The sequence below is a fragment of the Amphibalanus amphitrite genome, unplaced genomic scaffold, assembly GCF_019059575.1.
Source record: "Amphibalanus amphitrite isolate SeventyFive unplaced genomic scaffold, NRLGWU_Aamphi_draft 000600F_arrow, whole genome shotgun sequence".
Classification (NCBI taxonomy): Eukaryota; Metazoa; Arthropoda; class Thecostraca; order Balanomorpha; family Balanidae; genus Amphibalanus; species Amphibalanus amphitrite.
Window position 1 is genome coordinate 1 of NW_024882094.1, and position 141,229 is coordinate 141,229.

At 50.9% G+C, this 141,229-nt stretch overlaps 8 protein-coding genes across 12 annotated transcripts; 4 read left to right on the forward strand and 4 right to left on the reverse strand.

The window, feature by feature from the left end:
- Positions 1–446: 446 nt before the first annotated feature.
- LOC122394576 (aspartate aminotransferase, cytoplasmic-like) lies at positions 447–7,702 on the forward strand (the record flags this gene model as incomplete). The annotated part of the gene is made up of 6 exons (XM_043391562.1): positions 447–628; positions 4,706–4,814; positions 5,765–6,133; positions 6,384–6,549; positions 6,844–6,986; positions 7,242–7,702. Coding segments are annotated over 6 exons (1,115 nt in total), but the record flags the coding sequence as incomplete, so codon positions are not given.
- A 152-nt stretch (positions 7,703–7,854) lies between these two features.
- LOC122394577 (transmembrane protein 216-like) lies at positions 7,855–10,189 on the reverse strand. Of its 3 annotated transcripts, none has more exons than XM_043391564.1 (3): positions 9,872–10,189; positions 9,264–9,496; positions 7,855–8,802 (listed from the first exon to the last, which is right to left on the reverse strand). In XM_043391564.1, exon 3 carries the CDS (start codon positions 8,768–8,770, stop codon positions 8,372–8,374), a length of 399 nt encoding a protein of 132 aa, XP_043247499.1. In that variant the 5' UTR covers positions 8,771–8,802; positions 9,264–9,496; positions 9,872–10,189; the 3' UTR covers positions 7,855–8,371. The 3 variants fall into 3 exon arrangements, with proteins under 3 accessions (XP_043247499.1, XP_043247500.1, XP_043247501.1); XM_043391565.1 differs by having other exon boundaries at positions 9,955–10,024; XM_043391566.1 differs by lacking the exon at positions 9,872–10,189 and having other exon boundaries at positions 7,855–8,811; positions 9,265–9,386.
- A 149-nt stretch (positions 10,190–10,338) lies between these two features.
- On the forward strand, positions 10,339–13,920 carry LOC122394579 (RING finger protein 37-like). The gene is made up of 2 exons (XM_043391567.1): positions 10,339–11,042; positions 12,254–13,920. Exons 1-2 carry the CDS (start codon positions 10,915–10,917, stop codon positions 13,590–13,592), a joined length of 1,467 nt encoding a protein of 488 aa, XP_043247502.1. The 5' UTR covers positions 10,339–10,914; the 3' UTR covers positions 13,593–13,920.
- A 7,216-nt stretch (positions 13,921–21,136) lies between these two features.
- On the reverse strand, positions 21,137–32,674 carry LOC122394582 (mediator of DNA damage checkpoint protein 1-like). Of its 2 annotated transcripts, none has more exons than XM_043391572.1 (12): positions 32,651–32,674; positions 29,555–29,704; positions 28,963–29,056; positions 28,559–28,637; positions 28,039–28,240; positions 27,278–27,508; positions 26,372–26,974; positions 25,882–26,031; positions 25,004–25,645; positions 24,436–24,701; positions 22,432–23,753; positions 21,137–22,053 (listed from the first exon to the last, which is right to left on the reverse strand). In XM_043391572.1, the coding sequence occupies exons 2-12, from the start codon at positions 29,688–29,690 to the stop codon at positions 22,038–22,040; spliced, it is 3,741 nt and encodes a 1,246-aa protein (XP_043247507.1). In that variant the 5' UTR covers positions 29,691–29,704; positions 32,651–32,674; the 3' UTR covers positions 21,137–22,037. The 2 variants fall into 2 exon arrangements, with proteins under 2 accessions (XP_043247507.1, XP_043247506.1); XM_043391571.1 differs by having other exon boundaries at positions 26,360–26,974.
- A 295-nt stretch (positions 32,675–32,969) lies between these two features.
- Positions 32,970–52,345, forward strand: LOC122394583. The gene is made up of 20 exons (XM_043391573.1): positions 32,970–32,985; positions 33,993–34,063; positions 34,412–34,633; positions 34,901–35,500; positions 40,258–40,510; positions 40,897–41,018; positions 41,672–41,857; positions 42,346–42,470; positions 42,785–42,953; positions 43,193–43,291; positions 46,366–46,539; positions 47,118–47,283; positions 47,756–47,901; positions 48,167–48,383; positions 49,373–49,526; positions 49,837–50,028; positions 50,101–50,404; positions 50,606–50,806; positions 51,080–51,188; positions 51,409–52,345. The coding sequence occupies exons 2-20, from the start codon at positions 33,998–34,000 to the stop codon at positions 51,741–51,743; spliced, it is 3,840 nt and encodes a 1,279-aa protein (XP_043247508.1). The 5' UTR covers positions 32,970–32,985; positions 33,993–33,997; the 3' UTR covers positions 51,744–52,345.
- Positions 52,346–52,523: 178 nt separating this feature from the next.
- LOC122394584 lies at positions 52,524–54,965 on the reverse strand. Of its 2 annotated transcripts, none has more exons than XM_043391574.1 (2): positions 54,918–54,965; positions 52,524–54,051 (listed from the first exon to the last, which is right to left on the reverse strand). In XM_043391574.1, exon 2 carries the CDS (start codon positions 54,018–54,020, stop codon positions 52,938–52,940), a length of 1,083 nt encoding a protein of 360 aa, XP_043247509.1. In that variant the 5' UTR covers positions 54,021–54,051; positions 54,918–54,965; the 3' UTR covers positions 52,524–52,937. The 2 variants fall into 2 exon arrangements, with proteins under 2 accessions (XP_043247509.1, XP_043247510.1); XM_043391575.1 differs by having other exon boundaries at positions 54,565–54,942.
- A 12,135-nt stretch (positions 54,966–67,100) lies between these two features.
- LOC122394581 (microtubule-associated protein futsch-like) lies at positions 67,101–76,828 on the forward strand. The gene is made up of 4 exons (XM_043391569.1): positions 67,101–67,134; positions 67,510–67,707; positions 68,058–68,179; positions 68,756–76,828. The coding sequence occupies exons 2-4, from the start codon at positions 67,512–67,514 to the stop codon at positions 76,325–76,327; spliced, it is 7,890 nt and encodes a 2,629-aa protein (XP_043247504.1). The 5' UTR covers positions 67,101–67,134; positions 67,510–67,511; the 3' UTR covers positions 76,328–76,828.
- A 9,721-nt stretch (positions 76,829–86,549) lies between these two features.
- LOC122394571 (motor neuron and pancreas homeobox protein 1-like) lies at positions 86,550–103,433 on the reverse strand. Its single transcript, XM_043391548.1, has 3 exons — positions 103,044–103,433; positions 88,636–88,796; positions 86,550–87,942 (listed from the first exon to the last, which is right to left on the reverse strand). The coding sequence occupies exons 1-3, from the start codon at positions 103,345–103,347 to the stop codon at positions 87,502–87,504; spliced, it is 906 nt and encodes a 301-aa protein (XP_043247483.1). The 5' UTR covers positions 103,348–103,433; the 3' UTR covers positions 86,550–87,501.
- Positions 103,434–141,229: the final 37,796 nt, after the last annotated feature.

Genomic DNA, 141,229 nt, shown 5'->3' on the forward strand with positions numbered 1-141,229 from the left:
CTATCTCTCTCTTCTCTCTCTTTCTCTCTCTCTATCTCTCTCTCCTCTCTCTCTCTCTCTCTCTCTCTTCTCTCTCTCTCTCTCTCCTCTCTCTCTCTCTCTCTCTCTCTCTCTCTCTCTCTCTCTCTCTTCTCTCTCTCTCACACTTTCACTCTCTCTCACCCTCTCTCTCGCCCTCACCCTCTCTCTCTCACCCTCTCTTCTCTCTCTCTCTCTCTCTCTCTCACCCTCTCCTTTCCTCTCTCTTTTTCTCACTCCCATCACAGTTAGCTTGTCCCTTGTGGCTCCTTTTCCATTCCCAATAGCCTCCATCACTGACCTGGATACTTTATACTCTGGTAACTTGCCTTGCAGAGTTTCCCTTATCTGCCCCTGCCCTACAAAGTTTCCCTACTCTGCTCCCCTCACCCCCCGCAGAGTTGCCCTAATCCCCCCTCTGCGTGCAGCGTACCGGACCGACGAGGGCAAGCCGTGGGTGCTGCCCGTGGTGCGCAAACTGGAGGCGCAGCTGGCGGCCGACGAGACGCTCAACCACGAGTACCTGCCCGTGCTGGGTCTGGACGCGTTCAGCAAGGCGGCCGTACACATGCTGCTGGGCACCGACTGTCCGGCCGTCATCGATAACCGGGTGAGGAGTCAACGGGGAGAGGGAAGAGGGGTGGGGAGGGAGAGGGTGCCAGAGATGGATGAATGAAATTGATTTGGTGAGGATTAAGAGGGGTGAATATTATAAATGAAGGTAATAATAATCCCGCACCAGTTTTCCAACGGCCGGTCGTCGGGGTTTTACGGTAAAGGCTTAATGACGATATCCAGCTGGCCGTAACCAGAAGGTAGTAAAAAGCTGGATTATGCACCCATACCGGTAACTTTCCATTGAGTGGACGGATATTCGATCCCATATTGTGCGTGCTCTTGTACGGCATCCCCATGGACGACATCGCACAAGCAGTTCGTGGGTCACGTCTCACCAGCGCACAGTGGCCCTTTTTCAGAATTAGCACGCATTAATTCCCACATTACCTGAAAGTGGTGCAAGACATCACCACGTAATCAAGGACGTATTCCCTGCCAATGCAAAGACAAGAAAAGAAACGAACTGCCCAAGGAGATTCGGCCCAACAGCGACAGGCCGCTCGGCCCAAGATTTGGCGCACGTTCGCACGGCTCGCCCGCCGGCCCAGGCCGCTCCGAACGCAAGTGTGGCGAGCCCGCCAGCCGACCGCGCTGCAGTGTGCACTGACCGCCAGGACGCCCCAGGGCGTCACGTGACCGCATCTGCAGCTGTTGCCAGCCACCGTTAGTCGGCCCCGGCCGGGCAGCAACTAAGGTCAGCGCGACGCGAACAATACAAACACATAGGCGCTTTTGACGTTAGATCTTAAGCCGACCACGGGACTTGTGCGGCTTGGACATCAAACGCGACAAGAAATCGGACAGTTTTTCTTGAACACAGCGTTATGCCTACATGACATTTCAATAAACACATCTTATGGCAAAAGTCAAGCCACATTTAGGCGCCCACCAGGTGACACCAGCTTCGAGCCAGGTCAATGAGCTTAGTCGTATCGAACAGGAGCCTCAGCCGCTCGCGGACTGAACTGGCTCACGTTATCCACCGTAGAAGCAAAATGGCGCAAAATGGCGCGATGCCCTTTGGTGGACATGGTCAGAAGAGATCGGCGATTCGAAAGATGTATAATACGACATGTTCCAGAGTGTGCTACTTAACATAAAGCTTCATATGTATGCCGCCATCTCCAGTTAATAATTGTCCTGTTATTGTGTCCACAATATTCGGCAAAAGTGGTCTATTTAAGTTTATACAATAAAAATTTTGGTTTTTAGGGCTTCTACGTAAACTCGGCTTCACAGCCATGCCACTAATTTTTAATATTTTCTCACCGAAAGCCTTACAAATTGATGTTCATCTCACCCTACTTTTTAGGGTCCGCCGGTGGTGTCCGCGCGCCTCTCGACAAACTTCGATTTTGCGGTCAGTTTTACCAAAGATAATTATTTTTTAGGAGGTAAAAATGGCACCATCGGATAGTTTGGAATGTTTTGCACACGATTAGACTGCTTTTTACTCAAAAGAAGAGAAAAAATATTTTGAATTTATGCGTGCTAATTCTGAAAAAGGGCCACTGTGCAGCGGTGGGTGTGTCTGTTGGCCCTCGCAGAGCCGGGGCTCGGCTTGCAGGCAGCGTCTGGTCTGGTCCCTGACAAGTGACATTACGATAGGATTAAAATAATATTTGTGGTCCTGTGGCCGGTCCGTTGTCTACAGATCGCTGTTACCATGGGTGGAGAACCTACCCCGGCCACCCCGGCCGTGGCCGGGGTAACTTTCAGCCGACCCCGGCGCGGCCGGGGTAACTTTTTCCACTTTTGTAAATCCTAAAAGCTGTCTCCATACGAAAAAAACTGCCATCTATAAAAGTGTCTCTCATTATTCTTATCTACCTTGAAAAGTTCTTGAAAATTTACTTTATTTTCATTTTGGAGCTTGATGTTTTTAAGTCTTTTCATCGCGGAGCCCGACATGTTTCATCAAACAGAAGTAAATCATATTTAAGGGCCGTGTAATATCAGTGAGATAGAAGGACGAGCTGCTGGGGCTCAAGGCTCCTCCAACTTAACCCGCGCCAGGGTGGTGGCCTAATCGTAACACGTTGAGTCGAGAGGTGGGCTTTTCACACTCCTAACTCGGCTGCTGGGCTACGAGGCGAGAAGCGGAACGACGTTTGAAAGAGCGACAAACGTGACTAGAGAAATCTGGTCATGTTTTAGGCAAGCTCAATTATAAAATCATCATAGATCATCAAAAGCCAAATTTCTCTGATTTTAGCGTTCTCCGACAACTTTTCTCACAGTTCATGAACATAACGGAGCTTAAACACTGCAAACAAAACATTCGATTACTCGTTTAAAGGGACCCTCCCACCTTCAAAAAAGTTAATGATTTGGCATGAAAGTGATGTCGCTCGGTTCAGAAAGAGCAAAAACGAATATCTACCAAATTTCATCGAAAAATATTCACCGGTTTTCAAGATATTAGACTTTTACTTTTGTTTACTTTTTGGGATCTCCGCTGTTCCTAGCGACTTTATTTGAAAGTGCGGCATTTGTTGCGCGCAAAGCAGCATATACCACCGCGTGCTACAAAACGTTTTAGTCAAACATTTGACGGACGTTCGAAAGCCTGATGACGTCATCAGATTCCCGTAATGGTTAAGAGATAGGGACCACGCTGGTCCCACCCTGCAAGTAAAGGGAAGAAATTTATTGAACACCATAAAGCTGCGGGGGTTGCGACCAGGATAAATGGTGGTTTCTGAGCCTGGCCGCAAACTTGGCTATCTCAACTCAAAACTAATGTTAAGGTGGGAGGGTCCCTTTAAGGCTCGGTTGCGAATAATATTTCAGGTGCGAGCTCAAATCAATAAGAGGGTCAAAACGGTCAAATTTGACATTTTGTTTTGTGGGGGAGGTTGCAAGTTCCACGGAATAAGCTTTGCAAAGGGCATGATGGCATTTTTAGCACGATCATCCAGCAAATTTGACCTGATGACCTGACCTAGCACTAGGTGACATGCGTCCGAAATTTTAAGGCGTGTTGCAAAATTGTTGTTACAATTACGAAATCTTCCGCACCTGCGTGCAGCAGTTTTCCCTAAAAACGTACGCAGACATCCATTATTCTATGCCACAGAATAGGGGTTTGTTGATAACCGTTGACAAATATTTGAGCATCATCGTCTTTCTGACTTTCGGTCGCCGGCCGGGGTAGCTTTTTCAAACATTCTCCACCCGTGGCTGTTACGTCGGCTGCCCGGGGAGCTGTGGGACCAATCTTGGTTTATTTATTTGCCTCATCCCCCCTCCCCATTCTACCCCAGCTTCCGATGCCGACACATTGGTCGTTACTCGTTACCAAGATACCTATAAGAAACAGGTAGATCCGATGTTTGAAAATAAAGCCCCAGTCACAAATTTGACGCACCTGTGACATTTCCTGACACCCACGTGACTATTGTATTAACTTTTGTGTTTTGCGATGTTTTGACCTTATTTAAAGTACTGAAAGCTCAAAATGTATGGTTAATGTTGTTTAAAGCAGCATATTAATAATTATGTTTGTAAATTATCGATAAGCTGCTTATAGCAGGTCACGTGATTGCTACCAGATTATGTGCTCAGAAAGCATCTTTTCAACTTCGATTTTGAACAATTTTTACCTCCTTTGAGGCCAAATGATGGACGGTTTGAGGCACACGATGAAATGCTGAATCTATTGATGCCAAAATTTGTTCGTTTTTTGCATTTTTAGACTAGTATATCCTGGCTCAAACTTTGACCAGTTTGTGTGTAAACCCTATGGTGAAGGGAAAACTTCACGCCCAGCAAGCGTCATTACAGTGCTGCCAAATCGTGTTTGGTGGGGGTCGACTCGTTACCGTGGTGATAACTACTAAAATAAACCGTCATCACATGCCGAATAATCACCCGTGTCGCTTTATCGTTTTATTGCGAATCCCGGTTGTGCTTCGGTCTTATTGTCTTTACAGGTATTGGTTAAAATGACTGATTGTTTCTGCACACCTGTGACAGCTTTGGCACCCTCGATCTGTTTTTACATTGAGAATATGTTCTACATATTCTGACGTCAATGTGTGTTGCGTGTGTTCTCGGTCGTGTACAGGCGCTAGGAGTGCAGTCCCTCTCTGGAACGGGCGCCCTGTTTGTTGGCGCCAAGTTCCTACAGAAGATCCTCGGCTATGACACCTACTACTACTCGGCGCCCACATGGGGTGAGTGGCGGGAAACTATAGTCCGGGTCCGTGCTCCCCGGCTGTTGCACCTAGTAGCTACCCTTGTAGTTTGTACCGTTATAGTGACTCTACGTGGCGGATCGTCAGTGTGCGTTTTGCTAAAATGTAAGCTACTTTGGATTATGTTACGGGCTAAATAGAGACTGGATCTCGTTCTGGGTTTCAATTTCTACCCACCTGAAACGATCGCCGTGCTTTAGGAGCGATTTTTCTGTCATTCACACACATCACAGGACTGTCGTGAGTCATTCCGATATTTTATTCCTCTGTAATACCACTGCACCGCCTGTGTGCCGGCCACTGAAGGCTCACCAGCCGCCGACGGCCCGGTTTGGTGCGGTGTTTGCGCCAGTCTCACCTCTGCCAGTTTGGGCAGTGTGTAAATGCTCTCCGTGTGCCAGTTAGGGGTGTAAAGCCGCCGCCTCTGCCAGTTTGGGCAGTGTGTAAATGCTCTCCGTGTGCCAGTTAGGGGTGTAAAGCGGCCGCCTCTGCCAGTTTGGGCAGCGTGTGAATGTTCGCCGGCTGCCAGCACCGGTTGGCGACCGGCTGACATTGACCTGCTGGGTAGCGGCGGACGGTGTCACGTGCCGGGTGTACCTATATCGGGCCGCGCGCTCCGCGACAGTCTCTGGCCGAGAGCCAGACACCCCCGTCTGTTCAGGAGAGGGGGGGGTGTGTTCAGTGCATGCTGTGTGCGCTGAGTAGCGACAGATGATAGTCATTTCACAGCGTAAGCGACAGCTGGCCAGCATAATCATGAGGTAGTGAACGAACAGGTGGTCAGGCCATTGGGACTCGAAATGCACTAACAGACATCTGGGAGCATTGCCAACGGATAAATTAGGAGGGATATACGGCTTGCCTATTTCACGTCACTCCAAACCCATTTCGGCTTCAAAAACTAACCAATCTCCACTGCCTGCCCTCAGGCAACCACAAGCTCATCTTCGACACGGCGGGCTTCAAGCAGGGTCGCGCCTACCGCTACTGGGACCCGGCCACCAAGAACATCGACTTTGAAGGCATGTGCGAGGACCTGAGGAACGCGCCGGAGAACTCGGTGATCATCCTGCACGCGTGCGCGCACAACCCAACCGGCTGCGACCCCACCGACGCACAGTGGAAACAGATTGCCGAGATCATGCGCGAGCGGAAACTGTTCCCCTTCTTCGACTCGGCCTACCAGGGCTTCGCGTCGGGCGACCTGGACAAGGACGCGCGCACGGTGCGCTACTTCGCCAAGGAGGGCTTCGAGTTGTTCTGCTCGCAGTCCTTCTCCAAAAACTTCGGACTCTACAGTGAGTTGTAACTGGGGCGGGTGGTTGCGGTTAAGCGGATGTTTCGGAAATCAGCCGGGCACAAATGATTCTTGTTATGTTTATAACCGGAATGTTTACGAAACCGACACTGCTATAAGTTGAAATGAAACTGAACACTGGGTACTGGCTGGTCTTGCGTTGATTGCTGCCTCACTGCGATGCTGCTTGTCGGTCGCCGTGCTGCCACTGTTTTGTGTGTCACGGTCTGACTCGCTGCCTCTCCCCCCAGATGAGCGGACCGGTAACCTGACCGTGGTGATGAAGGACGCCGAGCTGGCGGCGGCCGTGCTCAGTCAGCTGACACTGGTCGTTCGCGCCACCTACAGCAACCCGCCGGCGCACGGGGCGCGCGTGGTGGCCGCCACGCTCACCAACAAGGACCTCTTCGCCGAGTGGTCAGTGGAGGGGGTCCGTAAATTCACAGAGGGGTTTATATGGGAAGATAAAGAAGGTCGGATATATTGCTGAGGTGCAGACTGAAGAGAGCAAAAAGTGGCCAGGCAGTAAAATGTTGATCGTTGTGCGGTTGGAAATATGAGCGCAGCGAGTTGCATTGGCCAAGTTTTGGAATGTGTTGTGCCTGGTAAAGTCGACCTAGCGTGATGATTCTAGTCATCTGTCGCAGCCAGGGATTTACGATTTCTGACCCAGGGGACCAAAGCCATCATCCGTCCCTTTCCCGTCCACAGGCAGGACCACATTCGCGTCATGTCTAGCCGGATCATCCAGATGCGGGAGGCGCTGCGCGACCGTCTGGTGAAGCTGGGCACGCCCGGCACCTGGGACCACATCACCAGACAGATCGGCATGTTCTCCTTCACCGGCCTGACGCGTGAGTTTTACGGGGGGGGGGACAGCCAGCGAGGGGCCGTGGAAGGATGTAGCGGGACGCGAGATGATTTAAACGTGGGTAGCGGTACCTCGTGGCTGGATTCTGTTTCACAGCTGATTGCTGCTTGTTTCACGACTAACAACTGTAAGTCGATCTGCTTTGGGCCACACCAAGCCACGTTCGTCTTTCCACATTCCTACAGCCGTCTATAGTTACTGTCCACACCCGTCTGACGCCCGTCCCTCCGCCGTACAGCCCAGCAGTGCGAGTATCTCGGTAACGAGCACCACATCTACCTGCTGCGCTCGGGACGGGCCAACATGGCCGGCCTCAACACCAACAACATCGACTACGTGGCCTCGGCCATCCACGACGCCGTCACCAAGTTCCCGGCCGCCTAAAGCGCCGACCGCGCCGAGATTCGAACCCGCGACACGCGGAACACGAGGCGTGAGTGAAGTTTTAGCGCTAGGTTAGAGACAATCGACGCTGAGCGTCTTGTGATTTTGCGTTGTTAGGGCTGATTTGTAGTCCATAGCCGTCTGGGGCGACTTCTGGAACAACTGCCGGTGTAATTGTCTATGCATTGGAGCGAATTTATCGGCGTTATCGGCTAAACTGCCAGTGTTGGGTGAGGTGGGGTATCGATGCACCTTTTATCGACTGTCTGCTGAAAGCACGCACGGTGAACGTGAATATAACCTAGTCGGAACTTACCAGGTTTGTTACCACTTAAATGGCGTGACGGATGATAGGAAGCATGGGAATTCAAGCTCGGGAAATCTGCTTGTGAAAATAACACTCTGCTCAGACGTAAAGCTTTCATGGAATCTGAGTCCCATCAAGGCCACGGGCGAATCGACATAGGTACCAAATTGAATTTATGCAAGGTTTCGTGTGAAATTTACAATGTGCATTGTGCATGACGACTAGTTTACGAAACGTACAAAGTTGACGCATTTCACTCAACCAATGGGACGGTATCGAAGCACAGGACATTCACTAGACGGTCCAGATACCAGGTGCGTACGCACACCATTCGCGCACACCTCTGAATCTTCACGGCAAAACCAAATATCACTGGTGTCAGTCCAAGGGGAATCAGATCAGAGTGCTGCTGTAGCCAGTCGATTCGGATTGAGGTCCTGTGTAGGCTATCCAATGGCCACACACGAGGCTTGGATCCCACCAGGCCACAATCGAATTGATTGCAAGCACTAACAGTCATGGCTGATGACCGCTTCGTTCATCGCTCTTCTCCACTCTCGAGCCACATGAGTCTTTCTCTACTACCTCAGGTAGCCATCACTGACACCACACCACACACACTGTCGGTCCACTCGTCCGTCCCGTCCCGGCCCGCTGCGGTGTGGTGACCCCGTTCACTATTCCCGTGAGAAGGCCACCATACATCCCGCCGCCAGCAGTGTCTCCAGCCCGATAAACACCAGCTGGGTGGCGCACAGCACCAGCTCCAGCCGCAGCACGTACGTCTGCCACAGCAGGAAGTAGCAGACGGCCAGCGCGCTGGGTGCCGCCAGCAGCGCGCCCACCAGCAGCGGCAGCACGCGCAGCGTCAGGTTGCCGCGGCGGGAGAGGAGCAGCCGGGCGGCCTCGGCGGCGGCCAGCAGCAGCAGCAGCGCCAGCTCCGAGACCAGGTTCACCGGCGGGTAGGGCAGCACCGAGCGCTTCCACAGCAGCAGCAGCAGAGTCAGGCACACGTACGCGGCCGTGTACCATCCGTGCAGGTAGGCCAGGACCTCGTAGGCCAGCGACGAGCCCATGGCGGCGACCAAATGACACTGGCAGCGATCAACTGGAAAACGGGGAATACAAATGACAACGCCCGTCTCTCCTTACGCTTACACTGTTCAACAAGCATTTACAACCAGCATGAAATGGATTGCTCATCTACAGAAATACGCCAAAATCGATGGCCAGTGTCAATTGTAATGTGGCCTGACAACTGGTGGAGGGCAAAGGAAATGTCGAGCAGTAATGTCATTAGCTAGGACTCTGTAACAGTGGTGCAATCCCATGAGCAGACAGCAATGTCTGCTAAACTTTTGCAGTGCACAGGTAATTGATGCCATCTCAGGGACCCAGTTATCAAACTCAGGACCAGCTGTTGTCAAATTGATTGAATAGCCAATTAGTGTAGGTGACATAGAAATGCATTGGTCACGGCATCATATCAGAAAAAAAGGTTCCTGATTCCTGTTACTGAAAATAAAGCAGCATATGTTGCAAATGAACAGATGTGAGCAGACAACCTACCTTCTTCACATCAAACTACTTGGCAGCTCCTTTCGGCACGACCAGTCCAAGCCTCTCCTCTGCCAGCTGCTGTTTGCTCTTCGCAACAGGTGTCTCCTGCATAGCATCAGCAGTGTGGCCGCCAGCAGCCGCATTCCGGGCAGTCCCCATCTCACGCTTCATGTTCTCGTACTCTTGCAGATCCTCCAAGCGTAGCTCTATGCGTGTCGGTGGACGGCGAATCATGGCTGAAGCTGGGGAACCAACAGAGTTAACAAAAACATTGAGCAGTACAGGCTCCAATTGATATATAAAAATGGTTTCACCTACAGTCACGGATTTCTGGAACCAGAAACATATTGGCCCGATTGGGTGAAGAGTTCCATTTTGCGTCTAGCTACATGCGTCTGTCTTAAATGCGTCTAGCTGGATGGCTGCTACATCTATCTGGCGACAGCTAAATTAAGACGCGTCTAGCTTGTAAGTCTCCGTCCAACAGTTAGACGCCAAGTTAGATGCCAGACGCCAGCTTGGACGTCTGCTCAGTTTGAGTTTTTGAGTTAGGCCACTATGCCTAGCTACCCAACCCCACCATTTCGACCCTACTGCTATTACCATACTCAACTTACCTTGCTAAAGAACAGATAAGAACTTAGACAGTTCAATTAAACGTCAACAAATTGGAAAAATGATACCCTTGGTTTGCACTTACAAATTGATATGCAAAAAAAATGATATTGATTGTCAACATTTGTTTGGGTTTTGGAATGCGCTGCCAGATCGGACAGATCTAGATGAGGAGGGAAATGTCCGTTTCACTTCAATCAGCATATTAGGAAGTTTAATATTTTGAATGAAAAACACAACCTCTGAATACTGAAATTGATATAAATGCATTTTTGTAGAAAAGCTTAAGGCTATAAGATTTTTATTCACAGCAATCAACTGAAAATCCCATCAATGATAATATTCATTGTGAAGGCTTTTTAGCAACGATCCGAATATACTTCAATTGGAAGCAAGCTTCTCGCGATGCATATCTGAGGCACCAAAGACATGTTTTAGCGCAGGTAATTGCGGGGCGAGGACAAGGAAAGGAAAAAGAGATAGGTGCAGGGTTACTTTTACAGGAAAAGTTGAGAGGGGGAATAAAGTTCGTGGCAAAGGCGGATCCAGGGGCATCTGAAAGGGGGGTGGGCGGCAATACCATTAGGTTTTTCGTTAGGATGGAGCCCGCAGAACCTTACCTACCCCCAAATCCTATTCTTTCCTCGGGTTTCAGCCACTTTATTTTGGAAGGTTGCCAAAAAATAATTTTGCTAAAAAATATACGCACCTACCTTGGCTGTAAGGGGCGGGGAGGTCCCAACTTGACTGCGCCCTTGCAAATGCCAATCAGTAGTATCAACCTATCAGTGGTATCAATAACTAGTAGGTATACCCCGGCCAAACATTAAGTAACGCCTTTCTAAAGAGAGAGGTTAATCCGCGCCCTGATTGGAGGTCATTTTGGCCCCCATGTGGGTTTTCTTGAAAAGCGAAAAACGGCGGCGCGCAGCGCCGCCAAATTTTTAGTACCTTACCGGGCATCAATTTGAAACCTTCGCACAAAATTTCAAGTCTTAGGTCACCTTAGGTCAGGAGTAATTGATGTCAAACTGTTCGAGCAAAAATGAGCAAAAAACATGAAATTCTTAAACGCTCACAAAAGCTACAGTTAAGCAATTCCAAAGTTCTTTGTGTGGTCGTGTATGTAGAGAAACGACGGCGCTACAAAACTGCAACCTCTACAACTACAAGGTGGGCAGTGATATCCGAACAAAAACTAATGAAGCACAAAACTTGAATTATTATTATTAGTAGGTATTAGTGAGCAGTGAAAGTTCCATTGGGAAAGCCGGCTGTGATGAGGTACATTTTTTTTTGCGCCCTGCTCTGCATGCAAAGCAGATGAACGTGAATGCTGCATAAAGAGAAAAGTCATTTATTACTCAAAGCTTTGATGCCTATGGGACAAAAATAACGTTGTTTTTCCTTCAATGATTCCGGTTTGGAGGATGGTTAAACACGGCCATTGTCATATTGGGACAAAAATTTTAGATGTCTGGCCTTGGCGTCGATGAAAAAGTGAAAATAATCGTGAATAAATGGGTCGTTTCTGAGAAAGAACACAGAATATAAAAGGGGGTCCAAAAGGGGGTCACCTTCTTTTTGCGTCAAAGGAGGGGCCATGGCCCATTGCCCCCCTCCCCCTGTATCCACCCTTGGTTCGGAGAGGTAATCCCGTCCCCCGCCGGTTTCTACGCCGACGCCTGTACCGATATGTCAGTGATTGCGAAAAGACGGAAGAGACAAGACAAGAGACGGTCCCACCGACTATCCGATCGGTATCGGGTCAAATCTGGAGTTCCTGCTGCACTGAACGTAAAATGGTTGGATGGAACCGAAAATTGAAAATTAATAATTATCTTAACGCCAGCAACGTTGATTGATGACGAGAATCTGATTAACGATGACTATAGAATCTGAATAGCGAATTGATTGAAAATGGGCTCCAAAATAAATTTGAAAGGGGGAAATTCCCCCTTCCCTCCCTAGCCGTTCAGACACGATTTGAAAGGGGGAGCGGAATTTTCGAAGGGGGGAAATTCCCCTCTTCCCCCCCTTTAAAAGTAACCCTGGATAGGTGGGTACTTCTCCGGTAAATATAAATAAAGACAGACAATTTACGGTTTATCATATGCTTAGCAACGAAGTTCAAGAAGTAAAAACCTTCTGTATTTCGCAACTTGCATGCAAGCTGTATTCAGTCTGCCAACGACGCTTTTGGCATGCTTACATTTTTAGGTGTAGTCACGGTATATATGGGTGTAGTTAAGTACTCAACTTCCTGTCCTGGTATGTTATGCCAAAAATGGGTTAGGGCATATCAGATTTGATAACCTTTTCACCTGCTGTGTATATTTGTTTGTGGATTCTCTAACTTCATGAATTCTTGCCCTTCATTGCAGTGATAAAATGTCACAAGAGCCTCTGGACTTCTGCTCTGGTGGCCTCTGCCAGTCCATTTCAGCCAGTTCTGCCACCAGTGATGGGTTTGAAGCAGAGAACCTCCTGTCTCCTGCTAGCAGAGGATTTCTGGCTGCGGGCTTTGTGCGGCCGCCTGTGACACTCACGCTCGAGTTCTGCTGCCCCGTAGAACTGCGCCAGGTGCGGATATGTCTGAGGCTGAGTCAGCAGCACACTACCAGTGTCCAGCTGCTGGTGGCCGGCCCAGGCAGTGACGACTGGCAGCCAGCTGGCTCTCTCTGGGAGCAGCACGGCCAGCCGCCACCTGACGAGGTGTCGTTTGTGAACGGTGCGGCGTGCGGCGGCCGCGGCGGCTCCGGGCCGCCCCCTGCCGCGCTGCGCCTGCCGCTCAGATGTCGGGACCGCGCAGCGCTCAGGCGCGTGGCGCGCCTCAGGGTGAGGCTGACCCGCGCGCGCGGCCCCAGCGCGCTCTGTCTGAGCAGTCTGCGCGTGTGGGCGGTGGCCGCGGAGCCGAGCCACCCGGCGCTGAGAGCCGCGCTAAGCCAGCGGGCGGCCGCGGCGGCAGCCAGCACTCCCAGTCAGCCGGCGCCGGCGGCCTCACCACAGTCTGGCGAGCAGCGACTGGCGCGGGAGCGGGAGAGCCGCGCCGCGGCGGTCCGCGCGGCCGTGGAGCGCACCGGCCCCACTCCGCCGGAGGAGTTCGTCGACCCCATCACGTGCGAGGTGATGCTGCTGCCGATGGTGCTTCCCTCTGGTCAGACGGTGGACCGCAGCACGCTGGAGCGCCACGAGCGCGCCGAGGCCGGCTGGGGCCGCCCGCCCAGCGACCCGTTCTCTGGCGTGCCGTTCGGCGGCGGCGCGCGGCCCGTGCCGGACGCCGCGCTCAAGGCGCGCATCGACCACTTTCTGTTCGAGCACGCCGGCGCGGCGCCGGAGCTGGCCGCGGTCGGCCGCACCGTGGGCCGCGCCAAACGGTCGGCGTCCCCGGCACCGCCAACTGCGCCGCCGGCGCAGCGGGCCGCCTACGACCCGCGGGCGGCGGACCCCGGCCCCGGCAGTGACAGAACGGCTGACGGGACATCGGCCGGGGACCTGGACACTGCCCTGCGGTCGGCCCTCAGTGGACTCAAGTCGTTCCAGCCGCGGCCGGCGGCTCCGACGGCGCCCGCCTGCGGCTGCGGCGCCGAGCGCAACCTGTACTCTCTTCCCTGTGCGCACGCCGCCTGTCGCGCCTGCCTGCTCCGCCTTCCCAAGGCGGCAGAGTGCGGCACCTGCCGCAAAACGTTCCAGAAGGCAGACGCCGTCAGATTACACACCTAGAAGCTAATAGAGGGATTTATATTCAATGGTTGTGATCTATTGCTTACACTCATCAAATCTTGTTTTGTATAATTGTACGTGGCCGGCAGTGTCACTCAGTCAGTTGACTGTTAAATATTGATGAAGTTGAGTATCGTGGTTAAAACTATGATAATTCGCCGACGTACCGGTGGCAATGCCAGCTCATGTCCGTCTCTTATCTCAACTAAACGGAATGCTCCCGTGACTGGCAATAAAGATGTCGTAAATGTGCAGTTTAAAAAACATTTAAAACTAATATTTCAACATGTATATTATAAAGTGACAGAAAATACACGATATACGCACCGTCCGATCACGATCGTCATCTACACACGACCGTCACATAAGCCAAGCGAATCGATGAAAGCGAGCGAACGGGCTAAACGGAAAGCGAGCAACTGCCGTGGCGGCACTACCGGCAAGCATGAGCCACCCACTACGGGCGATTCGGATTAACGGTATGGTTTGATCGGTACTTGCGTGGTCGTAAGCACGGTATAAAATAATTCCTGGAATCACGTATCATCTCCCTTTGGATCATGACCACTCACACCCCGGGCGCCGACCGGCGGTTCTGCAGGACCGCCGGGCGCTCGGTGTAGTCCGGCACCTCTCCAGTAATCACACTGCCCGGCACCGGGTCGAGCCGCTTCCTTCTCTCTTCCGCTGCGTTGTAGCGGAAGGGTTCTCCCTTATTGTACGGCGGGGTGGGAGTCGGAAGAGACGCCCGCCACGCCAGCGCATACGCGGTACCGAACTCGGCACGGCAGCTCTCAGAAACTCCACAGAACGGGGCCGTCCACAGCGCCGCTAAAACTGAAACGACAAAACGGTACACGAAGTATGTCAGGGAAGTGGCAGCCAGTGATTAAAAGCAATCATGGGCCATGACATCAACGGCGTTTTGTAGCATACCATTAGCGCAGCACCTTGTTATCCCTTAGTACGTGGATCTGGTTCACCGAGGAACGAGGTATTGAAGAAGGCAATCATTTAACAAGCTGCTAAGATGACGTAAACTAGGTGAATTTCCCGCAGTACATAGACACATCTAGCATCCAATTGAAATTCATGTTATCAGTTATTCGTGCTACCACCTAACTGAGTCGTAAATCGCAACAGGCGAGAAAATTAACGATATTGTTATGTTACGTCACCCCATTCCACAGACGATAGTGTATTTTTTCGTAATGTATCCACAACACATTACCGAAACGCTGGCAGAGTAAAACTGCAAACTGACCGCCTGCGTTAACCGATACGTTTTTGTGATTCTGCAATTCTCACCCTCTTGAGGAACTCCTCTGCGCATATTCTGGCGCGCGCGTTGACGGCCAGCTTCATCTCGCTGATCTCGCGGTCAATCTCCTCCATGAAGGTGATTAGGAAGTCGACCAGCTTGTGCTTGTACATGGCCTCCGTGTGGTGGTTGGTGATGAGGAAGCTGATGTCGTATCCCTGCGGATGGGGTCAACGGTGAGAGGCACTGCTGCACAGTCGCCGTCGGTCTAACATAGGACGTGCGGGGAAGAGTCGGAGTTCCGCAGGGACGTTCATACATTACTGGGCGAATTATAGTAATATACTAGGGACTACGGAGAAGCATCTTACAAATACACTACATTCTTATCATATCAACAAAACATAACTATTTCTGCCGTCGCCGGTGCCTTTCACTCAGCCCAGGCCCCGCCTACCTGCACCGGCTTGCGCCGCAGGATGACAAAGTTTTCGGCGCGCATCATCATGAAGCGCATGAACTTGTGGCTGAGGATCTTCTCGATCTCGTCGGCCTGCTTGATGGCGATGCTGACGCGGATCGAGTTGATGGATGACTCGATGAGGACGCGCTCCTTTTCGTTCCGGGAGATGGTAACGGGCGTGAGCAGCAGCTCCTTGCTCGTCCTGACGGGATGAAAACGAGTCCAGCCGGAGGGAGGTCAGAATCCAGAACAATATATCAGGACACGTCTTGAGCCTAAAGGACACAATGGTCAATATGAGCCAGAACGACAGGGCCGATGAAAAACCATGAATACTTTTGCTCACCGCGGTCATGCTAACAGATGCAAGCTATCAAGCTAACACTGAAAGAAGCTGGGAATTTAACCCATGAAAGTGTGCAATCTTCATTCTAATTAAAGCAGCACCTACAGATTTATGAGTTTGGTGGTGAGTGATGTGATGACTCACCTGACCTCGACCTCCGGCTTGTTGTGCCTCTCCACGACCTGTGAGGAGAAATCCTCTAGGCACATGGCGGCAGTCAGAGTGTGCCTCACTGCAGTCAGATAGGGCTTCAGAGTGGCCGCCTGGTGACAACACACACATTGTTGTTAATAACGTAGGCATCAGGTATCAGCCACGGAACACTCAAAAGAATGCTGAAAACCACTTGGGTGACACTTTGAAACATTCCTGACCATGCATATTACACTGCCAGCATGTCAATAAACTGCTGAGTGCTGATTCACCAAGCACATTCATGGCCAACAATAAGAAAAAGGTAGTTGAGGTAGGTCATTTTTTTAGAGAGAGAGAGAGAAAACATTCACATCTTGATCTAAAAGCTGAACTCGTCAGGATTTTCAATTGCACTGCTAGGCTAAAAGTAATCAAAGTAGAGCCACTAACAAGGTACCTGACAGTTCAGTTGTGCCCCCAACCAAGCAGCTTACCATAGTTAGGAGGGTGTGTTTGATTGAGTAAGATAATACTGGACAGGTTTGATAACTTATATGTTCTTCTCAGCCTCTACTGCCAGTACCAATCCCTCTGAAAATAAAATGTCAGTAGTAAAAGTGAGTTTTGATATCACACAGAATCAGTACCCACATCACCTAGCTAGACACACCAGCAATCCTTCTATAACTAATGACTAAGCCCACACCAACTGTTTCCTTAAAGCCTTGAGAACAGCCTGTCTAAATAAAAGGCCTAAACCAGGCATTAGAAGCAGACTCCTCAGTCCTCAAGGACAAAAAGTCGAACATAGCAAGACAGACTAGCCTCTCTGCAGGTTGAGAAAAACCAAAACTATAATAGATGGTGAAAGAGGAATGTGTCATGGATAAAGTATTCCATGGATAGAAGTATTCCTAATCATGGATGGAATACCTAATCAATGACTGTGTTCTAAGGGTCATTGAGGGCTGAAGCTTACTTCTTTGGCCAGTAACTGCCCAAGCCAATTGGACAGTCCACAACTTTATCTAATTCTCTTAAAATCTGAGTATAATTGATTCCCATAAAAATCTTTGGTTTGGCAAAAATAAAAAAGATCAAGACTTTTCATGACTTTGATGAAAGGTGGAAAAAGTTAACAATTCACATCTAAAAGATGCTGCACAGCCATGTTGCCACCAATCCTTCAGAGCTTCTGGCAGTGAACTATGAAAGTCAAACAAGGGGTCACACACTGAAACTTTGCAAGCCCAATGGGCCATGGGCCATGCAACTTGCAGTGCTAGAATAAATTCATTATCTGTATGGTGTATTAATGATAGGAAAGGACTTCAAGCAGCTATTGTACATTCACCTTCAGTCAACACCTTAGAGTACAGGCTGGATGCATACTGGGAGTGGATCTGGCACTCAACTTCAGCTTCCAAGTAAGTACAGATTTAACTTAAGATATACCTATAAATAGGCAAGAACAGGCCCTACAGGACATCACACATCTTGTCCCAATAACAAGAAGATGAAGATAAAGACAAATACTTTCCAATGCATATTTTCTTTATCCCTAATTATTGATACACAGGCTTGACAAATCGATACCTACCATTTCAATCTATCCCCGCATTCAGAATCTCTCAAACGGCGAAGATCCTACTTCGTCCTGCCAATCTAGTTTCATAACTCAGCCAAGCCCCACTGACCTTGAACGGGATTGGCCGGACAATGTAGAATCTGCATCATCCCAGAGACACCGAACACGGGGTATGTCAATGAAAACGACACGTCTGAAGGCTGAAGCCTTAATCATCTAAATAAAACTGCAAGATTTTATTGCAATGAAAAAAATTATGAAAGCTTTCAGATGACGGTGCTCAAGCTAATATCCTAATGCTGATACCGTATGTACCTGAACATGGAAACTCTGAAAATAACATCATAACAACAATCCAACATGATACCAAGGCCCTGTATTACAAACACCTTAACCCCCCCCCCCAAATGGGCCCAATCTTACCTTACCTTACCTTACCAATACGGGAATTTTGATGGCCACTATGGCCTGTAGGGTCCCGCTCGCATCGAGCTCCTGAACTGAGGACTCTCGTGGATACTAATCTGGGATGAAGTATTTGATTCGGTTCCAGTGATCGTCCAATCTGGCCTTGAACTGGTTGAGAGTGGATGCCAGGATCACAGAAGGAGGAAGCGCATTCCAGTCATTCACAGCTCTTGTTGAAAGTGCGTGTCTTCTGACTCTTGATTGGGCCTGGGGCTTCCTCAACTTCTTGTTGTGACCTCTTGTACCAACTCCAGGGGCAGGTGTGAAGAATTTCTCAGGTTGGACATCTAAACCTCCACTGAAGATCTGGTACATGGCGATCATGTCACCCCTTCTCCTTCGGTAGTAGAGGGATGGCAGGCTCAGGCATTTGAGGCGCTCCTGGTATGGTAGGTGCTTGATGTCCTGAACAAGCTTTGTGGCTCTCCTCTGCACTCGCTCGATCAACTTTTGGTCGGCTCGGTTGAAGGGTCCCCATATCAGGTTGCCATACTCTAAGTGGGGTCTTACAAGTGTCTTGAACAGCAAGGGTAGGGTAACCCTGTCGATACAAAGAAAGGATCGCTTGATGAGAGCAAGTAACTGGTTTCCTTTTGAGGATGCTGCAGCGGCTTGCATGCGGAACTTCAGCTCATCATCAAGGAAGATTCCAAGATCTTTCTCTGCACGAGTATGCTCTAGTTCGGCTCCACCCATCTTGTAGGTATGGCAGGGGTTTCTCGGTCCCACATGAAGTGACCTGCATTTAGCATCGTTAAATGGGAGCTGCCACCTGTCAGACCATGTGATGACCGCCTCAAGATCCCTCTGGAGTTCCTCTGACCCACTGCTGTGAGACACACTACGGTATATCTTTGTGTCGTCAACAAAAATCTTGATGGCGCTGTCGACAACTCTGGGCAGGTCATTAATATATAACATAAACAGGGTAGGGCCGAGAACAGAGCCCTGAGGCACGCCGCTAGTGACTGGTGCCCATGGAGAGGAGCAGCCTCTCACCACAACCTGTTGCTGGCGATCTTGAAGGAATGAGGCGATCCATCTCTTGAGAGTTCCCGCGATGCCATAGCTCTCCAGCTTGCTCAGTAAACGCTGGTGGGGCACCGAATCAAATGCTTTTTTAAAATCAAGGTATATGGCATCGACCGGTTCTCCATTCTCTAAGCACAGAGACCAATCCTCGATCACTTCCAGGAGCTGAGAGGTGCATGAGCGCCTAGGCCTAAATCCATGCTGGTCGCTGTGCAGAAGTTGGTTGGCGGTGAGGTGAGTCATGATATGGTCTCTGATGAGTGACTCTAGTATCTTGCATGGTATGGCAGTCAGACTCACAGGACGGTAGTTGCCTGGTTCCTGCCTGCTACCCTTCTTGAAAATTGGGACAACAGTGCCAAGCTTCCAATCATCTGGTAATGACCCAGTGTCAATGGATTTCTGAAACAGAATAGTGAGGGGCCGAGCCAACTGTCCAGCTGCCTCCTTCAATATTCTCGGGTGGATTCCATCCGGGCCGGGAGAACTGGAGGTTTTCAAACCTTGCAGTAGTCTTTCAACCATGGTCTCGGTGATATTGAGATCCACAGCCTCAGCAGGTGAGCCCCCGGGAGACAAGACTGGGACAGCGGCTAGATCTTCGTCTGTGAATACTGAAGAGAAGAAGTTATTTAGAACTGTAGCCTTCATCGTGTCATCGGTGCACAGGTGACCATTTTCATCCTTCAGGTCCTCTATGCCAGGCTTGGTTTTCAGCCTCGAGTTTGCGTACTTCCAAAACACTTTTGGATTGGATTTCAGCTCAGAAGAGATTCTTTGTTCAAATTCAGCTCGAAGTTTCCTTGTGAGGCTGCGAAGCATGTTGCGACAGTGGCAGTATCGGGCATAATCGAAGGGATCTCCTGATTGTGCATAGGCTCGCCACAGAGAAGCCTTCTTCCTTTTGAGCTTCATTGCCCTGCCATTAATGTACAAGTTCTTGCGTGACCTGGGCCTTGCTGGTGGAATTGATTGTTTGATTGCATCTTGCAGGGATTCCTTGAAGAAGCTGTAGGCCTGGTGCACGTTGCTATCATGCATCCTCGACCAATCAACTTCCCCAACCAGGTCCCTCAAAAGGTTGTAGTTGCCCTTGTTGTAGTTTGGCACAGCATCAGGCGTCCGTCGTTCCGTGTAGCATGCTAATTCAAACCTCAGAGAAATGTGATCACTGTGACCCAAGCCTGGCATGTAAGTTAAGTTTCTCATCATGCCTTCTTCATTGGTGAGAAGCAAATCAAGGGTGCTTGGGGGCTGCCCTGGTCTAAATCTGGTGGGTCTTGCCACATGCTGGGTGAGGAAACAGTCCTGAACACACTTGATCAAGTAGTGAGAGTAGTGGCCTTCTGGTTCTGGAGAGAAAACATTGGCCCAGTCAATTTGGGGAACGTTGAAGTCGCCTCCAATCAGCATGTGTGACGGTTTTGAATCTTACCAAATCTTAATGATCAATTATTTGAATAACACATGAATTCAGAATTTTAAGCTTCATACAATAATTTGCGCAACGCTATAATAAAACGAAAGATTCTTACCAATCTCAAAGACACCATCAACTTCACCTCCTGCCTCCTATCTTCCTCCCTTTATCAATAATCACTTCGCCCGAATAAGATTTTTAGGCTGTTCTAAGAAGAAAGAGTCACTCGCATGTTTCTAGGCAACTTGCTTTTATTGAACCATAAGCTTATTTTCTCTGCGAGATGCTAGGCAACTGCACATTCAGCGTAAAAGACTATCAGCACAATTCAGCTATTGAACAGAATCGCACTGTCCGCACCCATTGCCACCCGGCCACCAGAATCGTAACAAATATTGAAGGAGAAAGTGGATACGACTACTAAATAAAATAAGTCCCCAGTAATTTATGACGGTGTGGTAAATTGGCGAGGAATGGAAACTGATTGCTTCTTTTTAATGCTCCAGTAACGAAACGATGAAGAAATGAAGAAGGGTTGATGTTCTTATCATTCAAACAATCAAATGTTGCATATTAATTTTGTTTCTAGCATAAACAATAATCAAAAATGGGATGCGCCTTTGTGGATTTGAGACGTTGGCAGATCCAAGATTCTTATAGATAGGCAGATCTCTATCTGCGTTCTACATACAACAGTGAATAGCAAGAAGGCACTTGCTGCAGTACAGCTGCCATAAAACATTCCAGCATTCGTCAGCCGCGGGCCCGCGTACCCTGATTCAGCCCTCGTGCGAGAAGAGTAAAAACAGTTCTCGCTTTAACACCAGACGATTCCTGCACAATCATTTATCAATGGGGAAAACGTTTATTTATCGATCAACACTGGGTCAGCATTGTCAACAATCAACTCCAGGGATTATCAGTTTGCTAGCACTAGAAACTGCCCTGACCTGACCACAGCTTTGCGTTACGCTCAGCATCTTTCTACGTCCTGTCCAGATGCTGCTAGATGACGTGGAGATGGCAATTCGGAATTCAAGGTAAGAAAAGGAGCCTTCAACTGAAGGAAGCAGGATAACTGAAATCTGAGCATAATCTACCGCACCATCGTCTGGCGACGCAGGTAAGATGTCCGCGCGCCCTCCCCAGCAGATCGTTTCGTTTCTGTTCCGAGGCCGACGGCCCACAGTAGATCGGGTTGCGCGGCTAACGACAGTCCACGTCGCGCACTAAAGATACCGCCACGTCCGCTGATCCTTCGACCAGAGTGCAGCGCACAACACACCCAAACGACCAACTAAAACCTACCAGAGCACTCGCTACGTCCTGCCGGCACGGAACGGCGAGTCAAAAACATCGGCATCACAAACATAAAGCATTATGGACCTCAGAACTGGTGGAACCAAAGGTACAATCTCCACCGCAGCAGAAAAGCTGGTGCTTTCTCCGCAGGAAGCGAAAACAGCGGCGAGGGTGTATTCTCACTTCATTCCCGCAAATGCCCGATCTGGGATGAACAGTCTGGGTCTTCGCTCTCACAGTTCAGAGGAGTGTTTGGACACGATTGGTCGGTATTATTCGGCCTCACAAAGGCCGTGGTACGCTGTGCGCGGGTAGGTCAGACCGGTGAGTCGGAGTCACCCGTCCGAGTCACTCAGTCCACAGTCGCCCCAGCAGCAGCAGAGAGCGCAGTGCTCCCGGGAGGAGGGCGGGACGCCGCGGATGGGCGCCCTTATCTCCTCAGTTTCCTGCGAGACGGAGAAACACACGGTCATTGTGGTAGGGGAACGTCAGTCACAAAGAGTGACATCGAAAAGAACGGAGATTGGAAGCAAACAATGTAATTAAACAGATCACATTAGCACCATAAACATCGACTACAATTTAATTCGGCCAAACAGTTCTGTCAAAAGAAGAAAAAAATCATTGAATATATAAAAAACTGTCATCAGCTAGTAAAAGATATTGGAGTATAATGATACGAAGTCCAAACATGAGCGAGGATACGAGACAAATCTAAAATGGAAGCGAAAATTTAGCGATCAGCATGGTCGATGTTTACTACTCCGTCTCATTGTTTACTATTCCGTCCAGAAACTCACCGCATCCCCACACCTGTTACTCACTTGGTGAGGCTGGGCTCTGCGTAGGAGACGGGTTTCCGTCGCCGCCTGCCGACGGCTCGCTCCCCCGCCAGGTCCTCTGAACCAGGGCTGCTCTGCGGCGTCGAGCGGACCGGGCTGTCGGGCGCCGGCGGCCGCATCACCGCCCATGGCAGCGTCTCGGGCGAGTCGGGCACCGCGGCCGGCGCGTCGGCCGCTGGCGGCTCCGGCGGCTGCTCGGGCGGCTGCGCGGCCAGCGCGGGCGGCTGTTCGGGCGGCTGCTCTGACTGGCTGGGCGGCTGCTCGGATTGGTTAGGCGGCTGCTCGGACTGCCCAGACAGCCCGGTCTCGACAGACGCCGGCGGCACACTGTCGGAGGCCTGCGTCGCGGCCGGGCGGGCCGGCGGCGGGCTGGAGCTCGCTCCGACTACTGTGGAAGACTCGGCGACCGGCGGCGAGCCCGTGGTGGAGGTGGGCTCCGCCAGTTCCACGGGCCTGGTCGGCGACTCGGCGCAGACAGAGTCAGGCTCGGCGCCCGCCGGCCGTCCGCCGCCCGTCTCCGGCACCACTGCTGTCGACGAGGGCGCCTCGACGCCGTCAGCCGGCCCGCCGGCGGTGTCAGCGGGAGCGGTGGGGCCGGCGTCCCCCTGTCTGTTTGCCCTCCGCCGCGGCGATGGCGTCCGGCGCGACTGAGGAGACGCCAGCAGGGCCGTCTCGCCGTTCGGCTCCGGCGGCGCGGGCGACAGCTCCGGGTACACAAACAGCTCCGCGCCGGTACCCTCAGCGTCCCGCGCCGGCTCGACATTCATCGAGGGCCGCCCACGACCCCGACCCCGGCCCCGACCGCGACCCCGACCGGCGCGACTCCCCTGACCCTTGGGACGGCCGCGACCGCGCTTGGCGGCCGGGGGCGTCATCGTCGGCCCACCGTCACCGCCGTCATCGCCCGCGCCGTTGGTGACGCTGACGCCATCGCCGGCGGCGGCATCATCCAGAGTGCGCCGGCGCCGGCCCGGTTTGGTGTCCTCGGCGGCGGGGGCGGGGGCGGGGGCGGGGGCGGCGGGCCGCCGAAACTCGGGCTCGGAGGAGTCCGCGGCGGCAGAGACAGACGACCGGTCCATCATCACCACCGGGGACGAGGACAGCTTGAAGTCCGGCTTCTCCTTCTGCTTGTCTTTTCGACCGCTGGGCGTCTCGGGCGTGGCCGGCCGGGCGGAGCGCGGTCGGGGACGTGGCCGCCGGCCCGCCGGCGAGGGCGCCGCCAACCAGACGCGGTTGCTCGGTCCCTCCAGCGGATCGTCGGCGCACGCCGGCGCCACGCGACTGTTGGCCGCCGCCCGCGGCGACTGCGAGCGGGACAGAGTGTCACAGGTCAGACACAATTTGGGCGCAGATACAGTCTGTACGGGGCATACTGGAGTCAGATCCACCTTTCCGTGCTTCTATCCTCAGGATACAGAAATCCTTCTCCTCCACGCCGCAACCCCCTTCCGGGCTGGACAGGCAACTTTATCTCATGCGGGCTGCTCCCTTGGAGCGGCACCGCTGCTCCCGAGGGAGCGCACCCCGTAGCCGGGTGCAGTGAGTGCCTTGGGGCTGGGTGGCCTGTCCTCTGGACAGGCTCAGCCCCGGCGACTCACTAGGGTGCCTGCCCAGACCAATGTCTCCCCCTATATCCTGTCATCCTCCCGGCTCTGAAATGGTCCCATTAGACCGAAAGGGCCTAACCCAACAAAACAAACAAAACAAACAAACAAAAGTCAGCTCACTGTCACTTGCTGTAGTTAGACCATACGAGAAATACCCGGGATCATACATGCACCTTGTTACAGTGAGACAAATCGCAAATTAGTAGGCTAAAATAAGCAACACGTTCATATGTAAAATATGTATGCATCCCACAAGTATCCTTTTATCAAATGTTCTATGATAATTACACTGCGCAGGACCGGTATGCTTTGCGGGAAGCTCCGGTAACTGCTGGCCGGCTGGTCGGAGGAGAGAAGCAAACCGTTGATTGAAACTCACCCGCTTGGCGAGCATGTGTCGGTATCGCTCTTTGACTCCCAGCTCCGGACTGGGCGTCGCCTCCTCTCGCGAAATGACGGACGCGTTGAGAACATCAGCGGCGGCGGCGGCGGCGGCGGTGGCGTCTGTAGTGGTGGCGGTAGAGGCGTCAGCGGTGGTGGGATCGGTAGTGGTCGTGGCGTCCGTAGTGGTGGTGGTAGTGGTAGTGGTGGCGGTGGTGGGGGCGGCGTCGCTGGGTGCGTCAGATATCTCTATCACCGGAGCCACTGGAAGGGTCAGAGAGAAGCAATTTGTCAGTCATCACAATCAGGGTGTGGTGGACGATGGTATTGGCCGAGGAGAACGGAAAAGCATTTTGATAAGATGGTGGAGGACGAATAACGTCTTTAAACACCGTTCGCGATTGTCAAACCGCCGTTTCCAGGGAAAAATGGCGGATGTTGCAGAACATAACATATTTACACGTGAACTAATTGCGTGGCATGGACGAAACCGATCATAGCCTTATACTAATTCTAACGACCAAATCACGAAATGAACGCAAGCCCACATTCCCATTGCTACTAACCAGCCTGCGCCGCCTTCCGTTTCCCTCGCACCGCCTTGCTCTTCCGCTTCCCGCGCTGTTTGCCGGTGTGGGTCTGGGGCGCGGCCTCCGCGGCAGCCGTCTCCGTCTCCGTCTCTGTCCTCACACCAGCGGTACTCTGTCCCGCGTCCTCCGCCGCCTCCTGCACCGCGGCAGCCACGGAGCGCGGCCGGCGCACCTTCCTGGAGATGACCACCGACTGGTCGCCGTCCTCCTCCGCCGGCTCGGCGGGCGCCACAGAGGTGCGCGGCTGGCGGCGCACCTTGCGACTAATCACCACCGACTGGTCGGCCTCCTCAGCGGGCGGCGAGACGGCTGCCGCCGCCGCCACCGCCGCCCGCCGCGACACGGTGGTCGTCTCCGCCACCGGCTCGGCAGAGGGGGCTCTGTGGGCCGGCCGGCGCGCCGCCGCCGGCTTCCGGGACAGGATGACGGACTCGTCGGGGTCCGGGTCGGCGGCGGCCGGAGAGGCGCAGACGGTCTGCTCGGCCGCGCCGGGAGACGCCGGCCGCCGGGAGATGATGAGCGACTCGTCTGGATCGGCAGAGGTGGTGGCCGTGACGGGCTCGGGCGTCTCGGACGCGTCCACCATGGTCTCATCAGCGACATCAGGAACAGGTACGGCTGCAAGATAATTTAAAACAGCTCTTTCAACAACAGCGCCGTATAAAGTCGCGTCGGAAATAACGAACAATACAAGCTAACTACATGGAACAAATACTAGGGAAGAGCTGCATGGTGGCGCTGAGCAATCTTGCATGTCTACATCAAGATAAAACAGCAAAACTATAACAAAGTTTTCAGTACGTGAGAAAGGCATCAACAGCTGGACAGGATTGACTCCCTCCCCTGACACGTACGTGCGGTGCTGGGCCGCGGGGCGGCGCGTGGCCGCTGGGTGCGCCGCTGGATTACCACAGACTCCTCCAGGTCCGCCGCCGACACCGCGACACTTGTATCGCCGGCGGGTACAGCGGCGGTGGCCGAGCTGGTGACGGCAGTCATCGACACTGCGGGAGGAGGGTAGGGAGGCCGGTCACAGGACGGCAGGTGGGAGACACTAGTCTGGTTAGAGGTGCTGATAGCCGCGGCTCGGTTTGCTACCGATACATAATTTACTGCTAACTGCAACCAGTCACTTGTGTTCAAAAGTTAGGTATGTTGGACAGCTGCAAATAGAGGTGACTATCACTCCCAAAGCTCCAATCGTTTGCCAATGAAATACCAAACTGGCTACAGGGATATGAAAAAACATTGCCCTGAGCCCACCACTATCAACTCACAAAGACCTTCACCGGGAGTGAGCTAAAGTAAAGCAAGTCTGCAGTTCCATCTCACAGTGGCTCTCACCGTCTCCGTTGCAGAGTGTGGTCTCCCGCGGCGAGTCGGAGAAGACCAGAGCGCGCCGGCCCGCCGACGTCCCCGCTCCCGCGGCCGCGGGTGCCGCCGCCGCTGCCGGGGCCACTGTCGGTACTGCTGTCGGTGGCGGCATTGTCGGCGAGGCCGTCCCCTCCGCGGCCACCTCTGCGGCCGCCGGGCCGTCCGCCGGCCGCCCCTGGCTCGGCCGGGACTGCGAGCGCCGCGCAGCCGCCCCCGGCGACTCCAGCGAGTCACTGTGGTGCCACGAGTCCTCGCCGGAGAGTCTCTCGTTGGCGGCGACTGCGACTCTGGCCGGGCCGCGGCAGCGCTGCCTGCGCCACGCCTCGTCACCGTTCAGCCGCTCCTCGGCGGCCACGACCACGCGCTCCCGGCCGGGGGTGCGCTGTCGCATCCAGGCCTCGTCTCCAAACAACCGCTCCTCGGCTGGAACCACGACCTGGGCGAGCGGCAGGCCGGGGCCGGAGCGGCGGCCGGCCGGGCTGGCGGTCGGCTCGGCGTCCAGCACCGACTGCTCCAGGATCACCGAGAGGTCGGCCAGCGGTGTGGACACCGGCACGCCCCGCTCCACCGGCTCTGCCGGCGGAAATAGATAGGCGGAGCAGAGTCAGCTGAAAGCTAGCTGGTAAATGCTAGTATTTTCGAACGATTTTATATCACACATAACCCCCACGTCGAATGTCATGCTTAGTCACGTGAGCAAAGGTTGAAGCGCGCCGCATGATGATGAATAAATACCCCAGACATTTATCTGGTAGCAACATCAACTGCTACTTGTATAAGAATAAAACTGTAAACTCATAGGACTTTATAAATAAGTACCGTATCCCGCACACAATATCTCCCGTTCCGTATCCCCCTAATCGCCCCGTTCCTCACCGGGCAGCGGCTCGGGGTCCTCCTCGTCCTCGTCCTCCTCCTCATCGGGCGGCTCCTCGTCCTCCGGCGGCTCGGCGGCGCCGCGGTGCGCGCCGGCGCCCAGCCACCCGCCGGCCGGCAGCCGCGGCAGCACGATCGACGGGTGCGAGATGACGTTACCGGCCACCGTGGGCAGCACCTTGTGCAGCTTGCGACCGCCGCCGGACTGCCGGGGCGAGCCGACGCCGCCGTCTGAGACAGGGGGAGGGGGGGGGGACGGGAGGTCAGGCGGCGCTACACGGAGGTGGTTAGACACTGAACACATAGGGTGAACGATAGCCGCACAGACGCAGCACGGAACTAGAGAAACAGCAGCAATGCGAAACACTTCACATCACACGAGCGTTGTGCTCAGAACTTCGACAGCGATTGACCTATCGTCAATTCTGCGGTAAGTCCTTCAAACAATTTCCCACCCACGAGCATTTTCTACTCCTGCCCCGTACTAACCGCTCCCCGACTGGACTCTGCAGCTGAGTCCGCTACTGCCCCCCCCCCCCGTCCACTACTGCCCGCCCCTGTCCCCCCACACCGTCCCATCCCCCCCTACTGACCGCTCCCCGACTGATCTCTGCGGCTGAGACCGCTACTGCTGTCCCCCCGCCCCCACTGACCGCTCCCCGACTGGACTCCGAGGCTGAGTCCGCGGCTGCCCCCCGTCCCCCACTGACCGCTCCCCGACTGGACTCCGAGGCTGAGCCCGCGGCTGTCCCCCTACTGACCGCTCCCCGACTGGACTCCGAGGCTGAGTCCACGGCTGGCCCGCGCCGGCTGACTGGCGGTGCCCAGGCTGACCGACTTGCTGCGCCGGCGGCCGGCCGTGCACCGCTGCAGACCCACGTTCAGGTGACTGGTGAGCGTAACCAGCAGCTGTAACGAGCTGCGGAACACCTCGTGGATCTGCAGCAGGTCGTCCTCGTGGGTCTGCCAACGGGAGGGGGAGGGGGTCAGCTGCGCAGGAGATAGGTACATATGGAACACATCTACAACCGCTGGGTTATGTAGAAAACCGTGACGCTAGCACTAACAGGTAAAATGCTAAACAGGTTCCGTCCGTTTCTTATATCACAGCCGGACCTGTGACATGTCGGATGCATTTAAGAACAAAAGTGCAATGCCAGGTAGAACAAGAATTCCTGGTCTGCCAGGTGTGCTCTTTAGCTCGAGATCGTGCTCGACACAAGCAGTTTGGCAGTTTGGTAGTTTGGGACGCGCCGCGCCCGTCTGCGCCGCGCGTCTGACCTGGAGCTCGCTGCGCAGCGCGATGATGATCTCGTGGTTAGCAAACAGGTCCCGCTGCAGCTGTATCTTCTCGTCCAGCCTGCCATCGCGAGATGAGAGGAAGGTCGTACATGACGACAAATTGACATCAAATGGATGATTCGTCTATCATTTACACATCAAAACCATTAAACACTGCCTGCAAGATGATTTATGAATCATGTGAACAACACTTACTCCGAGCAAGTGGTGGCAAGCTCAACTGATCAATGTGTAGCAATGGTTAGAAAGCTAACAAAAGACGACATCGAATGGAACATAACACTTGTCAAGATACACGAAGTATTGAAAACTCCAGTTCGATCACTCAAACGTGCTCATTGACCAAATTAAAAGAGGATGACAAATGGTTTAGGTAGACTTACAGGGTTTTGTTTTCCATCTTCTGTTCGGAAAGAGCTTTCGACAAAGATCGGTTGTTGTATTTCAACTGTGAAAGCTTCGGGTCATTAAAAGTGGCTGAAACAAATACAGAATTAGGTCAGGAAACTGCAACAACCATAATGAGCAAGGATACATATCACTTAACCAAACCACAAAGGCACTAAAGTGATGTTGTCGTTGATGTTGGTGTGATGTTAAAAGCAGGGCTGCAGAGTCGGAGTCAGAGTCGAAGTCGGTCGGAGTCGACATTTTTGACCGGAGTAGGAGTTACCGAAAATCCATCGACTCTGCAGACCTGACAGGGCTGCGGAGTCAGAGTAGGAGTTGCAGTCGGTCAGAGTCGATAGTTCGGCCCAGAGTCGGAGTCGGAGTCGATTTTCGGAAGCCAGAGTGGGAGGTGGAGTCACTGAAAATCTATAGAATCCACAGCCCTGGTTAAAAGTGATGTTGAAACTTGAAAGTGATGTTGACTTTGCACACAATACAACATGTGAGTAATGTCCCAAGAGCAAAGCACAAACAAAGCATGCAATCATTGTAGAAAGTATGTAAAATGTGAATGGTTGTACTCACTACTGTCATTTCTCGACTTGGAGAGCTCGAGCGCCATCTTCTGTCGCTGTTTGGCCCTCATCACGATGCCTTTCTTTATAACAAAAGGCTGAAATCTTTGCCTCTTAGAGCCTTTTTGTGGCGACGACTTGTCCATTTTGAAAGCTCAGCCTGAAAGTCATCCAATTAAATCATTTTTCACTTCTGGTGCCACATCCATGATACATAGATGTTTGGACTTGCTACACATTGGTGCAACATTCAGTGTTGCCTTGCATAGCTTATATACATGACCTGACATAGTTCACTCGCTTGGCAAGCTCTTGCACAGTGCACTTAGAATGTCAATGCAGTCACTTTCAGGTAGGTACATCTCTGATGTGAGGGACCCCATTGGCCATTAGTATGTGGTTCATCATGAACCACTAACCAATGAGAGTCTGACTGCAGGCAACCCAGGCATCTGCCACTGTCCAAGAGGCTGGCACAAAATATGTGATCAGCTGAACACAGCAGTCAATCTAACTAGTGACTACAATCATGGATCAAGTTCAGCTTCAAGTTGAGTTTGATGAGGTCGGTACAGTGGGAAGTTGAAGAGCACTGGAATTTGGACTCCTAACACTTAACAGTGAGAGCCTGGACGGCCTGGACTGAGCACTGATGCTAAAAACAAGGAGATTTTTGACAGGGACTGACTGAAAGTGGTGAGAACACTGCCCTCACCAGAGAACACTGAGCTCTCATACTGCTCTTCAGAGCAGTCACTGCCAGTTGAAACTAGCGAATGGAACACACCATCTCTGGCTTAATGAGCACTTTCAATGCTGGCTTCTAAATGCCTAAAATCCTGGCAACCAGGATTACCCATAACATGCACAAAATAAAGCCTAAAATCATCCCATAGGATTTGAATTTGTAGACTTTGAGAACTACAGTGGACTTGAAGGCTGACATCCCAGTGCCAAGTTTACTCATAGTTCTGTTGTCTCAGTCTGAAAGGTGACAATCAGGGGTTGAGACATGCTTCAGTAGAAGAGGAATAAGTAACTGAATTGGAATAATCAGGATCTTCCCTTCAATGTCTCCTTACTTTTCCCCTCACTAACAAGCCTGTAGAAATTGTACCTGGCCCACCTGACCAGACTGCAAAGTACAAAGTACTGCATCAGAGTCAAAGAGTTGTACCAGGGAGGATGACAAATTCTCAGCAGCCCACACCAACATTGCTCAAGAATTGTAAAAGCCTGCACCTTATGCTGCCTACAAATTTTACAATGAAGCTGATGCATGTTTATTCCTAATAGTAAGAACTACAAGTTAAGGTAATTATTTGAATTTTTCCTTGAGTGACAATTTTGTCTCCCATCAAAGTGCATCATTCTCTAGGACAATGTGCACAAATAGCAATTCAGCACATTATCAAGTTAGGAGCAGGCCTTTGGAGCAGCACTGCTTAGAGCTCCATGTAGAATCCTATTCCTGAGGCTGACAGCCACATGGTAAGTAGGGCCTGTTCCAGCGCCTCCAGAAACCTCCAGAAACCTCCAGAAAGCTCTAGAATTCTCCAGAGAGCATTCCAGCACCTCCAGAAAGCTCCAGAAAGCTCTCGCCAAAGCTCCAGAAACCTCCAGTAGCCTCCAGAGAGTTGGGAGGTCCAAAGGACCTGTTCCAGCGCCTCCAGAAACCTCCAGAACGCTCCAGAAAGCTCTAGAATCCTCCAGAGAGCGTTCCAGCGCCTCCAGAAAGCTCCAGAAAGCTCTCGCCAAAGCTCCAGAAACCTTCAGTAGCCTCCAGAAAGTTGGGAGGTCCATATTTCTCTCGAGGCTCTGGTCTACAATTATGGCGCACATGTGACAATCACGAATGTAAACAAAGGACTTTTGACTGATAATTTTACAACTTGAATGCAAAGAAAATTACATTGTTATAATTTTGTTAATCTTTCTTAATAAAACTGAAAACAAATTTTGCGTTTCAAGAGAGAACAATCGTCATTCTTTTGGTATCTGTGATGCCAATCTCCAGAAATCTCCAGATTGCGTTCCAGCGCCTCCAGTGAAACCTCTGGTAGAGCCTCCAGTCAAGAATTTCTACTGGAGGCGCTGGAAGAGGCCCTTTCTCTGGAGGCTCTGGTCTACAATCATGGCGCACATGTGACAATCACGAATGTAAACAAAGGACTTTTGACTGCTTATTTTACAACTTGAATGTAAAGAAAATTACATTGTTATAATTTTGTTAATCCTTCTTACTAAAATTGAAAACAAATTTTGTGTTTCAAGAGAGAACAATTGTCATTCTCCAGTATTGTAAGACATGTTTATAAAGTCTGATGGCCAAGAGTTGCGAACGAAAATTATAATTAAAATCTAAATCTTTTTGTATTTCAAAATTTGAAAAACAAAAAGATTTAAATTATAATTTTCGTTCGCAACTCTTGGCCATCAGACTTTATAAAAATTGTCATTCTTTTGGTATCTGAGACACAAATCTCCAGAAATCTCTAGATTGCATTCCAGCGCCTCCAGTGGAATCTCTGGTAGAGCCTCCAGTCAATTCTACTGGAGGTGCTGGAACAGGCCCCAAGTAAGCGCCACTCACAACACTATCTGAGTGTCCCTGTGTTAATATTCAGAATGGGAAAGATCTTGTCAAAGGCACTGCCATGCAGTTGAAATTGGTGAAACCGCGCATTACTTTAGCGGTGGGCTGTACCTAGCTCTCGGTAGGTAGTGTCGAGCTGTGAATTCCCTGGATTAGATAGAATCAAACGCTAAATATAAATAAGCAATAAAAACCCCACAGTTTGCTGAGAAATGACACATCAAGAAAAGCATTTCAAAATCTGAAATGGAATCACATAACCTATAAAGTAACTTGATCTTATCTACTTCAGCTCTCTAAACTTGAATTTGAATTGAAACCACCGAAAATTCAGCTCATTTTGCTTCCAGATGCCAACACCCTCCAGCTACGTTGTTTTAACAGTCAAATGCATCAGCAACAACTGTATCAACAGCACTCTAAAGTTTCAACATTCAAATGAGAAATAAATTGAACGAAAATGCACATAAATAAACCAATTCAACACAAATTGCATCAAATTGAATTTACATCCACATCTACAAAATATTCAACGTATTCAACAAATGAAATAATTTGTAAGTTGAGAAGTTGATAAAGTGAAGCTTTGATGACGTATAAATAAATTGAGTGCTATGTTTTATCCACTTTAACAGTTTTCACTACTTTATTGATCATAGTAAGAAAGTTATTAAGAATTTCAAGAGTAATTTATAAAAAAATTAACAATTTGTTTCCAAAATTTGTTTGATACTTTCGTCTTCGTAATACGAAAGCGCGAATTTCAAAATGACAGCAAAGTTCTTTGACGCACTGCTGCATATTGTGACGCAGCATATTTCTCGTGCGAATTGAATTGAATTGAAGTTATTTTGTCGATTTCCGTGGATTATTTATTGTGCGGTTGCAGCTTGTTTGCGATAAAAATGATTTTTTTTCTTGCATTTCTTTTATTTATTTTCTTGGTGTTATTAGTAGAAATAATCATTTTAAGCTAGAAAAGTTCTGCTTCATTGAACTGAGCAATGCAATAATCCAATTCGATGGTGTTAAAAACGAGCGATTGGTCTGCTGCATAGGTTATCCCCATTTGTGCTCGTCTTTTTTGGCATTTGTTTGCTCTTAAAAGTCACTCATTACTTACTGCTCAGTGCTCAGTTTCTGTAAGAGTAGGTAAGCTTAGGTAAGTAGATTAAGAGAAGAGATGGCAATGGAGAAGCAGGGCTTGGTCGGAATGATACCTAATTCACTACTTTTCCTACCTTCCTATTTAGATTGAATTGGAAGAGGTTTATTAATTCTCTTTATTTTGTTGTTAAGTATTTGTTGGGGTTTGAACTTTAAATCTTCACAGGAGTCAGGAGCTAGGCTAGGAAGTAGGATTGCTCATCCAAATTAGATGAATTGAGGACTTTGCTGCTGCATTTGGGTATGATCAGCAGAAAATATAAAACTATATATGTATAGGCCTATATTATATATGTTATATATATCCAAATGAAAATCTAAGTTTCTTTTCAAGCAAAGCATCTTATCATCTGATAAGCTATCTTGAGGATGAGTAACTGGTGTGCTTCAAAAAATCCTAGTCCAGCTTGAGAAGAGGATAGATGGGCTTAAGACATTCTTGGCTTCTCAATTGAAGGAACTCTTAATTTGTACCTATGCAAGATGCATTGCAATTGTTACTAGGTGCCTACCTATTTGCCAGGAGACACCTTCAAGCATATTTTGACTAGATAATTATTTGATGCTGCTTTGATGTCAGGTTTCCATTCCACTCCCCAGCCCAATTGCAATGATTAAAAAGGACAAATAAAATTGTATATTATTCCTGACATTCATATGTGTAATGATTGTATTTGTGTTCCAGGAAAAATGGCAAAGGTTTTGATGCTGAATTTGCAGAAGCTTGCTCTCACAAATTTAACTGCTGATGTTGAGGTGAGTAATGGACATATTTACTTTTATGTTGAGAAAGCTACAATATACTTACCTGTGGCCATTTTTTAGGATTATTTTGTCTGATTCTCCTCAGATATGGATGTGACCTGAATGCACATTAGCCCTCAATTCTTTGTAAAGAGAGACTAACAATATCCCTAACTTTATCCACTTTCAAGTATGGAAACTGACACCATCATGCATACTGCTGTAGCTATCTATCTTGATTGCCAACAGAAGAAATCAGTAAAGTAAATCAGTACCTAAATCAGGCTTTGACAGATTGTTAGTGAACGTCACGAGTACCGCCGATGTTCACTCTATGACTCTGGCCACGCCGTTGGTCAGGCGTTTTTGGCCGAGGGGCCGGACTACGCGGCGCTGTACGGGGCGCTGCGCACAGCTGCCGGGCAGCTGCAGCACCGGGCCGCGCAGCTGTCGGCCGAGCAGCAGCTGCAGCTGCTGGCCGCCTCGGACAGATGCTGCGCCGCCGTCATCGCCGTCCCCGAGGACCTGGTGATAAAGTTCTGCGACCAGGTCTACTTCTTCACCTACACGTGCGCCCTAAAGGTCTGTGGCATGGTGGCAGGTGGTTTATATTTGCTGAAGGCAGAGTTACCGAAATGGACGACGATTTAGTTAATATCTTTCATGCACGTTTTTGTATCAGATTGGGCGTGTTAGTTCCCTCATTGCTGCGGTTTTCAGAACTTTGCTCAAAGTGACATCCTGGAATGATGTATATCTTGACACGGTTCGTAACACTGGCCGCATATCCATCTAATTATGCACTGATTTGTATTTTGTGACGATCTTTGCTCTCCCTCTGGGGCACAGGAGCACCATGAGCTGGTGCTATCGTTCGCGGGACACCTGGACAGACTGCTGCCGAGCGATCCGACAGCCACTCCGGCGGCGCCCGTCTTCCTCAACCACTCGAACCTGCTGCTGAAGACGGCCTACCAGGCGCGCTCGGCGCCGCTGGCGGCCGGCCTGCTGCGCGCCAGCCTGCGCAACCTGCTGCTCAGCCGTCCCGGCGCCGACAAACTGTCCCAGACGGCGCACCAGGTGGCCGAGTGGGGCCGCAGCCGGCCCGCCGCCGCCGCCGCCGCCGGCCTGCCCGAGCAGCTACTGACGCTGGCGGACAGCGCGCCGGCCGAGCACGCGCCGCTGGTGGCGCTCACCGCCGCCCGGCTGGCCTGCTGCGGCGCGCTGCCGTCGGCGGCGTTCACGGCGCACCTGTGGCGGCTGGCGGCGCACTGCCGGCCGCTGCGGCTCGTGACGGCGGTGTTTGGCGCGCTGACCGGTCCGGGGGAGGGTGGGGAGGCCGCGGAGGTGGAGGATGTGGCCGGGGAGGAGCTGGCCGGTGAGGCGCTGTACACGGTCTACTACCTACTGCAACAGCTGACAGCGACCTCCGGCACCAGCCGCCCCGCGGTGAGTGATATCGAACGGACCCTCACCCACGCCCACCCACGCTCATTATGGTCGGGATGGGGTCAGCGGGAGGCTGAAATTACACGCGGGATTTACCGTCTTCTTGACGTTTTCTATCCACATTAGACGTCCATATTTTTTTTTTGTTTATCTTGTAGGCTTAGACTTTCCTATAGCATTTATAAAAAACTCTTCGTTTTCTAGTCTAACAAATATTTTGTTTTTCTGAGATCAAAAGACGTTGAAAGGACTACATGATTTGGCCATATAACTTAAATGTCGTGGTTCCCAACAAATTTCGTCATTGCCAGATTACCATCATTGTCTGGTCTAATTGTTTTCCTTCCATTTTTACGGCATAATTGTCTGTTGGTCTCCCCGGGTCGGCTCACGGCCGACCGTAGCCCAACGGCTCTTGGTGACTGAGGTAGCCGCGGCTCAAGGCCGCCACGGCCCCGCCGTCCCGAAGCTGCGTAGGGTCCGGTCTGATCTTGCCGAGTAGGCGGAGCCTCGCGCCAGCCAAGCACGGGCACCTCAGCAGCACGTGCTCCGGCGTGTCTGGGCCCTCGCGACACACCAGGCAGCGCGCCGCCGGGCAGGCCAGATCACTGCACTGTGGGCAGTCGCGCTCGGGGCGGCGTCCGATTCTGTGAAGGTAGCTCTGCGAGCGGCTCCAGTGTCCCGCCCGCAGCTGGTGGACGTTGACCGCCTCGTCGCGAGACTCCAGGAGCACCGGCATCGGCATCCGGTCTCCCATGATGGTTTTGAAGAAGCTGTCTGGCCAGCTGCGACGCCATGCCTTGGTGGCGGAGCGGCCGACTGCCTTCACCATCGAGCGGACGTCCGTTGGGACGGCGTCTTGCGACAGGCTGGATGCCTCTTTAGCCAGCACGTCCGCTCTCTCGTTGCCGGGTATTCCGCAGTGCGCTGGGATCCACTGCATGAAGACTCGGCGTCCTCCGTCCGTGAGCGCCAGGAGCAGTCGCCATACGGCGGCGCCGAGTGCTGTCGCCTGGCTCCCAGCCCCACTCGCCAGTGTGGCGAGCGCCGCCTGCGAGTCGGCGCAGACGATGACCGGGCTCTCCGCCAGGCCGCCCTCCAGCCGCAGCAGCATCTCCAGTGCCCCGCGGATCGCCACCAATTCGGCGCGGGTGCTGCTGCATATCCTGCCCGCAGGGGCTCGGAGCTCGTGTTCCTCGCCTGAGGGGAGGATTATCAGCGCTCCACTCCCTCCGGCTGAGACACCTCCCTCCGCCGAGCCGTCGCTCCACACCCATACGGCGTCGTCTGGGAGGGTGGCCAGATGCTCCTCCGCTCTCTCCCGCCGGACGTCGGGTGGTGCTGTGCGGCTGATGTGGTTGCCGATGTCAAGTCTGAACTGGACCCTGGTGTCATCGATCCACGGCGGGATGGTGACGTGCAGGCGCTCCTCCACAGGTACATCTCGCACGCCCGCGCTCACCAGGGCGCGCGCTCCCGTGTCGCGCCAGCCGGTGGTGGTGCGGAGCCGCCGTGGGGCCGTTGCTTCGGCCACCGCGCGCAGTAGGTCGCCGCTTCTTTGTGAGGCTGCCAGACAGCTCAGTCTGGCAGCGAGCAGGTCCCGGCGTGCTCTCACGGGAACCAGACCGGCTTCCGCGAGGAGCGGGTCCCTCGGCGTGCTCACGGGGCACCCGGTGATAACGCGGGCTGCGGCGCGCATCTCAATCTCCAGTAGCTCTACGTGGGACTCGGACGCTGCAGGGAGCCATGCAGCCGCCGCGTATTCCAGGGCACCGCGGATGTAGCCGTTGGCTACTACTCGTAGCTGTGGCTCCCGCAGACCCCAGGAACGCCCGGTCATCTTACGGAGCTGTGCGATCCTCGGCTTGGTCTTCTTCCGGACGCGCGCGCAGTGCTCGCCCATGTGAAGTTGCCGGTCCAGGGTTACACCGAGAAGGTGAAGATGTCTCCCAGCGTCCACTCGTGCCCCGTCTACGTGGATGTACAGGTCCCGGGCGTCGACGTAGTGCTGCGACAGGGCTAAAACTTGCGTTTTGCTTCCTGCCAGCCGCATCTTCCAGTCGCGGGCCCATTTCGCTATGGCATCCGCCGCTTGTTGAGCCCGGTCCCTGGCTTCCGCTATCGTACCGCCGGAACACAGTGTTGCGGTATCATCGGCGTACAGGAAGACAGAGGTGCCCGGGATCCGCTTCAGCGCCGCCACGAGGTCCGCCGACCACAGCGTGAACAGGGTCGGTGCGAGGACGGACCCCTGCGGCAGGCCAGCTCGGAATGGGCGGTTCCGGCTCCGTGACCCACTGACCTCCGCGCAGGCGCGTCGGTCTCGGAGAAAGTGGTGAATCCACGTGACAAGGCACCGTGGAAGGTGATGGGACATCTTCAGTCGCAGCATTTGATGGTCGATTACATCGTAGGCGCGGGAGAAGTCATAGGCCGTCAACACGAACCTGGCGGCGGTCTTGCCGTCAGACGGGCGTCCCTTCGGTGGCGGCCGGTTCCACCCGTCCTGGACTTCTTGTATGAGTCGTCCCAGGTTCTCCTCTGCAGAGCGGCCGCGGCGAAAATCGACCTGCTCTGCGGGGATAATGTTGTCTCGCTCCAGTAGGTGCGTGAGCCTAGCTGCCACCATCCGCTCCATCAGCTTGGCGACGTGGCTGGTGAGCGATATCGGACGGTAGCTAGTGACCTCTTGAGGGTCCTTCCCGGCCTTAGGGATCGGTATGATGATTGCTCTCCTCCATGCCGAGGGGACTTCAGCGGAGCTCCACGACTTGTTGATGACGTGCAGTAGCGCGGCCTGGGCCACCGGCCCGAGGTGCTTGAGGTGTTCCGCACATACATCGTCGGCGCCGGGAGCCTTCTTCATTTTCAGCTTGCTCAGCTGGGTCCTCATCTCTTGTCTGGAGAAGGGCTGGCAGGCACCATCGCGCTGTCCAGCACATGAGCAGGGGCGCGTCTTCACCACCCTCAGATCAGCCTTCACTGATCGATCACGCCTCCTGTGACGGGTGTGGCTGCTGACGTTTGCGTAGGTGCGGACAAACGCCTCGGCCTTGGCCCGGTCCTCCGCGACGAGTTGGCCGCGGTCCCCGGTGATGGCCTGGCCGGGGCAGGTGTCCGTCACCGCACCCTCCATCTTGCGCAGGATCTTTGTGACGCGGCCCAAGGCCGCGCGGCGGTTCAATTCGGTAGACGCGAAGTCCTGGAACGCGCGGCGCCTGGCGTCAGCCTCGACATCTGCAGCGTGCCTCTTCTTCTCTTTCCAGCGCGTCTGGTTTTCCGGGGACGGGTCCTCTTGGACGGCTGCTCTTGCCGCTTTCCGTTCCTCCACCGCACGCACCAGCTCCGGGTCGAGCGCCCACGGCTTGGGGTCCGCACGGGCGCCCCGGGGAACGCACCGCACGCTCGCCTCGATGATAGCATCGTTGAAACGCGCGGCGAGTCTCTCCACCGAGGTCTCTCCCAGCGTCAGGTCAGCCATCGTCTCCTCGCAGCGGGCCGTGAAAGCCGTCCAATCGGCTTTATGGAAGGCCCAGCGCGTCTTCCTGATGCGACGAGGCCGGTGTCCCGAGGTGGTGACCGCGACCAGCTGCGGGAGGTGGTCGCTCCCCAGATCGGTGCCGACCTCCCACGTGCAGCGCCGGGCCAGGTCACTGTGCGCCAGAGTGACGTCAGGAGCTGAGAGGCGGGCGTCCTCCCCGTAGCCGGCCCGTGTGGGGGTCCCGGAGTTGAGCACCTGCCAGTCGTGGCGGGCCGTCCACTCGTAGATGGAGTCACCGACCCTGTCCGGGTTTGAACAAGAAACATCCCAGACAGGGTGGTGGCTGTTGAGATCTCCCGTGATGATAGTGGCATCATTGCTCGGGAATGCATCCAGGCTGAAGAAGTCGACCCGCTCGTCCTGGGCGGATGTTCGGATGGGCGGGCGGTACACATTGTAGATGTCGAGGTGTCTGGAGTGTTGTCTTGCTGTGCTCAAGATGACACGGATGGCACAGCACTCGGTGGTGTCGTCTTGAGGCTGAAGGGGGGAGCTCCTGATGGTGGTGAAGTTCAGACCGTTCCTGACCAGGATTGCAACGTCCCCGCCGCGGACCGGTCCACCGTCCCTCCTGCCTCGGGCCCTTCTTGAGACTGCTGCCGTCTGATACCCCGGGACCGTGAGGGCCTTGCCAGCCAACTGAGCCTCCTGGATCGCCGCCACGTCCACCTTCGTGTCCGACAGCCAACGGCTGAGCTCCCCGATCTTCCCGAGGACCCCCTCCGCGTTCCAGCTGATCACCAGCAGTCGGCTTCGAACTTGGCAGTTGTGACGGTACCTCCGATTCTTGGCTCTCCGGCTGTGGCCTCCCCTGGGCACCCATGGGCCGCAGTCCCTCCTGCCCCCGCCGTCGGGCCTCACGGCGGGGGGCGCGTCGCTCACTTAGCTACGCGGGCCCGGGCTGCCGTCGTACGGCGCCCAGGCCCGCGGAGCTCCGGCGGAGATGGTGAGAAGTGTCGGTATGCAGCCTCGGGGCGGCGGGGCCGCAGGGCGTCGACCCCACGGCGTCCGCACTGTCGGGAGCATCTGGGTTCCATTTGGTGCAGCGGGCGTGGTCTTCGCACCGCGCGCGCCTGGGCCCTCGGATCGCCACCGTAGCAGCAGTCGTCGGGCCCCCGCCGTCCACCGCGGGGAGGCGGAACCCGTTGGACGGCGCATAATTGTCTCGCCGATCGCCCCAGTCTCCACACTGACCCCCCCCCCCCCCCTCCACCAGGTGTCTGCGGAGCTGGCGCGGCGGGCCTGTGACGCCGCCCGCCTGATGACCGTCTGCCCGCTGCCCCCGCGCGTCCCGCTGTCCGTGGCTGTACGCGCCTGCAGCTGCGCCCACACGCTGCTAGTCGAGGTGGCCCGCTCCTCGCCGGCGCCGGCCGCCCTGGTGACGGCGGCGCTGAGCCTGCTGAGAGCAGTGACCCCGCTGGGAGAGCGACTCAGTGACGAGGAACGCGCCCGCTGGTCGGCCGTGCTCGGTGAGATTGCCGAGGGGTGGGAGGGGAATCACTGAATGATCCCCGAAACCCCAACTGACAATGCGCATATTATTCATTTGGTATTGTTCATATGGTAATGGTATTGTTCATATGGTAACAGTTGACCGATTTTTCAAACCTCGTTATTATTTGTGAGTCATACGCTGTCATTTTTAGTCAGATGGCAGTTTGCTGCAAGCTTACACCATCAATAGTCTCAGTTTCTATCATCAATCCAGAGCAGTCTCAATAAAAGCAGCAACAGAAAACAAGGAAATAACAGTCATTGCGTGGAACAGAAACGTTCTTGCCTTTGACCCCTTCGTCTCTTGTCGCATATGTCCGTGTCAATATTTGTAACCTCGATACCCGTGATTCCCGGACAGTGACGTTCTCGGGTAATCTGGGCGTGGTGAATATGCGCGCCGGTCACGATGACGAGGGTATGGAGGCGCTGAGTACCTTCCTGGAGTGTGCTGCGGCCGCCGCCGACCCCAGCGAGGTCAAGGTGAGGACGGAAACGACGAGAACGGGAACGGTTAGGGCGCAACATTTAGGCTGATTGGATGAAGGTTGTGCCGGGTGCATTGGCGCTGCCAGTGACTTATACCACGGAATATATAGTCAACATATTTATGTCGTAGACTATATATTCCGTGCTTATGCTATGCTGCTCATCTAGAAGCTCTCCTAGAAGCTGCTCATATCGACACCTTTTTTAAACCCCACATCTGTTCTCCGGTGAATTTCCGGGAAGCACGAAAGATCTCTTTTTAGAAGTGCCCAATCGTCCGATCCTGATCAAATTTGTGTGTTCGTAAGCTTGCTCTGGCATTGCTTGATCTGCCAAGACAGACAAACTTGAGAAAATCGAGTGACTGTACCTTTTTTGAAGGTTTCTAAACAACTTGTCTGAGCTTCACGGGAGAACAAATGTGGGGTTTAAAAAAAAAGGTGTCGATATAAGCTAGCTAACAAAACTAGAGACAGTAGTTGCTAATGATGACTAACTAGAGGCAGTAGAGGCTAAGGGTGACTTGTAGACTTTGCAGTCGAGCGTGCCTTGTCAGCTGTTTGTGAATGTGATGGTATCTCGTTTTTATATTTCTCCGCGCCACCTCTGAGTGCCTGCCTCACTACCACGCCGTTCCCCGTCACCAGTCGTCGAGCGTGTCGAGCAAGACCCAGCTGCTGGTGGACGCCCAGCGCGGCCGGCAGCAGTTCGAGGCGGCGCTGCGCTGCCTGGCGCGCGCCGTGCCGCTGGCCTCCGACCACCTGCCGCAGCTGCTGACCGCCTGGGCCAAGGTGAAACGGGACGCCGCCAGCCGACAGCAGACAGACTGCATGGTGAGTGAGCCGGCGACTGGTGGGGGCTTCTGCTCCTTCTCTGACGGGGCATCATGGGGATTCTGATCCTGCATTGGCATGCGTAGGAAGTGGGTTGTGAAACGCAATGCGGTGGGGTTAGCCTCGTTTGCTTTTATCATGTCTATCAAGTACATTTTTTAGTATAAAGTGACCATGTTGTATAGTCAGATAATTGCATTGTTTAGACGTCAAGCTTACAAGGACAGTAATTTCCTTGCGATCCATTTTAGCAGCATCATCTACCAATGTGGCTTCGCTCATCGGATGATGCCCTTCTTAATTTCTTTTTCCATTTCATCATGCCTCGCCGGTGCATTTCCAATCCCCTGACCCACCTCACTACTGCTCTCTCTCGCAGAAGGTGACGCTGCCCCAGCTGATGACCGATGTGGGTTCCGACCCTTGACTCCATCTGTGCTATTCTATGTTTCAGTCCTTTGACTGACATCTGCTCTATTCCCCCGCAGAAGGTGACGCTGCCCCAGCTGATGGCCGATGTGGGCTCTGACCGGCCTCGGCCCGGCGCCGGCGACTCTGCGCCGAGCACCGCCCGCCTGCTGCAACTGGAGGTCAAACACTACCTCAGCGTCAGGTGGGTACCGTAGCCTGTGAGGTGGCCGGGCCGGAGACTAGAGTATGGCGCTTGGCTCAGAGTAGGGATGCCTGTCAGTCACTAACCAGTCTGACCTGTGGGATCTGTCGATGTTTTTGTAACCTTTTAAGCAGCGACTTGTTGTTCGACTCAACATTATTCATTTTTTTCATATTGCCTGTGTCAACAGCTGCTGGCATAGATAGCATTTCAAATGCCGGCTCCCGATGAAAATCCACCATATATCGACGAGCATGACCGTGCACTGCTCTAAATTCTAATCATCTAACCCGGCCTCCCCTCATTCCATCCAGCGGTGACCTGAGCGAGGCGGTGCGCGCGGCGCTGGTCCACTACGGTCAGCTGCAGCTCAGCCCGGCGCAGCGCGCCTGGATGCTGGTCACACGGGCTCAGGTCGGGCTGTGTGGCGCGGAACAGGCGGCCGCCGAGTGCGCAGAGGCGGTCGCCATGCTCGCGGAAAAGGTATGGGACGGGAGTGGGAGAGGAGATCGGGCATGATATGTGACTTTTCATCTGGGCGTGAACGCAGTTGTTCTCAAACATTATTCCGTTTTATTTCCTTTTTCTCTTTCGTACTGTTGGCTGCAAGGAGTCGATCGGTGGTATCTGAATCCATTGGACTCTGACTTATTTTAGTGTCATTCAGTGTCGATGACTACTCTGTCAATGTCAATCATGACACGATCGGTCTATCGTTTCAGATCGGTCAGTCGAAAAAGTCTTCTCTGCGGCTGAACCTCTGCATGGCCAACTACTATCTGTGTATCAACAGGAAGAAAGTCGAGATCCAGGCGGCGAAGGTAACTAGCAACTCACGTATTTCTCGTCTTTTTCATCACTTCACTAGTAGACCATACATATCGTCCGTCATTGATAATGTGACTATTAGCCCTGGTTAGGCCCTAATCTCCGAGGCCACCTCCCATACCTGACCGCGGCGCTAACCCTCCCCCTCCCCGCCTCTCCTCCGTCAGCTGTCTCCGCTGACACAGGTCAGCGGGGGAGGCAGGTCAGCTAACCCCTCGCCCTCCCCGCCTCTCCTCCGTCAGCTGTCGCCGCTAACACAGGTCAGCGGGGGAGGCAGGTCAACTAACCCCTCGCCCTCCCCGCCTCTCCTCCGTCAGCTGTCGCCGCTGACACAGGTCAGCGGGGGAGGCAGGTCAACTAACCCCTCGCCCTCCCCGCCTCTCCTCCGTCAGCTGTCGCCGCTGACACAGGTCAGCGGGGGAGGCAGGTTGTTGTTGTTGTTGTTGTTGTTGTTCCCCCTGGGCCCTCCTTACGGAGGACCATAGCCGAGAGGCTCCCTATGACGAAGGTAGCCGGCCTCCAAGGCAGCCACCAGGTCGGCGTCCCGCAGCCGCGACGGGTCGACGTAAATGCTGCCAGTTAGCCGCAGGCGGGCGCCAGCGAGGGCCGGGCAGCGGAGCAAGACGTGCTCCGGCACGTCCGCCTCCTCCCGGCACACGGCGCAGAGCGCCGCGGGGCACCGCTTATCGGGGCACTGCAGGCATGCCACAGAGGGGTGGCGGCCGATCCGGTGCAGGTATTGGAGCGAGCGGCCCCAGTGGCCCGCCCTCAACTGGTGCACCGAGATGGCGGCCTCTCGGTCCTCTCCGGGGATGGGGAGCGGCAGGGTGCTCCCGAAGATAGTCTTAAAAAAGGAGTCGGGCCAGTTTTCGCGCCACTGACGTGTGGCCGTCCGATGAACTGCCCGTGTCAGGGACCGAGCGTCCGAGGGCACGGCGCCCTGGGGCAGGGTGGCCGCTTGTTTGGCCAGGGCGTCAGCGCGCTCGTTCTCCGCCAGCCCGCAGTGAGCAGGGACCCACTGCAGGGTCACCTGCCGGCGCTCGGCAATGTCCAGCAGCGTCCTCCAGATCGCCGCGCCGATAGTGGTGGTCTGGGCGGCCGCTCCCGCGCTGAGGAGGCTCAGGGCGGCTCGTGAGTCAGAGCACGCCACCAGCGGGGCGGGGGACGGCTCATCCCGGACTCGCTCCAGCGCCGCCCTCAGGGCGAACAGCTCCGCACGGGTGCTGGAGCAGAGGCCTCCCGCCGCCACCTCCACCTCGAGAGTCTCCCCCGACGCAGTGAAGATGACGGCGCCGCCTCCTCCTCGCCTGACCCCAGCGTCCGCAGAGCCGTCGGACCAAATCCACGTGGCCTGGGCTGGGAGCGCCGCCAGGTGCTGCCGCGCGGCCTCTCGTCGCGTCTCGTTGGAGGAGGCTCGACGACCGCCGGGTCCCACGTCCAGATTGAAGGCGATCGGGCGGCAGGTTGTCCACGGGAGGAGGGGAACCTCGAGGCGCGGCTCCACCGTCACTCCCTCGGCGCCCGCCTCGATCAGCGCCGATCGCCCCAGTTGTCGCCAGCCAGTGGTAGACCGCAGTCGAGTGGGTGGGTCGGCCTCCGCGACGCGGCGAAGAGGGTCGTCCTCCGGCAGGGCGAGCGCTCGGCAGAGCGTTCGCGCGGCCAGCGTCTTCCTGGTGGACCATGCTGAAGGGATGCCTGCCTCGGCCAGCAGGGGATCCCTGGGGGTGGACCGTGGGCATCCGGTCACCACCCGGGCGGCCGCCAGCAGCTCGCGCTCCACCAGCTGAACGTGTGACGGGGACGCGGCCGGGAGCCAGGCACCCGCCGCGTATTCAAGGGCTCCCCGGACATACCCGTTCGCGACTGTCCTGAGCTGCGCCTCGCGGAGACCCCAGGTCCGGCCGGTCATCCTCCGCAGCTGTGCCGTCCGCGGCCGGACCTTCCGCCGCAGAGAGTCGCAGTGGTCTTTAAAGTGTAGAAGTCTGTCGAAGGTCACCCCCAGAAGATGTAGGCTGGTGCCACCGGTGACCTGCGTGCCGTTCACCAGGAGTTGCACGCCACGCTCGTCCCTGCTCCGCTGAGTCAGCAGCAGCGCCTGGGTCTTCTGTCCGGCGATGGACATCTTCCAGTGCCTTGCCCATCGGGCCAGGGCGTCGGCCGACTTTTGGGCGCGAGCCACCGCGAGCTCTACGGTGGCTCCAGCGCTCAGTGTGGCCGTGTCGTCCGCATACATCAGGACGTCCGTGCGGTCCGAGGCGTTCCGCAGGGTCTCGATAAGGTCCGCCGCCCAGAGCGTGTAGATGGTCGGCGCCAGGACCGAGCCCTGCGGCAGGCCCGCGCGGAACACGCGCTCGCTGCTGTGCGCGCCGTTGACCTCTACGCGGGCCCGCCTGTCGCGAAGGAACCGGAATATCCAGGTCGCGAGACATCTGGGGAGGAGCTTGAGGAGCTTCAGGTGCAGCATCCGGTGATCGATCGTGTCATAGGCACGGGAGAAGTCGAACGCCAGGAGGACAAAGCGGTCCGCCGTCACGCCATCCTCCGGGCCTCGTCTCGGCTTGGGGCGATTCCAGCCATCTTGAACGGTTTGGACCAAGCGGGCCAGACTGTCCTCCGCCGACCTCCCGCGGCGGAACCCGACCTGTTCGGGGGGCACCAGTCGGTCTCGCTCGATGAGGTAGGTCGTCCGGGCCGCGATCATCCGCTCCGCTAGCTTGGCGATGTGACTCGTGAGCGCGATCGGGCGGTAGCTGCCCACTTGTTTGGGGTCTTTGCCGGCCTTCAAGATGGGGATGATGGTCGCCCGTCGCCATGAGGCGGGCGTCTCGAAGTTGGACCACGATCTGTTGATGAGTGCCAGAAGGGTCCGGTAGGCCGTCGGTCCGAGGTGCCGCAGGTGTTCGGTGCATACCTGGTCCGGTCCTGGCGCCTTCTTCGTCCCGAGGGGAGGCAGGTCAACTAACCCCTCGCCCTCCCCGCCCCTCCACCGTCAGCTGTCGCCGCTGACACAGGTCAGCGGGGGAGGCAGGTCAGCTAACCCTCGCCCTCCCCGCCTCTCCTCCGTCAGCTGTCGCCGCTAACACAGGTCAGCCAGCGACCGGCCGCGCCTGACGACGAGGTCGACCTGGACGCGTCGTGTACCGTGGTGCCCGACTATCTGTCCATCAACCTGGACCGGGAGGCGGCCACCCTGCAGCCCCTGCAGGCCGTCCTCGGACTGGCAGAGAGCCTCTTCGAGACGGTGAGACGGGAGCCAGTGTAGAGGACGTGGGGAGGGGTGATGGATAGGGCGGGGGAATCAAAAGGCCAGCGTACTCGGGGTGCGGATTAGGTGATTGCAGAATACCTGGTGGTTAAGTCATCGATGGCTCAATTAGATAAAGTGCCATTATTTTCTGTTTGCTACAATATTCAGTTGTCCGTGTGTAACAGTTTTGGCTCTCATATTTTATAATGTCTGAGGTATTTGCAACTTTCTCAAATACGCCTGTCACATCACCCTACTAGCATTCAACATTGTGTCTCGACGCTGACAGTCTGTCCAAAAAAGCAAAGCGATTGGTGGTTAAAAACCCTGATTCAAAACCCTGATTCAGCGATTTGATTAGCTCACGGTGCCATTCTCCATTTCCATAATGCGCCTTCATTGACCGTTCCCTCTGCCCCCGGCAGAAGGGGCCCGAGTCTGAGCTCCACCCGCCCACGGACCTGCTGACCGTCTCTCACCCCCTCCCCCCTCCTCACTCACAGACGGGGCCCGAGTCTGAGCTCCACCCTCCCACGGACCTGCTGACCGACCCCCTTCCCTCCCCCCGGCAGAAGGGGCCCGAGTCTGAGCTGCACCCTGCCACGGACCTGCTGACGGCAGTGACCGGCGCCGCTCAGATCTACACGGGACTGGGCTATCAGCTGCAGGCGGCCAGGGCCTGGAGAGCCGTCTACAGGGCCGGACAGCAGCTGAAAGACACCAACGCCTGCATCACAGGTGGGACGGACGGGGAATTATGGAGACTGTTTTTCCTCAATATTTCAAACATTTTTTTTGTGTGAGTTGGAAGTGGATTTGTTCATGCACAAATCCGAATGTAAACGAGAAATATAGTTTATTTTGTCCATTGCTGACAGTTGTATCGGCTTGTTACGGGTTTGTGGTATGTGCTCGCAAGTAAAGTGAATGCCAACTAGGATTATAATTAAGCGCGTATGGTCCGCTCATTGCGTAGCCGATTGGGGAATGGGTAGACGCGTCGGGCGCCCCATATTGCCTCGTTTTCTTTGAGCTGATAGATAGCCCCGCGCTACTCTCGTGCTACCTAAGTAATTAATCTGACGGTGCTGTGTCTGACTGTGGTCGTCCGCCTCCAGCGGCCTCTAAGCTATGGTACTATGTAAGCACACACTGATGTGTGGCCGTGTGACGGTGCTGTCAGTCTGACGCTGCTGTTCTCCGCCTCCAGCCGCCTCTGAGCTGCTCCAGTCGAACCTGTGGCCGGAGGAGGAGGACCTGACTCCGGTGGAGGCGGCCGTCACCGGGTCCTCCGACCGACTGGTCGTCCTCCGCTGGACGCTGGCCAAGGCCTGGGGGCACTACCACCTGCAGCAGGTATGTTTATGATCTTACAACCACGAGTTGACTGTTTAAAGGCCCTGAGTTAAAGTCTGGTCCATAGCCGTTCGTAGATTATGTATACGGGGAGCTTCTTCATCTTGGATTGGATATTAAGGTCAGTGGCCAGTGCATTCTTTCATGAATCAGCATTTACTTGCGGGTGTGAGAATCAGTGTAGGTTTGTATTGGAGCGTTTGAAAAGTAGCTCATGTATTCAGCTTGAGCTATGTTTCACGTCCCCTCCGCTGTCCGCTCTCAGGTGTCGTCGGCGCTGCCGCTGCTGGACTCTGTGCTGGAGGACCCGGCACTGCTCACCCGCAGTATCCCCTATTTCCGGGTGGCCGCCGAGGCGTACCGGCTGGCCTCTCTGTGCGCCTGCGTACCGTCCAGCCGCGGCACCAACACACTGGAGATGGCCGGCGTGGCGGCCTTCCACGGCGCCTGCGTCAGCGCTTGGCTGGCGGCCGACAAACCTGGTGGGTGAGCGGGACTGGGGGGACGGGACGGGAGGTGGGTGGGGATAAACCCGGTGGGTGAGCGGGGCAGCTGACGGGACCGGCGGGTGGTGAGGACAAACCCGGTGGGTGAGCGGGGCTGGTGGGACTTACAAACCGGTGGGTGAGCGGAGATAAGCAAATCGCCACGCCATGTGTGGATCGCCCATGATCGTAAATACATACATACATACATACATACATACCGGCTGAGCGGGTGGGTGAGAGGGGAAGGGGCGAGTGTGGGGGTGTGAGTGGCAGGACTCGACCGAGTGCTACACTGTGTTTACTCGCAGACAAACCGGATGGGGTCGGACAGCGCGGGATAGACGCCAGAAGCGCTGGGAGACGGGGATCACAATTCATAAACTCTTAGTATGGCTCTCGCGAGATTAAGCGGTAGGTTTTGCACATTTACATTTCCGGTTATATCTCAGAAACTAATCAGAAACTAAACTAAAAAACCTACGATGAAGCCATTTTACACGATCATGGCCGGCTTGTGAACCAACAAGTCGATCGCATCTTCAACACTTAGAACCTTAAGACGACGAAGATATAGCCTGAAGTACACTAAATTTTCTAGGTGCAAAAGTTACCGCTAAAACCCGCGAGACCTGTACATCGGACGTGGGGATGATACTGGATCAGTCACCCTATTGCTGTGGCATATTGCGGCATTCTTCCGGGCAACTTCGTGACCAATATTAGCCAAGTTTGTCTCTCACTGGCGTGCTAGTGTTCTGTCATTCTGAGGATATCGTTTTCGGAAAGTTTGCCGTATGTAGGCGCCGCATGTGGTATATTAGTGTTTCATAGTCTGATCGTTTTATTCTGGCTTGCGCTCACGCATGATTAGATTAATGTCTTTTTGATAGCACAGCAGCGTTATACGTAGCTATTACTTTGTTTCAACCGCTACTAATTATTGATCGCTCCATTGACTGTGCACTCTGTCCGCTCCTACACAGCCTGTCTGGCGGAGCACCTGCACGCGCTGGGCCTGGTGTTTGACGCCGTCCGGCACGTGGGCGCCGTCCTCACCTGGATGCACTGCCCGCGCGAGGTGCGCAGCTACGTCCGAGACCAGATGGAGGCCGCGTACAGAGTGGCCGCAGCGCTCAGGTAGGGTCGGCGGTCGCTGGGAGGGTGGCCTCGCTGGGATGGAGGCCGCCGTGACTGCTGGGGCTAGTGAGGTGTGAATGTCGGGTGATCGCGTGGCGCGTACTGGAGTGGGTAAACTAAAAGATGTGACGTAGATGTGTCCTCCGATGAGCAAGCTCCTTCGTATATATTCTGCGGTCGATTGTTTAACGATATTGTTTGTTGTATATATCAGAGTTTCATAATTGCCATGAAAAGGAAGACTTCGAAACCCATATAAACTGTGTATTTATTGTTACAATCGCTGAGTGTGTCGTCTTTGTGTGTGCAGGACGGCCGAGTTTCTGTCGCAGCTGATCGAGGCGGACCTCCTCTGTGAGGACGGTGAGGACACCCAGATCAAACTAAACTCGCTGCGGCACATCGTGCTGGACGCTCCGTCCGCGCGGCGTCAGAAGCAGCCGGTCCTGCTGGCCGCCGACACACCGCCGGCGCCGCCCACCGTGGCCTCCTCGCGGGGCCGGCGCCGCCGCAGTCCGGCGCCGCCGGCCGCGCCGGCCGCGCCCGAGCCGCCGCCGCCGCCGCCGCCCGAGAGCGGCCGCGACCTGGCCGTGTCGGTCGGCTCGGTAGGCTCGCCGCTGGGCCGGGACGCGCGCTGGCTGCAGGGCCAGCCGCGCTGCACGTCTCCCCGGCTGCGGCGCGCGCGCTTCAGTGCGCCGGCGCCGCTGAACCACCCGGCCGGCTGCGGGTGCGCGGCGTGCGCCTGTCCGCGCCGCCTGCTGCTGCTCTTCTCGCTCAGCCTGCAGACGGCGCGCGCCGCCGTGGTGCAGGACGATGTCGACCAGGCGCTGGAGTTCTGTGCAGGGGCCGACGAGTGCTACCCGCTGCTCGAGGAAAAGGTCGGTGAACTTTGTGGGGTGGAATCAGTACTGGGATGGTGGGGTGTGTTACAGATGATTGCACTCTCGTAACATCATGTGTGATTGTCTTGTCAGTACGATCGATTAGACAAAACACGAAGCGACACAGATTCAGTATCCCTCACTGTCTGTGTCCTTACGTCAGCTAACGTTCTCACCCGCGGTTCTGTGACCTGTCAGATGCGCCGGGCGGCCGTCTCGTGTCTGGGCCAGCTGCGGCCGCGGCAGCTGGACGGCCTCCTGGAGCCGGGCCGGGTGCTGCGCTGTCGCGGACGTCTGGCGCACGCCGCCATCTGCCTGTGGTTCTCCCGGGCGCGACTGGCGCAGCACGTCAACCGCAAGGCGCTGGGCGTGCTCCAACAGAGCTCCAGCAGGACCCAGGTCAGAGCGGCGGCAGGGGGGCCGACTGCCGGAGAGGTGGCCGGAGGACGGGAGGAAGACTGACCTGTTGCTGTTGTTGTTGTTCCCTCCGCTTCAATGGAGCGTAGCCTGTCGGCTCTGGGCGGCCCTGGCGGCCGCCGCCAGGGCCGCCACGACTGACCTCGAATGCTTTAGGCGTTGACACTTATGTGTGGACAATAACCATTACTAAACGCATACGTTGCTATTTATTTTGTTATATGGTTAACGGATTTGATGATATTCTTTTTTCAGCTAGTATCGCGGCACATGTACTTGCTGACAGAAATTTGGAATCAGAAGCTTCTGATCGATAAAGTTTTGAGCGAAGAAGAGGATGATGAGGTGGCGACGATTAGTAGAGGTGAGAAAAACTTTGGTTTGGTTGGTCGGACAAGATAACAGTTGAGACGGGGACTTGTCCCTTTTGGAGCTTTTCAGCACGGTCCAGCTCTCAGTGTTTCACTGATGGTATTTTGCGTTGAAGTGTCACTAGACGCCTCTCGTCTATACCTGTGCGGATTTCCGTGTCCCCAGCCCGGCGCCTGACCCGTGGCCCGCTCCCCGCTCCGTTCCCTGCTCAGGTATGGACCAGCTGACGACCACCGACAGTGCGGCGCACGAGGAGGTCTCCCCGGGCCGGCGGACTCCCACGCCGGCCGCGCCGCCCGAGCCGCCCGCCGAGCCGCCGCGCCGGCCGGTCAAGCGGGCGGGCCGGGTCCGCACGGTGCCCGCGCCCGTGCCGCCCCCGCCCACACCACCGAGCCCGCGGCTGGTGCGCAGCACGCGCCGCCGGGCCGCCGCCGTGCGGTCCGAGATCCAGGAGTGTCCGCCGCCGCCAGCGCTGGACGACACGGCTGCGACCCCGGCCAAGGAGCCGGCGCCGCGCGCCACCCGCGCCCGCCGCCGGCCCCGCTGAGCGCCGGGGGGGGGGGGGGGAGACACGGGACAGTGGTCACTGGACAGTACCGGGAGCGGGCGGCGCTCCGTCACTGCAGAGGTCGGGAGGTTTGGGGACCGAGGGCCGACACTGCGCCCGTGGCTCCGACAGGCTGCGGTCGCCGGTCGGTAGCTGCAGATTGTGAGGCACTATAGAGTGGCAAGGCGTCAGGATCGTACGTCCTAGGATTGTTCAGTAGCTAGATCAAATGTGTCAAGCCATATCAGCGGGTACCACGGGTTGATACCAGTTCATAGTTTGTGATTCACTGTGCTGCGATTGATGATGTAACCATTACGTAAAGCCGATCAATAGATTTTTAAGCTGAGGTCCAATCAGTATAGGAGGCACTGATCCAAATTCAGCAGTACCTCCTAAATCGTAATAACCCCTCTCCCTTTCACGCGCTTGGCTTCCTGGCGGCCAATGAAAGAGTGCCTTATCATCAGCTGTGGCCTGCGTAGATGGAAGGCATGCTTAGTTTACACTATTGCACACTTTCTATCTTCCTGTGCCCGTCTAATCACCAACACAGTGTGAAGTTATCGTAGCAGTACAAATAAAATGTGTTCATTGGTCATGCCCTGCCGTCTTATGGCCTGCGTCGTATGCCCGCATAGCGAAGGTTGTCATGTTTTACGTCAGATGTGCCCGGAATACACTCAGTAAAACAATGTCCGTTTTATGAATTGCTCGAGATGAACAATGTGGCATGTGGTAAGACGGAGCAGTTTTTTGTCATTTTGAATAGACTTTAAAATAAAACGGCGAACTCACCGTTTTTTCGCTTTTTATTTCTCTAAGCATACAACAGCTGGGTCGGAGCTGTATAACAGTTCCGACACATCTTATAGCATAACACTTTCCTTCTTGGCGGGAGACCATATCACAGTATCGAATGAAACAAAGTACACAGTAAGCGGTGCTCCACGTCACTAAGCGCCTGTTGGTGCCGATGTATCAACACACCACTCGGGTGTCCAGCATAGAGTCTGTACTAATGACTACAAACCAAACACGGCTGATACATCTCAACTGCTGGGGTTGCGAGAACGAGAAATGAATCCCGCATATCTGCGCTTACAAACAGGATCACTTCTCGACTGTCTGAAAGTAGAAGGCAGCACAAGTCACAAGTCACTCGGGTCGTGGCCCGGCGTCGGTCGGCGCGGATCAGACGTGCGGCAGGCGGTGGCTGACGCTCTGCTGGGTGGCCAGCCACAGCTCCAGCAGCCGGCTCGGGTCGCCGCTCCACGACTCCACGCGCTCCAGCAGAGTGCGCAGCCGCGACACCACGTGGCTGGGTATGCGCACCGTGTCGGTGGCCGGCTGCGCGGGCAGGCGACGGCGCAGCGCGCGCAGCAGCCGCAGCAGCACCGACAGCCGCTCGCAGCCGACGGTGATGAGCGTGGCGCCGGCGGGCTCGGAGGCGGTCAGCCGGACCGGCCAGCCCCAGAGGCGGCCCTCGGCGGCCAGCGGCGCCGCCTCGCCGGGCCGGCAGCGGCTGTCGCGCAGCACGGCCGCCAGCCAGTCGGAGGCCGTCACCGACGGCAGCACGGAGACGCCCAGCTCCAGCGGCGGCGTCGGCACCGGCTCGGCGTCCGGCGGCAGCAGCTCGGTCATCCAGGGCGGCACCTCCGCCGGCGCCGGCACCCGGCTGGCCGCCGAGGGCGGCTCCAGCGCGTGCAGGGCGTCCACTGTGGCGGTGAAGACGGGCAGCGCCATCACGGCCGTCCGCTCCGTCCCCGGGTCAGCGTCCGAGGCCGGGTCGGCAGCAGCAGCGGGCGGCGCGTCACTCCCGGCCGAGGCCGCGTCAGCAGGCACCTCATCATCCACGTATGAGGTCGGCACGACAAACATCAGGCTGCATGTCACTATCGTCGAGCTCTCGTGCAGAGGGCGAATGCGAACGCTGAAGTCGAGCGTTTCACCATGTTTCCAGGGCTTGTTCAGACACCAGGAATGGTAGAATTTGTGGTTTTCATCATCAGAAGAGCACAGATCGAAGATGATACGCCAAAAGTCTTGGTGAAAAGTGTTGTTGCACTTGTTTTTCAGCTTTATTTTAGCATAATGCCAGTCAGCATCTTCTTCATAAGCTACGTCATGCTTGAAAAGTTTAGCAAGGCATGTGTCTCCAAGATTGACAGCTAGAGATATCTGAGAGAAAAATCGTTTTTGAAACTCAGTGATTTCATTCAGTTTCTGCAGTTCTTCAACATACTGCTGAATCTTTGCTTCAGAATCCAATTCCATATCTTTCTCTACTCTCCAGTAAGACAGATAGCTGGAAAGGGTTGGCGGCAGGTTAATTAAAATATAGAGAAACTGAAATGTTTGTTAACCACTAGTCCAAAAGATTGCGAACTTCTGAAAAAATACTCTTGCTGTTTCCAAATACATCCACAACATTTAAGTTCACTTGAATGAATATGTTTAAAAGTCAAAACAAGCTTAATTTGATGGATACCTATGCAAAGATAAGGCTAAAATTGATATTGACGTCTATTTAATATAATAATAGCTTATTACCTAAGTACCTACTCTCCACTTCATCTTAGTAATTTTATGTGCTCTTTTAGTTTTCTACAGCATATAAGACCACATGCTTTTAAAATTACTAACTGAAACCACATTGCTACCTTTTTGTGATCTAGCTTTTAGGATTGAATCACAATCAAAGGCATGCATTGGATAGGTTCTGCAAGGCTAGGTCGAAACATCCTTATAATTCCTGCCTGTCATTTCCAGCAGCTGCATACCTAATGCAGCAGTTCAAAAATTGCCAGATTTTATTTACTTTTTAAATTTTCAGCTACGGTCGAGGCATCAGCTTCTTTCACTTGACCCAGTCCCAGATATAACATACTTGCTTCAGATTTTAGTAAAAATAATCCAAGCCTTGAAGGCTGGACAAAAAAGGCTGACAGATCAATTAATAATTTTACTGGAAGCAACAGTGACAGTGACAGCAAGTTTCAGTTTGAGGTGGTTTTGCTGGCATGTTTTGAATGGGCAGTTGATGATTGCCAAAGCAAGTTTGCTACATGCAGCAATTCAAATTAACATGTGGAGTACCTATTCAGCCACAACAAACTAATAACCAAGGCCATATATAGGCTAATAATACAATAACAGCTAAGCATTTATCACTTTTATTATTGCTGGGGTTTGAGTTGTAAATAAGAAACACAAATGCTCAAAAACTTTCATATTGCGCGCTTTTAATGTGTTCGATTGTAGACCCTAGCTTCAGGTCTCCTAGCAACAGGCAGTCGCCAAGGCAGCCTTTATGACGACCGTCACAAAACGTTGCTAGGCAACCCAATTAAGCCACTGAGTTTTCTGTTTCTGAACGAATTATAAATGCCTAGTCTGCGTCGTAAATGATTTCAAACAAAGCAGTTTTATTTGAGGTATTTGTTCATTCTCACAAGACTCTCAGCTTATATTATGAATGAAAACTAATATTTTTTTCTGGATTATTCTTGTTCCAAAATTAGTCACATGTTTGATAGCTTCATTCGAGCATTCCTTACTTTCCTTCAACTCTTCTTTAGAAGCGTCTATGCTCACGTACTACTGCTTACAAACTTTTCGCTAGATGGCAGTAAAAGCAAACGCCTGTAACTATGCTGTACCGCATAGCCCATTACCAGACCATGAAACGGCGTTTCCGGAGCCAAGATCTCTCACGATTTTAAGGAAACCTCTTCCGCAGCGCACGTTGAAATTGATAATGAGGCTGTGGGTGATTGGGTAGTGATCCAGATTCCAGTGTATCAAACCTAACCGCCCTAACCATTTGTCATCGATCTCTGTGGCCTATGCGCCGCGTTACTAAGACACAGCTGACACTACGGCCACCCTATGCAAATGTTGAGTAAGGACTTGTTTGGAGTTCAAACGTCGAGTGTTTAGTTGCGAGAGCATTTGCTTACATTTACGTCGAGTATGTATGGTCAAAACTGAGACGCTTTTGGCTCAGTACCCGAAGGTTGTTTCTTCATTAGACAAACACTATTCTTTAGAATTGTGTTTTTCTATTGAAAAACAAACTGAGGGTGTTTCCATTTCGGGATAGGATTCGTGTTTGGTGCAGCGAATTGGGGCACCTTGCACCGTTTGCACACGAACCGATAGATTTTGATTAAATTTTCAGGACAGCTGCCCCCGCAGATTATCTACCACGAAACACCCTCAGCTAAGAATATAACTATTTTTCTTGCACGTGGCACGTGCACGTGTTTTAGGCCCATAGGCTTCAACATTAGGTGGATTTTCGGCATCGCATTTCTCGCAGACGGGTGCTTGTAATGCGATGGGCTTCTATGGGCTGGGTGGCCGCCCCGGCATCTACCATGAGCCGGCGGCGCCGTTTCGGGCAGTCTCGGGAAGGGGGTGCAAATTGCACGTGCAGCCGCCATTGGTTTAACGTTACGAAATGGGCCAAAACGGTTTTTCTCGATTTGCTCAAAATCAGCTCGATAGATTTTCTTTGTTTTTTGAGTGCCGGTAGTCGGTCATGGGGTGCGTTCGCCAATGTTGATCGCTTGAAATATAATTAACTTTTTTGCACGTGGCACGCGCCCAAATTTTCACGTGTTAAGTCAATGGGATTTCTTGAAAAAAATTACTAAAATCGATTTTGCTCAAAATTCCCACGTTAGATTTTTAAAATGTTACAGTATGATATGCACCCACATGTCGCCTACCACGTGGCATAGGCCATATATGGGGCGATTGAAATGCACGTGCACGCCCCTCACTTGTTTGAGTGGACCACCCCAGTGAAAATTTGACCACTGCTGGTATGATGGCCTGTGCCGTGCAAACAATGCGTGCCAGCGGCACCAATCGAGGGCAGTCGTCAAGGGGATGCTCCAGGCTAGTTGCACACCTCATCACGTGGTGCACGTGTTTTCGCACGTGCGCCACGTGGGTGTATCATTTTGGGGTAGGTAGCCATTGGTGCATAATTACGCTCAGGTGATAACCTCAATGCATGGGTTTGAGCCAGAGCTCCAAGTCGGTTGCGACAATGACCAATGGTGTTGGGTCTACCACGTGTCAAGCACATGGCCGCCCGGGGTTCTCCATTCCGGAGATATTGTGACGGATAGTGAGGTAAGCCCTAATTTAAAGATTGGCCAAGTTTGATCGGCCGCTGGGAGACAATGGTGGCGCACCCGAAAGTCTACCCATGAGCACTGACGACCCCTTTCATATGGTACAAAAGGGTGGTCGCTTTATGTGTTTAGGCCACACGTGGCACGTGGCACCCCACCTCGAGTGACCACGTGCACTCTCAATGTAAGGCGTTTTGGCCATAACTTTGCCATTTATGGGCCGATTTCGACGAAACTTGCAACATTGATGCATTAAAATGACCTGCGCCACATACGGTGCAACGAATACAGTTATCTGATGTGCGCCGTTTTAGTCTCTATTGCGTCATTTTAGCTATACAGTGGCTAAAGTTGAGGAATATTACGCGTATTTATTTTGACGAGCCGGTTTCGTCGAAACTTGCAACGGTAGTGCACAAAACTATGCTGCGCCACATAGGGGAAAGTGGGGTAAGACGGTCAAGGTAGGTAAGACGGGCACCCCCTCTGCAGACCAAACCAATAGCGCTACGAGCGAGAAAAATTAGGACCAGAATAGCCTTTCCCACTACACACCGCCATTGAAGTCTGGTGAATTTGTGTTCGGTCAATAATCTTTTATTTTGATTTCTTTAAAACACTCATTTCATTGAAAACATTCATAATGTATTGTGCAAGCTTTTGTGTGCAGCACTATAGAGTTAAAAACTGGCAATCACTTGTGGCACACTCATATGCCTCCAGTGTTCATTCACCGCGGATTTGCTTTGTCTGCATCAAATTGTCCACAGAGAAAAATCGTGCTGAACTTCTGACATTGAGTTTGGGGTAAGACGGGCAACTATGAATCCGATGGGTCTGTAATGGTAAAAATATTTTTGTTGCTGTAGGAAAAAAGAAGCATTTCTGATAAGAATATGTTCGATTCCGATACTCACAGACATGTTAGCAATATTCCTTCGGCACAGTTTATTCTCGAATAATGAATGTGAAAAACGGCTCTACATGGCTTCTGAACTAGGGCCTATATACGAGTATACGCCTTCTGCACGAATCTCGTATACTGCCATTTCCGAAGCACTTGAGACCAACGAGCGACTGTATCAATGCGGCTAATCTCGGGCATTTGCTGCGAGCTGTGCTGGTCGGTGAAAGAAGCTGGCCGTCTTGCCCTACCCATGTGACCGTCTTACCCCATGGAGTGGGGTAAGATGGGTTTTTGCAAGGTTTTGCAAAAATAGCTGCAGTTTATTTGTTGAGTCAGGTCTAAGTCTCATCTTCTGGCAAATGGAAGTAAAATGTCTGTAAAAGGTTTTCACTCAGTTTCCCGTTTCTATGATGTTTCTAACCGGCCGAAAAATGGCTCCAAAGTTAAGGTGCCCGTCTTACCCCACTTTCCCCTATGAAGCGAGCCATTAAATAGGCTGTTGTGCGCCATTTTTGTCTCAACTGCGCCATTAAGTGCCTAAACAGGTTAGAATTAAGGAATCTTTAATCAGTTTCATGTATTAATGAATTACTGTGAGGTACGCATATACATACATGTAACGCCTCGCGTCACTTTGGTCTTAATTGCATTGGTGTTCCGGGCGTGGGTTTTGCGCTTTTTTGCGGTGTTCGCGCTTTGCGGCGGGCGGGCGTTTTTTTTTGCAGTGTTTGTGCCTAGCGGCGGGCGGGCGGTTGATGCGGGTGCTTTTGAGCCCTTTTTGATGTTAGGTTTGTTTTCTGTTTGCGGCGGCCGGGCGTTCTTTTGCGGTGTTTGCGTTTGGTGGCGGCCGGGCGATTTTTAGGCGTTATCGGTAGGTGGTTAGCGTGCGTGCGATGCGGGCGGTTTATTTTTTGCGGCGTTTTTGCGTTTTTTTGCGGTTTGCGGCGGTCGTTGGCGTTGGCGTTTCGGTCGTGCGTTTGCGCGTTTTGCGGTGTTTGCGTTTTGCGGCGGGCGGGCGTTTTGTGCTTTTTGCAGTGTTTGTATTTGGCGGCGGGCGATGCGGGTGGTTTTCTTTTTTGCGTCGTTTGCGGCGTTCAATTTGTTTTCGGTTGGCGGTGGTTGGGCGCTTTTAGGCGTTTTCGGTTGGCGGTTAGCGTGCGTGCGATGCGGGCGGTTTTATTTTTTAGCGGCGTTTTTGCGTTTTTTTGCGGTTGGCGGCGGGCGGGCGTTTGTTTTTTTTTGCGACATTTGCGTTGGCGTTTCGGGCGTGCGTTTTGCGCGTTTTGCGGTGTTTGCGGTTTGCGGCGGGCGGGCGTTTTTTTCACAATTCAAAGTCCCAACCTTCGGGCCGCAGCGCTACTCGAAAAGCGCTGCCCTCGAGTAAGCTCTATTGTCATGCTGTGCTACATTGAATGTGCATCGACTGGGAGTGTGCCTTAATCGATGTTTGTTGCTCATCCATCATCCATCTGGTACATCCATCATCAACTCATAGCAATGGACTGTTAGTCTGAAATACAAATCTATCTATCTATCTATCTATCTATGGTGAACAGATTGTACGCCAATACGTGTTCATGTGCTGCCTGTATGACAGTTGAGACAAACAAAACTTATATAGGTACTGTTTATAATATGTAAGTCGACTACGTCTACAACGGAGGTAATTCGACCCGATCACAGAGGCATTCAGCTTAAATGTCTCTACAGGGCTTCGATATTGTTGAATAACCTCATATCAGTAATTTTAGTAGGTGTGAACTACTCCCATGCACAGGCTTCTTGGTTTGCTACGGATGAGATAGGAGAATAACGTTGCTAGTTACGACTGAATATATGAGCTCTATAAACGCAAAGAGGGGATTGGAAGATATCATTTCTTCGTTGCTCTTAATGCTTATACGGCGTCAGCTGTCAACAGTAAAGATAACATTCAGATAATTATCAACTGTCTGTTAACCCTCGCCCGTAAACAGCGATCTGCCACCTTCGCCCATGCAGGGGGGGGGGGTTGGTGCGACCCCCCCCTTGGCGTTTGAAAACGGAGCGTCGTAGAGCTTAGCGGAAAAGACCAACGGATTGCTCTCGCCGAGATCTCGCGATTGGTGGTATATTTTTTGGTCCTAGGTCAACATTTGACCTACTTTTGACCGGTCAAAGGTCAAATTTTCGGAAAAATAGACTTTTTCAAAATTTCCGCGGCGATTGCGGCAAAACGGTGAGAGATATCGACTTGAAACCTTCACTATCGTGTTCCTTGATCAATTCTCTATCGTTTGGTATGTATTTCGTTTCCCTAGCTCTAGAAATGGCGCGTTGGGAGCGCCGGAAGTCGGCAAGGTCACAGTCGGCGGCAGAAATTCGAAAAATCAAAATTTAAATTTTTGAAATCTGATTGTATTTTTGGATTTGGGATGTCCATTTGCTCCCTATAGAAGCTAATATTGCTGCATATTCCCATTGAGGTGACAAGAATTAGCAAAATAGTGGTTCGGGCGCTTTTCAAAAATAGTACCGGACGCTGTTCCTCTTGTGACGTCATAGCTCCGTGACCTGACCTGACCCGGTCAAGTTTCTTATACCATATGATAGCCAATAATTGCCCCAACATGCATGGGAAGTTTCATCACGATCCATCAACCGATGTCCGTACCACCGGCAGGAAACCTCGGGCGTTGGCACTCAGTTTGTGAAAATCCGGCCGGAGGCTGTTCCCTTTGTGACGTCATAACTCCGTGACCTGACATGACCCGGTCAAATTTTTTTTTATCAAAAGATGCGCAAGGTTCGCCCCATAAGGTACCCAAAATTTGGCGGCGCTGCGCGCCGCCGTTTTTGCACTATTTTCGAAAAACCTCAGGTGGGGTTGCACCAACCCCCCCCCCTACATGGGCGAGGGTTAAAAGGGTAGAGTGGGGCAACGTCCAAGCCGAGTCAAACGTCCACCCCTTTTATACTTATATGGAATGCTCGAAATTCTATCAAATCCTTGACAGCCAACCCTATTAGTGGCAGGCTCCTGGCTACCCCTATTAGTGGCAGGGGGGGGCTGTTTACGACCCCCCCTTGATATCTCGAGATCTAACGGGCCGATTTTCAAAATTCAAACGGCATTCGATTTCGCTCAACGTGATCTACATTTCTAAAAAAATAAAAATTAAAAAATGTCAATGGGGGAGGGGTGGAGGGGGGTAAAAACGGGCAAATTGCAGATACATTTTAGACTGTTTATCACGGCCAGGTTTCTGAACGAATCTTAACGCAACTTTTGCCGATCGATAGAGAATGAACCAGGAATTCACATGGATCCTAAAAATATGCATTTTCAAAAATCATAGGCGGATACAGATCATTGAGATTGGGGGCACACAAAAAGTATAGTAAATAAGGTTTTTGTTGGTAACTGTTAAGGTTTTTGTTGGTAACTGTTACTGTTTCTAAAAAGGGTGGTAATGGTCTTGTTATGTTACAATTTTCTTATGAGAGAACGACTACAACTGTATTGGTCATGCATAGGCGGTGTCAGGGCACCTATGTTGGGAGGTAAAACATAACCCCCCTTTTTGGACGCCTGGATCCGCCTATTATAGCAAAAACGTGTCAAAAGAGGATGCACAATAACTGTATATGTTATCACATGATACCTTTCATTCACTGTTCGTAAAACTGGTGCAGCATCGTGATCTTCGCCCAAATGACTCGTTTCACGAATAGGACCCCCCAATTCCCAGTGCTCTGGAGCCGCCCCTGGTAAAGTTATGAACTTGAAATTTTCAGGGAATGTGCCCAATTTAGTTTTAGGAAAAGTCAGAAAATTTCAGCATCGTAGCTTCAGCGGTTTCGGAGATATTCCCCAAAAACCTGAGGGGTGGATAAAAACAACCCCCCCTGCCACTAATAGGGTTAACCCATTTTTAAGAATGAAGATGGTTTTACTTGCACTTTCTTTTTCGAATTTCTAGGTGAGAAGTTGTGGACGTAAGACAAGAAACTAAGTGTTCGATATCTTTTTTAAGCATATATTCTTAATATATGTATCGAAGCTGCTGAAGCTTCGATACATATTGAAGTAAGCAATGACATTAAGCTATGCCTAACTTGTTGATGTAAGCGATGTTTTGGGCATATCGATGCTTGTTATTGATACGTTTAGTTTTGTTTTGTTTTGTTCTAAATGTGTTGTTGGGGTAGTGGAACCTATTGGGTGAGGGACAAAGTGCTTATCATGGGCGCTCTTCCATCCTTCTATGAGCGTCATGCCGAATTACCTATAACGAGTAATTTGTCTCAAAGCTAGCTGTTGAACACGTTCTTAATGTTTAACCTTATTTTCCAATTTGCAACATATTAGATTGTCTGTCTTCAGTCCTGGAACGATTAATTAGCGCAAAATTGTCTTATAAAAGGTGTTTTGGCTCTCCGAAGCAATAACGGTTGTTGGCTGGATATAGGATTAGGACTATGACAGAAGAGCTAAGCGTCTACCACTTACCAGTATCACCCAGGATCACTGGCGGATCCAGGGGGGGGGGGCACGGGGGCCATGGCCCCCCCCCAAAGGCCTAAAGTGGCCTGTTTGGCCCCCCCAAAACGCCAGAAAAATTGCTAAGAAAATATACCTTGATGGAGTTTTTTAGCCACTTGGTGAAGTAAAGCTTTCCACAGCATAATATGGAAGCAATATAGTAGCAGTGAGGGTCAGTCAAAAGTTGCGCGAGCGGAGTCGACCTTAAAAAAAAAGACTGTTGTTGGCACGTGTTTATGGCGCGGCAGCTGGTAGTTGGCGGTGTTTCGCGTGGTGTGGCATCACTGGCGGATCTGGGGGGGAGGGGGGGGGGGCACGGGAGCCTGAGGTGCCCCTGACAGGCCCGTGGTGCCCTTGCTAGGCCTGTGGTGCCCCTGGACCCTGGCAGGCCTGTGGTACAGTCCACAGCAGAAGTAATGTGGGGTTTCAGTCATGGGTATGTTCTGCTTCTGAAGCTTAGGAACGATTAGCCAGACTACAATGAAACTTTGAATGTAGCTTATATGTATCGTCACCCTTGCAGCTGCAACTTTAGCTATTGACATCTCTGACAGGCCCATGGTGCCCCTGCGAGGCCGGCGGCGCCCCTGGCAGGTCTCTGGTGTCCCTGACAGACCTGGGGTGCCCCTGACAAGCCTGTGGGGCCCCTCACAGGCCCGTGGTGCCCTTGCTAGGCCTGTGGTGCCCCTGGCGGGCTGGTGGTGCCCCTACTAGGCCGGTGGTGCCCCTGACAGGCCTGTGGTGCCCCCGGGCACCAAGGGGGTCATGACCCATGTGGCCCCCCTTGGATCTGCCACTGATGCATAATATATTGATTTGTAAAGGCGTTATGGCTTATCCAATATGCAATTGCAGGCACTTGGTATCCCTCACTTATCCCTCATTGGGGCTCTGGCGGGCTCCTGAGGGCCCACGTCTATCTCCGGGAGCCCATATAGACAGGCTCCTTTGGGTCCTTCCAGTACACTATAGCATAAGAGATCTCCATGCGAGTCCTATACATACATCTGAGGGCGTACCCTGATGTCTGAGGTACCCAACTGCAGCTCCAATGGTCTCTTCTTACACTGGCGGATCCAGGGAGGGGGCATTTAGGGCCATGCCATGCCCCCTTCCCAGAGGCCTAAAGTGGCCCGTTTTCCCCCTCCCCAAACGATAATGAAACATAGTTCAATCAGGGCGTGTCCCAGGAGCCGAGTTAGACAGGGCTGTTTTACCACCTCCCGGCCCGCAAAGGGACCCAAGCACTGACTCGAAGCGGGTTAAAGAGACCCTCCCACCTTCAAAAAAGTTAATGAATTGGGATGAAAGTGATGTCGCTAGGTTCAGAAAGGGCGAAAACGAATATCTACCAAATTTTATCGAAAAATATTCACCGGTTTTCAAGAGATTAGACTTTTATTTTTGTTTACTTTTTGAGATATCCGCTGCTGTTCCTAGCGACTTTATTTGAAAGTGCGGCATTTGTTGCGCGCAAAGCAGCCTATACCACCGCATGCTACCAAACGTTTTAGTAAAATATTAAAAAATCATTAGATCTCCGCTGACGTCACACATTCAGAGGGGTATCCAAAAGCATTAGCCCCTCTGAATCAAAATGCTGCAATTTTGAAATTCAATATTTCCGATTTAAGGCATTTCTCGATGTTGTGAGTGCGTGCCGAAACCAGTAATTGTGAGCCAGGGACCCCATTTTGGCTATCTCAGCTCAAATCTAATGTTAAGGTGGGAGGGTCCCTTTAACTGGTCGATAAAAACAATGGTAAGTGTTTACAAAGTAATATAAAGGCATGGGTCGGGTGGGCTACCATTTATATATTTTTCTTTTTAGTTAAAAAAAAATTCATAGTGCCAGGGCTGTGACGAAAAATAAGTGGCCTAAATCCGATGAGAAAACAGGATTTGGGGGTACCCTAGGTTTGGCTCCTGCATGAGTTGGCCCCCCCCAAAACGCAAGCCTGGATCCGCCAGTGCCCAGGATTACTTTATTACCCGTCAATATGCGTTCAGCTGATGTAAATAGGTATATCAAATAGCTAATACCTATAAAGGAGAAAAACAAGTGATGTGAACGGGGCGGTATGTCCCAAAAATATAATGGGCGTTATACTCCATGGGCGTAGCAAGACGCCTGATTCGCAGTCCCTCAATTTAGACGGCGTTTTAAAAAATGCATACTAAATAGTAAATACATATAATTGCGATCCATTATTCGATGAAAGACGAGACATTGGGCTGTCAGTTCAGGTGCCTGGGTCGGTGCCTCTTAAATTTGCAAAATTAAGAGGTATTGAGCCTGGAAAGTTAGGGTAGGCGCTTTGCCCCACCCTACCCTATTCGACGAATTACGTGGGTGGCTGGCCTAGCATTGTGGGCAGTGCGTATGCTCAAGGCTGTCTCCCCCTATCTGAGCTCTTTTTAATTGAAGGAAAGAAATCACCAGAAAACGCGCTTCTAATCCGACAGTGTGCCCGTCATCAAATATATTTGAGTGCGAATTTGCGACTTTGTGGACGTAGCCAATATGCAACTACGAACTTTGAAGTATGTAAATGATAGAATAGTGCTTTGATCAAATCGCGCGCGACTCGTCCCTTTTGCACATTCTGGAAAGTCAGCGCTGTATAATATCGACCGCGGCGGCAGACAGGTCCCCCGGCCCCGAGTGTCATGCAGCTGGAATGCGACCGTGCGATTGCCGGAAAATGACCTCATCGACCCGGTCGGTACACCCGCCAAGGACAGACGATATCATATGTATGTGCTCGGAGGCATGTCACGAATGTTCGGGGATGTTGGATGCATGCTGTATTACTCCAGCTGGATTATTAACATAGGTACTGGTTTAAAACTGAGCCTTCCTAATATATAAGTTCGTCTAATTGAATGTTCCAAAAATACCCATCCGCTAGCAGTTTTTATAGGAATAGTTGGGTGAAAATCCTAATATGCTGCTAATACCGGTCATAAATATAGGTAATTGCAACATGGATCTGCAGTTATCTATAATTAGCTCCCGCACAATTCAGCAAGTAATCATGAATCGACGTTTAGCAGAGCCGATGGATCGATTGTGAGTGTTCGATTGGGCTCCTCCGGCTGATTGGCCGGGCTCCATTGGCAGCGCAGCCGCAAGTGACGTCTATTGGCCGGATTGTTTCTGTCTGGTATCGTAGGGGAGAGTGGGGCAAAGCGGCCACCCGGGGCAAAGCGGCCATCCATCGTTTTAGCCCTCCACAGCTGGCGTCAGTTCCAATTTATGATTTCCAATTATACTTCTCTTTGCGGTCGTTCGAATGAGCCAGACCGGGGTTTCAGGCCCATCGCCATTGTTCTGTGAAACACGGAAAAGCCTTTCTTGCCAGGTTACCAATTATGTTTACAATTTTTAAATGTTATTTTATTCCATAACCGTTTGGAATTTTTATAAGCGTTTTTGTCCATGCATTGCGTGGTTATCGTACATGCCTTCTACCAATTTTAATGCTTTTTACCCCACTAATAGCTGAGCTGGAATATTTTTGTCTCGGACGGTATGCGCGGGGCAAAGCGGCCGGGGCAAAGTGGCCAGCCCCCAATTGGCAATAAGTTGTTTCCATCTGGATAAAAACATTATTTATATTCAAATGTGTCGTCATGCATTCATCTTGGCCACTTTTCGGTTACATGAGTTACCAAATTATGCAATTAAATGTTTTTCCAAGAAAATTCTTTCTTTGTTTAGCAATAGGTGGGAAGATAACAAAGTAAACATCCATCTTCCCTTAAACCTTGTCACCATCAAATACCCTAGTCGTGCATGAGGCAACTATTCTGTTTCTCATATCGAGACTTGAGAAGTCGGCAGTGGCCGCTTTGCCTCAGGGATGGGGCAAAGTGGCCAATATGCTATAGGTTTAAAGTTTTGTCAATATCTCCCATATGTGAACGCCTTTGGAAATGAAACGCAGTCGGAATAAAAGACAATTTTAATAGGGATCACATTGGTATAGAAAGAATCTTTCCAAGTTTAAAAATCAAGCGTCGGCATCGTTAGAAACGTTAGGGTGGCCGCTTTGCCCCACTCTCCCCTACTCCTCGCTCGGCAGTCGGCAGGCGCTCACAATGCAATAGTAATTGGCGACAGTCAGCGAGCGACCGAATCGTCCGACAGGCTGCACAATTTATGACGCTCCGGGAAACGCATCGACGAATCGGGGATTGGGTAACGGTAAAAACACGAAATATGCTTCTCGGGCTATAGTGTAGCATGATGCGAAACGCATGTGGCAAAGCTTTTATGCATATATTTTCTGGAACTAAACTTGAGTTATTGATTCCGTTCCGCTCCTGGAAATAGAGCCTGGTAGACTGTGCCGCATAACACAATGTATTGCGGGACAGTCTGCCCACCCAGTGCAGCCTAATCTGTGCTGCTGGCGGGCGGGCTCCACCCGATCTTGGCTTGGCCCGTTTGATATCCCATAAAGTAACCAGCTTGGTGAGCTGCATGTTCGACTTGAAACAGACCGATAGCCTCCACTGCACGGTTGTGGTTTATGGACCAAACATCCAACCCTCGCGGACCCTTGCGGACAAAGCGCAAACTGCGCGGGGGAGGGGATTTCCTCTAACTACCGTCAGACATGCCCACGCCGCGCCGTCCAGCATTCGTTGGCCACCAGTCCCTATGGAGACTCGTGCCCCGATTCGGTGACGTCACAGTATTGATGGGAGGGCGGGCGCGTTCCAGAGCGCGGCCGGCCGGCAGTGCAGGCCGGGGCGGGGGCTGGACGGGCTGCTGCTGCCGCCGCTCAACACGGGAGCGAGGTAAGCGCGGGCAGGGCAGGTACTGTGTAACGGAGGATGTGTTGAGGAAGGTGGGTGATTAACTTTTACCCATTTAAATGCGATCGTTATACGTATAATGATTAATGAAGTGCCGGGCATCTATCTTTCAATTCTTTACTAATTACTATAGCTTCAGCATATAGATACGCTGAACACAGTGGCTAAATAATTTCATATTGACCTCAGTTTTCGATTACCTACAAATTTTGCCAGTGACAAATCGCATTTCAGTTGCGCATTTGGCCGTTGATTACAGCCACTTACCAATCCGACATTCTGTCTCAGTCGCTGTGTATTGAGCTGCTCTGATCTCTGGCGGCCTCTCCTCGCCACCTGCTCCGTCTCTGCCGTCAGTCATGATGACGTCCAGCGCCACAGACGGCCACTGGGGCTCCGGCCGGCCGACTAAGCCGCTGTTTCACCGGATCCCGCTGCCCACCGGTCTTGAGCGGACCCTGGAGGACCTGGCCAGGGAGGTGCTCCGCAAACAGCCGGAGGATATCCATCGCTTTTGTCACCAGTTCTTCGAGCACAGGCTCAAAGAGAGGGAGGGTGAGTGACAGAGGGTGTGCCGGGTAGGTCTTTGATTCACACAGTCATTCGAACACCAATGTCAGCGAAGAATTCACTGCGTGTGGGTATGTCTATGACGTAATATTTGTTTTTTAATTTACCACATTTAATGCTGCGTGCGAGTGGTCTTTACCGGCAGGTTGAACGATTGTTAATGACATATGGTGTACACTATAAGTGAGGCGCCGTTCACATAAAGATACAGGGTGTTCTAAAAAAAGCACGCACTCACAAACAGGGGGAATGTACATATGTATTACCTACGTGAGTGTGTAGAAGCAGGGTATGCATTACGTGTTTATAAGTGCAGCGTCTCCGATGTGTGACAGATCTGCGCAACAAGCCGGTGCTGCGCGGCGCTCCGACGTCACAGACGGAGGAGGTACTGCAGGAGGTGGATGAGGACGAGACGGCCGGATCGCTGCCCTCCACCGGCGACAGGGCCGCGCAGGTCAGTACAAATCGGTCACCCTCAGCTATAAACCCTTTAAAAAACTGCGCTACCTGATGGATAACGTATCGTTCTTTTCACTCGGTGACGACATTATAGTCTCGTTCTACGTTCTATAGAGCGTAGCAAGCTGCTCAACCTGTAAGTAGGTACTGTTATGGCGGCGGGACCAAGTCCTGAGAGAGGGATGCCGTGAAGCCATCTTCGGTGGTACTTACGCTTGAATTTCGGTCTAAATCATATCTGTGATCCGGGATTTGTTTGGAAATGCTTGGCTTGTAACGTTGAATCCACGCATACGTTTGGGTCACTGAAGTCGAACAAAGTTTTTTATATGAATGCAGAACCATAGTTCTCTCTTTTATGGTAGGCATTAAGGCGTGAATGGTTGATGAAAGGTAGGCACATTTTGCAACTCGTACGTAGGTGCAATGTAACCATAAAAAAGATGATTTTAGCCACAGAAAGCGCACAAAGATTCGGTGGCACTTTCAATGCCGCCGAATAGTGGATACAGTGCAAGCCTGCTAACCCGCCGACAGTCGCCGTGCTGACACCTCCCCCGTCTGTCGGCAGGAGCGCCATGAGGAGCGAACCCGACAGGCGGCGCTGCTGGTGGGCGCCCTCAGCGCCGCAGCTGCCGGCGCTGTCACCGTGGGGGCCGTGGCCGGCTCGGTCCGCGCCGCCGAGGCCCGGCTGTCAGCCTCTGCCGAGCCAGAGACGACAGAAGGCGCCGAGGCTGCCGACGACACGCCGGCGGACCGGGAGGACGCCAGTGCAGGTGGCGCCACCGCGGCGGACGGCGGTGAGGGCGCCACCGAGGCGGCGGAGGAAGGTGGCGCCACCTCTGACGCCGACGAGCGGCCGGGGTCGGGAGCCGGGTGGGCCGCTGCCGGGGCCGCGGGGCTGGCGGCAGTCGCTGGGGTAGGCGGTCTCGCTCTTGCCTCGGTAGTTCCCGGCTCCGAGGCACCAGAGGCGGTCAAAGACGAGGAGGAGGATCAGAAAGATGGCGGTCACGGAGAGGCCGAAGCAGCGGAGCAGGGTGAAGAAGAGAAGAACAGGGAAGAGGAGGAAGTACAGGAACAGCCAGGGGACGAGCCATCAGCGAGTCCAGATATAGCGGGAGAGGGATCACCAGCTCAATCTCCGACTCAGGACACTGGTTCGCCAGTTAAGTCACCCTATGAACATCAGTCACGAGCTCAATCATCGGCAGCAGATGCAGAAAGCCGCGCAGCGTCACCGGCAGAGCAGTCAGGGCACCAGTCTGAAGCAGAACAGGAGTCAAGGACTCAATCTCAATCAGGAGATCAGGACTCTAGACCACAATCTCAAGCGGAAGAAAAGGAGTCAATAACTCAATATCAATCAGAACAGGACTCTCGATCGCAATCTCAAGCAGAACATGAGTCAAGGCCTCAATCTCAAGCAAAACTTGTAGACTCGAGACCCGGGTCACAAACTGAGCTCCAATCCTCAAGACCTCAATCGCAAACCGGCAATGAAGGCTTAAACGTCTTCACATCCAATGAGACAGAAGAGGTCGACGCAGAAATAATAGCTGCAACACATTCGGATAGCACTGAGCTGCCGGACCACTTAGAGAGATTCCGCATTGAGTCACCGTCGGAAGAGTACAAGGCGCTCGTTCGCGCTCGACTTGGTGCCTCACCGGGTGAGATTCTCACTAAAGAACGAGAGCTTCATAGCCCAGAGACGCATCAACCGGAGGGTGATCTTCTCGATAAAGATGACCAGACTCAGCAAGACATTATGGAAGCCGTTACTACGGAAGTATCTCGTCCTCAGTCTGCTGTTGCCGATAAATCTCGTCCCCAGTCTGTTAAAGAAGAATCTCGTCCCCATTCCACTAAGGAGGAGTCTCGTCCGCAATCCACTGCTGCAGAGGGATCTCGTCCACAGTCCGTCGCTGTAGAATTGTCTCGTCCCCAGTCTGAATCTGCGCAAAGATCTCGTCCACAGTCCGTTGCCTCAGAGTTATCTCGTCCGCAATCTGCTGCTGCAGATGGATCTCGTCCGCACTCTGCTGCAGAAAAATCTCGTCCTCAATCTGCCAAAGAAGGGTCTCGTCCTCAGTCTGCTGCAGATGGATCTCGTCCGCACTCTGCTGCAGAAAAATCTCGTCCTCAATCTGCCAAAGAAGGATCTCGTCCTCAGTCTGCTGCAGAAGGATCTCGTCCTCAGTCTGCTCAAGAAGGATCTCGTCCCCAGTCTACCATGGAAAAATCTCGTCTGCAATCTACTGCTGCAGAGGGATCTCGTCCACAGTCCGTCGCTGTAGAATTATCTCGTCCCCAGTCTGGAACTGCGCAAGGATCTCGTCCACAGTCCGTAAAAGAAGGATCTCGTCCCCAGTCGGCTGCTGCAGAAGGATCTCAACCCCAGTCAGCTGCTGCATCGGGATCTCGTCCTCAGTCTGCCGCAGAAGAATCTCGCCCCCAGTCTGCTCAAGAAGGATCTCGTCCCCAGTCTACCATAGAAAAATCTCGTCTGCAATCTACTGCTGCAGAGGGATCTCGTCCACAGTCCGTCGCTGTAGAATTATCTCGTCCCCAGTCTGGAGCTGCGCAGGGATCTCGTCCACAGTCGGTTGCTTCAGAGGTTTCTCGTCCGCAATCTGCTGCTGCAGATGGATCTCGTCCGCACTCTTCTGCAGAAAAGTCTCGCCCACAGTCTGTACAAGAAGAATCTCGTCCCCAGTCGGCTGCTGCAGAAGGATCTCGACCCCAGTCAGCGACTGCAACGGAATCTCGTCCCCAGTCTGCCAAAGAAGGATCTCGTCCCCAGTCTGCTGAAGAAGGATCTCGTCCACAGTCTGTTAAGGAAGGATCTCGTCCCCAGTCTGTTAAAGAAGGGTCTCGTCTCCAGTCTACTATAGAAGAATATCGTCTGCAATCCACTGCTTCAGAGTTATCTCGTCCGCAATCTGCTGCAGTAGAAGGATCTCGTCCGCACTCTGCTGCAGAAAGATCTCGTCCACAGTCTGTAAAAGAAGGATCTCGTCCCCAGTCTTCTAAAGAACGATCTCGTCTCCAGTCAGCGACTGCAGCAGGATCTCGTCCTCAGTCTACTGCGGAAGAAGGATCTCGTCCCCAGTCTGCTGCTGCAGAAGAATCTCGTCCCCACTCTGCTAAAGAAGGATCTCGTCCCCAGTCAGCGACTACAGCCGGATCTCCTCCACAGTCTGCTGCAGAAGGATCTCGTCCACCATCTGCTAAAGAGGGGTCTCGTCCTCACTCTGCTGAAGATGGATCTCGTCTCCAGTCTGCAGCTGCAGAAGGATCTCGTCCTCAGTCTGCAGCTGCAGAAGGATCTCGTCCTCAGTCTGCAGCAGGAGATGGATCTCGTCCTCAGCCTGCCATAGGAGGATCTCGTCCCCAGTCTGCTAAAGAGGAATCTCTTCCTCAGTCCGTTGCTTCGAAAGACTCACACCCCCAGTCTGCTACACAAGGATCTCGTCCCCAATCTGCAGCTGTGGAAAGATCTCGCCCTCAGTCTGTTACAGAAAGATCTCGTCCGCAGTCTACTAAAGAAGGATCCCGTCCCCAGTCAGCAGCTCTGGAAGAATCCCGTCTTCAGTCTGCTACAGAAGGCCCTCGTCCGCAGTCTGCTGCTGTGGAAAGATCACGTCCCCAGTCTGCTACTGAAGAAGGATCTCGTTCCCATTCTGCTGCTGCAGAAGGGTCCCGTTCCCAGTCTGCTAAAGAAGGATCGCGTCCTCTCTCTGCTGGAGCAGGATCTCGTCCCCAGTCTGCTACCGGAGAAGGATCTCGTCCTAATTCTGCTAAAGAAGGCTCTGGTCCGCAGTCTGCTGCTGCACAAGGATCTCGTCCACAGTCTGCTACACAAGGATCTCGTCCACAGTCTGCCAAGGAAGGATCTCGACCCCAATCCGCAGCTGTTGACGGATCTCATCCGCAGTTCACCGCTGTAGAAGGATCTCGTCCTCAGTCTGCCGCAGAAGCATCTCGTCCCCAGTCTGCAGCTGCAGACGGATCTCGTCCCCAGTCTACAGCCGCGGTAAGATCTCGTCCCCAGTCAGCGGCTGCAGACGGATCTCGTCCCCAGTCTGTATCTGCAAAAGGATCTGGTTCCCAGTCAGCTGCAGCAGGAGGATCTCGTCCCCAGTCTGCTAAGGAAGGATCTCGTCCCCAATCAGCGGCTGCAGAAGGATCTCGTCTCCAGTCTGCTACTGCAGAACAATATCGCCCCCAGTCTGCAGCTGCAGACGGATCTCGTCCCGAGTCTGCTGCTGCAGACGGATCTCGCCCCGAATCAGCTGCTGCAGACGGATCACGTCCCCAGTCTGCTACTGCAGATGGATCTCGTCCCCAGTCTGCAGCTGCAGACGGATCTCGTCCCCAGTCTGCTACTGCAGACGGATCTCGTTCCCAGTCTGCAGGTGCAGACGGATCTCGTCCACAGTCTGCAGCTGCAGAAGAACCTCGTCCCCAGACTGCTACAGTGGAAGGATCTCGTCCCCAGTCTGCAGCTGGAGAAGCATCTCGTTCCCAGTCAACTGCTGTCGCAGGAAGTCGTCCACAGTCCACTTCTACCGCTGAAATGGCGCGTTCTCAGCTCGTTGACTCGACTGGGTCCCGCCCTCAGTCCGCTGCGGGTGTTGTGTCCCGTCCCCATTCGGGTCTAGCAGAGGGATCACGTTCTCAGTCTGTTGCCGCAAAAGATTCAAATCCTCAACATGAACCTGGCAGCCCTTCCTCGTCAAGCAGGATCACGTTGGAGCCTGTGCGGGCCGCGGTGGTGTACGACACGCTGTCGATGACCCGCTACGGCGACCGGGTGATCTCTCCGGGAGCAGAGACCGAGTACCGGGCGCAGTACCGCCGATCAGATGCCACAGAGTCACTGGCATCAATGGCCAGAGGAGGCAGCCGTGCACAGTCTGCGAAATCACAGCAGGGGACGGACTCATTGCCGGGAGAACTGCAACAGGAGAGTAGACCTCAGTCGGCAGAAGCTCATCAGGAGCAGGAGTCAAAACAGGAGAGCAGACCTCAGTCAGGAGGACTCCAACAGGAGAGTAGGCCTCAGTCAGGAGGACTCCAACAGGAGAGCAGGCCTCAGTCAGGAGGACTCCAACAGGAGAGCAGGCCTCAGTCAGGAGGACTCCAACAGGAGAGTAGGCCTCAGTCAGGAGGACCACAGCAGGAGAGCAGGCCGCAATCGGAGGGACCAAAGGAAGAAAGCCTATCGCCATCGGAAGGAGCACAGCAGGAGAGTACTGCTATGTCAGAAGTACCTCAGGGAGAGAGCAATATACATTCAGAAGAGCTTCAAAATGAGACAAGACCACAGTCAGGGGAGCCTCAGCGTGAGAGCAGGTCTCTGTCAGAGGAACCTCAACAACAGGACATAGCCCAACCAGAAGAATCTCAGAAAGGTGGCAGTTCCCTACCAGATACGGTCCAGCAGGAGAGCAGGCCCCAGACAGAGGTGCCACAACAGGAGAGCAGGCCCCAGTCAGGGGTGCCACAACATGAGAGCAGGCCCCAATCAGGGGCGCCACAACATGAGAGCAGGCCCCAGTCAGGGGTACCACAACAGGAGGATAAACCTCAAGCGGAAGAACCTAAGCAGGGGAGCAGGCCTCAATCAGGAGCAGCTCAACAAGGGAACACACCTCTGTCAGATGAACACGATAACCCAAATGCGTCGATCGCTGGTGAGCCCCAAGAGAATGTTGATAATGCCATGAACGAATCACTAATAACTTTATCGAATATTGAGGGACAGAGCTCGGTTCACTCTGCAGGCGCAGTTCGCACTTCATATGATCTGATGAAGCATGAGTTCGAATCCATGGCAAAATCGCCCCTGCATGAAGTCGATGATAGCGTGCAGCGTAGTGCGTCTCAAATGTCAGCCAAGTCCCTCACCGCAGATGCTGCTGTAATGGGAGTGGAGTTGACCTCCACTCATGACCAGCATGGTGACCAGCTCGTAACCTCGGAACTAAACGGAAGCAGACCAGCGTCCTCTACACCTGAGACTAAAGAACCGGAGACAGAGCCGGTTGTAGCCGTTGAAGAGGGTCACCAAGCTGATGAAGATGGCAGTCAGCTCGACCCCAACCCGGTGGCTTCCAGCCCACACGGAGACGAGACAAAACTGCAGGATATCGCACTACCTGAGCAACAAGAGCTGTCTCACTCGGAAGTAGACGGCTTATCCCCTCGGCCACTGGATGCATCATCAGAGCACCAGAACATCGAATCTTCAGAGATAGATCATGCGTCTGTGAACCAGGATTCTGAATCGACGCATGAAGAGTTCTCGAGTATGCAGCCAGAGGTGTCCTCTCTCAAACTGGACATTTCGTCCCCTCTGCCGAACGATTCGTCACTGCAGCCAGACACACCTTCTCTACAACAGGATGCCTCGTCAGTGCAGGATGGCCCATCGCCTCCTCCAGACGACGCCTCGTCCCCTCAGCCAGGGACGCTGTCTCCGCAGCCAGCCGATGCAGTCGAGAGTGCGCACGCTGATCACCTGGTGGCCTCAGACGACGAATACGACCCGCTGGCTCTCACCCAGTCAGTGATTCTTCCCGTGGGCCTCAGCGGTGGCCGACTGTCCGTCCAATCCGAGAAGGCCAGCTCACCGTTTCCGGAGGTAGCGAACGAGCGCTTCAGTCCGTCACCAACTGGGGTTAAGGATCAGACAGAGGACACAACGGAACCAGGTCTGCTGGATGATGGACCAGAAACACAAAACCGTAGTGCTACTTTTGACCTCAGTCAGGGTGACAACGTCTTGCTCGATTCTTCGCTCGAGCGACAAGAAGAATCCCGTGCTGAAAAAGATCTCGATAAAGGAAGCGTTGACCAAGTGGATGGTGCGGCAGTGCCGGATGAAAATGAGCGTGCAGTCAGCGAAAATGTTGAAGATGATCAGCAGACTTCAACCTTGAATCAGACACCGAATGCTGAAGAAGCACGCGTGTCAGACAATGCCGAAACCAACAGCGTAATCCCCGAAGCCAGCACATTGGCCGATGCAAAGGAGGTTGATGCCGGTCCTTCACTGACCGCAGTTGCTGCATCAAAGCTCAACGTCATATCGCCTACACCAACGCAGAATAACAGCAGCCCGGAGAGTCTGACAAAGCCCAGCGACGACGACCAGTCCTCCCACCTGGCCGTGCCGGCGGTGGGTGCCATCGGCTCTCTGGTCGGAGGCAGCGCTGGGGCCCTTGGCGCCCTCACCAGACGTCCGGAAAGCATGGAGAATGAGTCTGAAGTGTCTCAGAGCAGCGCATTGCCGGCTACTGAGCAGTCAGAAGCAAACCTGGAAGTGGACGGTGAGAGAGGAGATGCCGAGGGCCAGGAGACCGAGAGCTGGCTCAGCAGAGCTAAGAAGGAAATCAAAGGAGTGTTCACAGGAGATGAGGATCAGCAGTCCAACAGAGAGGACCCATCAGGGACAAATGGCAATGTTACGGAAGCCGAAGAAGAGCAAGAGTCTGGCAGCTGGCTTAGCAAGGCTAAAGATGAAGTCAAGGGTGTGCTTTTCGGAGACGAGGATAGAAACGAGGGGGATACAAGTGACGGCTCCAAACCTCAGATAAGTGACAATGAACATCAGGAGAGTGATGCCGGAACTCAGAATGGCTCATCAGAACCACAAACCGAAGAAAAGTCTGGAAGCTTGCTAGACAAGGCTCGAGCTGAAATAAAAGACATCTTTACGGTCGGAAAGGATGGACAAGAGCAGGATGAATCCAGTAAGGATGATGGAAAATCGTTGAGCGGCCAGACCTACAAAGCAGAACACTTAGAAGACAGCACGCAAGAACGGGAAAATTCTGAAAGCCTGTTCAGTAAGGCCAAGAATGAAATGAAAGGTGTCTTGTTTGGGGACGAGGTAGACGACAAAGAAGATGAAAGTGGATCCGAATCCCACGACGCTCCTTCTGGATCTCAGCACGACAGCACTCGGCCTCAGGAGGAAGGCGCTGCTCTGGAGCAACAATCAAACGGTGAAGAGAAACACGGAGAGGACAGTGAACAGTCAGGAAGCTGGTTTAGTCGAGCTCGTAATGAGCTGAACAGCACTTTTCAAGATCTAAAAAAGGATGTGAAGGACACGTTTACATTCCCAGGCTAAGATTTGGATGACAATGGATGATTATTAAATTTAAACTGTTTAGGTACTGAACACCTGACTGGATTAACTATGTGTGTCACATATTTACAGCACAGGCTTATGCAGTTACAAATCTCCAGAGACCTGCATAATCTGTGCGATTGTTCACGTTTCTTGGTATGCCGTTCCATTGGAGGCTGTCATTACAGCATTATGCTTCTATTGGAAACACGATGTGCACCTCATTCACAACGCAACAATACACGTATGATTGTTAACTGTAAAGCCCACTTAATACTTATGGGCTTATCGCTGATCAGTGTGATTAGTGTTAGGCGGGAGAAGGTGAAGACTCTTGAGAGTGATTTTAAATAAGTGTGAAATATTCGCCCATGCATCGAAGTGTTAACGAACATATTTTTAACATTTTACGGGACATGCGAGCTCTTGACAATAGCAGAAATGGTCAGTCGCATCATCAAGGACCGAGGACGCTTTCAAATTTTTAACTATAAATATTTTTAATAAACAGGTAATTGGGAAAAGGCATTGGCGACGGCATCGAGTGTGATGTTGACATTGTTAGTCGTTTAGCTGTGATTGCACCTGCTACTTATTGGTAATGAGTTGGTTAACTCGTGTTCACTCAGCACGTGGACGTGCATGTTTAATTGATATCACCGTTTCACTGAGTTAACAGCCACCTGTTACGGAGCGGGAAAATGCCGAGTTTATTTAGAGGTGCAATATGATATCATTGTGTTGAGTAATAGCATATGTAATAGACATGCGTGTCCTACTCTAAGTGTTCCAAAAACTGTTCTGTGTTCATCTTGCTTTCGTTTTCTGCCGAGTACCAAATAAACTATATAAAAAGAAACAGTGCCTTTGCATCGGACGACTGATACCGACTAGCAGCACTCAACATCCGCCCTTGGCTTCCCCCTGCAGGACTAGCTCACCCACATTCTTACACACACATTACGAGTACACCTTGTCCGGGCTGACAGTCACCCTCACCGCGGTGTGGGCGACCGCTCCTGGTAGCTACGAGGCAACCGGTAGTGGGGGCAAGTTCTAGATAAGACTACATCCTCTCTGGGGTAACCGTTTGAGGTGCCAAAGAAACATTACCGTTCCACTGCACCGGGACGGTCTCTGCGGCTGAGGCGCACCGTTGATCCGCATAGACCAGTGTCTTTATCCGATCTAATCGTCGCAACAACAGTTCATCTTTTTGGCCGAAATAGATCGCCCCAATGAGACATCAAACGGGATACAAGCTAGACTGTCCCCGAGAATATTTACCCGATACAGTAGGTACCTATGTTAGTTGCCCAAAAGTCTCTGTATTTTGCTTCTACTCAGGCGAAAACAAATTACACAAAATAGGTAAAGGTTGAACTTCTAATGGCTAGTCCACCGACACGTCGGGTCGTGAATCGCATTACAGCCAGCACCGCTCACCTTGACCTGACCTTACCCGAGGCCGACCCCGGCCCGGACGGAAGGGTCAGCCTGTCCCGTCCGGCTGCGGTCAGTGTTCTGTGAAGTGGCCGCCCGGATGTGCGTGGTGGTGAGGTGAGCTGTGCGGTAAGATATGCCCGGGACAGTGAGGTTCGGTGAGAAGGTGACCTCCGTTGGATCAGACGGCACTGTGCGGATCATTGCTACGCATCATGTTCTAGGTGAGTCACAATCATTGCACTGAGTACTTGAGTAATTATCTAGTTTGAGTTGAGTACATCCAGCCTCGAGGTATGATGCAATTGAATGGAGTAGGTGGCAGAAGGGAAGAACGCTCTACTATACACTGGGTTTAGGTTTAGGTTACAGCAAACTTCCGTCTCTGCTACTGGATAGCCCACTCCGGAAGTAATGACTGCGACGAGGATGAAATGACGGCACGGGTATCGGAGTCGGGCTGAAATCTATTTACATATTAAAATTAGGCATGGCTTATGCAATCCGCTCAACCATTCAGCGACCTTCACCTATCTGGGTTTCCTTGTTTCCTTGTGATCAGGTAAATTATCTTACGCTTCACAAGTTACAACAAAGAAACCAAGGATATCAATACTTGAAACGCGTTTTAGTTGCTGTAGTTAATCGATATGCGGCCACCCGGTGTCTTATGTTTGAACGGATAGCTTTATACACTTCTTAGCAATGTTTCCTTTTTATTCCAATTCGGCTCGCCGCGACTCGGCCACTGCATTGCGTCTCAGCAGCACAGCAACTCTTCCTTCACTGAATTTTCCACTGAATCCCGGTTCATCTGAGAGGATCGGCCACTCGGGCAGTCTCTGTTCCCCGGCCAAGTATCAAGAGACCAACAAAGCGCACCGAACGCCCCGGACTGGCCATGATTTAAGCGGTCAGAGACGTGACAGAGAATCCAGATGAGCTTCTTTCCGGCCAGCACCGTCGTTTGTAGTGGCTAACGACGCTCAAAAATACCCCCAGAAGCCATTTTGCTGATTGCCCGAAGCATCTGTGTGGAAAGATTGCCAATGATTCATGGCGGTCGGTCTGCCGGCGAGTGGGCCGGCGCGGGCCAATCCAATCGGCCGCCGGTGCCGCCGCCGCCGCCCGCCTAATGCATTCAAATGACATGCAAATGGAGCGTGGCGTCGTCAGACGTAAGGAAGCGCGCCGCCGGAGTGGAGGATTTGCGGTCTAACGACGGCCATCAGACGGCGGCCGGGCAGGCCGGCATCATGGCGGCGCGCATCAGCCACTCGTTTTCAGACCATCAATCAGCGAATTAAATCGTCAACGGAGGCATCTCATCCGGATAAGAGCGGCCGGCGGCGGAGCCGGCCCGCAGCCGGAGCACGGTTTAGTGGAGACGGCGCCGCCAGGGCCGCAGTGAACTGGCCAGAGTTGATGCAGAGAAGGGCGGCGGGACGGGCAACGTCTGCGGCAGGCGGTGGGACCTCTGTAGGAGTCACAGAGGAACTTGTGTCCTGTCCGTATTCTGGCTGTTTCTCATAGCCTCTATGTAGTTTGAAAAATCAGCGACTAAAAAATCAAAACATGTTGAATTAACGTAACGTTCCTCGACCTCGTCCTCCTCCGTGTGTATGGGTGTATGTGTCCTTGTGTGCGTGTGAGTGCGTGTAAATCGCGTTTGTGGAAAAAAATTCTGCGATGCAATATTGTAATGGATCTTACATGTTAAATATACATTGCTAGGTCTGCGAAAAAAAATTAACGTAATAATTAGGTTGCAATGATTGGCGCTGGACTGCATTTTTACATTTGTGGGAATGATGGGATGACGGATATTGCCTTGATTTCCTCTACAAACAAATATTCTGGAACTTTGGATCTGGTTACCCGGATGACTTAATCAGCCCACATTTTAATCGGTTGAACGTTAAAAATAATTTAGGTAGCCGCAATAAGACGTAGAACCAGGGCCACGCCAATTGCCGATCCTGAATGATTTGGCCCACACTGACACTGTGCGCCACCCATTTGCATCTCATGGTCTGTAGTCGTTCCGATATTTACATCTCATTGTATTCACTGATGAGCAGCTACTCAGTGGAACCTCGTTAGGGAGCCCTGGTAACATTATCTGACTGGTGATTACGAGATTGATAGCCTCATCCTTACAATACGCACTGTGGGTTAGCAATAAGACGTAAGCGAGAGACTCACGCATATGACGGATGCTCACATGTGCTCGTTGGGGGCTGCCCACCCAGCCACTGCCGGGGGAGGGGGGGGGGGGGGGGGTCAGGTCGTGACGGATGGCTCCTCGGGGAGTGTCCTCTCGGCCCGATGACGCTCCTGACTCGGTGGTCCATCAGTCATGACGGCGAGGCTCCATTAGACGGCCAATCACAGCGATGGTCGTCACTGACGTGCCCGACTGATGTGAGGTCGCGACCACGTCAGTGTCGTACACGTGATGCGTGGTGATGTGCTAGCATTGTGCGGATTGGTGTCGTGCCGTGCCAAATTAGCGTCATTACAGCGAATAACAGACGTAATAAATGTTTTATGCCTTTATAATAAAACGATTGAATTCCAAGAAATATTTGTGAATAAGATGGGAGAGAAATTGATCAAGATCATTAACATGGCACAAATATATTTTATAGCAATTGAAAAGACCGAAATACATAATATTTCGAATTGCGTATTATAGTGTATTTCGGTCTTTTCAATGGTTAAAATAACACATTTGTGCCATGTTAATGATCAATTCCTTTTCCATCGGCCGTCTTATTTCCAGTAATAATTCCCAAAAAACATCATCTATTACATTAAATATTTGTGAAGGTATAGGTAGGTGGGGCATTCCACGATAGATCGTACCAGGCCCGTCACCCTCATCTCTCAGATTTTAATGAAAATCGGTCCTAGGGGTAATCATAGGCCCCAAAGACGCCTGGCAAAATATCAGACTTCTCAGATCAAAACTTTTTGAGTTATATTGCATTACATTTTTTTAACTTCGGTATGTAACGGTGAGTTTGATGGCCTATAACTCAAGAACGGGTTAAGCAACCAACAAAAAGTAAACGACACTAAGCTTGCGATGAATCAAAATTAAATATTACTATTTAAAAATTCCAAAGAAAAAATTTCATTGTTGAGCAAAAACCTTAATCTTTTTTCATTTGCCTCTAATGACTTTTGGGACAAAATTTTTTTACATTTTTATTTTTTCAAAATAATCTTCATGTCATTGCAAATCGACATGCAAAAAATTAGAAAGGTGTTCTTTCTATAAGTTCCTCATTTTCCCGCAAACAAAATGGGTTTCGGAGGGGTTGATACGACCCCAGCACGCCGTTTCGCTTCTAATAGAGCTAGAGCCTCGCGGAAAAAACGAGCGTGTGTGCCGTTACAAGTCGCAGCGATTGGTACCCGATTTTAAGGTCTCAGCTTAACCGGTAGCGTCTGAGGTCAGGTCACGTGACTGAAGTTACGGGTTCGGTTTTTAGTAAATAACTTCGCAAAAAATGGCCGCAGAGCCGCATTTTGGCATCATTGTGTTCGCCTAGCTCAGGTGCATCGAATGGTATACTTTTTGCTAGGGTGAGGTCAACTTAAGTAGTTGACCTCGGGTCAAGGTCAGATCAGAGCCCCTCAGGTCACGAAGCTGGGCAAAGGGTATCATATGGCATATCATTCGATTCGGAAGGTCTTCCCGAGTCCATTGGTGGCTTTCCCGACTCTCTAGCTCCATTTGATCGGGAGTTATTGACGAAAAACTCGTACGACCCTAGTGACGTTATAAATGACGTCACGCAAGGTTAACAATGCAAAAGTAAAGCATTGGACTTTGCAAGGAGTGCATGAAATCACGATACCATGTACGTGGGATAGTTTTAGATCATTCTCGGCGCCAAAATAACAGTTTTTATATTTCCCCATTGATTTATAACAGTGATGTCACGTGACCGACCTGACCCCATGTAACCTTGAAAAAATCCCAGATATACAAGTTGTGAGACCTCTGGAGGACACCATGTATGCGTCCTGTACCTTTCATCTCGGACAGCTATGGTCATTGGCGTCCAAAACAATGTCAGAACCAAGCAGCCTTTTTCACCCTCGCGCTTATAGGAAAGAGGGTTGAATGAACCCTCTTTTCACTTTTTCAGATGACTCAGACTTGAATTGAAATTTCAGCAACCCGTGATGTCACTAGGCAGCTTTACCACGCCATTTGTGAGCTCCCCTCCCGAAATCACTATTCGAAACCGTTATCGTGACGTAAAATAAATACATTTATAGAAAGAACACCTTCCTAATTTTTTGCATACTTCTTAACAATGAGCCAAATATTTTTTTAAAGAAATAAAAATTCAAAAAAATTTGGTCCTTAAGTCCAAAAAATACAAATGAAAGAAAACTCGATATGTCATATATCAAAAATAGCGTATTTTTCGAAATTTCAAAAATACATATTAATCTCTGTTTCATTGCAAGTTCAATGTTATATAACATTTGGCATTTGAATAATCCGTCTTAGAGTTACAGCCCGCCAAACTTAGCGCTGCAAAGCAAGATCCAAAAAATGTTATACACCATAACTCAAAAAATACTTATCTGATAAGCCTGAAATTGTTACAGGAGGATTCAGAGCCCCTGATTACCCCTGAGACCAATTCTCGTCAAATTCGGAGAGATGAGGGTGTCAAATTGGAAAAAGGTGGTACGATCTATCGTGGAATGCCCCAGGTACCAAAATTTTTAGGTGTTTCATAGTTAATCCTTTCGAACACATCGTAACGCAGTCGTTTGTTAATACGCGGATTATTTAGCTTTACATTTTCGAAAACTACATATATAAATCCTTAACTTCTATGGGAAATTTATTCTGTCAATTGCATTTCCTTTGCAGCAGTTGGAGCAGTCCTGAACAGAGAACAGGATTCTTAATTTATTACACCGTTCTGACTGTGTAAAACTTTGTGTTGAATATGGGCTGCTCAGCGAAAACCGAGCACTCTACGACTGCAAAAGTCTTCGTGTATCACATCTTCAGTCTCTTGATCGCGAGCCAAACTCAGTTAGGAAAGAACACAACTCGGCGCCGCTGACTTATTAGTCTGCATTATTCATCCAACTGCACACAAAGGAGGTCGTGACGGGCGTTAAACATCTCTGATCGCGCTTCTGGTGAGCAATGCAAATTTGTTTAGCATGCAGTTTCTATTTGTTTTTACTTTTTCCCGGCTCTGGTCATTCGTGCCAGAAACTGGCGGGAATTTCGTTAATAAATAGGCAAGTAGGAAATTAACGCTTTGAACATTGATGGTTTAGGTCAAGATACCTATAAGAAACAGGTAGATCCGATGTTTGAAAGTAAAGCCCCAGTCACAAATTTGACGCACCTGTGACATTTCCTGACACCCACGTGACTATTGTATTAACTTTTGTGTTTTGCGATGTTTTGACCTTATTTAAAGTACTGAAAGCTCAAAATGTATGATTAATGTTGTTTAAAGCAGCATATTAATAATTATGTTTGTAAATTATCGATAAGCTGCTTATAGCAGGTCACGTGATTGCTACCAGATTATGTGCTCAGAAAGCATCTTTTCAACTTCGATTTTGAACAATTTTTACCTCCTTTGAGGCCAAATGATGGACGGTTTGAGGCACACGATGAAATGCTGAATCTATTGATGCCAAAATTTGTTCGTTTTTTGCATTTTTAGACTAGTATATCCTGGCTCAAACTTTGACCAGTTTGTGTGTAAACCCTATGGTGAAGGGAAAACTTCACGCCCAGCAGACGCCATTACAGTGCTGCCAAATCGTGCTTGGTGGGGGTCGGTTTAGGTGACGTGAACACCGGAGTGTTGATAAACTTACCTGAAGCATAATATTCTTGTCTAACTTTCTGCATTAAAAACTAAACATGCAAAGCAAAAATTCAGCTCATTTTGGTTTTAATTGATTGTGTTTTACAAAAAGGCTTGACATGATTGGAGCCAGAATTGCTTCGTGTTCCAATTTTCCACAAAAAACTATCTTGCGTAACTGATGTCCCTACGCCTGTGTGGCCAGCACATACATCCAGGAAATGACATCAATCGGACCAATCACGTCCCTCTCCACCCGAGGCGCGTCAGGTCCCCGATCAGTCCTCCCTCCCTCTCCCCTATCCTTTCTTCTATAGCTCGTCTCTCTCCGTTCTCTCTCCCTCGCCGCTGGCGGGCTTTAATCGTGGCCACGAGAGCTCCGTTAACGATCCGGCGGCCGCCGTAATTAGCCCAAGATTAAACCGGTGTCGCGCGATCCATTAAGGCAGTTAGCGTTAATTAAACGGGCTCTCGTCACGGGCGTTCGTTAGCGGTGCGTCCTCCGCAGCCAGCTCGAGCAGGGCGGGGCGAGCGGCCACCCGAGCCGGCCGACTGATCGGAAAATGGCGCTCACCGGCACACTCAGCCAAACGGAGGATGGAAACAGAGGCAGCTCCTGTGTTGAGCTCACGTCTCACGTTGCGTGGTGGGTAGTTCGGATTTTGCAGTTGGTAAAACAAAAGTGCATAATGCTCAATTTTCAAGCTGTTGGTCGTTTCGAAATGCCTTTTTTCTTACATTTTGCGCATGGAATTGCAACGAATATGATTTTGTGCGATTCAATTTTTAGTTCTTAAGCATTTTATTGCCTTGAAGGAGGGTGGCTTTTTAATAAAGTTAACGTTTGGTAATGTCCGTCTAAGATTTCTGCGACTGAGCATATATTGTTCTTACAGCTTGAACAAAAAATGATTTTTTTTAGTCAAAATAATTCTTTTATATTTTATGACCAAGAGACTCGCATCTTCATGGATTGATGTTGGATATATCTAGATGTATGCACAATACACACTGTAGGTACGCCAATGTGTGCGATAGCATTCAGCAATAAGCCAACTAACTGGAATTGCATTAGCTATCTGAGCTTCCGAGAATGCTCCCCCGTGCTGGCGAGTGAACGTTGGACTTTTGTCACAAGATCAGTCGCTAAATATAGGTCCACCATGGCAACCATGAACCAATGAATTACGCGCATTCAACACGTGGTCATAGCCGTCAGTGACTCATTTGCTCCGCTGTAGGCTTTGACTCATCCTACTTTTCTGAGTTTTTTTTTTTTTTGAAGACTCATTTTCATCAGCAGGGACTTTTAAATAAGATGGGTTTCCTGAACCCTCAGCAAAGGAATGAAATGTGAAATAAACTCGCAAATATGGGTACATCAAATAGGAACCAAAGTAAAACTTAAGCGACGATGAAAACGTTGTCACAAGCGGCACTCTACCTGTCTAGCACCAAAATATGTGCACATGACACGGGATAAAGCAAAACACCGCCTACCTTCGTGTATACGGTAAGAACACCATGTCAAAAGGCAATCTAACTCTCTTTGTGGCATTCCAATGCATTCCAGTTTCAATGCGGCATTGCCTACACATGTATTAGACTTATTCGAGCATGCCTTTTATTTTGTCTTGAAATAAACACACAATTGAAATCTGCCCCGTGGCGTTTACCAAACGTTTATTTATTCGAACGTTTCGTGGTGGGAGCCCGTATAAAAATATAATTGCTCCAGTTATCGATGGTATGGTCACGACTACGAGACGATTGCAGTGTGTTTTATAAAAACAGATGGAAACAGTTGCGAGTCAGGTGGGTGGGTCCGACCATGTCCAGATAGGTATGTAGTTTTTGGAACCATAAATCTTCTGCTTCAAAATATGTTTTGGCTCACCGTATGAGCTAATCTTTATGCGTTATGTTGATTTTCGAATAAGAAGCGAGAATGAGGCGGAAAGCCTTCGATGTTTTAGCTACCAAAAACAGTCTTTTGTAATGCTGTAGATTCGTCCCTTCCCAAAACTAATTCCCTCTTTCCTCCTCCTCTCTCTCTTTCTCTTCCTCTCTCTCTCTCTCTCTCTCTCTCTCTCTCTCTCTCTCTCTCTCTCTCTCTCTCTCTCTCTCTCTCTCTCTCTCTCTCTCTCTCTCTCTCTCTCTCTCTCTCTGTCTCTCTCTCTCGCCGTGACAGAGTCCCACGGTAGGTAGGTTTACCTGGCACCTACACTCATTGTCCGCATTTCTCCACTCTGCAGCCCCCTCTCTCCCTCTCTCCCCGTTTAGTGCCTCTCTCCAGCGCCAATCGGCTGTGCCGCGCGGACAGCACAATGAGATAATCGCATTTGTGGATAGGTAGCGTGCTCTGACCAATCAGCGGCTGGCGCGCGGCTATAGATCCAATCAGCCCGCGGGCCGATCGGATTACGGGGCGCTCATGCGTCGGCGCCGCTCGGCTCTGCCGACTTATCGAAGCACCATGACGAGCGCTAACCGAGTTTGGCGGCGGCCGATCCGGTTAGTCGTCCCCGGAGAGGCGCCGATCAGGTTAGCGCTGCAGGTGATGATGAGAAAACCTGTTTGTCGAATTGATCAAGACCCGAAGCGAGGTAGTTCAAAGGCAATGAGCGGCAAATGCTGAATAGAGAGTGATTTTCCGGCGTCGTTTACATGTGATCGACCGAGGCGTGTTGACATTGGCGCCAATTGGCTTTCGGGTGTGCCGGTGAACACACACCGGGCGGGGGGAGTGGAGGGGTGTGGGGTTCTTGTTGGAATTTTCTAGCACAAATCCAAATACTTCAGCTGTTCCCGTGCCTTACAAACACACGCTCGGTAGAACAAAAATGCTCCCTTCGTTTTTATTTCGCTGAGGGGGCGTTGGTTCGTATCGTGTGCTGTGTATCTTTCCTAAATCTTAATACTGCAGCCAAGCTTCTTTCACAATGAGTCGGTTGTAAAAATAGTTTTTGTGGAATGAATATGCCGCAGAGTACCTACAGCATATGTAACATTTATTGAACACCACAAGACAAGCTCACTAGGCATTTCTACGGACTATTTTCTTTCCGAAGACTACCAACGCTCAATGGACGCAGTTCTTCACTAGTCTTGCCTAGAATAGAACCTCAAATATCATGAGCCGCACGCCGGTAGCACGATGGACTGGGAAAATGTGCCGTGGAGCTGCACTCAACAACAATAGTACTCGCGGTACACGAGCCATGTCGCACCTTAAAGCAATATGATAATGTGTAGGTGACGCTTTGACTTGGAGCGCTAAGTCCTGCTACGGGCATAACTCACTGGAACTGTATGTAATGTGGAACGCGACTATCGACTGCAACGGCCAACGGCGAACGACAGCGGTGTATCGGGGGCTGCCACTCGTCACATCAATTCGCCACGGCTGTTTCCCGACCATCAGGTCATCACATCATTTATCCGTACATCACTGTCGACACAACACTCACCAGCACCAAACATCCCAGCGCCTCCCTCTCGTCTGTTTATAATGACCCGCAACGGCAAACGAGAGGTATTTAAAGTCTGACACAGAAACAGTGTCTCCTTAGTTTAGAGATTACTGGCATATTCTGATGGCATCTACAACTTCTACAAGAACTACTCCAGTAATGCGTTTCCTTCTTTGTTTTAGGTGCTACAGAATTCCAAAAGAAAGTTTAATTTTGAGCATCGCTTAGTGTTCCCGTTGCTGAAATATCTTACACTGGCAACATACACAATGACAAGCACACGTTAACATCCGCGAACTAACAATGGCGCTGGCACCCGTCACCTTATACGACATACCATCGGATCAATCACCCTACACAACGCACGATGCCCGGACCCGTCATCTTACACAACGTATGGCCTATACATAAGATCCGGGTCTCGTGCAAACTTGCTGACACTGAGCACCCCCTCTGCGCGTCTCGGTCCGAAGCTGCTGAAATCCACCGGAGCAGCGACCGGCTCCTGGCCGGACTCTGCCGTCAGCCGCGGCTCCGGCTCCGGCTGCCGCTCCCGGTCTGCTTCCTGCTCCGGCTCCCGTTCCGGCTCCGGCTCCGGTTCGGGCTCCGGGGTGGGCCGCTCGTGCGCCGCGTCACTCTCGGCCGAGTCGCTGTGTTCACAAACGTCTACCTCGGGATCCTCGGCTTCTCCCGCGCCGCCGCCGCCGCCCCCACCACCCGAGACCTCACCGCCGCCGGCGGCAGCCTTCTTCGCCTTACCGTCCTGGGAGGAGGCCTTCTTGCTCCGCTTCCACTTCATGCGCCGGTTTTGAAACCAGATTTTCACCTGGAAGAAATATGTGTGTTATGGAAGACGGTCTACAAAAATAGTCGTCAGGGATTGCCAGCCACTTCAAAAGTCAAAGACGGCCATCTTCTGTCACGGGAATTATCTTTCTGTCCAATATTTGTAATTGCATGTAAGTGATAGCGTGAGCAAACATCCATTGTCCTCTGCTCTCAAAGCTGCGCTGTTTCACCGAACTGTCCGTTTCAAGTGGCTCACACAAACGTCGGATTAGTGTGATACAGATCGGTAGCTGCAATATCGCGCCGTGCAAATGTAAGTACGCCAATGAGGCGCCACACTCCACTGCGGCACACGCGCTTCCGAATCGAGGGTCGGATGTATCCTGTTCGGCTCAAGTGTTCTTCGTAGTAATGGCTACTATGTGCGGCTCCGGCTCGATAGCGGTAGATATCGGTAAAATTTGCCGAATAAACGGTGACAGTTGATGAGTTCGACAGCCGGAAGGACAAAAAGGACATTGCTGATAAAATTAGCAATTCTCGACTTTGCCCGCGGTAGCGAGTAATGAAGTTTTATCCAATCTTAGTTATGTCTTTGACTTTCTCGCCTGAAGTTCGCGTTGTGTAAGGCCCGAGACGTCTAAGATTAGGTGTGGAGCGTCATGTCTCACCCTGACAATGCGGTGTCTCACTGTGTCTCGCCCACCACCTTTGGCTATGTCTCACTAACCTGAGTCTCGGTCAGCATCAGGCTGGTGGCGACCTCGAAGCGTTTCGGCCGCGACAAGTACTTGTTCTGTCGGAACTGGTTCTCCAGCTCCAGCAGCTGCTGGCTGGTGAAGGCGGTGCGCGGCCGGCGCGTCTTACCCAGCAGCGCGTGCTGGGCTCCACCTGAGGACGGAGCACGGCGGTGGCGGTCAGGGGAGGAGGCGACATCGCGGCTGTGAGTGGTGATGACTGATGGTGTGGGTCCTCGGGAATTGGCCAGGTTCTTGATATTCATTTGTTGAATGATTAAGCTTCACATCTTCCTTTTCCACTAATCGTTTTAATGCGATCGAGAAACAAATGCTAAAAAGATACGCGCTGCACAATAATTCGATTGAGCATTAATGAATGTCACCCAGAGATTAAATGCCACGTGTAAATCAAATGCAGCTCAGCTCAAACTGTGCCATCCCTCACACATATCATTGTTTTCCCACTATAACTGAGTTCGCCAGGTGTCTGGCCTCAATACCGCCGCGTCATTACCCTCTGAATGCGCTGCCCTGGTGCCGTCAGCTCAGTTGCACTGTGCCCGGGGCAGCCTCCCGCTGCGCGCTGCGCCGCTGTCGCCGCCGCGCCCGTTCACGCGCCATCAATGTCTCAGCACGTGGCGGCCATTAGGTGGCGCGCGCCGATTGTGTGGCCGATGCGCCGTAACTGTCTATTGCCGCCGAAATCACAAGTGGCCGCGCGGGGAGCGACGCCGAGTCGGCGGCGCCTGATGCCGCGCCATTGTTGTGCTAATTTAATATGCGGCAAATTGATGGTATGAATAGCTAACGCACCGTGTAATAGGCTAATGACACGCCGACGGATTAAGGTGGGGGAGCGGCGCGGCGCGCGCGCCGGAGTGGCCGCGCCTGCGGCCGGGTGGCACCCCCGCGAGCGCCAAACGTTGGCAAACACCGCTTTGTTATATTTATGCGCCATGGCCGGGCTAATTGATACGTGATGGGGAGCTGGGTGGCTGGCCGGGCCCCAGATGTCACGCTCTGAGCGGCGGCCGTCAGCACCCAGTACTCGTGTGCGGCGGGGGCGCCCAGTCGACACAGCGGCGGTCCCCAGTCCTCGTGTGCGGCAGAGGCCCAGTCGACACAGCGGCGGTCGGGTAACGGGTTAAATTCATTGGCGGCGCTCACAAAGAGCTCAATGGCTCAGAAGGCAGCCTATCGGCGGGTCAGTGGGTGGAGGCAGTTCACGCTCAATCAGGTCTCCCTGGAGAGATTTGACCGGACAAAGAAGATGGATGGGCTCAGTAGAGCATCCTCGATGTAGGCCAGTGCAAGAAGTCAACTTTCAAACCTGATTAAATGCAAACCTTTTTTAACGTTACGGAGTCTTTCGTTTTAGACAACAGGAGTTGCTTCTGCAGCTAGGGTGTTGAGAGTGGACAATGGGCAGGCTTGCGATTGCTACGAAGGAATGAGTCATGTTACGGTTCTGCATTGCAGACGGCATGCTGTGCTGTTTCTTGATTGCTCATGGTATGCTCGTGAGCTCGTGGGGTTTGCTGATATACTGAAGCAAAACCGTAACTTACTGAAAGGAGGCAATGATGGAAAGCTGTCATACTGAGGGGTTAACGCTCTTCATATTTGGCTGCTTTTAATTTGAACGCCGAAAATGATAATTTAAAACGGAAATTAGGTTCCGTTAGCCACTGCAGCCGGAAACTTATACTGAGAATGCACTGACCTTTGAATTTTGTGAGCCGGTCGGAAATATCATTCAGCTTTTGGAATAAGGCTGGATGGTGGAAGATAAAAGATTAACTTCTTGTCATCTTCAACTCTTTGACAAATAAATGAACAAAAATGTCAACATTACCGAAATAATCACCGCTATTTCTTCAAAGAACTATTGCTTTTTAAAAATGTGTTTGACGCATGCAAAAAGGATTGTCAAACTCCATAGATGATATTGAGTAGATTGTTCTGAATTTTCCGTTTTCTTGATCAAACGCTTATGACATAAAAACATCGTATCAAGAAGTCTGTTGTTTCTGCGCTCTTCCCGGTCGTCCCCTGAGGTGCCACGCGCCTCTCGCGCCTCCCTCTGTTCCTCGCAGCCTGTTCTTCACTCTCGCCCAGTCCCGAGGGACAGACGACACGGCCCGTGCCGAGACGCGGCACGGTGCCGGCATACAAAGCCCGGCGCGTGGAGCGAAATTTTCCGCACAACTAGGCGGCGGCGGCGGGCGGGCGGCGGGCGGCGCTGGCGGCGGGGCGGGGGCGGGGGCGGCGCCGACTCTCCACTCTCGACGCGGTCCGTTCAGCCACATCAGCGATATTGAGCGGTATCCGAGAGACGGCCGCTCAGAGCGGGTCCGCCGATCGCCGCCGAGCCGCCGAGCTGTCCGGTTCGCCGGAGAGTGAAAGGAGTTCTGCTAGATATGCAGTCGGATGGAGACGATTGTTAACTTGTCTGCAGCCGGTCAGTAAGAGATACGTTACATGATGATCAGCCGGAAACCGTTGATAGTGCTCGGGTGTAATGATTCGTGACCTTTTAGGAAAATTGCTTTTAGTCCAAGATCCACGGAAAACAAACATGGACACAGGGTTTCGGCTGCATTATGCTGTTGAAGATTTCAATGACCTTATGCATTAAACGGTGATTTAAAATTTTTCAATGTTATTCTACATAATTAAATCGTGATCGCAAATTTGTAGACCATGTAACTAGATTGTGTTTTCATCCTTGAAATGCCCTTGTGTTTTACACTATCTATCTATCTATCTATCTTTCTATATTGGAAATATTGGCAAATTAATTGTTACTCCAGGTGAAAGGTTTCCTGAACATTAAAATCCCAAGATTCTATATAGATAATATAGACCTGTCGCATTTATGCTGAGATAAGTCTGGAAGCGGAGTGCGGACGGTCCACCGTTACCCCGTAGCGACTTGATCTCGATTCCGTTGATTTAGCCTGTAATTTGCTTTTGCACTGATTCCGGAACTCTGACGGCAGCCACCGGTCATCTGAACAGCCCAGCGAACCTCAGTTGTCATCGCGTCGGTCAGATACCAGCATCGAAGAGCTAGCACCGATCGGCCGCGGGTTCTGGAGATGTCAGCTAACCAATGACAGATTATCTGTCATCCGAAACTGCTGCCACCAGCATGCCTGTCAAAATCAGACCACCAACACCAGTGGATGAAGAAGGCGATTTATATATTCGGGCAAAGGCCGAAGTTAGGTCGAAATAATGACATCGGGAGACCAGGAAGGCATTTGTTTGGATCAGGGCAAAAAAAGGTTTATTTTGAGTTGACATAAAAACATTCCTAAAGAATTTAGCATTTCAAATAAAGGATTTCATTCGCAGCTTACGCAGATGTTAGTCGGTGAATTAATTTCAGTCTCTAATGTATTTATCGCGCTATCACATTTCTGAGTCTGTTTCCCAATCCTATCTCTACCATGTCCTTCTCCTCCTTCCTCTCCTTCCACTTCTCCTTCTCCTTCTTCGCTTCCTCCTCCAGTCTCCCGGTCGGCCATCTCCCGCCTCTCCTCCCATCATCTCCCCTACCTCCATCGATACCGCCCGATGGCCGACTCGTCCCGATCGACCATCACGATCGTCGGTACGACCCGTCGTGGCGACAGACGACCCGACGGCCACACCGCCATTTAGCCTTAATTACATTACCAATCTAAATTAATTGGCGGCGCGCGAGCAGGGGCCCGCTGGCATAAATCACGCGGAGATGATGCCCCGGCGCGGGGAGGGCAAAGGGAAAGAGGGAGAGAGAGAGAGAGAGAGAGAGAGAGAGAGAGAGAGGGAGAGAGAGAGGGAGGGCAGATGAGCGGAGCGCATTCACAGGGATTAGCGGCTGACGCGGTATCCCCAGTAGGTGAAGTAACGATGGTAGGGGTGTGATGTGAATTAAAGGGTGGTGAGTGATTCAGTTTTATGGTGATGCAATGCTATAAGAGGAGGCGGAGAGGTAATTATATATATAATAATTTATAGATAAGGATTTTACCGCCTATACTCTGCTCAAGTACTGACAATGCTTTGCTCCCATGTTATCTGTCCCAACTTGTCCCATTTTATCTGCCCAGTGCCCACCCGTATACCTATAATTGACAACGAGTTATTGAAAGAGTTTAAAACGGTGTCACTTTATGAAGGACGATGTGTTTTACATTGTCTTCAAAATACACTTGACTCGGCTATGAACGTGTCTCCTCGCGTTCCTGACCATTGTAAAGGACCTAAAAGTTTCTGCTGGCAACGGACATAAATGTGTCAATATATAACGCTCAAATGTTGATGGATACGAAATTTTGAAATAGCACAGGTACGCACATTATCAGGTATTTGCAATTATTGATCTATATGTATTGAAGCACAGCTTATAGATATTACTTTTGATACCGTCCTGTGTAGTGACATAGCGCCGCACCCCAAAATGGCATGTCACCAAGTGTGTCACAGACGCCATGTTCCGTGAACCTATTTAGCCGGCCGGCGAGCATCTGACTGCCAACGCGATTTCCATAATGCCTCGGAGCCAAATGTTTTATATATTTGTGTCTCGACGCGTGATGTTCCGTCAACACACTATCTAACAAATTGCTTTCCCGGCTATCGCTGGCTATTTTCATACATAATTCACACAGCTATTTTCCGCCCTGCTAACCGTTTCCAAATCCGCGTTTCAGTCACTACCACTCAGTGGAATTAATCGGACTATTTTGGCGCCGATATTTATCGCCGCCAGCTGTGCGCACGGTGACAATACCACGCGCCGGCTGATCGCATTTGTATGCGGGCTCGTGCGCGCGCGGCCGGCCGGCACGTGCCGCCGTTTACCCAGCGGTGCCGTGTAGGGATGAGTTGCGCCGGCGACAGCGAGCCCATCTGTCCTCAGCGGAGATCCGACCGAACCGACCGAGCCCGGCAGACGGCCCAGGGAGCACCGCGCCGGGATCGTCACGGCGGCGGCGTATCTGTCGCCGATTTGCCGCCTGTCGTCACCGACAGGGGTGGCCGCTCGCTCCCCGGTCTGCTCCCCGACTCACCCAGGCTCACAGACGGCAGACAACGGCCACTATTGGAGCAGAGCAAATAGCAGAGTGTGCCGCGCACAGATAATGTCACTGGTGCCCATCTGGCAGCGTTTGGCAGCGGCGGACGGGTGACCCCGGTCCGAGAGACTCTGTCAGACGCCATGCTGAAGTGCGATGTTCATAAAAGGCGTCGTGTGTCCTCACTAGTTAGTCAATGGAGCTGTTGAAGGTCGGTGATGAAAGGCTAGAAGCCATAGCTCGACTTTGTATGCTACTATCGCCGTAAAATATTGCACCTGTTCAATGTTCACCATGAACTTGACTGGGTACTGTTCATTTGGTGTGATCAGTTTGAACACATTCAACCTTCAAAGCTGTCGAAAGCTAAGCAAGTACATTTGAACTAGGTACCGCAAATCCATGCAAGTCATTAGGCACTAATCGAAAGGGAAACGGCAATCAAATCAAGCCATTTACAACACACCGCAGAAACACATTCACAATTGGCCTCAACGACTGTTTGTGGCTGGTTTTTTTCTATTGTGCGACCTTCTGTATGGTGGCGGCGGGCCACGGTCGGCGTATATCGGAGCTCTCTGACAAACACAGCTGTCTGTCAGCAGGTGCCCGGTCCGAGTTCCGAGCCACCGGCTGGGGAGGGGGGAGCGCCGCCACCAGCCGGTGGTGCTGGTGACGCCTGCTCACCGTCTGTCTTCTGTTCAACCCTGGGTCAGGCATTGCGTCGTATACTCGGAACGGTTACAGTCAAGAGAGCCTGCTGCCTGACCTCGACAGTTTGACCTAAAGGCTTATTTTTTTACATTTTTAACCAAACATTACTTCATCATCATTCAACCGAAAAAGAATTGGTTATGTGAAAAAACGGCCCAGGCAAGCTCATTAGGCATGCGATTAGACTTCCACCACAAGTTCGAAATGTCCCTAGGCACTCAGCTCAGCGATCGCTCCGGCAGCGAGCGCTGCAGCGTCTCCGCAGCGGAGCATTGGAGCAGCCTGGCGGCACGGTGCCACGTTTGCCGACCGTGCCGGTGCATAGGGCGTCATGTTTGCCGCTGGAGCGGCGCGTCATGCCGCCGACCTCCTCAGCGGCCGCTCTGCCGCCACTTAGTGGCTCGTTGTGTTTTGATTGCCCGGCGCCGCCTGGTTGGACACACAAAGGCAACAGCGACCGGGTCGGGCCGGGCGCTCGGGAATGGGTGCCGAGCCGCCGAGCTGACATGAGCAGAGGAGAGCTGCAGTCCAAGTCATCGGGAATTCGATTGCCCGCTCCCTGCTCTGATCCTTTCGGATACTTTTGTTGGTGGTTTCAGAAGCCTAGCTGCTTTCTGCTAACTCGTGTCACTTCTGAGACAAATTTTTGAAGCTGCTGAACTTGACAATGCACCTTGCATTCCACAAACGTTTGAGTTGGAAACATCTGGCGTTGTTGCAAAGGCAGGAAAGGCCCAAATATCTTGCTAAATATAGCTCCTCAAGTCACCTTTTGTGTGAGGTTTGTTCAGCTCTGAAGCACCTGAGTCCAATCCTTTGTCCGCCTCGCGGGCCGGCCCAGCTGCGTGCCGCCGATAGTACACTGAGAACGGTCGCGGCGGGCGCGTCTCACGCTGATAGGCCCGCGCCGACCTGTTTGGACTGCGATTAGCCGGCCCCCGTTTCCGCCTCGGGCTACCGCTCGCTGACAGACGAGCGTTCATCTCGGGCCGACAACAGGCCGCTGAGAGACTGGGCGGCAGGTTTACCCGCTCACTGACAACGCTGTGTGTCCAGCAAGCACTCGGCCAGCGCTGGAGGCTGATAAGCTGCAGAGGTGCCGGGAGTGCAGTGATGGCCGGTCCGCCCCCGTATGCTACCGCGGGCTGAGCTGTCTGTGAGCGGACGGGCTCGGGTGGGCGGAGGGCCCGGGAGCCATCTTGGATTGCAGCACACACTGCAAGCGGCGGGAGAAATTCCAGCCAATACAGCACCGTCACCCACTGGCCGGTGTGACGACAGCACGAATAGAGCGACGCCATGCTAGGCAGTAGGCATATCATTTATCAACGCTGATTCTGTTTGATTTCTGATACAGCTCACAAACGATCATCTGTTCCGCTCGTGGAACATCCTACACGAAAGGCGCATCGTTTGACGTTTCTAATATTGTTTCTAATAAAGTTCGTTTCTAATATTGGATAGAGACGCCTATCCAATGCGTGGGAAATTGTGTGGGAGCTATCGCCGAATTGTCGAACAAAACGTGACTGACGCTCAGCTATGGTTGTGCTATCCGATGCCAGGCGCCGAGCTAATAAAATGGCTGACTGAGCCCTAATAGAGTTAGTTAGTCTCTGTGTGGTAACGGAATATACTCTTAGAATAATCCCTCGATTACGAACAGTTCAAATACAATTTTAACACCTTATACCTAGGTATGTCACATCTCAGGGCTGTAAATTATCGGTACCTTTTCGGAGAGCCATTTTGCAGCAATATCCGGAGAAATTCCAAACTTCTCGGATCCTTCAACGTTATTCAGCAAGCACGGCGTTTGGTTTCCTGTTGTTTGTAATATTCTGCCTCTGAACACCGGATGCCTCCAGAATAAACAGCCGCTCAGGTGTGCATTGTGCAAACAGTCGAGCCGAGCGCGCTGACGCGCACGCTACAATCGCGGCGCGCCGTGACAGATTTATGGGGTTTCGGCCAAAACACAGCGCCACTAATTGATAGCTCAGAGGCGAATCGGGCCCGACGCACCTCGGGGCCTGGGAACCGAGGCTCGATACTGGTAGTGGTGACTGTGCGGGGTGACCCAATACTGTTGGAATTTACGGGTCTGATTACGGAAAACTGAAGATTGTGACCCTATTTTCGTTTATAATTAATTGAGGTCCATTTTGAAGAGGTTTGAATTGTTACGAACATATTTGTTTTAGATATTTCCCGGCGTCAGGATGGCCTCTTAATTTTGTAGAGCCTATCGCATTGCCCTTTACACTTACCGGTCGTTAAACTCCCGGAGTGGACTGCATGAATCAGAGAACACCACAAGGGTCCGTGTCGCTTGCGGTCCATTACAAGGGTGCGGTCAGTTCCGCTCATCGACATTGTCTGGCCTGTGACAGTATTCCGGAGATAAAAGACACTCTCTAATTGACCATCATTCTGTATAGGGTTACATCGATTACATTTGATTAGGATATGTCTTTCATGCAGCGCTTAACCATATATCACAGGGTTCAGACCATAAAATGCATTAACCACTGCAAATCAGCATCATAAAACGTTTCATCATCTGCAAACGGGCTAATAAAGTTGTATAAACGTTCTTGTCGGGGGCAATAACAGGCTTGAGCCAGTGTTGCCAGCACTGATCTCTTGTGACACTTTTTTATGGCTGAGCTTTAGCCGGTGTGGGTTCAGCCAGTGTTGCTAGTCGCGATGGTCTGTGGTGCTCGGTAGTCGCTGTGCAGTGCTGTCTCTTTCACTGTCACCTACCCGATGAGCACACCAGCTGGGTGGAGCGTTCACCAATCGATTGTTTTATCATTAGGTCTCGTCAGCGTGCAGATAGGGTGTTTGTCCCTGTCAGCGGCCTGACACTCTGCAGACAGAGCTGTGACGGCAGGGGCACCGAGAGGGACACTCCCTGGGATAGAGGGCTTCCCTCCCACTACCGAGATCGGTACCGGTGACCGGTCCCAGCCGTGACAGGTCCCACTCCCGATTCACCCTCTCGAGAGGAGAGGCAGTCGTGAAACTCTGAATGGTGATTAGAGGATTAACTGAAGAGAGGTACAGGCGCCGCGATTAACACCGCCTCATGTTGCGCCTTGTGGAACACGGATCCGACAGCACATTTCAATTAATAATTTAGTAAGTTCTAAAATCGATCAAAAGGCCGCCGAAGGTTCGAGATGTTACCCTAAAATCTTTTGAAGCTATATATAACTTATTTTTTTCTTATTTGCTGTTGCCATCATGCGTGATGTTATGTTACCAATAAACGAAACTTATGCGTTAATTTGCAAGGAATGTCAACAGCAATTCATAGCACATCTTTTATTAATTATAATGATAAACAAATACATCAAGTTGCCTTCTTCTTCAACATAAAACGTATAAACCGAATAGTATATTATAAACGGTGAGCCAGTTATCAAACCAGCGTGATTGTTAGAAATGTAATAATCACATTGCTAACAATCACGTTGCTTTGATAAAGGCCAGTGGCCGAAGCGAACTCTCACCGTTTTAACATATTGTTTGGCTTCTACTTTTTCGATGTCGAGAAAAGTCAACTTCATATATTTGTATTATTATATTCAATATTTTCCTGTCTAGAGCACCTAATAGTGTTATTGATATTTTACTGATCGTTAACATTCGCATCGGTAGCCTGATGTTGATTGACAGGACGTTATTCAAACACGACTTCAGGTATAGATCAGCCTGGGCAGACTGTGTGCAGCTCAGTTCAAACAATGATTAGCGCTGCTAACACCGAGGATTAGAGAAGCACGCATGATTTCATGTTCTGGGAAGCCAATCTCCGTTGGACGACGTTTGAATGGCCCGGTAAGCTGTGTATTCTAGATAGCACTTGTCATGTCACACTTGTATCCTCTTGTGGCTCAAAACCTCATGTGTTTATGGTGCCCCGAGCACAGACACTTGGACCCAACCACTTGATATCGATATGCTTGGTAATAATAGTAACCGAGGTGGTAATGGCTCCTCGCGTTGACGATTTTATCAGCTGCGAATAGACTGTTTAGAATAACTTAAGAGCTTGTTTGTAGAAATAAGAACTTTAAAGCTGGAGGGCTTACAGGTATTCATAACGAAACCAAAAGGGTGGGAAAGGTATGCGTTGTATCGTGCTCGCCAGTCGCCTGCTTGGAAGGAAGCCTAATAGAACAACGCGCCCAAATGCCGGATTAATGTTTCATTGCAACCCACTCTTAACACTGATCCAGTAAATTAAAACACTTTCATGGCTTCGTATGTGTCAAGTCTGATGAAATTAAAATCAAATTGGTGTACGAGTAAACTGTTTTTTAGGTGCCTTTACGAAGTTCTCCTTATATAAGAAATAAATTCGTCCAACAGCTCTGCAGCAGCATATTCCATCAATTTTATCACTCCCATCGATAAATAACATGATTTAGTGCCGAACATAGCGCCACCACTTCATTCGGCTGTTAGCAGACGGTTGGCGGTCCCCGGTGAATCTGTCAGCTCTCAGTGCCAATATATAAGAGCCCGGGGTCCCTGAGGCGTCTATGGAGCCCACCGATCAGCCCGGATTGGTCCAGCTACCTCCTCAGGGAAGGGGGGGGGGGGTGCACACCGGCGTCCGATCGTAGCCCGCTAACGGGCGGCGGCGGTGCGGTGATCGCCTAAAAGGGATGTCAGGTTCTCATCAGGTCCGATCGGGCCGGTCGGCGCCGCGGCTCGGTGCCGAGGGACCGGGCGTGATTATGGTGAGTGGCTGCACCGCGCCCGCCGCGGACTCGAGCCGGTACCCCCGCGGCACGGCCCGTGCGGCACGGCCCGTGTGGCACGGGCTGTGTGCAGCGCGACAAATCAGTGCTGATCAGCCGAGCAAATTTTAGGCAAATTACTCTGAGTAGGTAGATGATTAACACTGCTTCCAGATCAGACAATAGGCATGCTTATATATTATTTCCAGGGATGACTGTTCTGATACTTTAAAAAGGTATCAGCTATATTAGTGGATATAATGTAGTTAGCTGTCATTAAGCTGATTAGAGCGCACTTAATCCATCCATTGACTTGCAAATTGCAATGTCAAAATACCTTGCAATATACCTTCCAAAGTATATTTGCATGACTTCAAAGGCTGCTTAGTATTCTTAACCCTAGAACGCCTAGGGGGGGGGGTTGTATCAACCCCCCCCTGAGGTTTTTTCGAAGTGCACGCTAAACGGCTTGTCGTAGCGGGCTGAAATTTTCAATACCCTCTGGGGCAACCTTTGCGCATCTTTTGCCGAAAAAAAATTGATCGGGTCAAGTCAGGTCACGGAGTTATGACGTCATAAGAGGTACAGCCTCCGGCCGGATTTTCACAAACTGAGTGCCAACGCCCGAGGTTTCCTGCCGGTGGTACGGACATCGGTTGATGGATCGTGATGAAACTTCCCATGCATGTTGGGGCAAGTATTGGCTATCATATGGTATAAGAAATTTGACCGGGTCAGGTCAGGTCACGGAGCTATGACGTCACAAGAGGAACAGCGTCCGGTACTATTTTTGAAAAGCGCCAGAACCACTATTTTGCTAATTCTTGTCACCTCAATGGGAATATGCAGCAATATTAGCTTCTATAGGGAGCAAATGGACCTCCCAAATCCAAAAATACAATCAGATTTCAAAAATTTAAATTTTGATTTTTCGAATTTCTGCCGCCGACTGTGACCTTGCCGACTTCCGGCGCTCCCAACGCGCCATTTTTAGAGCTAGGGAAACGAAATACATACCAAACGATAGGGAATTGATCAAGGAACACGATAGTGTAGGTTTCAAGTCGATATCTCCCACCGTTTTGCCGCAATCGCCGCCGAAAGTTGAAAAAAGTCTATTTTTCCGAAAATTTGACCTTTGACCGGTCAAAAGTAGGTCAAATGTTGACCTAGGACCAAAAAAATATACCACCAATCGCGAGATCTCGTTGAGAGCAATCCGTTGGTTTTTTCCGCTAAGCTCTACGACCTTCCGTTTCGAAACGCCAGGGGGGGGGGTCGTAACAACCCCCCCCCCCCTGATCGTTCGTGTTATGAGAAATGGCCTGGTCGTGCGAGGGATAAGAATGCTTTTTCCCTTCGGAACCATCAATTAACTATTCATTTTTTTCGTTCAAAAGAATACTAGAAATGCATCGAGCCACAACATTATTCCCTCAACTCAGCGCTAACTAATTCGAGAATCCTGGTCGATGAACATGATCACTCCGCAACAAAAACAACTCATCATCCAAAATACTAATAGCGCCGCCGTCTTCCTAACAACACAGTAATAGTGAAACCCTGCTACCCAGACAAACCGTTCGCTGTTGATCGTGATAAATTTCCGTTCTGACACTGAGCTCTGGTCCGAAACCGAGTGTCGGATGTCTCTTGGTGTATAAATCCGACAGAGTTGACCGTAACTCTGAGAATTGTCACACAAAGTTTCCAACTGATCCGATGAATCACTGCAACCATCGCTGATCACTGAGACATCGCGCCAAAGAACGAAACGATATCGACTTCCTAAATAGATTCCAGCTGAGGTTCGATGGCGTTTGTGCGCTGAACACTTGTGATTAATTTGTTTCCAAAATTTACTTTCTTGGGTTTAGTGTACTTGGGTGGAGCTAACGTGATTTTTAGCCAATGTGAATTGATACTTTCTTTTTTTCTTTTTTTCCCCAATTATTCATCAATTGAAATATCAAAATGTGTGCAATTACTGTACATGTTTGGTTGGCCTAGTGTCTTTTTTAATAAACATTTTTTGTGCCAATTTGCTTTTTGTTCTATATGGTTGCCATAGTCTCAGCCACTATGGCATAATGATAAGTCAGACTACTTATCATTATGCTACAAGTGCGTCATCTTTGGGAACTCTTCCCAGCTTTCAGGTATTCATGGTAAATCGCAAGGCATGCAAAAGATTTTCGCTGCCCTTAGAGCCTATTCGCTAGTATACCTAGTATGGAGGCATGAGGTTGGTGCGATCTGTAAAAATGGACCTTGCTGCAGCTAAAGGCCTCCGAATAAGCTTCTTGGGAATCCGATATTGTTGCAGGCAGCGAAATTACTCTCAATTTATAAGGGCACCAACTTGTACGGCCGATGACAGAGCGGGGACAGGATCCGAGACTATGGCTGATGTTCCGCTCCGCTAACACGATGATCGTGTTTGTCTTGCTGTGGACGAGAAAACTTTGCTGAATATCTCCGAGAGAATGTTGTCTTGCAGCGCGAGTGACTTTTGCAATCGGTTGCAGAATAAAGTTCCACGACTCTTTATCCATCGGTTACGTATGTTTTACGTCGACAGCAGCCGCCTGGTACTGGTAGGCTGTGCCGGTTGACTTCAGTGTTAAGCGGCACAGCCTAACTACGCCGTATGACACCGGCACGGGTCGGCAGATGCAATACGATGTGAACTGTGAACCGTCAGCGAAACGGCGAGACAGAGCCTGTGCGCCTTTTCTTGTCGCTTTTCAATAAGCATGTTGCCGGTTTTCCACGTACAAGAAGTCAGCTGTTGGCGTTTCTCGGCCTCTCAGTGATGATCCGTACACTTTACGTGAATATCACCAACTAAAAGCCGAGAAACACCAGCAGGCTGGCCGCATATTGATAACGAGCCGACACCGGACAGCGCTCCACTGACCAGACTCGGGTCAGCGGCTAACGCGGGCTGAAGAGCGTTGAGAGATATGAGCGCGTATTGGGGGCTGGTTCGGGCCACTGTTGGCCCAGGCCCAGCCTCTGTAGTGGCAGCTGTGTATTGACCCGTCAACATACGGTTTACAGCCGCCAAAAGCAGATAATCGGAAATCAGGATAAGTAGCATGCGCCTAAACGGCTCGGGCCGGCCTCGGGCTATATACTACCGGTTGGAGTCCACCACCACTCGCTCAGCTGGCGTGGCTTGCGGTTGGAACGTTAACCGTTTTCACGACTGTTATCTGGCACACAATTTGATGAAGTGGTGGTTTCACCTTGCGGTTGAAGACGTAGGTAAGCAGAATAATTGACTTAACTGATAACTACCAATGTCAAAACTTTGTGTTGTAAGAAAGTGTGCTGTGCCACACTGGTGGAATGGAATATCATATCAATAACCTTATGAAAATGGCAACGGAGGCGAGACTCACAGTCGCTTAATACACAGCATGCGTTGAACAAAGACAACATTGCGAGCTGATGCTGGATGCAATGCAACCGAGACATGGCTCCGTTCAGTCAGCTCCTGAGTCCTGCTACCACAAGACCCCTGAACCCGCAAAAATTATCAGTAGGCTTTCGCGCAAGGAATCTGTTTGAAGTTAATGCATGCATTGAAGATTTAAAAAGGCATCTTATCAGCAAACGTAAGTGAAGCTTTTCAAAAGCAATCCAACGTAGGAATAAACTTACATGTAGCGTCTCAAATTTATGCCAAAGACCAGTGGTCCATTTGTTATTTAAATGTCTCGCTAGTTGTTGATCGCTTTGACCGGGTGAGGTGAAACTGACCCAGACTGAGGTCACCTAACAAGCTGGTCGAACTGGTGAGGTTACCCTGACCCGCAGCTTCACCTGGCGGGGTGGACCCACCCCGGAACCCACCTGCGAGGTCGGCGTAGCGCGGGTAGAACATGGACGCCCTGGCGGCCAGCCAGTCGAGCGGCACCTGCGGGACGGCCTTCCCTTCGGCGGCGTGCTGGAAGGCCGGCGGCAGCAGGCCGGGCAGACTCGGCGCCAGCGGGTACGGGTAGAAGGGCGGCCCGAGCAGCGGCAGGCCCGGCGGCGCCGCCGGCCGCGGCCGCACCGGCTGCTCGGGCGAGCCGCGCCGCTCGCCGGCCGGAGAGGCCAGCCGCGGCGACTCGCCCGCTAGCAGCGACTCGATGCAGAAGGAGCGCTTCTCGGCCATGGCGGAGCGTCGGCGCGGCGCTTCGGAGCGACACTGGCGGCCGGCCGGCCAGTCCCGCCTATCAGGCCACCCGCCGCTAATAGAATACAAACGAGACAAATTGCCGGCCGCGAGTCAATTACAGTCGTCTATCGCTACTATCTGATCATTACAGCCACTTCGCTGATTGGCCGAGCTGGCGGTGGGCGGGGCCGCCGCCGCACGCCCCGCCCACGACATCGACCGCCCAGCGGAGGTGGTCGGCCGGCCGCGTCGGAGAGCGGGGTGCGGGGCGGACGGGATGAAGTCGCGAGTCGCGACCCGTCCGACACTCGGAGGTCGGGCTGACACGATGGACACCGACTCCTCGGACTCCGATCGAGCTGGCGTGCCCAGCAGAGTTTGGTCAAATTACGGGAGTGAGTTATGAAAAGAACATTCCACTTTTACACCATGAACATGGATGAAGTATTCCTGGATAGGACACTCCCTATTCCCCAACACTAGCGCCGGCGACCAAGCGGCCGCCCTGGTGGCGGAGCTCCGAAACATCGGCGGCGAGTGCGACGGCGGCCGCCGCACCGGCTTGCGTGCTAAAAACGCGGTAATGGAGGGCGAAATTAGCGAACTTTAGCTCATAAGACACAATTTCAGACACTTTAAACATAATTTTTAGTCCTTTCTTATAATTATTATGGCTCCATTTAGTCACTATCACATACGGAATCAGTACCTGATGCCCATAAACTGAGCCGGTATTCTTGACTTGCCGATGCAATTTATCATCAAATATCATCGTTCCTCGGCAGTCAAACAAGTTCCTATTGATGATTTAATACAAATATCAACTTATTTTAATGTTATCGCATAAAACGTAACTTTATTCCAACATTGGCTCTTCGGCTGTAATCACGAACCCTCATTTGTCAGCAGAATTTAAGCAACTTCTTAAATCAGACCTGGGAAAAGAATATTTCCATGACATTCCTCAATTCCTGTTCTACTTGGTTCACAAAAATTTTCATCAAAATCGGTTATAGGTAAGTAATAAACGACAAAAGTATACAAAAAGACACGCTTCGCCCATAGCCCGCAATGCTAAAATGACGCCAGCGCCCTCGCCGTCGGGAAATTCGCCGCCGCCGCCGGGTGGTCGGAAAATCGGCGGAGTGTCCGATCCAGGAATACCTAATCCATGCCATGAACAAAGCAATGTTAAATATTTTTGAACTTAGTGTTTCGGTCATTCAAAAATCTAACTTGCTTTCCACTATCGATATAATTGAGGTTTATATAATTCATTACAATAATTCTAAAGAAAATTGTTTCAAACTTTGCGCTAAAAAAGAAAGAAATGTTTGACATTATTCTGGAAACACTAAAAAAAAAAAATGGAATGCTCGTTGATTCCAAATATGCCCCTTAAATCGACCGGTAAGAGCTTTTGAAATATTTTAGTAATCAGTCCTTGTCGGCTGCATCATATCCGGTTCTTACATGCATCAACAGCTCGCCCTGTTCTTTGTTCGACGCCTCTCAACATATTTTGAAAACGTGTATTGATTGTTGTATGCAAGGTATTTAATTCATTTGGATCTTTTCGCAAGACTTCCTGACAAATTTAGCCTCTTTACCCTGTTTTTTTGCCTTGAATAAACTTTTTGTCACGAACCTTTTGTTCCCACCACTTCCACGGGGCCCTGGGCTGTATGTTGGGCGGCACGGAATATCTCCTAATGGGTTACGTGCAAGTCGGAGTGTCTGTCTATGACGTCTGAAGCATCGGCAGCGTCTTAGCTGAATAGAAATCCCGCAACACGCAGACGTCTGGCGACGGCTCCGGAATAAAGAGTACCTAGCGACTACCAATAAAGAAATTTGAGATAGAAGGTGAAAAGCTAAATCAAACGACACCAGAACAGAACAACTGGATATGCATTATCGGCGGTAGCACAGAAAGAATATGAATGCACTTGGCTGGTAAAACAGCATTGCAGCCGGACACGCGCGAGGTGGCGTTGGAAAGATCTCACCGAGATGCATCAGAAGCTATCCTGAAACTGGGAATTCAATGTAACATGACTGATCATGGTCAGGTCAAAGGTACAAAATTGACCATATTCAAATCAATGGCTCTTGCGCCAATAGTTGAAGTCTACGATCAGAGTTTTTACTGTATACGTATATTTATTTAAATCTTATCTGAAAATCAATGGGATAAGATTAGGTACTTACTTTACGTAGAGACATGGTCATGGACAGGGGCGTAGGCAGGGGGGGGGCCACTGGGCCATGGCCCCCCCTTGGGCGCCGAAGGCGCCCTTTGCGATTGGAGGGCGCCGAAGGCGCCCTCCAATCGCAAATGCAATTGTGATATAATCGAATCGAAAAACAATCGCGACTGGAGGGCGCCCTCCAATCGCGAATGTGTTTACAGGGAAAATACGGATGGAGGGCGCCCTCGGAGGACGCCCATTCCAAATACGCCCTCCAAATACGGTTGGAGGGCTCCCTCGGGCGCCCTCCAACCACATTTGTAGGCTGTAGCTCTCTAAGCGTAACGGTGGTCGCCTATGTAAGCCGCTGTCCTGTAAATAAGCGCCCTCTCACCCGAAGGCGCCCTCCTGTAGGTCGCCACCCTGCTACACATTGCCGCCCTTCTGCTGATCGGCGTCCTCATAATTATTGGCGCTCTTCTACCTATTGCGCCCTCATGTGAAATTTTGAAGGCCGCCTTTCTTCCTTTTGGCACCCTCTTGTTCAGTGCCGCCCTCCTACCTATTGGTTCCCTAGTCCTTCCTGTTGAATGCTAATCGGGGCCCTTCTCCTATTGGCGCCCTCGTGTTGATCGCCGCCCTCCTAACCACTGGCACCCTCCTGTTGATCACCGCCCTCCTATCTACTGGCACCTTCCTGTTGACCAGCGCCCTCCGCACAGACGCCCTCCTGTTCGTGTCATCCTCTTGAGCAAAGGCGCCCTCCTCACCATTGCCACCCCCATTTTAATCGTCACCCTTCCGCTTATTGGCGACTTGCAGTTGATGACCGCCCTCCCACCTATTGGCGACCTCTTGTTGATCGCCACCCTCCTATTGGTGCTCTCCTGTTCCTCGCCACCCTCTTACCTGGTGGCGCCCTCCTGTTGATTGTTGATCGGGGCCCTCCTACCTATTGGTGCCCTCCTGTTGATCGCTGCCCTTCTATCCATTGGCGCCCTCCTGCTGCTCGCCAACTTCCTACCTATCGGTGCCCTACTGTCGAAACTCGGGATGTTGATCGGGGCTCTTCTACCTATAAGCGCCCTCCTGTGGATCGCAGCCCTTCTACCTATTGGCAACATCCGTTGATCGCTGCCCTCCTATCATTTATTTACTCCTTTGGCATGTTCTTCAACTTAGTCGTTCTATTGCACATAGTTGATGTCTTGCCTGTGAAAACTGCCACAAATGAACGTGCATTCAGCACAATGAATGAAGTACCTATACCTACCAAAACTATCTACGCTCTACGATGCATAAAACACGTCTTTGGTCTTAACGGATTGATCCTACTTTACGTGCATCATGGCATCTATATGTATTACGATTAAGTATTGTCAACAGGTTCGGCCGCAACAGCAGGCATCTGAAGTTTCGGTGATTGAAACTGGTTATGTGGGTACACTGTATGCACCTGTGAGAAGGCTATGAAGGCTGGTCTGAGGTAATTTGGATGATGTTTACGCATCTCGCGCTCCGGTATCAATCCGATACGGTGATCTGGTGCGTAGATATGCCACCGCCAATAAACTTTTATACATCGACACCCATGAGCCAAGCTTTCTATACAGTTTGTGTGGCAGCGGCCCGACCAAACCTTAGGTATTTTTATACCTTCAAATTTGGTAAAAGAGCGAGAGGAGCTTTGAACAGTGATCGTATAAAAGGCGTGCCTAAAAAGCGGAGGAAAAGGTTGTTTTCAAAAATTTCGCGCGCCTTCGGCGCAGCATTTCAAGACCACTTGACCTTTTGTGACCTGGAGTATAAAGAATACACACGATGCAAAATCAATGCAGCACGACCTATACGAGGTTACGCAAAAAAAAACTGGTGGCATGGTAAAAAACGCCTCCCAACCCCCCCCCCCCGTTGAGTGATTTTATATCTCGCGACCGTATGGCGCCCTCCTTGGGTGAGGTGGCGCCCTCCAAACCCTTGGCCCCCCCCTTCGCGATTTTCTAAATACGCCGCTGGTCATGGATAAAAACTGGCGGGATTATATATTCCCGACCGGGGCTGGGAAAATGCGTTTTATTCACCGAGGTTTTTGTGCGGAGGACCGAGTGCCGGTAGGCACGAGGTCCGTAGCAAATAGGTCCGTATGTTCTAGTAATCTTGAATAAAACTGCATTTTCACAGCCCAAGGTTGGGAAGAGATTTGCCACATGCCGTACCGGCGCAACAGTTAATATCATATTCATTTGATATTTTACACTTTAATCTTAATATTGCGTTAATATTATATTAATACTATGTTCATATTTATAGTCACCGTGATTATTTGTATGTGTTTTTCATTATTAGGCTGCGTTGAGTATGAAAGATGAAATTCTTACTTCCCCCTTATTTAGGGTTTGAAAAAGCTGAGGATGAAGATGGTGAAACGCCAAAAGTTAGAATAAAGATATGGAGTCCAGCAGGAGTGAGGAAACCGTGAGGAAAACTAAAAATTGGGTGAAACGCTGAATCAAACGCGTCTTGGATCCCAGCTGGAACAATATCAAATGTTTCATTGTGGCACGTTAAGATGCTTCACGCATTTAAATTGTTCGTTTTTTGCGTGCATTATGCAGAAATAATAATTATTCCGACCATGTTCTGCAGCAATAAATACATTGGCATTGGAACGATAACCTTGTTTAGTTGAATTACGTTGACAGCAAAAGTATATAAACACGCAGTCACTTACTTTTGCTGTTGCTGTTAGTGAACACACAATCCGTAAGTATCTTCTTTGAAATTGGTTCTTCCGCTCAGAATATTCAGTAAAACTTTGTCTGGGAAAATCAAAAAGCCCTAGGGCCGAATCGTTTCCCAAATACCTTCAACATTAGCCGAGGCGGGCCGAAGCCATTTCCCAAATGCACGTGCTAATGTTAAAGGGATATCTCGGCATGTGGTAAAAAGGATAGACATTTCATTTTTGGCAACTTTGTGCTAGCTTAACACGCGTAGTGGAAGGGTTCGGAAAACTACGTCCAGTGGAAGGGGGAGGGGCGAATGTCGCCCACCTAATATCTCAGCTCTTATGGAAGCTAAAAATATGAATTTGGAGGTTTAGTGGGGGCGGTGAAAATGTCATGACATTTGGTATTAATTTCATAACACTCAATGTCAACTAGCTTAAAATTTTACCGGCCGATTTTCGTATGTCCTTGAGCATAAAATTAACTGTACGGTGTATATTTCTAACTCCTCTCATATATTTTGACGAGAATCGATCATTAGCAGCGGTAAGAAGCGCAATGCAAAGACAGGACCGCCCCGCGCCGGCACAGTCTACCAGTCAGGCGGCGAGTATCGTCTTTTTTTTTTCTTTTTGCTCGGTCGGCCTAGTGCCATACCCGAGCAGGGGGCAGTTACTCCGGCAATTTTCGCCGGGCAGCAAGTCTTACGTTAAACCGGTTTATGTGAACCCGGTAGCAAAAACAACGTGGGATCCTATCTTATTGTGGAATCAAAGCTAAGGGAGGTACTTACGTGTATAGCCAAAGAGCCGAGATGTCTGGAGTCGCAAACACAACAGTGGGAATGACTTTTATTAACAATACATAATAGACATGAACACTTGTGAGCTGGTGTCAGTGTAATGGAGCCGGGAAGCTTTCATCGCACTGACAGAAGGTATAAGACCTTCTAGGCTCCAGCCCCCCGGCGGGGCCTTGTTGTGGGGTGTAATAGTCGGGCGAAAAAGTCCTAAATAATAAAAAACCCGACGCCTAACGCAAAGGGCAAAAACCTCGCACCTAAGCCAAAACGGCGCGAGGGAAAAAGCCCTGTAACCGCGATTTCGGCGCCGGCCGCCGCGCCGCCGCGCCGCTCCGGCGAGATTTGTTACTTTACATCATGTTACTAGAACAGCTGTGAAGCGATTTACTAATTGCTTTCACGGCAAGATGCCCAATTCAATTTTAGACAGGTCCTTATAATTTGACGTTAATAGAATGATAACGGCGTGAGATATTTGCGAAAAACAGGAGGGGTGAGGGCGAATTCGCCCCCCCCCCCCCCTTCCACGGCGAGTGTTAACTCGTGTCATCACCTACATAGTTTGAACTTTAAAATAAATAGTCAACGTATGGAGCAAATTGTTATTTGCTCCATACTACAATTTGCTGTATTGAGCATTGACTGATATTTTAACCCTCGCCCTGGGGGGGGGGGGGGGGTCGATGCGACACCCCTCATGTTTTTCAAAGATAGCGTAAAAACGGCGGCGCACAGCGCAGCCAAATTTGGCACAGCCTATGGGGCAGCCTTTTTACATATGGCCTGAAAATGTCAGGTCCGGGTGACTTTGGGTCAGGTCACCAGAGGCCTCTTGCACCAAAATCCTCTTGCACCAATGCTTGGATTATTTTGCATCGTATACCCAGTCCAAGTCTCAAATGTAACAATTTGCGTGCAAAATTTAGCAAGCACATGCAGGATTATGTATTGGGCTATCGCGAACAAATTTACCACCGTTAGATTAGCTTATTCTGAAACCGGTTTTTCGATTTTACCTAGCTAGGTAGTTTGGTGCAAGAGGCCTCAGATCAGAAAAACCGGTACAAGTTCATGGTCAAATTTCAATTTTCTTTATGCACCTGTCCAACTCATAGTTTTGGACTGATTTCCTTCAAACTTTCAGGATGTGCTAGGTTCACCAACTTGTATAACTTGTAGTTCATTTTCGCTTTATGCCACTGGCCTGAGGTCAGTTAGAGGTCGTTACGTCGTAATGTGAAGCCTATGGGTCTATGGGAAAATGTTCTAACCAGTAAAACGCCTTTTGGGCGAAGAACGAGCGAGCGAGATAGTGAGCCCTGCACGTGCGGAAGGGCGAGAGCGTACTTCCAACGGGCTTGCGCAAAGCACTCTTCTAACCGGTCGCTAGTGGTGTGCCAAATTTGAACGCAATCGGCCCAACCGTTCCTGAGATCTGGATGCGGCATTCTGCACGTGCGCACGTGCAAACGGGGTCCAAACTGACTTTTGCACTGCACCCAACTAGCCGGTCCCCAACCGTGTACCAAATTTGAGCGCAATCGGCCCAGCCTTTCTCGAGATCTGGAAGCGCCCCCCTGCACGTGCGCACGTGCAGTAGCACCTTAACCGCAACACATGGGTAGGGGAGAGTGGGGTAAGATGCCCAGGGTGGGAAAGACGCCCCACCCCCTCTAGCGGCGAAACAAAGAATCGGACCTTGAAATTAATGTTCTTAGCGTAAAGCGGAAGCCTGCCTTGTTAACTGCACAAAAAATTGCGAAGCTCAGTTGGGCAGCGGCTGGCTGATGATTGCATGTTTTTTATTTGCTGCTTTCAAAAAAAAAAAAAATTTGGTGTCAGGACATTGTAAATATAAAAAAGGTAAATAATTTTTGCGTCCATTGCTATAGTCGTGATACATTAGCATGCGTGTACTGTGTCCCAAACAGTTTGTTTCAGGGTGTAGTTTTATGGCTAACAGATTGTACTGATTTAATGTTACTTCGGTACCTTGGGGTAAGATGCCCCCTGTCCTGATGAGGAAAGACGCCCCCCTAAATCCGTAGGCTGTCCTTCAAACAGCCCGTCAAATCATTTATTACATACTTGTGATGTAGACAAAAGCCGATCTGGGACTATTGAGAGTCCAGTACGGTCGGGTGCTCCCCATGCCGGTCTCTCGGCCCACATAGCGACTTTTTGGGCGGCATCTGACTCTGAGAGCCCTCACGACGGCCTCTGTGGGCCCATTATTGGCTCCAGGGCCCCTCACGACATCCTTTGAGGGCTCCCACGTTGGCCCCACGGGCCGCGCTGGCATCGGAGGTCCCCACGATGGGCTCGAGGGCCCTCAAGCATTATGAAGACCTATAAGAGCCCCACAGTGGTCTCCGAACGCCACCACGGAGGCTTGTTTGGCCGCGCTGGACTATGATGGCCTTAACGATGACCTCTGAAGCCCCTTACGACTACTTTTGAGGGCCCTTATGATGACGTTTGGTGTCTACTGCAGGCTCGAAGGGACTACTGATTCGTTCAGGCGATTCACGTGCCCATTTATGTCACTTATAGTGCAGGGAGCATCTTTCCCAACGTCAGGGGGCGTCTTTCCCACCCTGTGGGGTAAGATGCCCCCTTTCACTTCTTCAGGAAAATGCTTTATAGCAAAAAAAGTTATAATATTTCAGGCACGAAAGTGTGATATTTTTGGAGAAAAATGATGTCGGCTTCCGTTGAAACTCCAAGTTTTTGCTTTCCCATCGTCATTTTCGAATAATATATGACATAGTAAAACCCTGGGCATCTTTCCCCACTCTCCCCTATGCATTGCCTGGTAAGTGTCTACCTGTATTTCAAGTTTCAGCGAAATCGCCCCGGTAATTACCGAGTTATTGAAATGGGAACAAATTTGGCACCTCTTCTTTTTGTATTTTGCACGTGCAGTGGGGGTCACTCACATACATCAAGAGTATTCGACCTTTGGTAGAAAGGATGCAGCTACCCTATAAAAATTACCGCAAGACAATCGCCCAAGCGGCTGCTGAGATATGAGCCTCTCAAAATCACTAATTTTGCAAAACAGCTTGAACACCCTTGACTTAACACGTGGCACGTGCCACGTCGGTCACTGAGATGTATCAAAAGTAGTCAATTACGGGGTAGAAGGGATGGGGCTACCCAGCAAAAAAGACCGCAGGCTAATCAGTCCAGCGGTTGCTGAGATATAAGCCTCTCAAAAGCGTTACAGGCCGGGCCGGGCCGGGCCGGGCCGCTCATACTGAGATTTTTCCGTTATATTGAAAAGACTTCGCTTCGCTCGCTGCGCTCGCTCGCTCGTAATAACTCCAGTTAGGAAAATACAGTACAGATATCCGCTTCAATCTACCAGTAAAACGCCTTTTGGGCGAAGAACGAGTGAGCGAGATAGTGAGCCCTGCAGGCTGCACGTGCGGAAGGGCGAGAGGGTACTTCCAACGGGCTTGCGCAAAGCACCCTTCTAACCGGTCGCTAGCGGGGTACCAAATTTGAACGCAATGGGCCCAGCCGTTCCGGAGATCTGGAAGCGGCATTCTGCACGTGCGCACGTGCAAACGGGGTCCAAACTGACTTTTGCACGGCACCCTACTAACTGGTCCCCAACCGTGTACCAAATTTGAGCGCAATCGGCCCAGCCGTTCTCGAGATCTGGAAGCGCCCCCTGCACGTGCGCACGTGCAGTAGCACCTTAACCGCAACACATGGGAATGCATTGCCTGGTGGGTGCCTACCTGTATGCCAAGTTTCAGCGAAATCGCCCCAGTAATTACTGAGTTATTAAAATGGGAACAAATTTGACACCTCTTATTGTTGTATTTTGCACGTGCACTGGGGGTGACCCACATGCATCGAGAGTATCCTATTTTTGGTAGAAGGGATGTTGCTACCCTACAAAAATTACCGCAAGTCAATCGCCCTAGCGGCTGCTGAGATATGAGCCTCTCAAAATCACTACTTTTGCAAAACAGCTTGAACACCCTTGACTTTTCACGTGGCACGTGCCACGACGGTCACTGACATGTATCAAAAGTAGTCAATTTCGGGGTAGAAGGGATGGGGCTACCCAGCAAAAAAGACCACAGGCCAATCGGTCCAGCGGCTGCTGAGATATAAGCCTCTCAAAAGCGTTACAGGCCGGGCCGGGCCGGGCCGCTCATACTGAGATTTTTCCGTTATATTGAAAAGACTCACTTCGCTCACTGCGCTCGCTCGCTCGTAATCACTTTTGTGCTTTGATATCACAGTAGGACTGAGCATTACCTAGGTATGTCACTTGGATTTTCTTTGTTTGGTGTACTTATCCAAGGGTGAGGTCAAACGACGTCAACTGAGGTCAAATGACGTTTGTGCCAATACCCTGTTACATAATAAAGATAAACCTTTCAAAATGGCATCATTATTTTCCTCTTGAACTGCCGGGTCGAATGATATGCTATATTAATTTCGACCATTCTTAAGACTAAGTTGTACTTAAGTTGTGCTTAACTTTTTAAGTACACTTAACCCTCGCCGGCCGAGGGGGGGGGGCGGGTGCCGCCCCCCCCCACAGGGTTTTTTCGCGATAGCTCCGAACACGCTGGCGATAGAGAGCTGAAACTTGGCATACCTGACCTTTGATCCAAGCCGCATCTTTTGACACCAACCGCATTTTTGGGTCAGGTCAGGTCACTGACCTATGACGTCATAAGTGAACCTCTGCACGGTCTTCAGATGTCGCAACTTCGCAACGCCCTCACTGCCAGAGGAGATGTCACAGGGAAATGAAACTTGCAGGATCTAGTATCCATTATGAGTCCCACAACTTGTATATCTCGGATTTTTCCTAAAGGTCATATGAGGTCAGGTCATTTTCGTGACCTCACCATTATAAGTCAATGGGGAAAAATTCAAACTGCTATTCTGGCGCCGGGAACGATCTCCAACTATCTCAAGCACACAGAATCGTGATTTGATGCACTCCTTGCAAGGTTAGATGCGTCACTTTTGCAATGTTGACCTTGCGTGACGTCATTTATGACGTCATCAAGGTCAAATTAGTTTTTCGTCAATAACTCTTGATCAAATTGAGCTAGCGAGTCGGGGAAGGCACCAATGGACTCAGGAAGGCCTGCCGAATCGAATGATATGCGACATGACCTCTTTCGACCAACTTCGTGACCTGGGGGTGCTGACCTGACCTTGACCTGAGGTCAACACCCCAAGTTGACCTGACCCGGACAAAAAGTATATCATTCGACGCGCCTGAGCGAGGCGAACACGATGCTGCCAAAATCGGCGCTCTGCGGCCGTTTTTTGCGAAGTTATTCACCAAAAACTGAACCGTACCTTGGGGCACTTGACCTGACCTCAGAGGTCACCGGTTGACCTAGGACTTTAAAATCGGGTACCAATTTCTGCGTCTCGTAACGGCGCACACGCTCGTTTTTTCCGCGACGCGCTAGCTCCACCAGGGGCGAAACGGCGAGGGGGGTCGTACCCCCCCCCCTCGGCCGGCGCGTATGTAGAAAACCAATAGGTCCGGCGAGGGTTAAGCAAGCAAAACAGTACCTATATCATTCGACGCACCTTAACCCTCGCCGGCACAGGGGGGTTGATGCAACCCCCCTAAGGATTTTCGCAAATAACTCGCGTAAAAAGCGGCTGATTACGACGAAACTTTGAGTACCCTCGCATTGATCAATTTTACACCTACCCTGAAAATTTCATGACCCTGACCCAAATGACCTTTGACCTGTGACCTCTTTCCGGGACCATGTTTGGCCAGAATCGCGATTCGGCGTATGTCGGCTCGCATTAGCCGCGCGTTTGCAGTCTTTTCGTGGTTTCAAGCGTTCAAATATGTGATATGATGCTGGTCCCATACATTAGGATGGGTGCCAAGGTCACCTGAAGGTCAAGTCAGGTCACTGACCTTTGCTGACCTCGGTTCACTTTTCGAGTTTTACATGTTTCTAGGCTAGTTTTTGGAGCTGAATTCGAATTTAGCAACCACATGAACATTTATACGGAGTAGCTTTTGGTGCCTTCGTAACATACTACGAAGCTGTTAGATGCGGTTGACACCTAGTACGAATACACGGCAGCACCCCTACTGGTTGACCTGACCTGACCTGACCCGACCTGGCCGAAATGCATGAAGGCAGCACCTGTGATCAAAACTAACATAATATTCGTGATCAGCACCCCCAAAAACCTCTGGGCAGCCACACTTTACGACGTTCTAATAGGTCCCGATTTTCCCGACTTTTGAATCATTGACCTGACCCAAGAGGTCACCATTTGACCTATGACCTTAAAACCGGTGCCGTTGGCTTCATCTTGTGCTGACGCGTTATGTTGTTTTTTACACGAATGTTTTTTCCTCGAGGCTCCAGCTCAATAACGGGCGAAACGCGACGGGGGGGGGGGGGGGTCGTACCCCTTGTGCCGTCGAAGAACGCAAAATGGCCTCTGCCGGCGAGGGTTAAACTCTTTTTCATTTACTTACCAAATATTTACTACTTAATTTGTAGTAGATGTTATAATGTAGATTTGTAGAGCATTTTGGCAAAGCTTTGCCGAAAACACTGATAGGGAACTCGTCCCAATTAGCGACCGGGGAGGGTCGCTATTAACCCTCGCCCTGGCAGGGCATTTTTCATAACACGGCCTGGCAGGGGGGGGGGGTCGATGCGACCCCCTTCGCGATTGGCTCCTATGTCACCTAGAAACACCAAATTTGGTAGGTAGGTGGGCCCCCCGGAGTTCTCACCCCTGTGTAAATTTGGTTGCTCTAGGTCAATATTTAGGGGGGTTTTGGGGGGTATAAATGTAAAAATTTCGCTAAAAACAGGTCAAAAGTTTTTCGCTTATAACTTTTGATCTAATTAAGATAGAGCAAAAAAAGCACCAGTGAACTCAGCACGTCAAGGCGCGTCGAATGATATGCTTTTTAGCTTGCTTAAGTGTACTTAAAGTTTTTCTTAATTTTTAAGTAAACTTTAATTAATCAATTAAGTTCAAGTTAAGAAAATTGTATCATATCGCATATCATTCGATTCGGCTGATCACCAGGAACACAATGACACCATTTTTAAGCTCTAGCGTCATTATGTGCCAAGTTATTGGCAAAAACGTCATTTGACCACAGTTGACCTCATTTGACCTGACCCATGGATAAGTACACCAAACAAAGAAGCACCTAGTGACCTGCTGTTAAGTACTGTGGTTTCAAAGCACAAAAGTGATAAAACGAAGCGGATATCTCCACTATTTTCGGAATTTAGTATTTTTCCATAGGCTTAACATTACGACGTAATGACCTCTAACTGACCTCAGGTCAGTGACCTCAAAAAACCCGAACTATATGTTATACAACTCGGTGAACTTAGCACACTCTGAAAGTTTGAAGGAAATCAGTACAAAACTGTGAGCTGGACAGGTGCAAAAAGAAAATTGAAATTTGACCATGACCTTGTACCGGTTTTTCTGACCTGGTGACCTGACCCAAGGTTACCCGGACCTGAAATTTTCAGGTCATATGTAAAAAGGTTGCCCCATAGGCTGTGCCAAATTTGGCGGCGCTGCGCGCCGCCGTTTTTACGCTATCTTTGAAAAACCTTGGGGGGGGGGTCGCATCGACCCCCCTGCCAGGGCGAGGGTTAAATCTATGGGTTTGGCTAAATGGCTAAAATATGGCTAAAAATGCGAGCCTGAGAAGATAAACTATGATATTAAAACGTAACCTATACGCAAGGCACTGGGACAGGAACGTTTATCCAAAACGTTTATGTATACTAGAAAAACTGATCACGTGCTGTACAAAAGAAGGCTAAAACCCCCATTTTGCGGCCTATTTCGTATGGTATTCGAGGCCTGCGCTGGATTCGACCCCCCTTGCAGTCGGTGATGACATTTGGCATCACCTGTCACATATGAAAAGCTCCAGGAACACCTGATTTTCCTTCCTCTCTTATCCCCTTGCTTTCCATTCTTGAGCCATTTGCGACCTTGTCGGGAGGAAATAGGAAATGTGGGCAGCGGCACATTTTTAACCAGCATGCAGTGCATAGCCAAATGATTTACCTACTGCGGGAAAGCGGCATTAATTTGATGAAAAGAAAAAAGAAAAGGTGAATCTTCTAAATTTTCATCGCATTTCCTAAGAGAGAGCACACATATACACATTTATGTAAAAAAATGGTAATTTTATTTACACTCACCTAAAACGTCGAACCAGAAGCACCGAAAACCGGAGATGATTTATTGTTGATAAGCAAAGTATGGCAGTCTTTTTGACATTGGTTTTCCCAGATTTCTACCAGATTTTCTATAGGAGGCATAGGTCGCAAATAGGAAAGGGTCGTAAGTGAGCACTTTAGGTACCTGCTCAACGTCTCAATCCACTTCAAATGAAAACTGCATCAGCTATTCACTTCGTAATTTAGTTTCTAGTGCCTGATTCTAGTGTCTAGTGTGCATTATTTTCATGTTGTTTTCATATTAGTCTCATTCTTATTTTTCTTGTATGTTGTGTCATGTTATGTCTTCTTCTATTTCTTTCATTTTCACTTTCACCTTTATTCTTCATTCCCGACCATCATTTTTTAAATATATCACAATTCCTTTCAAAAGCCTTCGCCTTTATTTTATCTCAAGCTGCTTCCATCGTATATACCATGGGAACGGTTTTGGCTCTCATCGCGGCCCAGATAGCACCTAATCCCCGCGTGAATGGTTCAGAAGTCCAATCGCGCTCCCACACTGCTAACCGAGACGCCATTATCGATACTTGGCCCAACTTTAGCGAGGCTTAACGTGACGTCTGCCTCGAAAGGTAGTGATGGATTAGACGAATGCCCGGTACTACCTACTTTACGGTCTCTTAGATTGTCACAACATAATTTTTTAATCGATTTTTTAACCAGTATGAAAACCCAATTTGTTTATTTACAAAAACAATTCAGGATTTTTATGTTCTCTCGTACAGTAAACAAGCATTGAGTTATTTTTAATGTTTTTCCCATATCGTCAACATCAGTTAGGTATTCTGTAACGCGACCATGCCACCATGCCGAGTGATTTAGCCCATCTTAGTTGGAAGCAGTTTTGTGAGTAGGTATGTGTATACTCAGTGAACCGGCTCGAATCGAGAACCTACGTTCACCGTGTGCTATCACTGAAACGTTAAACTTGTGCTAACACTGAACCATTAACCTGTGCTAATACACTGAACCGTTAACCGTGTGCTAATGCACTGAACCGTTAACCGTGTGCTCATACTGAATCGGACACTAAACCGTTAATGACGTGACTTCTCCATAGCCATTCAGTGTCTTGTTGACATAATACATGGTAGAATGACACATAAACCACTTATCTTTTATTCAGAACAGCCGATTTATTTTTACGCAGAGCCCTTCGTCAGTCCTGTTGATGCGAAGTAGATCATATACACTGGCGGTCGCAGCCGCTAGCAAAAGGGGGGGGGGGGGGCAAAGTCACACTCGCGGGACATAACATCCGTCACTGGGAGGGGGGGGGGGGGTGATCGGCTAATTTTTTACGTCCACGAGGCGCCGCGCAGTTGGCATTACTTATGCTTCATCCATCTCATTCTTGCGTGAAATCTTAAAGCTCAATTTAAGGCAAAATCACCAGTTCCATTTCCCGTCCCACGGTGTTTCCACCGGTCGGGCCACTGCACCATGACGACGGATCGGTGTAGCATAGGTATACTGGAAGGTCAGGCACGCGGATTCATGACCTTACCACTATAAAACAATTCGGAGAAGTACTGATAACTCTTGCTCTGAACAAGCATGTGAAACCCAGAGAGCATTTTCAGACTATGACATTTACCCATATAGGTACCTAGTTGTGTGGCGGCGGAAGAGAGTAGGTACACACACCGACCTCTGGAGACCCCCACAGGTTCCGAGCTTTCAAAATTGGCATCTGAGGGCCGCGCGCGACTCCTGCGGGGCTTCGCAACGGCTCTATTGGGGCTCACTCAACCTGCCTAGTCCTACTGCTAAAAAGACTGGCCCTGAGCCCTAAGGACTTCATCAGTCTCTGCCAGCCCCAGGACCCACACCGGCTCATGGGGTCCCGACGTCGAAATATGAGTGAATCTGCCCGGTACCATCAGGACGTAAAGTAATCTCGATCAGGACCAACGCAAGGCTGTGCCGGAGTCTGCGTGAGCCCTCTGCCATCTTCAGAAACCCACCCATGTATGTTTTCACGTAGAGGCCAGTTCAGGGCCCTCACAGACCAGTACAGGGCCTGCAAACTACAAAGGCCAGTAGTTTGAGACCATCAGAGACCGAGTTGGGCTCTCAGAGGCTAATGTGGGTCCTTACTCATTACAGGCCAACATGGGCCCTCAGAGGTCAGCGTGGGGGCCCTAAAAGACCGGCATGAGCCGTCGTTGGACCCCAGAGGCCAGCAGAAGAGGGCCTTCAAAGGCCAAGATGGGCCCTCCTCAGAGGCCAATGCAGGCCCTTAGAGGCCGGCATCGGGTCTTCAGCAGCTAGTGCGGGGCCCTCATTGGCACCCAAAGGTTCGTCTTGGGACACCAGAGACAGAAATAAGGCCACCAGAGACCGGTGTGAGACCCTCAGACGCCGCCGGTTGAGGCCCCTGAGGCCGGTTAGGGGCCCTCATAGGCCAGATGTGGGGCCTCAGAGGTTGATGTAGTAGGCTCTTAGCGGTCAACGTGGGCGCTTGACCGCCACTGAAGTTCCCTCAGAGGTCAGTGTAGGACGCTCAAAGACCGGTGTGGGAGCTATATTAATTAATAGCTGGGCGTGGTTTTTTTGAGCCTCGTGACGATCGAATAATTGTCAGGGCCCCATACACTTATATGGGGGCCCATTGGTTGTTTGAGGGGGGGGGGCAGGTGATATGATGGCCCCCTTTATTGACCTTTTGGGGGCATGGCCCTGATGCCCCCCCCCCCGCAACCGCCACTGTGTACACATTACACACATGCCTCTGAGATTACATACTAGCTCATGCAAACTCTATGCAGGCCCCGGAGGTTCCACGCTAATCCTTAAGAAACCAAGCGGGCATACGGCGTCACCACCGGGCTTCTGAGGTGCACAGCACCAACCCATGAGGTCTTACTTTAGTGTTTAGAGCCAATTTCCTTTAGCAGGGCCCACCTGCCACTGCCGAAGAGGGTCTCATACTCTCATGCCAGCCATTGCTGGGCCTACGAGAGCCTCAAGTAAACCCACGCTGATATTCCATATAAGATCCGGCCATACTCGTGAACCGGTGCCAGCGACGTTGACCGCCAAATTGACAGAATGCGAAACTGAGCCCACTCATGAGCGAAATTTACGTCCTTTGATGGCGCAAAAAAAGAAAATGGAACATACGAAAAGCTTTTCTAGGACTTTTGTTCGATCTGAAAGGTGGGGCCAAAAGATAGTATGGCCCCACCTTTCAGCACCAAAGGGGGGCCATGGCCCCCGTGCCCCCCCCCCCCCTGGGACCGCCAGTGATCATATAGAAACAACACTTAGAGCGCTGGGCGGTGCGATGAAAAAGATATGCAATGAAATAAAATAATATAAAACATAGCAAAATTAATCGCATATATAAAGCAAAATGAAATAAAATGATTTAAATCGAGTCAAATTATATCATATTATATTATAATAAATTAGGTTGAATAGAAATGAAATAGAATTAAATGATCAAATTAAAATGAAATACAATAAAGTAAAATAAGATAAAAGGGATAAAATAAGACACCTGAATCGTAACCTTCCCTCATATAGAATACTCATCCCGATACATCGATTTGCTATTATCTATAATTCTTGGTAGCATCGACCATACCATTCGGGGAAATCGGTCACCCTCACGCACGATTGACGTGTGCGTGGGCTGGGCGCGCGCACGTCCGCGTGCACAGTGGCCGGTGCGGTCACACTGGGTCATAAATCAGCAGCTAATCCGACGCGGCGTGCCGATACCGACGCCAAACAGCGCCCTGCACAAACACACACACAGACACACACACACGCTCGCGCGCGCGGGCCGTGCGGCGGCGGGCGGCTGCCGTTTAATTAAATGAGACAAAGTGTTGATGGATGGGCGCGCGTCGCCGCCGCTCGGCCGCCAGCCGATAATTGGGTGTGTGCTCCGAGATTAGGTGACCAAACAGAGGCGCGCCGTCAACACCTTATGGAAGCCGGCCGTCAGCAGTGGCCGGCGAGCGGAGTGATTAGCGCTCGCCGGGGGGGGGGGGGGGTCGTGGTCCGGCGGCGCGGTGCAGCACAGGGCGCTGATCAGCTTAAAAAGATTCGAACAGTTGGCGAGCACCTGAAGTTAGCCTTATACCTACTTATAGAGCACATCAATTTTGCATGCTCTGTGTGTAAAATCGTGATCTCAGGTCACATATCCTCCCAACGCGCACAGCGCCAGGAAATTGAAGTTTTGAAAGTGGTGAGCTCCCGAGCGCTCAGAAATTGTATCGCTCGGATTTTTCATAAGGTTCAGACGAGGTCAGATAAAGTAAGGTGACTACCATTAGGTGACATAAGGCCGCCCCACACTGGAACTCGCATGCGGGTTGCGAGCTTGCGGGTTTTGAGTTTGCGGGTATAATACTGATTCATAGAGTGATTAGGCCGTTCCCTTATGGTAACTTCATGAATGCAGTGAAGCCGGTACACTTTCAGAAACTTACATATAGTCGCAACACCAGCGCAACGAACCAAAATCGACTTCAACGAAAAACCCGCAAACCTCGCAGAACTCGCAGACCTCGCTGCGAGGAAAATCGAAATTTGACTCAAATTCAACTTTTGGAATGCGATGCAAGGTCGCTCGCAAGCTAAAAACATGCAGACTCGCTTGTTAGATGATAGTGTGGGACACTCAGCTTAGATTGCATTATTTGATTTTGAGAAAACCGCAAAACCAAAAAACTCGCAACCCGCATGCGAGGCCCAGTGTGGGGCGGCCTTTAGTTGCCAATTTGCCAATTCGGTGTGCCCCAGTTGCTGTCCTAGGGAAGGCAGTAATATGCTCATAATGAGATGCCAAATCAAATTTGTGCTACATAGCCCATCTTGACCAGCTTCGTCACCTGAGTGGATTTGAACCGACCTCGATCCGAGTTCAACATTTTAAGCTGACCTTTCAAAAACAAAGAGTGCATAATTCGAAGCGACTGATAATGAAATACAGGCTGGTGCAAAAATCGTAAGTCTGCGACTATTTTTCGTTATTTCATTTGCAATAAAAACAGACCTCGACCTTTGACATGAGTTCAGATGTCACCGGTCGATCTGATATGCTAAAATTGGGTACCAGTTGCTACGTCTCGAAACGACACAGCCCGATTTGTTTGCGGATATCTAGCTGAATTGGTGCCGAAACGGCGAAGGGAAATATTCCACTCCCGATGATTAACTTCATCCCGATGTAGTAATTTCTTCATTGGATCACATTTCATTCAGGTGTATAAAGATCCTCCAGTTATCGATGGCGTTAAAACTTAAAGGAGAGATGAACTGGGTAGACTTACTACTCAGGAGGCCCAGACTAGATAGGTAGTGGGTGTGGCATTCTGAATTATTATTATTATTATTATTGTTTATTCAGCATCGTCATGCGACAAAAAGATACATACCCCCCCCCCCCACCCACCCACACGATAAAAGGGGCGATAAAATGGGCGATAAAATTATCGCCCCTCCAGACCAGTCTGAAGCTGACTGAGACACTTTCCGGAGTCCGGACGTGGACCTCATGTGCACCTCATAATGCACGTCAGGTGTACAAGCTATTCAGTATGCTGGGATGTGGACGCTCAATGTCGCGGAGGAGGTGTTGCTTCTCATGTGTGATGTTATAGGTAACTTATACCTACAGTCATCTCTCTCGGGGCCAGAAAGAACGGGGGCAACTGCTACACTACCGCCACCTACATTCCGGGCTCTCACCGACCTCAGCTTGTGACGACATCTACAGCAGAACATGCTCCGAGACGACAAGCCTCCATTGGTATAGGTGTCGCTCTGGGTATCTAGTGGGCTGCTCTGTGGTAGGTGGCGCTGGTGACCGTGATTTGCACATCCACCGCGCTGCCGCCGCTGCGGCGCTCCGGTCGCCGGAGACACGTCACGTCTCCAGGCAGACCGTCGTCAGGACCATATATGGACTTACGGCGTACCCAGTGAGCTCAGCGGACAGCTAGTTTTCGAGAGAACGGCATTGTCTTGAGCTCTGTAAACTGGCGTAGGTAGGTAACTTTCAGGTCTGTGCCTGTATCTGCCAACAAATCGCAATTATTTGTCGGCTGATCCTTGCAGGAAATAGGAAGGTCGGGTTTGTGCGTGCTCCCCGGCCGAAACCCCAACGTGGGTGGGCCGTGGCAGTGGCGGATCCAGGGGGCAAAATGGGCATTTGTCCCTCCCAAACGGCATTATTTTAACATTACACCTATGGACGAGGCACGGAAAGAATCGATAAATTAAATTGTTATGGTTTGCCCCCCCCAAAAAAAAAAACTGAGCTGGATCCGCCTCTGGGCCGTGGGGGTGGGAGTGGCGAAGGGGCGGTTTGACTCATTCGCTACTTCGCCTCTAATTAATCTAGAAATTTACGGGAAATGAGCGTGTTATGACTTATGAGACGTAGCTATTGTGAGCAATTGTAAAGCCTCAGGCGGCCAACTGGTGACCGCTGAGATCAGTTCAAAGCCTCAACTTCAGGGTGTGGTTTATGGTTAAAAACCTCAGTCGCAGACCTGAAATTCATTTGGTGCCAAAAGGTGCTGCCTAATTTGTGATAGATTTAGTGATTGTCATCATCTTCGCTCGAATATATCAAATCGCGCCAAAATCGAAGGTCAGGCTGCCACATTCAAATTTTTATAACCGGTTCTGAGCCAACGCAAAAAAATGACGGAATGTGACATCAAAACATTTCTCCCCTACCTATGCTTAGTTTAAAAATAAAAACTTGTCCTCCCGTTCCAGTTTACGTAAATCATCGTATCACATCATCAGACTTGACGTCTGACGATGACTGAAGACAGATACACTGAAAAAAAAATTTACTCAGGCCAGGCATAACTCAGTAATAACTCATGAAGAAACTCAGTGAATACGATAGTGGTGCTCACTTATTGGCTGATCTAACTCACATCACCAGGGTGACTTCGTTATGCGTGAGTTCTGAGTGCTTAGTTTCGTGAATTCGAACTGAGTCGGAAATGAGTTTTGCTTGGGCAAATCTAGTTTCCTGCGCAATGCATGAGTTCTCGCGAATTCACGTGCAGTTGTGCGTGAGGTACCCCCGGCTTGAAGATGCGCGCATGCGCGGCAGGTTGAGTTTCCTGCGTGATGCGTGAGTTCGCGTGATGAGTATTATAGCCGTTGCGTTCGAAAACCGCGGCGCGCGCTTCAGTCCGTTGTGGCGCGGTGACTCGCGTAGTTCACGTTGAATTGTTGAGGCTATTGTGAAATTGTGCGGGAGAGTGCAGGAGCGGGGAAGGCGTGCAGCGAAGGATGGGACGGGCAAGTTATCTGTGAAGAGCTCGGTGATTGTCGATGAAGCTTTTATCAATCGCATGCGCCGCGGAGAACAGGGAGGTGAACTGATGGACCAGCAGACATTCCCCGCCGGGGTCAGGAGGTCGGTGCCAACCGTGAACGGCGGAGCAGATCGATCGAGAAACTGAGGGATACCTACCCGGCATAGTTCGAAAAAGAAGAGGTGAGTTATGTTATATTTAAATTTAACCCTTGCATGTGTACGGCGTTTTCCAGCTTCTAATGTGTAGGGGGGGGGGGTCGGTTGGACCCCCCCTTGCCGTTTGGCCCCTGATCGAGCTAGAGCTTCGCGGAAAAAACGAGCGTGTTGCCCGTGACGAGAGGAAGCCGATGATACCCAATTTTAAGGTCCTAGGTCATTGGTTGACCTTCCAGGTCAGGTCAATGACCCAAAGTCGGGAAAATCGGGACCTATTAGAAAGTCGTAAAGTGTGGCTGCTTAGGGGTTTTTCGGGGTACTGATCATGAATATCGTGTTAGTTTTGATCACAGATGATGTCTTTAAGCATTTAGACCAGGTCGGGTCAGGTCAGGTCAGGTCAATCAGTAGGCGTCGTGACGGGTATTCGTAGTACGTGTCAACCGCCTCTGACAGCTTCGTAACATGTTACGAAGGCACCAAAACTACTTCGTAAATGTTCAAATGGTTGTTAAATTCGAATTCAGCTCCAAAAACTAGCCTAGAAACATGTAAAACTCGAAAAAGTGAACCGAGGTCACCCGAGGTCACCAAAGGTCAATGACCTGACCTGACCTTCAGGTGACCTTGACACCCACCCTAATGCATGGGAGCAGCATCAAATCACATGTTTGAACGTTTGAAACCACGAAAAGCTTGCAAACGCGCGGCTAATGCGAGCCGACGTACGCCGAATCGCGATTCCGGCCAAACATGGTCTCGGAAAAGAGGTCACAGGTCAAAGGTCATTTGGGTCAGGGTCATGAAAGTTTCAGGGTAGGTGTAAAATTGATCAATGCGATGGTACTGAAAGTTTCGTCGCTATCAGCCGCTTTTTACGCGAGTTATTCGCGAAAAACCATGGGGAAAGGGGGTCAATCCGACCCCCCCTACACATGCGAGGGTTAAAAAAAAAACATGTTTGTGGGATAATGTTGTCCTTATCGTAAAAGAACGTTCATTTGACCCTTTTTACTTCTTTAAACAAGAACTCCGTCACGACCCGATGTTTTTTTTTGGGGGGGGGGGCGAAGGTTGTTTGAAGTCGATTCTTTCCATGCAGCATCCATATTCCATAGGCACAATGTTAAAAATGTAAAATATTGGGGGACACGTCCCCCGTACCCTTCCCCCCCCCCCCGGTGGTGGAGCCCATGGTCTCCACTCGCTGAACCGTTTAAGATTCTTTTGTCTCGTTTGTGCTTATTATTTTTCCACTGTTATTATTTTTTCCGACTGTTTTTTTAATGCCTACACACATATTTTCGTACACTATTCGATTTCAGCGAGCATTTTCAACCTTCCTTACATATTAGATTATTAGATACCGCGGCGAGACGCGTTTGGACGTGACATACTTATTTCCATTACTGTTAAGTATAACACATTTTATGTGATTGTTTCAAGCTGATTTTAATATTGGACGCCCATGGAAGTGTTTTGCGAGACTAAAACCCGACTGTTAAGGTGACCATCCGACCTTGACCCGCGCTGTGCTGGGTGGCGTTTTACGCCCCCCACCCCGCCCCCTCAGGTTTTTCGCGAATATCTCAGAACGGCGGCGCGCAGCGCCACCATTTTCGGCACACCTGCTCATACATTTGTTTCTGCATATGAAGAAATTTTAGACCCAGGTCGTTCAAGGTCAGGTCACGTCAAATGACTTAACATCGGAAAAATTTCAATGGTCGCTGACGATCGCACCGTTCGCAACGTGCCATGGAAACCGTTCGATATTTTTGTCATTTTCGCTCAGGGAATTCACCGCTCGATTTCACACCAGTTTGAGGTAAAATGTCAAAAAAATATCGAACGGATTTCATTGTATAGCGTTTTTGATACTGTCCCATCACCATGTCTCAAGTATCAACCTTACGGCATGTACAAAATATATTTGCTAGTGCAATAAAACACCTCATATGTGTTCAGCTTGACGGTTTGGATCGACTGATATGCAACATGACCTGGTCAGGTCAACCTAAGGTCAAGTTTTAAATATGGCCTTTCAAGGTCTAATTATAGTTCATTCGTCCCGACGAGAGGAACACATGCTAACGGCAAAATAAATGTCGTGACTCTTGAGTGGAAAGTATTACAGAAAACATTTTGGTAAAAACGGCTTTTTTAGAGTTTTTGCTCTCTGGAGGCTTAATTGTTGACCTGAGGTCAAATCTGAGATCAAACGCCAGCAAAAAAAAAAGTCGAAAGGGCTTTTGACTGCATTTTTCCGCGGGCAGCTCTTTTGGTTCCGAGTTAAACCCCAGTTTTTCGGAAATATTGAAATAAGCAAAATTTGGCCTTTCCTGACCTCTGGTGACCTGGCACTTGACTTGACCTTAAAATTACCCAAGTATTTCCTTAAATATCTTTAATGCTTTTTCGAAAGCCGCTTACGGCGTGTCGCTACGTGGCCCAACCCCAACAGCCGAGTTAGAAGAGCGGACGTGAAGACGACCCCCTCCCCCCAGTACATCACGGTAAACTCAGAGCACCAGCACGGCGCGGTTTAACATTAATTTTGAGCTGAAGTAACTTGATAACTTTTGATATTTCAATCACCTTGCATGCCCTATAACTTCCGTTTCTCTTACTGGCAAAAGAAAATCTGACTTTTTTATTGTGTTTTCAGGGAACGGCCCATTGAGCCTCCTCTGCATCTTGGCGGAGAAGGCGTTAGTGGTGGCGTACACGGGTGACGAAAATTTGGATCACCCCTATCATAACAAGTCCGAAGAAAACGAACGGTGCCGCCTCATCGTGGAGCGAACGGAAGTCTTGTGGGGATCCATGGTTTGGAAGGGAGTCTTTTGCTGTGGGCGACGGCGCACTTTGTGCTCAGTCAACAAACGGCGCACAAAGTGCGAAACACGCTGTGGTTTGTGTGTATCCATGTGCTCCACACACCATTCAATGGTGAGCGCCAGCCACCTGTAGCCGCGAAGACTGAGGTCGAGAAGCTGGCAAAAGAGTGAAGCTGAGCTGACGTGGAGTCGATCCCCCCCCCCCGACGCAGTTTGGCGTGTGTCAGAATTGAAATACAGCGCAATGCGACCGTTTCTACAAACATGTATTTCTTGTAAGGGCTGGGGCGAATAGTGCAAGACTAGACGTTGGTCGGGCATGGTATAATACAGATATGTATGCTGGTTTTGGGCAATGATTCGTTATATATTGGCCAATCCCAATATATAGACTAGCTGCCTGGTAGTGGCTGTTGTATCAGCATCATGCATGCATATTGCATAATGCTGATGCGGCAGCTGTTATCATGGGCGGCGAGCCTATACATTGGCTTGAGCCAATATAAAACGAATCAGATCAGCCGTTTCAGGCGGCGCCTGAGTAACACCCGAGTATCGTATGAGTTATCGACGTGAGTACGTCCTGAGTACAGCCCTAGTTTTCACTGAATAACCGATGAGTTCCAACTGAGTTATGGCCGTACTACCACCTGAGTTATACATTAGTACCAGCTGAGTTACATGTGAGTTACTTCCTAGTTTTTCATGAGTAATGACTTACTAATACCTGAGTTTGGCCTGAGTTGTCTGAGTAGGACATGAGTTACGCATGAGTACTTACTGAGTTTTATCTGAGTTTTACCATCGGACAAAATGGCAACTCACTTTGTTACTCACATGCTACTCACTTGCAATGAGTTTTGCCCGAGTTTTACCTGCGTTCCGCCCTGAGTTTTACCTGAGTACGCGGATTTAGAGTGAGTTTTACCATTGGACAAAATGGCAACTCAGTCATTACTCAGAAAAGTGAGTAAAAATTTTTTTCAGTGTACGACAGATGTTGTTATTATGTCGAGTTGGCTGGGCTAGCACACAGCAATAGCATTTAAACCAACTTAAACACCACCTTCTTCAGGGAAACAATATCAAGAACTATTAACAACAATCACACGAACCATCAAAAACTCAAGCGTCGCAATTCGTATTCATTAATCACGTGTCATATCGCCTGTCCAGTTGAGCCTCAGGCTACATGTGCCTACCTGCCCGCACTTCAGTCAGCAATCCGGGCCAGTCCACGCTCGTTACACCAGATAATGGCCCGTTCTCCGGCACCTGAAGGGACCGATTGTCTCTGCGTGTGACAGGCTGGTTTCGCATGCGCGCCAAGGCTGCAGCTCGCAGCTCGCAGCCGCAGCCTCGTGCGACACGGCTCGCTGGAACGAAAACAGCCTGTCCCACGAACACGCGTTTGTCCCGACCTGAAGGTGAAAAGTGAAAAAGCGACCACAAAACCTGCACCAAGGCTGCCGGTTTGAATGCGCCACCGGAGACGGTGCTGCCGCTGGCGGGTGGTTATGGCACACAAAAACGGCAGACAATAAGACGCAGCGCTAGACGCGACCTTATTTAGTGTGTTTAATCGCCCGTAAGCGCGCGATTGCACTCGGTCTGAGCCGGCATCCGCTCTTGCTACATAACGACGCTGGCACAAAAACGGTAAATAAGTCGGTAATTGCCGACGGCAATCGGCCGACCGATCGCAGGTAATGGGACACACATGAGTTATTGGCTCATGTTCGAACCGTAGTACTCCGGTGTAGGTAGGCTTCTGAGAAATGGGAAATCGTTTGGTTGTGGTCAACAAAGTTTTAACCATTTATCTTGTGGCGTAAATCAGCCATCCCGAATTCATCACAAACAAATGAAAATGTGCAGTTATAGCGTTGTACCTACCTAACTTTGTAATGAGTGAAAAAGGAGAAGGATATTTTGGGAGCAATGTATCTTGAACGAAAAGAGGGAAGCTATTACAAGTTGGATGTGTGTCATGCGGATTTCAAAAGAGCACATCAAATGACTTGCACTAAAACGACCATGCGCGGTGTGGTCAATTTGGATGCACATTTAATTGATCAATGTTATTGATTGATCAGCGGTCTCTTATAGAACCCGGAGCTCAGAAACGTTATGTTTCGTCTATGCCTTCTCAGTTACAGGTAGGCATTTATGTTGCAACAGCCTTTGTTCAAAGCCCATTGTTTACAGTTTGAGAGGCGGGGCTGTACCGCACCGCTTGAAGGTCGCTCATGCTGCTCGAATTATCGACTGCACTGCGCCGTCCACGTTTTCCAGTACGTTCGCCTGTGAACTGAAGACGTCGTCCGCCATGACAATCTCCCAGCTGGAAGCCAGCCCTCTGTGGCCGACCCTGTCGTTACGCGGACACGGCCCCGCTCTCCACCACTGTCCCACACCACCCTCGGCGGCCGGGTGGGCCGACCGTCCTCCCCTGATCCCCACTGTGTTCAGCGCGGCCTGTCCCTGCGCTCACACACAGCCGCCATCTGCCAGAGCAGATTCCGCGCCCATACCGACACAGGCAGCGCAGGCGGCGCGGCCGGCACGCAGCGCGGCCCGCGTACGCACGCTCCCACGGTCGGACAGACGCCCCTCTCCCCCCCTCCCGTCACAGGGAGGGGGGAACGGGTGTGGAACGCCGGATACCATCTGCTATTTGGTCGTGCGTTCCTCATGACAGGATCAATACATTTTATCGGTAAACGCAGAGGCGTGGGCTGGCCGGCTCTCCAGTTTTCGGGCATGCCTTGCCCCGAAGGACCGCCGGTTTCAGGAGACAAAAGTAAAAGTTTAAAGGGACACGCATGAGAACGATGCAGCTCGGCACGATGAGAAGTGAGAACTGATGTTTTCAGAGCTCTTGGTATATTTTGTCGGCCCAATTAGGGTACATTTATGAGTTCACAGCTTCCAGATTTTGTAACCATTCTTTTAAATACATTGAGATTTATAAAATGACGTGAAATATTCACTCGTTTGCTTTCCCGATAGTATATTCAGATAATTACTTTCTATAACTACGCATAACGACGAACGTGACAGTGATAGTAACATATGGACGCCATTTAATTGCGTCCCAGAAAAGCTATTTCTGGCACCTAAAAGCTGACTCGCCCCAAAATTGGTCCTCAGCACCTATTTGGTGGATACCAGCACCAATAATGGAAAATGACCTTAATTAGCTGTTTCTGGCACCTATTCATCGGTACGCCTTACTCTTTTTCTGAATCTGGCACCTAAATGCTGAGCGTAGCACCAATCTAGTAGAAAAATGAACTACTGGCTGGTAGAATCATGTTGTTCTGGTATAATGACCCCTGGAGTCTAGCCTAAAGGTTGCCAGTGCAGCTACACTCTAAGACAGCCCCGTAGTGATCTCAGCATTGTATATGACGTTTAAGTAAGCAAATAATATTAATTTGTTTGAAAAAACAATGTCATTTAAATAGGTATTTAAAAGTATTTATTTGTAATGCTTAAAGGGAAACATTTTTGTGAGTAATTGTCTCGATTTTGACCATTAAAACGGGTATTGTATTTTTTGACGTCATCAAATAGCTCCAAAAAAGAAATGTAATGTTTTCATTCCGTTCAAGGCCGCTGAAGAAACGCGGGATCTTGCGTGGGACATTGTCCGTTGTTTGCCGCGCAGAGTTGTGCCGTGGTTTTGCCTTTTTCATCCGTTTCTTACGTATGGCATATGTGTGCATGAAGCTTTGATTTTGTTTTTGGTTATTGTGTGGCCGATTAGTCAAACGCTCCTGTAGAAACCGGATGCTGCGTTTGATCGAGATGGAGTCAGACGATGATTGCAGAAAGCTAATAATATTGAAAAGAGGGCTGGTTGCGTGGCATGTCTGTTCAGAGTTGACATTTTGCTTTACTCCAGTTTATGACCTGAGAGCCTGGCTGGAAGTGACGGATCCAAACTTTTCACGTTAAAATGGCTGAGGGTGCAATAATCTCTAAGACATAGCGGGCTGGTATAGGAGCGTCTTGCTATGCTGCACCATAGCTGGCTAGTGATTCTCTTTTAGCTAGAAATGGCATTAATCATTATCTCCACTGGCGAAAATGGCACTTGACATCACCGAATGCAACGTTCATGTTGTTAGGATACATAAAATCAGGAAGATTACGCGAATTAGGTAGGCAAACGTGGAATAAAATAGGTGCTGGATGTTTTGGTTTTGGTGCTGAATCAGCAAACAGCAAATACGGAGTTCAACTAGACGATCTGGCAACTTTAGGCTGTGTGGAAGCAATTAGGTGCCAGATTCAGATATTAGGGTCGAATAAGCAGTTTGGGGCTGAGCTGATCAGCAATTAGGTGCCAGAAACAGCTTTTTAGGGACCAGAAACAAATATTCCCCGTAACATATGAGTACCTACGTAGGCAGTTGCTTCATCCATATTTCTCCAGTGATTTCTCGTGGAAAGCACCTTTGCGCATCTAACTTGTATATTTTTACAGGTAACATACCTATTCATGAGGGAAGTTAAGTTAATCATACCTAACTTGTTTAGCAGTATATGGGCGGAAGCATCGTTGCTGCAAGTGATCATGCCAAACCAACAAAAGATGAGGCTACCCATGTGATTGACTTTCGAGGCCACGTCATGTCTGATCGGAGACAAATATAAGTTACTTCCCTGTTCTACTCTATCCTTGCCCGCACCTTTTACTTTTTCAGCTATGTACTCCATAAAGTATTGGTCGTGATCAAAGTGAGGCAATTTGCATGTAAAAAATAAATGGTAGAAAAACTGCGTAAAAACCTGAGAAAGATCGAGGAGTGAGTGAAGAAAAACCACTAACAATACCGAGTGTGATTGCTGTCTATTTGTGAGTTCCCAGGTCTGCCGTTTTTCTGGCTGTGCACTTGCTGGAGCCTGGAGGTAGAAATGAAACAATTACGATACAGTGCAGAAATGAAACAATTACGACACAGTACGAAATATCATTCTCACAACATCATACAGATGTTCGCAAACGGCTCACCTTTCACCTCTAATATCCAATCAAATGTCATCAAAAGCACATCTATTGACTCTGGTGATTGTCTCTCATATCGTTGTCACAAGGACCGCATATCCATCACTTTGATACACAGCGAAACTCTGGTCGCCCTTTGTTTTTAATAGAATGGCTCACTTAAATCCCAATTATCTCACGACCTGGTCGTCGCTCGGATGGGGACTGCCGTGTAATCTAGGCGGGGCCGACATTTTCCCAGCGCTGTCCAGTTCCTCTCTGTCACTCCACCGCAGAGCGTTCCCGTGACACAACCGACACTAATTATAACGTAATTATACAGTTCCACTCCTGTCAGATGCAGCTACTTGGACAGGAGCGATTGCTCAATAAGCGAAAACTATGGCCAAGACTTGTCTCGTCAATTTAAAGGAAGACATAATTGTTGACTAGGATAATAGCGCCCAAGTTATGAGCTCTGAATACTCACGTCAATCATCGTCTAGCCGCAAACTCAGACGGAGTTCAAGTAATAATACATTGTCAAATACCGATATTGGTGCAATTCCTATACAGAGCAGCTGGCACCGGCAAGAAAAGTTTCCTGTACGATAGTAAAAAATACAAACGAAACGATCAGCATTACACCTGAAATGCACAACACAAGACACGCATTCCGTGAGAACATTCAACATCCGGCTGGATATCTGTCCGTCAACATATGTCACCGGACGCGCCGGCGCTATACTAAGTGTTTCTGTCACACCATGACGTGAACTGCAGTACGACCGGGGTGGTTTTGGCCCGTCAGTGCCAGGCCGTTCGACTCGCGGTACGAGCGAGTTCCTTTCCAGCAGAGTGCTTCAGGTCAGCCCCGGACGAAACTAACGACCAGGCAAAACCCGGATAGATGGGCTGCGGGGGATTCGTCGCGGTCCTCATATCTGAAGTCGGATTATTCACGGCTGTGGGAAATGGAGTTGATCTCGATCAGCTTGAGTTAGCAGGACGTCCATCCGATCCCATGCGGTTCTTGGTCTGGCTTGACGGCTCTTGGTTAATTGGCTCCACTGGTATGCCTATGTAGGAAGTGATTCTCATGGGATTTGACTGACTAATAATGCTCCACATGGGAAATGAAACTTAGATAGCATGTTTGTGAACATTTGCTCCAACGAAGCGTTTCATTTGCTATCATTTCGGATGCAAAAACCTTTATAACAGCCTGGGATATTGCGTATTTCATTCATAAAACTTGATTAATTTCGATATAATTGCCTGCTGGGCTTATTTAAACCAAATCAAAACGGGATCCGGTGAAATACTTAACTAGTTTCCACAAAGCTTGTGGGAACAGAGATCCCCCTATAGTTTTATTGGTCACTTCCGTATTCTTGCTTTTTACTTTAATCTCACAAGACATAAGATTGTCGGCCTACAAAATGCAGCCCAATGACTAAATATTCGCACATTGATTGCCTGCAAGCAACGTGTTTTATTCAAGCATATGTTAATTGCTTGACGGATTTGTGAGAAGGCGAGCAATTCAGAATGTAGCTACTTACATATGCACACATTACGTAGAGTACGTCATCAACTTATTCATTTCATTCGACTACAACCTATGTATACCTATTGTATATGCGTACGCGAATATGCAGCACAACCTACTGACCCTTGTTCCGATACAATGCGGCCCTCGATCAGAAGAAACATTCCTTATAGGTATAACTGACCATGTTATAGATACCCCTCGGGTGCTATTCCAGTCCTTATAACTTGGCTACAGACTATAACACTGTCTACAATCTACCTGCTCCGACCATTTACCGCTCGTCAGGTCGTGCGGAGCCGGTGTCTTGGTCCTGGTCTGTCTGAGCCGGTGCCACCTCAGGCTGGTCGGAGCAAGTCTGCAGTGTCTACGGTGTGCAGTGTGCAATGCCCTACTCATGTCGGTTATCCCGCGGAAACCGTTTCCCCCCGGTGTAGGTCCCCCTGTTCAGGTCAGTCGTAGTCCCCCGATCCAAATCGGTCGGATCCGGCTATCCCCCGGTCCTGGCTTATCGGAGCCGGTACAGTCCCCGCCCGGGGAGTCCCCGTCTGGTCGGTCGCAGCCGGTCTGCAGGATCCCCCGGTGGGTTGGAGCCGGTACAGTCCGCGACTGGTCGGTCACAACTCACAGCCGCAGGCGCGGTGGTCTGCAGGGGGCGGGAGCCGGTCCCCGGCGGGCCGGTCGCCGCGCCGCCTGCGGTCGGCACTGGCCACTGGCAGTCGGCGGGCACCAGTCGGACGACCTTGGAGCTGCACGCCCGTCACCACCTGGTGCTCTTCCGTGCGCCATTATTCGTACTCGGCGCGGACTGCATCTGGCGCGGCGCGACTGTGTGTGCCGTGACAGAGCCGACCGTCAGCTGCGCGCCGCCCCCGGCGGCGAGGAGGGCCGCTGCCCCTCCTCGACCATATGCCGCCCGACCTGGACAGCAGCAGAAGGCGCCCCCCCCCCCCTCCACCGGTGTCACCTCGCCCCCACCGCAGCCCGGGAATAGCCCGGGGCCAGTCCAGCTAACGACCGCACTGCTCATGGGGACAGCTGATCTACACGGTCGCTCATCCACGCGGTCAGGCCAGGGCCGCGCGACTTTTGAATGGGACCTGCCACCGCTCCGCATTCCCGCTGGGTCCGTCTCCGCTGACCCTGGGCTCAACCACCGGGATGGCTGTTTTTCTTGCAGCCCTCATCACTCGGCGCCCGATCAGCAGCCGGCGCGGACGGCAGACGGTTGATCGGTGGCCCTCCCCGGGCCGGCGCTGATGCGGGGATTCTCTGGCGGGTCTGCGGCGCCCAAGGGCCGGCGTCCCTCAGCCAGCTGTTGACGCTTCTTGTTTATACAAGAGATTGTGTAACAACAGCTCGGCGAGCCGCAGCGGTCAGACGGCGGTCTCACTACGGCAAGGTAATTGTCCCTTATTAGTGGCAGTCGACACATGGGGTCCAGTGGGGGCCACGGACACACACGCACACAGGCAGACAGACAGGCAGACAGACGGTAGGCGCCCGGGGCTATGGGCGTAATTTGTCGGCGTCCGATGCACCATATGTCGTGTGAAGGCGGCTGGGTGCCCTCTGGCCGGGCCGTGGGACGGGGTCGCTCGGCGGGTCGACTATGGACGGACGGACGGAGGGACGGGCGGTTTTGGCGGCCACCTGTCGTTTGAGCCGGCTCCGGCCACGGCATTCTGACACGGACCGTGCAGAACGACACGGCACGGCGCCGAGCCGCGGGTACGGCGCCGCCGAGGAGCGCCGCACCTGTCACGGCCGATCGCCAGATGGGCCACAGGCGGCGACCATCTGTGCAACATGCTCACCGGCCCGGGGATTCGGGCTGTTTGCCACTTTTCAGATTCGGTGTATTGTTTCACGTGACAAATTTACGTTAATTAGCACAGTAGTATTGTGTTCTAAAATTAGCGAGTTAAATGAGAAACTGGATACGACTGAACTTGACGAAATGTCTCTGGAGAGATTAACGATCTGCTTGTAATGCTAAAGAGTCATGCAATGTCTTTGACTAGACTGCGTTGCATGGCCAGATAATTATCAATGCGCCGGTTTTCCGCAGGACAAAACTGCGGAGGACAGCCTATACACGGATGGAAATGGCATGCTCACTTCAGAGAGCGGTCCTACGATTTACGATCAAGAATACCTGGAATTTTTCGTCGTTTCCAAGGTGGAATGTTAGATAAGCAACGAGTTCTGTATCTCTGCCCGCGTATCTCGTCTCTATACGGCTATGGAATATGCATGTACCCCGATAGTGCTTTAACAGTTATCGGTAAAAATTATCGATAACATTTTTATTTCACTTTTACTCTAACTGCTATTACTTAAGTTCTTAACTTGCTAAGGAATTTGTGGACCAAAAAGCTCGCAACACGCATTCTGTTTGCCCACTCGAAGACCGGGTAGGAGTGGTTACCTACTGGCTAGTCCTATAATGACTGGTCACCTATACCTACTTACCCTTAGCTCGTCTTAATTTAAGTTACCGCGCTGAGTGTCTGGACTTGGAGGCTATTTGACATATCACTTTATTTGTATGCTGCAAATCGACAGCAATATTTTGTAAGCATATTAGCAGAAGTTTTGGGGTCAGTAATTCAAACACATAGTGAGAATTGTGTTTTTTTTCTATTGAAAAACAAACCTGAGTGCTCTGACAATGACGCAAAAGCTGCCCGAGATCAGTGAACTTTGTACCGTTACCTGGCACACTCAGCACTCAGCAGCTATTATGAAATATTTTCTGCAAGTAAACACCTCTGCATAACATCCATCATAATCATAAAGGCTACACCTATCATGCGCACAATCAGATTCCTGCTGCTCATTTTGGATACGTCGGTAAATGTTTAAGCACTTGCACCTCTGAAAATTTATGACTACAAAAAGGCGTGGTAGCGACGCACATTAGCGAATCCCAAAATGATTGTTGCAAGCTCGTTAATTACATGAATCACTTCAAGTCAAATGATGATTAATGGTTTTGATATCGAATTATATATGCATGAGCGAATGCTGCCAGCGGTATCACGATATTAAGTGGTTCGCGAAGGCAAATTACATTGATTTTTTTGCATCTCGCTGCGCTTCATCCGTCACATTTATCACATTTGAATGCGCGCCGGCTGACTGGCTGTCGTGCTGAAGTCGGCCTTTCCGCGGCGGACGAACCCCAGACGGGACCCCTCTGGTGTCTAAGGAGGCAGCTGGCTGACATGACAGCCCCACACCAGGAATAGCAAACAGCTGTCGCACCTATGTATACCCCGCCGCCTTCACCGCTCCTATTTCGGCCGATGTCCTCCGGGGCTCGTGGCGGGGTGGGATGCTCACGGAGGGACCCTTACGGAGGGACGCTCACAGGGGGATGATCACGGAGGCAAGCACAAGGAGGGTCGCTTATCGGAGTGTCCCTCACGGCGGGACGTTCACGGAGGGTCTCTCACGGAGGTTCGCTCGCACGGAGGTCCGCTCGCACGGAGGTTCGCACCGTGGGCACTTCACGGTGAGATCGTGAAATACCCACTGCACCGCCGCCGGCGACTGCAATAAGCCGCCGGCTGCATACGGTGCATCGGCAAAGGTAAAATTCTGCCCAAGGCTGCGCCAGTGGTGTTGTGCTGTGCGCATTGTGGTCTGCAGAAATAAATGATGATTCGACAGATGGTAGTGGCCGCGAGGGGAGCGTGATTTGATAGATATGATCGCTACGGCCACGATTAATCTTAGAAGAGCCCACTACGGTCAATGTGTCAGCAAATTTGCACCACAGACTGCAGAGCAGCGCATGGATGGAAAAAATATCTTGAACCGCAAAGGACTATGGGTAATTTTGATGCAACAAATTGTGGCACAGGGCAATTCATTGTTTTGCATTTTGTTTTCACGCCGTTTTGTAACGCAATCTCACAAACAACAAATCATTATCATCTTTGCTTTTCAATTTTGGTAATGCCAACCGCAGCTGCATGACAAGTCCGCATATTAAAACTAGCTATAGCATCTGTCGCAAAAATGTTGTTACCCGCTGCCACCACCGTTGTTTTTATTGAATGAACCAAATACGATGAGGGGTGGAGATGGTCACCCGTGAATATTTCATAGTTAGTTCAATATTATCGAGATAAATATTCAGCATTAATATTGAGCGCAAAGCATAAAAAACAAAACATCATCAGAGTCTCATATTGAAATTCTAAAATATCGGAGCAAGACGATATCAAAGTGCTAAAATATTGAACTGGAAAAAATAAGGACCATAAAACATTGAAGTGACAGACAAAATATATAGGTATACCCCCTCAAATTACTTTTTCAGGCTCGAGAGGTGTCCACCCACATCAATTTCAGTGCCCGACAAGCTGTGCAGCAAGTCGCTCTATCCTTTGCAGCTTCCTACAGCAACTGGGAAGCTTCCATAGTTTTGATTTGATATCCAATTGTTCCATGTTTTTTATATTTTCTCTCTCGATATTTTTCTTTCGATATTTTGTAGGTACTCGGTTATTTGTTTACGTATAAGCAATAAGGCATGTTCGGTATTGGTATAAGTTACACACAGGACTTAAATTAATAAAAACCGAGTCATTCAGTGCCAAGCATCTCTGTACAGCTGTAGATTTGATGGTTTTTGGTTTTCATGAAGAAGGAAAATAAATGTGTGCATGATATGGTAAGTATAGCGAGCACGTTTCTAAATCACGATCCTTAAGTAATATCTCACAAAAGTTTATTCATCCATTGGTAGGCGCAATTTTCTATCTAATTTGACGCATTCTCTTGCTATAAAGCATGCTCGTGCTGTTTCCAGGGAGCCCTTTCATGAGCCGTGACACACACTTTTTAAGGATGACAGCACTATTATGAGCTCGCGACGAGAGGAGATCTCAAATAAATGTTATTGTTCTGGCGAGCTTAAAGGCGTTTACCTCGTTCAGTAGAAAAGAAGCAGAAATTGATTTCACTAAAATAGCCGTTCAAATTAACCAGCCTTGCATACGCTTCACTGAGTTCAGGCATTCGAATTACGGAAATAAAGTCCAATTAACGAGCATAGCCCATTCTTCAGGCATCGAATACATGTATCAAATATCCCGAGCCGGACGATAAGTAATCACCATCCCGTAAGATACCCGGGCAAGCCTTCAATTAAGGGCATAGCCACTCTCCGAAAAAAAACCCTTCCCCCAATTTAGGAGAATACGGCGGCGGCAGCGGCGGCCGGTAAATCAGCGGCCGTGCCGGTGCGGCCCGGTAAGCGCGCCGTTTGTATGCGGCGGCCGGCCGGCCGGTTCCGTGTAGTGGCCCCGCCGTCCGCGGCGGCCGCTGAGCGGCATCTCGGCGCCGGCTCCGAGCGGCGTGAGAAAACACCTGCCGAGCGGCCCGAGCGCCCAGAGGCCGGATAAATTAACGCCCGCACCTGGCGCCGGCGGCGGCGCAGATTAGCCGGCCTGCCCTCGGCGGCGACCCTCGGTGGCTCGGCGCGGATCAGGCTGCCCTCGGCCGTCGCTGAGCGATGCTCTCGGCTGGCGGTGATGTGACACGCCGCACCCGGTCCGGATTACTTCGGATCCAGTCTGGAGTTCGCTCGTTTCCGTACTCCGAGCTTAGGGGATGAGGAAGAGGGTCAGTTCGGCTGAATGTGGTTACAAACTCAGCCGATATGGCGAGATTTGACGCTTAATGTGCAGCGCATGCAGTTTTCCCTGGCTGGCCAGCACACGTGCAGTGTGCGCTCGGGGTTTATAGGTAGGATTAGGCACCGCTTTTTGTGTCCGAATGAGGTACACTAAACACAAACCGGTTCCCCAGCCGGCGAGACGGGGCTCCACGGACGCGGGCCGGCTTCACTGTAAACAGAAAACACCGGCGCTGGCCGGACTTTTAGGGCTACCTTATCATCCACATCTTCTTTCCCGTCTGCCGTCCAAGCTAAAATTGGTTTCACATAAACCCACGCCGGGGCGGTCGTCCGATCGTAATACATCGACGCTATGGGGAGGTGTTTTTACGTCCAGCTCCTCTAACTATGTAGGCTCCTTAGCCACATGGCACATAGCAACAACTAATGAGCATTGCAGCGTTCGAAAGAGCGTCAGAGTCATTAAGAAAGCATTTGAATCATTTCTTAAGTCACGTTGAAGGTGATGGTAACCAGAATTATAATTATACCTATATAACTCAATTTCGCTTTAAATTCGAAAATGTTTCGAGGGGGAAAATTAATGGCTGGGTTCTATGAACGGCATGTTTTCGATTCGAGCAGCCCCTGTCTCAATTTTGCATGGAACACTTCCGAATAATGCCAGCCTCCTGACTGCGTCTAGTTTACAGGAACTACACATTGCACAAGCTGGCCGCTGATAAGGTGTACCACAAACTGCTTACACCTGGCTAACCAGAGCCACCTCATCTCGATTTTACCCGCCGGGCACTGCAATTAAATCAATGAAAACGAAATGAACACCACCGTAACCAGGACGCTACTATAATGCAATGCCTGACTGGCGCCGAAAGCGAGTCGTAAACCAAACAGGAGCAACAGCTGCCCTAACGAAAATTGTGTGGCGGAATTAGTGGACTCAAAAGAACCTCTTAGCGCCCCGTAATACCAGCCATAGCCCTGAAGCGCCACTGTTTCTTCGTGGATACTGCGATCTTGGTCAGTACGTGAGGTGTTTACACCCCACTCGGCCGTACCTAGGCAGATATAAAGCGGCATTGTTTCTCAGATTCAGACAATTGAGCCGCCACTTGAGACTGATTAGTTCTCACAGAAGTGGTGGCTCCCACATGTCAGATAGGCGCTCTTTGCTGATTAGCCGACGCTAATGAATGAAGTCGTCACACGCGGCGGTGAGAGTCGCCGCGAAGGACGCGGTGCGGCTCCGTTATCAGTGCGCCTCGCGTCCACAGAACCTGGGAACAAGGCCGTCCACCGTCCCGCCGCGCGCGGCGCCGAGCCCCGACAACCCGTTCACATTCCCCCGCCGACAGGTCGACCCAGGTAATTGGCGGCCCTCGGGGGCGG

Coding starts and splice junctions, on each gene's coding strand:
- LOC122394583 (XM_043391573.1), top strand. CDS start 33,998: ATGGCAAAGGTTTTGATGCTGAATTTGCAGAAGCTTGCTCTCACAAAT. Junction 34,634..34,900: donor CCTACACGTGCGCCCTAAAG/GTCTGTGGCATG, acceptor TCTGGGGCACAG/GAGCACCATGAGCTGGTGCT. Junction 50,405..50,605: donor ACCCGCTGCTCGAGGAAAAG/GTCGGTGAACTT, acceptor GTGACCTGTCAG/ATGCGCCGGGCGGCCGTCTC.
- LOC122394582 (XM_043391571.1), bottom strand. CDS start 29,690: ATGGACAAGTCGTCGCCACAAAAAGGCTCTAAGAGGCAAAGATTTCAG. Junction 29,057..29,554: donor CAAGTCGAGAAATGACAGTA/GTGAGTACAACC, acceptor TATTTGTTTCAG/CCACTTTTAATGACCCGAAG. Junction 24,702..25,003: donor ACGGAAGGCGGCGCAGGCTG/GTTAGTAGCAAT, acceptor TGACCCTTCCAG/TGGCTCCGGTGATAGAGATA.
- LOC122394579 (XM_043391567.1), top strand. CDS start 10,915: ATGAGCAAAAAACATGAAATTCTTAAACGCTCACAAAAGCTACAGTTA. Junction 11,043..12,253: donor GCAACCTCTACAACTACAAG/GTGGGCAGTGAT, acceptor CCTTCATTGCAG/TGATAAAATGTCACAAGAGC.
- LOC122394577 (XM_043391564.1), bottom strand. CDS start 8,770: ATGGGCTCGTCGCTGGCCTACGAGGTCCTGGCCTACCTGCACGGATGG.
- LOC122394581 (XM_043391569.1), top strand. CDS start 67,512: ATGATGACGTCCAGCGCCACAGACGGCCACTGGGGCTCCGGCCGGCCG. Junction 67,708..68,057: donor CAGGCTCAAAGAGAGGGAGG/GTGAGTGACAGA, acceptor GATGTGTGACAG/ATCTGCGCAACAAGCCGGTG. Junction 68,180..68,755: donor CCGGCGACAGGGCCGCGCAG/GTCAGTACAAAT, acceptor GTCTGTCGGCAG/GAGCGCCATGAGGAGCGAAC.
- LOC122394584 (XM_043391574.1), bottom strand. CDS start 54,020: ATGGAATTGGATTCTGAAGCAAAGATTCAGCAGTATGTTGAAGAACTG.
- LOC122394571 (XM_043391548.1), bottom strand. CDS start 103,347: ATGGCCGAGAAGCGCTCCTTCTGCATCGAGTCGCTGCTAGCGGGCGAG. Junction 88,797..103,043: donor GCGCTACGCCGACCTCGCAG/GTGGGTTCCGGG, acceptor CTCCGTCCTCAG/GTGGAGCCCAGCACGCGCTG. Junction 87,943..88,635: donor TGATGCTGACCGAGACTCAG/GTTAGTGAGACA, acceptor TATTTCTTCCAG/GTGAAAATCTGGTTTCAAAA.